The 121,896-nt window shown below is 41.4% G+C and overlaps 2 protein-coding genes across 12 annotated transcripts in view; both read right to left on the minus strand.

The window, feature by feature from the left end:
• Window positions 1-13,526, minus strand: part of LOC105018431 (hepatocyte growth factor) — a 16,743-nt gene extending 3,217 nt beyond the window's left edge. Inside the window, exons 1-17 of one of the 2 annotated variants that reach the window (XM_013138862.3) lie at window positions 13,280-13,526; window positions 12,146-12,302; window positions 11,585-11,697; window positions 11,075-11,189; window positions 9,864-10,006; window positions 5,889-6,009; window positions 4,764-4,882; window positions 3,589-3,754; window positions 3,372-3,505; window positions 2,250-2,343; window positions 1,626-1,762; window positions 1,464-1,496; window positions 1,276-1,378; window positions 1,101-1,175; window positions 868-1,017; window positions 657-763; window positions 402-544 (exon numbers count right to left, since the gene is read on the minus strand). In XM_013138862.3, coding sequence (XP_012994316.2) covers window positions 402-544; window positions 657-763; window positions 868-1,017; window positions 1,101-1,175; window positions 1,276-1,378; window positions 1,464-1,496; window positions 1,626-1,762; window positions 2,250-2,343; window positions 3,372-3,505; window positions 3,589-3,754; window positions 4,764-4,882; window positions 5,889-6,009; window positions 9,864-10,006; window positions 11,075-11,189; window positions 11,585-11,697; window positions 12,146-12,302; window positions 13,280-13,328 — 1,959 coding nt within the window. In that variant the 5' untranslated portion in view covers window positions 13,329-13,526. Of the gene's footprint in view, window positions 1-401; window positions 545-656; window positions 764-867; window positions 1,018-1,100; window positions 1,176-1,275; window positions 1,382-1,463; window positions 1,497-1,625; window positions 1,763-2,249; window positions 2,344-3,371; window positions 3,506-3,588; window positions 3,755-4,763; window positions 4,883-5,888; window positions 6,010-9,863; window positions 10,007-11,074; window positions 11,190-11,584; window positions 11,698-12,145; window positions 12,303-13,279 lie in introns of both variants that reach the window. The other variant, XM_010883839.3, reaches the window with a different exon arrangement.
• A 15,083-nt stretch (window positions 13,527-28,609) lies between these two features.
• Window positions 28,610-121,570, minus strand: LOC105018430 (voltage-dependent calcium channel subunit alpha-2/delta-1). 10 transcript variants are annotated; one of them, XM_029115295.2, is made up of 42 exons: window positions 121,392-121,570; window positions 107,433-107,514; window positions 106,975-107,091; window positions 89,956-90,015; window positions 87,951-87,986; window positions 87,137-87,266; window positions 72,496-72,627; window positions 67,881-67,950; window positions 66,905-66,955; window positions 66,247-66,346; window positions 63,549-63,707; window positions 61,690-61,794; window positions 60,474-60,552; window positions 60,316-60,365; window positions 60,122-60,211; window positions 59,924-59,998; window positions 59,726-59,806; window positions 59,069-59,143; window positions 57,763-57,822; window positions 55,293-55,349; window positions 54,448-54,519; window positions 54,265-54,326; window positions 53,470-53,546; window positions 52,799-52,807; window positions 52,025-52,033; window positions 50,926-50,986; window positions 50,330-50,424; window positions 48,719-48,800; window positions 47,235-47,297; window positions 45,714-45,817; window positions 43,346-43,432; window positions 43,137-43,204; window positions 42,988-43,026; window positions 42,663-42,734; window positions 40,633-40,785; window positions 40,441-40,493; window positions 40,271-40,326; window positions 39,928-40,054; window positions 34,971-35,083; window positions 34,055-34,137; window positions 33,563-33,651; window positions 28,610-30,463 (listed from the first exon to the last, which is right to left on the minus strand). In XM_029115295.2, the coding sequence occupies exons 1-42, from the start codon at window positions 121,478-121,480 to the stop codon at window positions 30,427-30,429; spliced, it is 3,309 nt and encodes a 1,102-aa protein (XP_028971128.2). In that variant the 5' UTR covers window positions 121,481-121,570; the 3' UTR covers window positions 28,610-30,426. The 10 variants fall into 10 exon arrangements, with proteins under 10 accessions (XP_028971128.2, XP_034144264.1, XP_034144263.1 ...); XM_034288373.1 differs by lacking the exon at window positions 57,763-57,822; XM_034288372.1 differs by lacking the exon at window positions 57,763-57,822 and having other exon boundaries at window positions 55,293-55,364.
• Between the last annotated feature and the right edge of the window lie 326 nt (window positions 121,571-121,896).

Genomic DNA, 121,896 nt, shown 5'->3' on the forward strand with positions numbered 1-121,896 from the left:
GGGGATATCAAGTTGATGTTGAATTCTCCAGTAGCCTATATGGTTTGTATTATGTTTCAATAATAGCCTAATTAATTTGTTGAATGGTCATGGAAATCTTGTATTTCATTTGTTAGGTAATTCAAATTCAACCATGGCTCTGATCATTCATCTGGGAGCATCGCTCATTCATCCATTGACATCATTCATTCAGTGAGGGGTCATTAGCGCCTGGGTACCAACGTTAAGTGGTGTGTGCTTTTGGCGGATTAAGTCGAAAAAGGTTATAAAAAACATGTAAACATCCTCTAAATAGTTTTCTGTTTGTGAGTTTAGAATTCTGACAACAAAACAATGTAATCTACATTTGGCGGTTCTAGTGTTAAGTTTGTTAGTGCAGAACCTTTCATTAGCCTGCTTACCTCGCAGACCCCCTCGTCCCTCCTCCCACCAGCACATATCTTTGAGTCAGTGATGTGGAGGTTTCCTCCGTGCTGTTCTCTACACCTCTCATTACTGACCATGGGCAGATGGACCATCTTCAATACACCCTCATGACCCGTACCTGAGCGAAAGAGGGAAGGGCAGAAGATGATTTGGCATTGTGGCCTTAGCAGAACTGAAGAGTAATCAGTTTCTATCCTAGAAGATAATTTCCTGATGAGCGTGGCGGGTACCTTTGGTATCTCCCCATCCATACATGCTACACATGGTGCCCTCAGCGATGGAACACCCAGCTACTGGCAGCTGAATGGTGTGGACACTGTCTGCAGGGAGAGCAGGCCTGACACAGGGGAAAGGAAATAAACAAAAACAACAAGGCTACTCCATCCATTGTTAGCCAAACAAAAATGAAAAGTGTTTGACTAATTTTGTTCAGGCACTCACTGGGCCAGTCGAATGAGGGCCAGGTTGGAGCCCTCAGGACCACAGATCACATGGGAGATGGAGACCTCCTGTCTGAAAGAGCTGTTAGGAGCTGAGCCACGGAGATCTGACATACCCAACCACACACGGTATTCACTTAAGTCTGGAACACTGGGGGGAGACGGGTGGGTGTTAACATAGTACAGAGAGGGGCCAGAGGAGAAAGGGAAAAATCAGAAGTGGAGGTGAATTACCATGAGGAGAAGCACTGTCTGTCTGTGAGCACCCACTCCTCTCGTATAAGAGAACCACCGCACCAGTGATTCAAACTGGGGAAGAAAAATAAAGCATTATATCATGTACCTTGTATAACCGCCAGTAGACTAGAGTTCATACATTACACAAACAAGCAAGGCCAGGCGTGCATACCCCTTCTGTATGCTGACCATCCAACTTCCGTCTGTGATGGCGGTTGGTGATCCTCCCACTATCCGGGTCTTCTTATGGACAAAACACGACACCTGAGATGGCTCTACTGACATAGGAAATAACGTTGAAACGACTATTGTTGCACAACAAAACATAACAACTAGAAGGCATTAGGGGGAGGGACTGACCTCTCTGAGGAAGGGTGTTCTTCGATGGTTCACCTGTACGTGAGAGGGGGAAAGCGGGTGGCGTTAATTACAAGCACAACCATCGTGATAATACACTAGTTACAGTGTGTGTGTGTGTGTGTGTGTGTGTGTGGTGGGGGGGGGATGTGTGATTGGACTCACATGGTTTGACACTGCAGTAGTCCCAGGGTATAGTCGTGCTGTTAGTGTAACACCATGGGCCATGTTTGTCTCCATCTGGGTTTCTACAAAAGCGACCCTCCTGTCCCACTGTAAGCACTGCTGTATCTCTGTCCCCACTAAACACAAATCACAGTAGAGTTTAGAAAAACAGCGCAAGACAGGCTTGTCAGCCAATCGTATTGAGCAAGGCTCTTTGCGGTCTCTCTTTCTCCCTCTCAGTCCATCGCTCACACTCACACCTACAATGGCACAGATAAATTATTGTAATGTTTGGAAAATTAAACAGAATTCTTTCCCAGACATTCCAGCATGATAACAGGAGAATTCAGAGGACCAATCACTGATGCAGAGTGAGATTGTGTGTGTGTGAGAGTGTGTGTGTGAACTGAGCAAGGAAGTGTGTCTAAGACAAACAACCGCTGAGAATTGACCTCTGACCTCTAACCCCTTGGCAGGAGCCACACAGGGTGGCTCACTGACTTTGAATTGTTCTAAGAAGGGAGGAGGCTATAGGTCATGGGTGAGGTCTGTAGCGTGTCCCACATACTCTGTAACACACACACACACACATTAGTGGACAGATTGGTTAGTGTGGCTTGTTACCTGTTGCTGTAGTCTCTCCAAAAGGAACAGGGAAGACCTGACCTGGTCCTGGACACCTCTCCTCTGTAGCTCTCTCCACTGCCTTCGTAGCAGTCTGAAGCACACACACACACTAGTATTATCTATTTTCATAAGACATAGCTTATCTTTTTATTTTTGTGTCAATGTCCAGGAGGAATATGTATGCTGGAATATTATTGTGTTTAACAGTGTATCCTGTGCATAAGACTAATAAAGACATCACACAAGACCAGAGAAATATTGCAAAGCATGACCAAGATGTCCACCAGCCAGGTCAGTTGTTATTTCTGGTTGCTAATCTAAGTTAGATGGTAAACTCATTGATACTGCTTTGTCATTTGAATCACTCCAACCCCAGGGGACTATTTGATCAAAACTACAGAGATCCAAGCGTTGTTGACTGCTAGACCACAACATGACCACAAAACAACAGGCACGAAATGGTCTCAGACCAGAGATTCTAAGGGAAGTGTGGGAAACAAAATCCCACAGATCTGAACTGCTCCCTTTCATTACAATCCAATAGGAAAAAATATTTTTCAATGTCCAGCGGGAAGAAGTGATGTTGTAATGCTGTCATAGAGTGTTTATTTATGGGCAGTGGGCTGTCATTCCCAGTCCTACAGTCAAATATATAAAACGCATGTTGGAAAAACTGTCTCAGGAGGTCTGGCATTAGAGACAAAGCTGAGAAACTGCTGAGTACAACAACATTTCAGAACGAACAATCTACTTTGCTATTCTGCAGAGTTGAAATAAAAAAGTGGTCTGTTTATGTAGCAGGGGTGGTTTATTGAGCTACCATCGCATAAGCCCCAATCTCCTCTAGACAGACGCTGTGTTAAAATCAAATAATCTGTCGTGATGGAATGGAACACCTATGATAACTAGCAGTAGTGTAGTTGAAAAGAATGAACGTCACAAGCCATTGAATTATTCCATGCTGATAGTATGCCATGATTTATATGAAAGCAGTGCTTAAACAGCACATACTTCAGCAAGAACTAAACCACAAAATCCGACCACATGAAAAAACTAATTTTCCTGGGTTATCAGAGGTCCTGAAGAGCGTTATCTCCAGGAGCTGTGCTGTGATCTCACCCTGAGGTTCCATGTTCTGTGTACCACAGCGGGGGATGTTAGCGCAGAACGCTGTGCGAATGTTAGGGTCTGAAGTGAAGCACCATGGCAGGTCGCGGCCATCAGGGTTCCTGCAGAAGTTCTCCTTCAGGTCTCTGAGAAGCACAAGTGAACACTGTAACGAAACACTCCCCAAGTCTGCTTGGGATTGTCACTGTTCTGCACGCGGGTCACTCACTGGCAGCGGTAGTCCTGGGGAGAGTATGTGTGGTTGTGGGGAAACTGGGAGTCCCAGCGTTGACATGTCAGCCCACTGGGTGTGACGGCCACTGTCCCTCTGTACCCCTCACCTCGCCCCTTGAAACATCTAGTAGTCACGTCCACCTCCCTCACGCGGTCTGTGCCTGACAGGAGAGAGACAGTGACCGAAGGGGAGGGGTGAACAAAGCTGTATCACCAGCACCCTCTGGGGCCACAGTGGCACTCAGAAAGGACAGAGGTACCACAGGAATGTGGCTGGGAGGAACTGTAAAATGTTTGTCTTTTCAATCCTATTAACTCTTCAGAATCAAAACAGACAGGATTCTGTGGATATGTCTACATAATAGAAGAATACTGGTGAGGTTCATAAAGACATGAGAAAAGAATAACTCAAAACAATGTTGCTTTGTTTCTATGTCTATCTTGGTTTAAATTTGGGTTCGACAATAAAACTGGACTAGGTTGACTTCCATGACCTTCATTAGATACTGCACAGGAAAGACAAAGAAAATAGAGTCGAAATGGATAGATGTGATCTTGCTACACTCCAGTTCCAGAGCTGCTGATGACTAACAGATCAGAGGAAGGCTGACAAAAAAACAATAAACACTCTCACAGAGAGTACTGTCAACGTTCTACAGACAACTTAAACCCACAAGCAGAGACGTGATGACTTCAGATATCTTTCTCTACCTTGTATAATAACAGACAGGGAGATAAACACCTCGTCTTGTGCTGCATCTGGTGTGACCATGGTGTTGTGTCTGTGTGTCTAACAAGGGGTCTATAATATATTATAGCAGTGTAACTGAGCTCTTTAAAGTGGAGGTGTGTGTGAGTGTGCATGCACACGTGTGTGTGTGAAAAGTACTAGTGTTACAGGGCAGTTGAAAAGGTCTGTGTGTAACAATAAACCAGTCTGAATGAAGCAGGACGCCGGAGTCAAATAAACACAAAGTCTATGAGACAGGACATAACGAGAGGGGGAGTTACTACGTACAGCCCACCTCAGCTTCCACTAATCAGGGGCAGAGGAGGGGGGGATTGACAGATACCGGTAGCTGTAGATTCAGAGTAAGACACATGCTGTACATGTGTAAGAAGGCACCCACTTACACCGGTACACACACACAGACACACACACACACTTACGGCAGGCGGTGATGTTGCAGTACTCCCAGGGTGTGTGTGTGTCCAGGGTAAAACACCAAGGTCGTTGACGTCCATCCGGGTTCCTACAGGCATTGTCCTGTAACCCTTTATCGGGATACCTGAGAAAAACAGAGTACAAGGGTTTCCATTAGGGCATCTTTCACACACACTTTGCCAGGACCAAAAATATAAAAAAAAAAAAAATGTTTGGGATGATTTTGAAATGATCCAAAAATAATCCTAACGTCAACGAGTTAGAGAGTTCTTGGCTGAGCGAAACCTGTAATCATGTGGAGAGGTTAAGCATGGACACCGATAGGTACAGCCTCCCACTACCCTGGATGACCAGGGAGTGTAGAGGGTACGCAACCTCTATGGGCAGCTTCCATTTGTTCTGTTACACACACAAATGCATGTGTTGCACACGTTCGTTGGTGGGTTGTGTGTGTGTGTGTGTGTGTGTGTGTATCTGCATGCGCATTTAAAACTGTGAGTGTGCTCCGGTTGGCCATAGGGCCATGGGCAGAACAGACGGCTCACTGCAGGTGTTTTCCATCTCCTCATTCCCCCAGGGATACTAATACAGGCTCAAAGGTGCTAAGGACCTGTTTATCACAGATCTGAAGGGTGTGTGTGTGTGTGTGTGGGCGGTTGACTGTGTGTGTGGACGTTTGCGTGTGTGGGTGTGTGGGTGTCTCTCCTGTCCTGGCAGCAGGTGGTATATGGATCAGTGGATCATCTTCAATCATCCCTAAGCTTCCGAAATGAAGTGGCCCCAGAGCATCATACTGTGTAAGTATACTTGGGTGTGTGTATGTGATTGTTTGTGTTTTTGGTGTGTGTCTGCGCATATGTGACCATACTGTACACGTGTATTACTATACATATTACTTTTATTAATAGCATTTTAAAGGTTTGGTTAAGGGGACATTTAGAGTTGTAATAAGGATTAGAGTAAGGCATTAAAGGTTAGGTTTCGGGTTAGTTTGAGGAGTAAGGGTTAGGTTTAGATTTTGTGGGTTAGGATTAACCCCCAAAAGTTAATGTTAACTTTAACGTTAGGGTGAAGGTCAGGAAATTTAAATATATTTTGGTCACAAATGTGGTAAATGTGGTGTATGTTACCGCTTGGGGTGGAAGAGATGTTTGTGAGGTTCCTCCAGGTCCCAGCGCTGACACTCCCGTCCTGTCTCAGTGTGATCCATGGGACCTCTGTAGCTCTTCCCGTTACAGCTCACACACTCCACTGGAGACACACATGGGAATTTCCAATGTGACACGAGCCATATGGACGTCTCTTACACAGACACTACTGAACATGACGTAGTGCCGTGCCGGGCGTGTTTCACCATCAAGATCATCTGTTTAACATGCAAAATGTTGCCCTTTTTAACGGTAAGCCCACAATCATTGTGTCTTTTTGTGTGGAGCAGTGTGTGTGTGGCTTGGCGGGAGCAGTGTGTGTGTGCGTGTGTGTGTGTGTGTGTGGGGGGGGGGGGGGTATGGGACTAAAAGCCCTAACAATGTAAGTAAAACATGAAGAATCGACCCTGTAGTTAGGTACACTGTGAAATATCTAATTTGGGTTAGGATTATGCATTAAGGCTTGGTTAAGTTTAGGCATTAAGCATATGGTTTAGGGACTAGGGGTCATTTAAGTTTAGGTATAAAGGTTAGGTTATTAAGGTTAAGGGTTAGGAACATGGCAGTTTTGTTATTGTGTCCCCACAAGGTTAGTAACACTGGATGGTGTGCGGAGCAGAGTGTAAACAGCAAAGCATACAGATTAGAAACAGATGTTTAGGAGAGCACTATTCCCAGCACACAGCACATTTCATGTGGGTATATCTTTGTGTGTGCACACGAGTTTGTCTGTTTTATATCCCAGTGTTTCGCAAATGAACCTTCTCTCCAGTATTTTTTTCTTTGGACAAAAACACACACTCTCTATGGACTGCTCCTATATTTGTACTAACTGGTAATAGCTCTGAGGATTCCTACCAGACAAACATCTCAGAATGCCCTGTGTATTCCTATACTGTACATGTCTTAGAAAATCACAGTCAACTAGAAACAGACATTATATGAGAAACAGTGATTATTTCTCTGACAGTATGCCTTCCCCTGCTCTAGATACCACATCTGCCCAACATCACATCTGACAAGTATGAAGATTTCAGATATGACAGCTATGATGGAGATCTCATATGGGAGGATGGAGATTTCAGATCTGACAGGGAGGATGAGGAGCTCATATATGACAGGGAGGATGGAGATCTCATATATGACATGGAAGATGGAGATCTCTTGTATGACAGGGAGAACAGAGATCTCAGATCTGACAGGTAGGATGGAGATCTCATACCCCAAAAATGTCTTAAAACATGTTTCCATACATGTCTACATACAATTCTTACGGCAGTTTTATTTCGAAAAATTTGATATTTCTGCAAACATCACTAGTTGTGCATCAGAAGCAAACGCTACTTCAGCTGTGGTATGTTCACTGTTGTTCCCCTCAGTGACTAAATAAAGTGGACATGTAATCTTTTGTCTACACAGGCTGTGTGGTTACACATACTGAAATATGGATTAAACAGAGTAGAAAGTGCTGTCAACACCGTTTCAGCACTGAGAACAATGCTCTGTGGAATTGTGGATGTGTATGTGACCAAATGCAACCAATAAGCAGTGTGGACTTAGAAATTAATTCTGAGACAAGGGCGAAGCTGGAAGTTTATACAGTTCGAGTGATAAACATTTTTGATGGTAATATTGGAAACTGAGCAGTGTTATCCACTGAGATGCCATTACAGACCTCAAAGACATGAGATGGTGGTGTAATTTATTGCGCGGGCAGTTTAAGCATTTAGTGAGTTGTGTCCGGCCACTTCAGTACGGCTTGTGAACGCATTTAGACAGCCAAATAAGTCTCAGAAAGTGAACTTTCAACCAAAACAATCTTCAGCACTAAGTGGAAAATTAGGTTAAGCATGCTTAACTTTCAAGACAGCGTATTGACTATATTTTGCATGCTGAAAAACACACAGTAAAAAAAATCTGTCAAACTTGTTTTGTGACACTAAAATGGCAAAAAGTACCATACAACTAAAATATGCTGAAATTCCAGATTTCTTTTTTCTTCCCTAACTAGTTAAGTGAACGATCTTAATTATAATTTCAGTGTCATTTTGATCCTATTCTGCGTAAACAATGAAATCATATTTTTGACTGCACTAGTCTTTTACATGTACACTACTGTTAAGACGTTTGGGGTCACTTAGAAATGTCCTTGTTTTCGAAAGAAAAGCAAATATTTGTGCATTAAAATAAAAAGTATCAGAAATACAGTGTAAACGTTATACATGTTGTAAATTACTTGTAGCTAGATATGACTGATTTTCAGTTGAATATATATATGTAGGCCCATAATCAACAACTATCACTCCCGGGTTCCAATGGCATGTTGTGTTTGCTAATCCAGGTTTATCATTTTAAAAGGCTAATTGATCATTAGAAAACTCTTCTGCAATTATGTTAGCACAGCTACAACTATTCTGCTGATTAAAGAAGCAATAAAACTTGCATTCTTTAGACTAGTTGAGCATCTGCAACATCAGCAATTGTGGTTTAGATTACAGGCTCAAAATTGTCAGAAGTTTCTACAAAAACTCATCAGTCTATTTTTGTTCTGGGAAATGAAGACTATTCCATGCAAGAAATTGCCATAAAACTGAAGATCTCATACAAAGCTGGTACTACTCCTTTCACAGAACAGCACAAACTGGCTCTAACAGAATAGAAAGGGGAATGGGAGGTCCCGGTGCACAACTAAGCAAAGAGGACAAACACATTACAGTGTCTAGTTTGGGAAACAGATGCCTCCCAGGTCCTCAACTGGAAGCTTCATTAAACAGTACCCGCAAAACACCAGTCTCAACTTCAACAGTGAAGAGGCGACTCCGGGATGTTGGCCTTCTATACAGAGTTGCAAAGAAAAAGCCAAATCTCTGACTGACTAATGAAAAGAAAAGATTAAGATGGGCAAAAGAACAGACACTGAACAGAGGAAGATTGGTATGAAATGTTATGGACAGACAAATTGTTCGGATCACAAGAACATTCATGACACAGAGACAAAATGAAAAGATGCTGGAGGTGTGCTTTACGCCATCTGTATATTCAAGGTGGAGGCAATGTGATGGGGGTGCTTTGGTGGTGGTAAAGTGGGTGATATTGAGAAATTGAAATTCAACACTACTGTTTTTTGCTCCTTAAAGTTTAAGGCCAGGTGTTTTCTAAAAGCACCTTGTGACATCTGCTGGTGTAAAAAGGGCTTTATAAATACATTTGATTGATTGATTGAGATATGTACAGGGTAAAAGGGATCTTGAAGAAGGAAGGCTATCACTCCATTTTGCAACGCCATGCCATACCCTGTTTATGGACAGTGCTTGATTGGAGCCAATTTCCCCCTACAATAAGACACTGACCCAAAGCACAGCTCCAAACTATGAAAGAGCTATTTAGGGAAGAAGCAGTCAGCTGGTATTCTGTCTATAATGGACTGTCCAGCAGCATCACCAGATCTCAACCCTATCGAGATTTTGTGTGAGTAATCCAAATTGTGGGAGGTGCTTCAGGAAGCATGGGGTGAAATCTCTTCATATTACCTCAACAAATTGACGAGGATTCTTTGACGAAGACAAAGTTTGAAGGACACAATTATTATTTCAATTAAAAATCAGTATTTTTAACCTTTTCAATTACTATATTTCCTATTCATTTTGCTATATTTCCTATTCAAACTTGGACATTTCTATGTGACCCCAAACTTTTGAACAGTAGTGTATGTTTACTAAAACCGGATGTTTGAGGCAATGTAGCCCATTCAAATAACGTTGCCTGTATTCAGTACTGTTATTACTGCTTAGAAAACTGCTCTATAAGTTGACAAGCATGTATTTAGGCAATACAGTTAATAAACTTTGATCAGGTGACAAAGTCCATTCTGCCATGGCTGCATTCCACTCTCAATGTCAGTAGTGTTTCATCCAAAACGTGCCAGTATGTGAAAGTTTATGCGAATGTGTCTCCTACCCTGTGAACATTGAGGTACTCCACAGTGCTGGTGTCTAACACTGGGATCTGTAGTGAAGCACCACGGCCCTGAGGTAGCGTTGTCAGGGTTACGACAGTAGTTCTCCGTCAGGTCCTTCTTCCTGTTCATGCTCGGTAGAAAACTGCAGAGAAAGAAAGAGTGTGCTCAGTGTTCAAACCAGGAACGTGTTCCTATTATGCCCGGTGCAGAGCTGAGAGGCAGAACAACACTGACTGACTCTGTTAACACTGACTCTGTTAACACTGACTCTGTTAACACTGACTCTGTTAACACTGACTCTGTTAACACTGGCTATGGGAAGTGTATGGGAACACATGGTCACAAACGTCTAGATAGTGACGGAGTTCTCGACAACATGTGTCGCTGAGTTACATGGTGAACTGCATTATGTGGGTGATAACTGAAACAGTTGGTAAGGCACAGAGTTAGGTAACAATGGGGTTTCAGTGTGATGGAGGTGGGTGTGTGCACTGATGTGTAATCTGTGTTCTCCTAGTCAGTCACTGAGTACGCACACAGGCATGGAGTTTAAGTGTTATTACTCACCAACACACACACGCACGCGCGCGCGCACGCGCACACACACACACACACACACACACACAGCTTTCTCTCTCTTTCATACGGTAGCTTTCTGATGTCTTAGTAGAAAAACGTTCAAAGTATACCTCGGGAAGACACAGGAGAAAAAAAAAGATTAAAACAGCTGGAGGAGAGCAGAGGAGTGGAGTGGATAAAAGATGAGAAGGGGTTAGGAGGAGAATGAGAGAGGATGAGAGGATGAGGCAGGATGAAGATGGGGAGGATTCTTCTTGTTGTGCTGCTCTAATGAACTGTTGGCATGAGCCCTCTCTCTTATCTCTCTCTCTTCCCGTAACAAGGCAGCCTATCCTCCGCCTCTACTCCTATCACTGTATCAGGGCTGCAGTTTGTCACAGATTGTATACATTATCATTTAATTAAATGTGGACACACACACACCTACATAAACAGTGTGACTACAACAGGAAATGATCCCTGACTGTGTAAAGTGTTACAGTGAGGTCAGAGAGGACTAACACTGATGAATGACTGGTCTCTTGGGACTAATCACCATCTAATCATGCATCACTAACACACGCACACGAGCACAGAGGCATATGCACTCAAGCATATTGCACCACATGCACAAACACAGGCTGCAGCTTACTTGTGTTCATGAGGGATAGGAGAGGCCCAGGCCTGGCATCTAATTCCACTGGCCGTTACAGACCTTCTCCCTCTGTAGTTCACTCCCGTCCCCACTATACACTCCTGTACATAGGCTAGAAAAACAGAGAACAAGAGAGTAAAGGAGAGAGAGTGTGGAGACAAGGAGAGTAACAGAGAGAGAAGGAGGAGAGAGGGGGAGTAAAAGTTAAAAGAGACAGGGATAGTTATAGTAAGGGATAAAGTTAGAGAGACACAGGAAGAGGGATAGAAGTACAGTAACAGAGAGAGAGGGAGAGCCAAAAAAAGAATGGATAAAACAGACTATATGTGTTTGCAAGAACAGAATATGGAAAAAAAAACATGCTTTCCTGATTTGGTCATCTTACAGCTTGTTAAGAAAGGTCTCACATCAACTATACAGATTTTTCTTCTTCTGGTGAACTAAAAACAAGAGTGAACAGGAAGGAAAAGGGGAGAGAGAGAGAGGGGTGGCAGAGATGCAAAGTACCTTTATTCTGGTAAAGTTGGTAGTTGAAGTCTTGTTGGATCTGGACTCCTGGAGAGGTCCTGTCAAATGACAGCCACTGGCATTTCCTGTTTTTCTGATCATACAGAAATGCTCTGGAGATAGAGAGGGGATATGAATTGTTTATCCAACGTTTATCCAAAACAAATTAAAATGTATTTGCATAATGTACAATGAAGTTTGTAGGCTGAAGTAAAATAGGATTGCTAATGCAGGGGTGATGATAAGCTTGCTAATGCAGGGGTGATGACAAGAGATGTCTGTCAGAAACCTATAGCCCTGCCAAGCAGACCATGCTGCTGAAGGACACCAGAGGACACATGCAGATTGGGAGGGTTTTACAGAATTAGATGAAGCACTGTTTACTATGGAGAGGCTGCAGCACTGGAAGCCCAGAGGATGTTGTCATTCTGGCTTCCAGGACTATAAACACTTATACTGTATGTACATACAGGTGAAACATAGACACAAAGGGGGAAGCTATAGGTGCAAAATGGTTCCAAACCAAGAGCTGATAAGTGGTCACAGACAAACCACACATACCTGCAGGTGAAGGGTAATTTGTTGTGGCGGCTGCAGCCACGAGCACACTTCACTATGCTCAACTTCCTGCTTTTAGACTGGAGGGCGGAGCCTGGCAGCTGGACCAATCGCACACCATCACTCTTCTGGTAGTCCTGTAAAGCGTTCCTCCTGCACTCTAGCGCACGCGCACATACACACAAATGCACACTATGAAATAAAGGTGGTAAATGCAGTGTCCACCCCCTGGCCAGTGAGTCAGTCCTGATGTTCCCACCAGGACAGAGACAAACCCACAAGCATTGTGATGTGTCAATTAGAATGGTCTCACTGCCATTTATGTCAATGGCTTAATGGGATGCAAACCCATTACTCGCTCTCTCTTCACTGACACACACTCTATTTCTCTGCTGGAGCACACTCACTTAACCCCTAGTCGGTATATGTTCTCATCGTGAAAAACAGCTTTAGACAAAAAAGGGCCGTCCTAATATAACCGAATACGAGCCACGTTATTGATCAATATCTATTATCAACTACATATAACAAACATTACATTACATAAATATTTAGACAAAATACTGTCCTCAATAGTGAAAGACTAACGTGGTCAGAGTATGAGATTGGGTGGTTATCCCGAGAAAACCCTGTAAGTTTAGGTTCAGATCCACCAACGTGACAGCGGGAGAACACGGCACGCGACCTGCATGTCAGACGCAGTTTTATATAAGACACACCGAGAACTTGCTTTTAATTAATATATAATTATGTTATGCACATTTGCAATGTATCACAGAAAGTATATAGAGATGGGTTCTAAAGTTTTCTCTCAATTTCAAGAATTTACAGATTAATGGAACTCGGAAGATACCTCAAATATAATCAAAGCTCCGCTGTTTCGATACGTCTTTGAGAGCTCGAGCGATGACAGCTATAGCATAAAGAACAACTTGCCTACCCAACTTGCCCATCCAAATACAAGGTAGCCTGCACGGGCTATTTTGATCAGTTTTGCTTAAAATTACCCCCCCCCCCCGTCAGAATTGGTCTATATGCCTACCTAAGTAAAATATGTTATATGTTACAACATTGCCAGGTGTGGAGAGGGAGATAAGAAAAGTAAATTGCTGATGCTCATGTAATGCTGAAACTTACCAGAATGTCCGACAATTAAGAGAGTAAAAATTATGTTGGAAATCCACATGGTTGATTCAAAGGGTGTACCACGATATTCAAACAGTTATCCTAATAATAGTAACGGTATTGTTAGTCCGTTGATAAGGTCCAGACGAAGGGACGTAGTGACTGAGGATGTTCAATCTACTACAGCGAAAATGCCTGTGAGTAGAAACACATCGTGGACCACCTCTCTCTCGCCGTTTCCCTCCCTCCTTTCCACTCCCCATTCCTTTCCCTCTTAGTGCCAGCTACATCATATACTGGCAGTCCTCCTCCCACTTCACACAACTAGTACACACTAACTTGTTGAACAACAATGAGAGGGGTTGGCTGTTTTTATTTCAATGCAATAGTGATCAGGGGAAAATCTGGAGATATTTATCAGTAGAAAAGTTCCCCTGATGACAGCTTAAGACGCAAGAGCCAGAGTGTCAGGCTTCCACAAACAGCTCTGTCTTCATGGATGACACACAGCATGCTAGACGTCGGCTCCTTCATGATCTCCTGGGACATGGGAAATCACATAGCCTTGATTATCTCCCCTCAATACACAGGTCTACAGTCTTGCTATGGAGATGACTAACACACGTTTTTCTTTTTTTATTATTACTTAGAAGGAAACAGCGGTTACTGTTCATGATAATAAACAATTTCTGCCAATGAATCAGGCTCTTTCACTCTCACATCCACACACAGACACAGACACACACACACACACACACACACACACACACACATAACTAGCAGCAGATGTGTTGGGTTTGTCCACATGCTTTGGTTTGAATAAAGCTCCATTAGTCCAATATAACGATCTCATATAGATTTTTTTTCCAGATATTAGCCTGAGATTACCTTTGCTCTGGTAGCTCTTTTACACAGCAATGAATGCGGTGGTAGAGAGGGTGGGGGTGGGTGACCCATTTGAATGTCTGTCAAATTTTTCAGGAGACTGACAGTTCTAGATAGATAAATAATTAGATTATTACTCAAATATTTTATTGGCTGACTCAATTTGTTTTAAGAGATTGAGTGCATCTTAATATGGACAGTGTACAGTGTAACCCATTACACATTACAATGATTGTTCAGCCCCTTGGTTTATTTTAATTTTAATTTTAGAAGTTGTGTTGCATTATTATGAAATATATTGCCACAATGTTACTTCAGAATAATGCAACAATATTTACTTCCATTACAGTATACTATTTGTCCCAATGGCTTTTTGTTGTAGATATGTTTACCTGAATTGCCTTTTTCATAATTACAAGGAAATCAATGCGGCTGGGTGGTCATTAGGCATTGATTGACTAAACCTTTCCAATCAATTCATTCATCCTACATTTATGACAGCATACCAAACTATATATTCACAAGGGAAGTATAAAATATGAGAAGTTATATTACAACCACCTCTCTGCAGTACTATCCATTCTTTAGCACAGTAGGGGCCACATATGTATGAAATGCATGCTGCCTTGCTTCACTATGGCAGACAGCATGTAAACTTAAGGTCAGAACATTATATCTCACTCTCTTCCTGCGTAATGCCCCCGTGACCAAACTTTCTATATGGTCATTCATTACAAACTGTTCCAGAATGTAGTTTGTGTAATTTTTTTACACTATGGGTAGATTTTTGCTAGGCTTTAGGCCAAGGTAGACATGCCTAATTAAACGGTGCAGTTTTTTTTATAAAATTACAGGACATGAACTGTTTAAACTGATCCACTCAGATTGTTAGATGGACGACGTGTGCTTTGGCAGACCGGAATTGGCCTTTATTTTCTCAGACCATTTCATCTGAAAAAAATGTTCATGTTTGACCTGTGATGAGTCAAATGATGACATTAAATATGATGACATTTTACTTCAGTCCAACATACTACAGGGCAAACCATCTCACAGGTTTTCTGTTACTTTAATAATTCTATGTGTGGGCATGTGCTGAATAAAGGACCCTGCGCTAACATTGCTATGACGGGTAGAAATGGATCCCTGACCCACCAGGTCTTAAAATAAAGGGAATAAAGGAGGAAGATTGTGAGGGAGAGAGCAAGGGAAGAGGGGAAAGAGATGGGGAGATTTGGGGGGGGGGTGAGGGTTTCAGGTATGTGCCTCTAATTGGGGTTAGGGAAATAAAAACATCCTTCTACAAACATACACTTGTGTCCTGCTGTGTGTGTGTGTCAGATGATCCTCCTGTAAACAAACATGCACATCCTGTTGTCAGACCACAACTGCTAATTAAAATGTGCTGACAGGCACAGTCCACACACACGCACGCACGCACACACACACACACACACACACACACAGTCTACATAAACACGGTGTGTTGTTATGAAGCTAACTGTAAATTCAAATACTACATTTAGATCTTGCAATCGTCATCTAGTTTGGCACAATAGTGTCAACCTTTTCTCACTCTGTAAACCAAGGCCCTTAGACCTTTAACTGTTGCCAGACACACTCACTCCCCAATTACTACACATAGGCTTCTTTTCAATGTGACCGACACTACGCACACGCACACACTACGCACCCAAGCCCACACAATTTCACACACAAACACTTGCACAGAAACACACACACGCACCTTATCACTCTTTCAGACTACAGTGTTTGTCCTTGGTCGCCTGTGTTTATGAGTGTTTATGTGAAACAATCCCTAAGTAGGATACCAAGTCTTTTTGTATATCACACAAACCATAACTGTTTAACACACACATCCTTCAGCATGCAACACAAACCGTAACTGTTTAACACACACCTCCTTAACCATACAATGCACACAACATACGTGCTGAAGTAGGTGACATACATTAAACAATGAGAATATATAATTGTATATATGGTTAAGCAGCTCTCTTGCCACATCTGTGTGTGTGGTTGTGCGTGTGCGGTGGGGTTTGCTTGTGTCAAAGCAGACACGTGTAATTAACGTGTTGATGGTTAACATGGTGCCGCTGTTGCAGACAGAATGCGGCTAGGGTCAAACACACACACATGCCCCCACACACCGGCCTTTTCACTCTTCTGTCTGTGTGTTCCTGTATGTGTTCAATAGTGAATGTGTGTGCGTGTGTGTGAGTTTACCCTGATGTGAGATCTAAACCGTGACACGCTGGCACCTATTCAAACCGCTTTGGTCAGAAATGCAATGAATTCATTCCTTAAGAATACCAAATTACAACGATATGTTTCAAATATGTTTCCTACCATGAATTAATAACTATAAAACCTTACAATTAAAAAAAAAAAAATGTTTTACAGGTCGTAACATTTACAGCTGGTAAACAATGGGATTACCTACTACACATAAAAACTAAATGTGACTGGGCTGCTGAGCTCCACATTCACCACCACTAGCTGACATTTTACAAAATCTCCACAATGCGTCTTAAATGTTGTTTCATTTCCTGCTGTGTGTGGTCTTGCTTTTCTGTGTGTGTCTGTTTTTGTGTACAGACACTATAACTGTAGGGGCCAAATATTCACACACAGTTTGACAAATGCCAGTCTAGCATAGATGCATGAATGGGTTGAGGTGAACTGTGATGACGTGAATTGGATTGGTGTAAGGTGTTTATACCCCTGGGTTACACCACTTTAAAACTTTTTTTTTTTTTAAACCTGCCAGGCTTAACGCAGTGTGTAAGCTTCAGGGAACATACGGTAGGTTTTGGATGAGGAAGAACACAAAAATGATGAACCAAGTGTGTGTAAGAATGTGTTTTTGGTAGGAGGGGGTGTATAATGGGAGTTCACAGGGTGGCAGCTGGGAGTACAGCACTCTATTTTGAAGATTGCTGTGCACAGTACCCTACACAACCAACCCATGATGCATTAGTGTGTGTGTGAGTGTGTTTGTACAGTTAAGGTGTTGAGGTCAGTCTACAGCCGGTATTCATAAAGTACACTGTGGGCCCATTCCAGAGATTGACTCCAATCACTGTCTTAATGGAACATGTTCCACTGAGAATACTCAGCTGGAGAGAGTTCACTGTTTTCCACTGACAATGAGAACATACACAGGTACATGCATGTGTGTGAGCGGGCGCGCGCACGTGCACACACACACACACACACACACACACACACATGGGGTCCCTGTGACCCACTGGTACTGTGAGTAATGTTGGGAATGTTGACTGGTTTTCCAGAACTCACAAGAGAATCACAGGGGAACGTTGGGATTCATTGTTGAAAGATTCCAAATGATGTCTAGGATTTGACTAAATTCTGGCTTAGGGACGAGGGAGAAAATAAAGGACGCAAAAGAAAGCAAGAGCAAGTGGTTATGTGGTGAAGTTTAGGGTTTTGGCAATGTCTGTGGTCCCTGGATAAGTTTGTGTGCACAGAGGCCACAAAAATGAACCACAAATTCTTGAAGTGCTGTTTGAGGGTTAACCGATGGAGACAGCTCCTACGTGCTGTCCAGTATGTTCAACACACATATTGTGGAAACGTGGAGGGAACACTCTTAATAAGGCATTAGGCAAAATACTCCTATCTACCTTTAATGTTAGCTGTGATGTTCAATTGAAGTCTATTTTATTATGCCTTGCTATGGTCTGCAGCAGGTCATGTTGGCCTTGTGAATGACTAGTAGAACTAATCTACAACCAATTTGAATCAGGGTCTATACATTAGGTCCACTTCATCTGAAGTGTTTATACAGACCGGGTCTATTGGTGGTTAAGATGAAGTTCATGCTATTCCTGTTGGTAAGGAATAGTAAATGACTTTACTAATCAGGAGGAAATTATTATACGTTTGATTCCATTATTCAGTTTATCTAAACTCAGATTAACATAGCTGTGCACTGACTCATTATGTGTACATTTGTTTATTTTAGGAAACGTTTGTTTAGTCAGAACCAAATGTTTTTTTCTTGGAACCATTTCCTAAGTCTCTCTCTCTTCTTCAGTCTCTGTTAACTCTTAGCACAGACATGTGAGGAGATGGCAGCCATACTAAAGGCTATGACCCCCATCACTACAGACAAGGATATCACATTACACACAGACCCCACAGGCTAACCATCCTTTCACACACACACACACACACACACACACACACACACAACCAGTACTGCCTAATGTTATCCTTCTCAGGTTAAATTACCCACTAACAAACACCAAGTCGTAAAAAGGAGCAGTGTTTGCTTTTGTCCTAGATAACATGAGATAAACAACAACATAAACCTAAAGGAAGGTTGCGAAACTGCCATCTGGCCTATAAGACGGAAGAGAAGATAGACTTGTCTTTGTTAATCCTCCGGTCAGGACATCACAGGCTCGTAGGTCCTCCCAGGGACAAAGTCTGGTGCAGAGGACATGCTATGTCACTACACAGTACATCTCTCGGTCTTTCATCTGAACACATGCCTTCACTCTGTAATGCTGAGCGTGTGTGTGTTTGCATTGGAGTTTGATGCTTCAACGTGGTTACGAAGGTCCTACTGAATACTGTTAATTCAGAGTGAGATCCCTTTTTTTTTATGACTCTTTCCTCTGGTCTAATTATATAAAAAGGTTCAGTGACCTAGGAGAGTGATGAAGACATTGCTTGGAGTGCCGTCTTTCGGCTGGGACGTTAAACAGATGTCGTGATTCTCTGTGGTTACTAAAGATCCCGGGGTACTGATCATACACTGAACACACAGACTGCGGAAATGATTGCTTTATGGCCTTTCACACAAAGAACGTACTCCAGCATCGTATCATTTTAAACACTTTGCCTTGTCAGCTTGATGCGAAGGGATCTAATTTAAAGAATTAAATAAACTGCATGACATTGGTCAAACATTATCTGGGATGCTTGCGCCCTTTGCCCAGATGAACTTGTCAAACTACCTCGAATCAAGAGCAACATAATGGCAAAAATCCTCTCCAAATGTATGGTAGCATGGAACTCGCCACAAATTCATTAAATTCTGGATCAGATTGATCAAATCGTGATAATATGACATATTTCCTATGCTTGTGATTGGGATGTATAAAAAATTATTGAAAGTAAGGAGGTATTCTGTATTGTTATATCCTATCATCATCACCTATCGCTGAATTTTTAAAAAAGATCTTACTCTGTGGTATGACAATTTCTTGTACTGTAGATTGTCACAGATGTTTCTACAAAATCTAGAGCTGTCACGCCTTGGCCAGACCAAATCCGTTATGCGTAACAATGGAAGTTCAGTCATTTCCAATGAACATGTGCTTAATGATGCAAAGATATGCAGCGATATGCGTACCCTTTGCGGATGCATCGTTTCGGGGTGTTGCATGCGTTGGACTTTTCCTGCTCGTGCGCCAAAACGTGTGCGTTATTCAAACCGGAAACTGTCAATTTATAAATAAGTTTATAAATAATCTCCTCTGAAAAGCATTGTCAGAACGGAATTAAGTGTATATATTTGTATATATGTATTAAATATTATTTCTAAAAAGCATGGCCTACATAATTATAGAACGAACAAAAAGCTGCCAAATACACTGCTATACAAACACTAGTATACAGTTTTATAGCTAGAACAGAGTTTGTGTGTAGCTAGCAAGTTCCTCAAGTGGCAGGCATACGAGCTGACAAACGTGCAGTTGCTTACATAAAACGTTCAGAACTTTTGTATAGCCAACAAGTTATTTACTGAGCTGGTAGCCGATTATCGGATGTAATCTTCCTCCATGCATTATTTGTAGCATTAATGTCTCTATAAATATTGTGATTTGCTGTATCTGCTTGTGTTGCCATTTTCTTCCAGCAGAGATGCTATTGAACCCCTTTTATTCTTGTACTGATTATTTGTATTAACTTTATTTTAATATTGTTAAACTTAGTGTACAGAATTTTGGTCAACATTGGTAGTTTATAAATAAAATACTTTTGAACTATTGCTTGTGTAAAGGACCTTTGTCTAGATATGTACAGTAAACACATAGAAACAGCCTTCTCTCGCCATTGCTTACCACAATATTTTCCCAAACTAATGGCCATTTTCCACTGCATGGTACCGGCTCAACTACTCGCCTATAGCCTTGACAGTTCTTTACAGTGTTTACACTGCCGTGTCCGTAGATGGTGCTATAGCAAATGTGAATTGCACGTAATGCAAGACAATCGCCATTTTGAAAGCTAGGAATCCCGTGCTGTAGTACCGTGAAAACTAGTAGGATCATTTTAGTGACTTGGTTCTTTCATTCAGGAACAACTCTTGTTCAAAGTGTGTAAGGTCTAAGCTATATGCTCTGAATTGGACAATACAACATGTGGATTTGACATTGTTTTACTACAATTTGATGAACTCCCGAAACAAATGAAGATCAAGATTTCTTTGGACATCGGAATTAAAATTATTGAAGGCCGAGTCACCTACATAGCTATGGTGAGTTCTGTTCTGCGCTATTATAAATAACTAGCGTTAAGTGTTGTTAGGTTACTGAGTAAGAATGTAATGACTTTTGTATTAAACAATGACTGTTTGCAATATTATATTAACATTCAAATTATTTAGTCAGTCACTGGTAGCTGAACGCAAGTTCTAAACCATTGGCTGGAAAACAAGTTATAGAAACTGAGCTTGAAAAAAAACAGCGTTGGCCTGAGATGAAATACCTAGAGTAACCCTCGTTTCTTTGCGTGTCCGCATTGTTTTGTGCTTTATCCTCAAGTTTGGATGTTTTGTGCTTCTTCGCATATCAAAAGTTGAACAGGTATGGTAACATCGTTAGCTAACTTGTCTAAATCGTGTCTCTTAGTGTATCAAACAAGTTAGAATGTTATAATATGTGCTTTTATCAACTGATATGTAACTTTAGCTAACTGCAGTAAATTTTGCTAGACTAGTTAAACCTGCACTTGTTACAATTCCATTACTGAGGTGTCTTTGTGTATCCACATTAGCTAGACTGTGTGTGTCTTATGCTGCCGTTTTTTTAAACCTCTTTTCTAAACATTGCTTTCAGGTGATGACGTTTTCTGTAGTTTTGTTCCCGGAGGAGGATAACTGTGTCACGTAGTTCCACGCCTGTGGCTCAAAGGGGGACTTTGCTACTGGCCACCACACAGCATCACCAGCAGGAAGTCCTTCAGCCACGACAAGTTTGCCAGAACTTGTTCACCACCTGAAGACACCTGGGAGGCTGTCCCTAATAATCTCATCAAGCATGCAGGGGAATTTGAAAACGTAATAATTAGAAACTTGGTATGAAAATATGTTTTGCAGGGTAAATGCTTATAAAACCTTAACTTTTCCTAGACACGTGAGAGACTGGACATGTGTATCGCCAGAGGAGCGAAAATTGTTCCAGCGTGGGCCCCTACCACCACAAGGATGCACATCTACACCACCACACCGGTGCTGGGCATAGCCGAATAATAAGAAACTGGCAGTTTTGTCAAACGTTATATTATATACAATATCAAACTATTCAAGCTAAATGTGATAATCTGCTAAACATTTTTTTTTTCAAGTGGCTACAGTAGGCTACCTAACCAACTCAAAAACGAATTAAGTAGAAAGCTGAATGTTGATGTTACCTAGCATTCTATCAACTACTGTACAATGCGAACCATTCTGCTCTAACTTAGCTGAATCACCAGCACCTGTTTTCCACAATTATAGCAGGCTCTCTCATTCAACTGCACAGATATAACTAGTAGCAATCCTGCTCCAGGCAGCATTTTTTGAGTTGATTGTGGAAATAGGCCCTATGCACTTTGGTCGTATAGAGCAAATTCTCTAGAGACTGCAAAAATAATCTCCCTGCTTCCATCCGTATACTTAACGAAAGCACATGTGTGTAAAGTACGAAAAAATACGTACAGGACATCCGAAAAAATAACGTACTATAAATGTTGACGTACGTGGTACAACGGCGTAAATTTTTTGTTGTTGCCGTTATCGCATTCTTAATTTTTTTGCCTCTGCGCCATCCAGCTTGACTTTGGCGGGAGCTGACAGGATCGCGCTACTATCACGCATTAATTGTTTAAATTTATTGGCGGTTGACTTGACCTGAGCTCTTCACAGGCCTCTTTCAATACACTGTATCATTGGAGAGTGCGCATTCATGTCGTGAATCGTGTTTACTCTGCGCTAGTTTAACAACCTAAAAACGAGTAGGATGCACATCCGTTTATGCTACGGATGTGAGGAAATGGGATTCTCTCTTGCGCCACGCACCCCAGACTCACTACAAAAACCCATCAAATAGGAATGCTAACCATGGCTCCCCTAGCTCTGTAGCATGAATCTACCTGCTAACACTTGCTTGTTGCATGGTAAGTTATCATTATTATAATTATCTGTAAATCTAAGCATTCATGTTTCCACCAAAGCATATTCTCATGGTGAAATTAGCAAACAACCGTGCTCTGCATGAATTACTCTGCATGAGGACAATACCTTGACTAGTTTAGGTGTGATTCAATGGGTTAAATGCCAGCACACCATGTAGCTGTCCTGATACAGGGGGGCTGATGTGTTTTGTACAGTAGCCTAACATAGTAGATATTGTCAAGAACACAATATGAGATGGCAACATTCTATTTACATAGAATGTAAATATACACATTTAGATGCAGCCAGTTATTGTGGTAAGAAATGGACTGACATTGTATGTATATCAAACTAAATTAAGGGCATTGACAACTTGCATTTCTTTAATTCCAAGTCAAGCACTGTCCATAGTTTGCAATAAAACAATGTCTTTACCATAATCCACTGCTTTTAAAACAGAAAAGTGTGTATTAAGGGCAAACTTTAAACACAATCTAAAATTGTGATTCATCGTGATTAACTACAGAACATTATGCGATTAATCGCGGTTAATACATTTTAATTGTTTGACAGCACTAATAAAATCTCTAAGCATGTGGAAACCAAAAGCAACACAATGCCCTCATTTGAAATGAATTTGTTTTTTTATGCAGTCAGTTCACAGATGTGAAAGTAGGGGTGTTATGGTGTCATAACTACATTTTCAATTTGGCTCCTATACCAAAATGGCTACCTAATCATCCCCAGATTTCAATTGGCTTACTCACCTGTTCTCCTCCCCCAGTAACTGTTCTCCAGGTTGTTGCTGTAAATTAGTGTTCTCAGTAAATGCACCTGGTAAAATAACAATAAAACAAATAAATGAAATACATTTTCTACAAACTCCTTGAACTTTTGAAAGTTGTTTTGACCGTGCCTCCGTGTTTTATGCATTCACATAAGGATTTTGTTTCTACTCTCTACACTGTTTCCAACATAAAATGATATAATGTAAACGCTGAACTACAGAAATTACAGTGGGGAGAACAAGTATTTGATATACTGCTGATTTTGCAGGTTTTCCTACTTACAAAGCATGTAGAAGTCTGTAATCATAGGTACACTTCAACTGAGAGAGACGGAATCTGAAACAAAAATCCAGAAAATCACATTGTATGATTTTTTTAATAATTAATTTGTATTTTATTGCATGACATAAGTTTTTGATCACCTACCAACCAGTAAGAATTCCGGCTCTCACAGACCTGTTCATTCTTCTTTAAGAAGCCCTCCTGTTCTCCACTCATTACCTGTATTAACTGCACCTGTTTGAACTTGTTACCTGTATAAAAGACACCTGTCCACACACTCAATCAAACAGACTCCAACCTCTCCACAATGGCTAAGACCAGAGAGCTGTGTAAGGACATAAGGGATAAAATTGTAGACCTGCACATGGCTGGGATGGGCTACAGGACAACAGGCAAGCACACCGTCAGTCTGGGGCTCCATGCAAGATCTCGCCTTGTGGGGCATCAATGATCATGAGGAAGGTGAGGGATCAGCCCAGAACTAGACGGCAGGACCTGGTCAATGACCTGAAGGGAGCTGGGACCACAGTCTCAAAGTAAATCATTAGTAACACACTACACCATCATGGATTAAAATCCTGCAGCGCACGCAAGGCCCCCCTGCTCAAGCCAGCGCATGTCCAGGCCCATCTGAAGTTTGCCAATGACCATCTGAATGATCCAGAGGAGGAATGGGAGAAGGGCATTTGGTCGGATGAGACAAATATAGAGCTTTTTGGTCTCAACTCCACTCGCCGTGTTTGGAGGAAGAAGAACGATGGGTACAACCCCAAGAACACCATCCCAACCGTGAAGCATGTAGGTGGAAACATCATTCTTTGGGGATGCTTTTCTGCAAAGGGGACAGGACGACTCCACCGTATTGAGGGGAGGATGGATGGGGCCATGTATCTTGAGATCTTGGCCAACAACCTCCTTCCCTCAGTAAGAGCATTGAAGATGGGTCATGGCTGGGTCTTCCAGCATGTCTAAAATCAAATAGACTCTGGATTTAGCCCAGAGAAATGTATTTATTATTCCAATTGGACTCTTAATATCTCACCGGCACAGCCAGAAGAGGACTGGTCACCCCTCTGAGCCTGGGTCCTCTCTAGGTTTCTTCCTAAAATTTGACCTTAGGGAGTTTTTCCTAGCCACTGAAATTCAACACTACTGTTGTTTGCTCCTTGGGGTTTAAGGCCGGGTGTCTCTGTAAAGCACTTTGTGACAACTGCTGTTGTAAAAAGGGCTTTATAAATACATTTGATTGATTGATTGATTGACAACGACCCGAAACACACAGCCAAGGCAACTAAGGAGTGGCCCCGTAAGAAGCATCTCAAGGTCCTGGAGTGGCCTTGCCAGTCTCCAGACCTGAACCCAATAGAAAATCTTTGGAGGGAGCTGAAAGTCTGTATTGCCCAGCGACAGCCCTGAAGCCTGAAGGATCTGGAGAAGGTCTGTATGGAGGAGTGGGCCAAAATCCCTGCTGCAGTGTGTGCAAACCTGGTCAAGAACTACAGGAAACGTATGATCTGTGTAATTGCAAACAAAGGTTTATGTATCAAATATTAAGTTCTGCTTTTCTGATGTATCAAATACTTATGTCATGCAATAAAATGCTAATTAATTACTTAAAAATCATTCAATCAGATTTTTGTTTTAGATTCCGTCACTCACAGACTTCTACATGCTTTGTAAGTAGGAAAACCTGCAAAATCGGCAGTGTATCAGCAGTTTCCTGACATTGCTTTGAACACAGGAAAGATTTTCTTGAAATATGACCCGCTGTAAAATCTGTTGAGTATGAATTATTATTAACATTACATATTAAACGTTTCCTTACAGGGGATCCCTGAACACAAAGCAGTCCCTCTGGCATAGCTGAAAGTTCCATGTGTCATCCTACTCTACTGTGGAATGAACAGCAACACCAAATACCATAACAATACTGCACTTTTATTCTGAATATATCATATTTGCACAAGAGTCAACACCATGTTATAAACATTATTTCTCCTTTTTCTCTTTTTTTTATACAGTAAATATCATTATTGTACAAATGTATACAAAATTGTCAGGCTAGTCAAGTTACACAAAAGAGTGAGTCATGTATTAAAGCACACTCGGAGGTGCCCGAGGGGCATGCCTCTACCAGGGCTACACATGCTCCTGGTGTAACAAACGTCAACACGTCACTCCCATAAACAGGCATAATCCTGAACGCTCCACCGGTTTGGTCACTATGGCCATGGTGGAAAGGACAGCACTGGCGACCATTAAAATGACTCGCAACAAATGAGTTAAAATCAGCTGATGTGCCTCCGATTGGGGGCAGGGCTGCAGTGCTGCTTTTTCGACACGTGTAACTGACTGTGAACTGAAAATGAACTTTGTGAGTAAGGGGTTGAATTGTGTCTGTGGCTCACATCTGTGGTAACGATGACTGTCCTATCCATCATGGCCAAACAGTGACTCATACATAGTCCGAGAAGAGTCCAACATCGAATAGAATAATTCTGTCACATTGCAGCGTTTGGATACTGAGTATCTCGTTCACAGCACTTAGAGAGAAACACAATGAAGAGACAAGCAGAAGAAGAAAGAAACAGTCTTTAGATATGCTGATATCATTGTCCAGTTGACTTCTCACCAGGCTTGAAACAACTATAACTACTGAAGCTTTTTGGAAAACCTTTGTGTCTTTTTCATTTTCCTAAAATCCTGAGTCCTGCAAGCCAAAGGAAACTAACTTCAGGGTTATATTGTTTTATAGAGGTGGGTTCCAGCCAGGCTGCAAGTGTCAAACTGAAACAGCCAAGCTAGGTATATACCGGCTAGCTACCAAAAATAAAAACGTATCTGAGTTCTCCTGCTGTACAACTACTAATAGCATACTTTTCTACTGCACTGAACGGAGTGCAACTTGGACATCGGTACATCATTCCAATGACTTTCCATCAAAAAATTACTCGGAACAAATGAATAGGATGTTGGAGCTACATAGGCACTGGGAATATGATGCATCAAATGAAGCTTTACTGCATCCGTATCTATACAGACCTGGGTCATATGCATACTGTGTTCTCAAACATGAGGTGCACTAGATTTAGCTTGCCCAGTGCAATGGAACTAATAGTATAATACCAAATGTTCAAACCCTTCCCTCCCTGTACTTGAAGTTAAATGAAGAACACCAAATGTCATCAAAAGTATTTGGACCAGATAACTTACTGATCAGTATTCCAGAATTGTAAGGTGACCATAATGATAGTTAGGGGAGAGTAGGGAAAGTTGAGCCACGCTTTGTTAAATTTTTTTTTAATCGTTTATACAGCTCTGCCCTACCAAGGAAAAAGGCAGTAACTTCTCACATAGTGGAACTGAGAAAAATGGCTTCAAAGTTTTGTTTCTTGTCCAGACAAATAAGTTATAGGTTGATTAGTGGAGATGTGTTTGTATTATTTCCTTTCATGAAGTTATATGTGGTTCATATTTACCCTGACCTCTGAGATTACTTTTGACCCTTGAAGGCAGTTGCTGCCTTCTTTCTTGGTACACCACTGGAATGTATTTTTTTAACACAAAGTTGTGTTTCAAATAGATAATTTTGTTTAGATTTAATTTTCACGTACTGTATGTGGATCACTGTATCAGCAAATTACAATAATATCAAGCTAAACCTTGTGAGCTGCAGCCCTCAGATGAGATAAATATATACTGCATTTCCCTTCTTTTCATTGTAACATTTAACATTTACTGCCAACATAACCCTCCATTTTTTCCCCCCACAACACAGTGGAGACAGGTTATTTGTCCATATGATATGTATGTATGAAAAATGTCAGTAACGATACAGTATACATTTTGACCAATTGTGAGGTTACATTTATTTTGCTTAGTTTGGCAGAGTTGAGGTCTCTATATAGGTTGCAATATGAGGTCTTTAACCGAGCATGAAAGTGCATTGTTGTTGCTGTGTTGGCTGATATACACTAGTACCACCGGTGGCCTTGGGGTGAGAGTCAATGGCCTCCGTATCCCATAAAAATTATGAATACATTTTGTCAGTTTTATGCATAAAATGCATTGTCATTTTTTGCAATCTGTCTCTCAATTGAGCTCAAAATAGTGCCTTTTGTTGTTCCAGAATATGTTCTTGTGCCTTGTATACAGAAACATGAAATAAAAATAGGTCCAGCCCCCCTTGAGGTTCTTAAGAAGCAGCCAAGTACATGAGAAAAGGAAAGAAGTCCCCTGAAGCTGCAGCAAGGGAGGACTGAATGACACTGAGGAGGTACATAGACAAAAATAAAACGTACATATACCTGTTCCAGAGAGAGGCAGAATAGCAGAGGAACACAAGGTTTAGTCTGGGAACACGGGGCCTCATTCACCAACCATTCTTAAGAAGAAATTCCTTCTTAATACCCACTTGCCCAGTTTCCACAAAGATTCTGTCATTCACCAATGTTTTCTTACTTGGCATTTGTTCTTAGGTAAGAACAGAATCTACACACACTCAAGAGCACACCTGCACACATTTGAGTGCTGACATGATTGTGACAAATAATTAGTTATTGCGTTTTCTTCAATTCTGCAGTTTTATACTGCTTTGTTATAAAATTGCTTCTCAACGTTAGATACTTTTATTTGCGCATTAACATCACGCCAACGTTTGAATATTTAGCTAGACACCATTAAACTAACGATTCTTATGAAGTTTACTTCCACCACAAATAGCATCTACTGTATGAACTGTATGGCTTTTGCCACTGGTCATTTTAATAGCTTACAAGCCAGTAATACTAGTATCTTACTACTTTGTAATAGTCATAACAATTTAGCCCATGTTAGGGAAACTGAAGATGAACTTTACACTGCATAAGATATTTAATTTAATGGCACAACAACGTTTGGGTTTCTTTCATATGTGAATGACATTGATGCAATAACTATCAATATAGGTGACGATAACTGACTTTTTCATCAAGTGGAAATACGAGAGAATCGTGGACACCACCCCCTCTTTTACTGCGCAAAGGCTTGTGGTCTATATTACCCCAGAAAACATGCACAAAAGCATACTTTGTAAATTCACCAGAAATAGTACACCATCCAGGAACATTTGGCATACTATTTTCAGCATAATATAATTTGGGGCATACTAATCTGGCATACTGTATAATATGCAAGTATGCAATTTGAGACTCAACTGTATGTGTGCACACAGCTCTGCAGAATCATACACTTTCATGGGGATTGGTGGGCCTAATTAGGAACAACTGGCACATGCATTCAATTCATGAGAACAATGGGATTCATCATTACAAGAACATAGGTGTGAACAATTCTACAGGTTAAGAACACATCATGCATCTGATGAAGACTTTTCTTAGGACCTTAAGTTAAGAAAATTGGTGAATGAGGCCCATGGAGTTTGTCCTGGACAAACATCAAGAATCGTGCAGACAAGTAATATGACCTTAGTAGTTGACCAAATGTAGCTAACCTGCCAAAGAATAGGCACATGGTCGAATAGACAATATCAACCGGTCTGCTTAATGAATTAAATGTAAATTACCAGTCAAGAAATGGGAGGAAACAGTATGTGAATTTGAACGGAGTAAGACTGCTGATTTGAATGTACGCATACATGTAAGCTATACAGTTGACCACACCCTTATTCTCTGAATTCAACTTTGACACAGAAGCTACATCAACCATGGTCAGAGGTCAACAGCACAAGCATGCTGGGTGGCTCAGCTTCCCCATGCTTTGGTCCACACCCGGGGCACGCTGAGCCAAGGGAGCACCTTTTTTGTACAATGATTCTTTTCAACTGTTACATTAACATTAATTCTGATTATTTCCAGGGATGTATGTAGATATACTATATTTTGTGCAGAGACGCGGTGTAGTTGTAACACTACCCGGCATAAGTTACATATACAGCTCCCCACCAGGGAACAGAGATCAACCCAAGTGCTCTTTCTACTGTTCTCCCGCCTGACTCCTCCCCCTCTGTTTCCCTAAGTCAAAAAAAAAAAAAAATCTATTTTCAAAAGAACAATGTATTTCTCTTGAGTAGTGATGCTGAATGTAAAACATTGGTCAACTTAACCCACCCTTTCCGCTGGTTTAATCCTGCGTGTTATCAGAGAAAGAACAATCATGGGTCAAATATCCCCATTCCTCTAAGGAGCTTTGGTGTCATAGTGTTCTTTAGTTCTCTTCTGGTTGACCTGGACAATTTAAAACATCTGAAATATAGATAACTTTGCATTCCATATAGGTTACATGTTTGGCTGTCTTATAAATATCTTTTTATTTTATATAATACATATTATAAGCAACAAAAACTAGGCCTACACAAATCATTTGCTGTCAGTGAAACAAGTTATGTTGGCATGAAAGGACAGCCACTCAACCTCCCTCACACTCAAACCAAAACATACAAATAAATACATGATACGAATTAAAGGGTTTGGTTAGTGCTTACCGTAGCGCTAGACAAAAGAAAATGTCTCAGTCAATTAAAACATGGTAGAGAAAAGAGGGATGAGAGATCACCCTTTTGGCATTGGAGAATAACTGGAGAACAGGTGAGTGACTTCCATACTGGCAGTGAGTTAAAACATCTGTGATGACGTTCAGAGGATGGAGCATCAGAAAACAGTCCAATGTAAAATACTGTCTGGGTGATTGTGTGTGTAGGGGTCATGAGTGTCGGGGCCCAGTGAAGACCCACAGCAGCAGTAGTTGAAGCCCCAGCATGGGCCATAGGGAGGGGCTTAGAGATGTCCCGCCCCCACAGTCAGAATCATCCTCCTGTAGAACAAAAAAAACGTTAGTTAGCAGTGAATAAGACAAATCTAACTCAGACTATACTGGCATAAAACATGGTAACACATATGCATACAAGGCTGCATTCAGGAAGAAAATGTATGAACACTGCACCCAGTATGGTAAGTCCCTCTAAAGCATCTGCTAAATTACATTAATGCAAATGTAAAACGGTGACAGAACATTATAGAGCATGTGTGTGTGTGTGTGTGTGTGTGTGTGTGTTAACGTGGCATCCTGCTGTTTGATGGCAGTGTTCAGGATATCCGTGCGTGCCCTTGGCCTTGGTGTGTGTGTCCTACAACATTGCACACCGTCAAAGGCAGGAAACCCATCTGTACTTCCTGTATTTACTCCATAGGGAATATAGACTGCAGAGGAACTTCCACTGTTCAGTTAGGGGGAGAGGGCTTTGTTCTACTTTCACTGTCTATAGAGTGCCTACATCCGCTGTACAATACCTGTACCTTCCATTCCCAGACCACTCTAAACATTGCTACCGGCCCAACTGTGTGACAGATTTGTAATGGGCAGTACAAAGACTGTTAAAACAGTGAGGCATGTTTAATATTTACATGAGTGATGTCAGTATTGTTCAGAGTTTGAAGTGATGTCATGTTCATAGCAACGGCCTTTTTACCGTCACATTCAAATTTCTCATAGTACACCAATGTACTATTCACCTTCTACACTAATGAGCCATAACATTATGACCACCTGCCTAATATGTTGTTGGTCCTCCACGTGCTGCCAAACCAGCGCTGACCCGTCGAAGCATGGACTCTATAAGACCCCTGAAGGTGTCCTGTGGTATCTGGCACCAAGACAATAGCAGCAGATCCTTCAAGTCCTTTAAGTTGTGAGGTTGAGCCGCCATGGATTGGACTTGTTGGTCCAACACATCCCACAGATGCTCAATTGGATTGCGGTCTGGGGAATATGGCCAGGGCAACACCTTGAACTCTTCATCATGATCCTCAAAACATCCCCGAACAACGTGTGCATCATCAGGGAATACCATTGCCATGAAGGAGTTTACCTGGACTGCAATGATGTTCAGGTGGTGGCATGTGTCAAATTGACATCCAGATGAATGCCTGGACCCAGGGACTCCCAGCAGAACATTGCCCAGAGCATCACACTCCCTCCACCGGCTTGTCATCTTCCCAGAGTTCACCCTGTTACTTTCCCAGATAAATGGTGCTCACTTACATGGCCGTCATGGGATGCAAAAGAAAACGGGACTCATCGTAAACATTTCCTGTGACTTGAGTATCGAGGTATTGGGTTGTATGTATAGTATCGAGGTATTGGGTAGTATGTTGAGTATCGAGGTAAATATGTTTTCAGTTCCAAGGAAAGCCATACATGCCCAAAACATAACACTTCCTCCAACATTTTTCACAGATGATGTGGTATGTCAGTTCCCTTTTTTCCTCCATACTTTCCTATTGCCATCACTCTGCTACATGATAATATATGTCCTTTTTTATATTTGTATTATGTGTCCACAATATCAGTGTTCCTGATCGGTTGGTCAGTTGTTGTGGCTTATTCTTCATTATGGTGAGCATTCTTTGGCCAACCGCTGTTGCTGAAATCCCAGTGCTTTTCCTCTTCTTAATGTACCAGACAGTTGATTACAGCACGCTTAAAGTTTTTTGCTATGTCTCTGATTGATTTGTTCTGATTGATCTGTCTCAAGCTTTATTTGCATTGATACGTCTTTGGTCATCATGATGTAGTCAGACACCATCAAGACTCCAAATTTAAATGCAAAAGCCTATGATTAATTCTATCCATTGATATGTCTAGACTTAACCTTTTAATTAAAGGATGCAAATAAACAACTGCCTAGTAAGAAACAGCTGCAAAGCCAATTGTCCAAATATTTTGGCACACCAATATGAGGGGACTAACGTGCAGTGATTTCCAAATGGTCAATCAAATACTGATGAAAATACCATTGATTTGAAGCTGACAGGCTGCACTTAAACCATGTGGTTATTGTGTAATTATATCTAAATACAGAGACAAATATCTAAACATATGTCACTATCCAAATACAACCACGTTTCCCAAAAAGTTGGGACGCTGTGTAAAATGCAGATAAAAACAGAATATGTATGTAAAATTATGTCATTTTCCCTACATTTGAAAATAGTACAAAGACAACATTATATGGTGAAACTGAGAAATGTTATTGTTTTTGGAAAAATTTGAATTTGATGCCAGCAACATGTTTTTCTTCTGTAAATGAGTACATAAGACCAACTGCAGTACTTTTGAAAGTGAAATGTATTCCCATGTTTGCTTGATATAGGATTGCAGCTGCTCAAGAGTTTGGGGTTTCCTTTGTCGTATGTTTTGTTTTATAATGCGCCAAAAGCTTTCAATGGGTGACAGGTCTGGACTGCAGGCAGGTCAGTTTAGTACCCAGAATCTTTTACTACAGAGCCATGCTGTTGTAATACGTGCAGAATGTGGTTCACCATTGTCATGCTGAAATAACCAAGAAAACACGTTGTCTGGACGGCAGGATATGTCGCTCTAAAACCTGTATATATTGTTCAGCATTAATTGTTCCTTCACAAGTCACCCATGCCATGTGCACAAATATACATACCTTCACAGATGCTTGCTTTTGAACTGTGCGCCACTAACAAGCTGGATGGTCCCTCCACAGACCTGTCCTCTCTGGACTGATCTTTGAATTTTTAGCATTACATAACTTTTCCAGTCTTTTGTTGCCTCTATCCCAACATTTTTGAAACATGTTCCTGGCATCAAATTCGAAGTGGGCATATATATTTCAAGAAATGTATTGTCTTTGTACTATTTTCTACTGAATATAGTGTTTAAAAGATTTGCATATTATTGCATTCTGCTTTTATAAAAAATGATGCACCTTCCCAACTTTTTTGGAAACAAGGTTATACATGTTGGTGTACATTTTAAATAGTGGGGCTGTGTCAGAGTCCTGATTATTAACAGGTTTTCGAGTTAGTAGTTAATGTGTGTAACCTAATTATCAGGAATGGTAAAGAACAGATCTTAGTTCTGTTTGTATGGATAGACACTGACCCTGGGCCCAGCATCAACACCTGCAGCAACAGAAGGGCGGAGGCTGGACTCAGACCAGAGACACCGCTGATTGGACACAGGGGCTCATCCTACCACCACAGACATGCACAGCAGCCAATGAAGACGCAAAATGAAGGATGCAAGGAAAAATAAGAAATGTGAAAAGAAAGATTAAAATGAGAATTTCATGCTCAAACAGGAAAATGAAAGTTATCGACTCTCAAATAAAGAAAGGGGTAAGCATGCAAAATAATACATAAAGAAAAGAGAAAAATCACAGAATGAATGTGAAGACCTGTCATGCAAGCAAATAGTTCATTTGTTCTCATTCAAAAATACCTATCTAGTAAGGTGTATCAAATATTTATCAGAGAATAATAATTAATATTCATATAAAAAAAAGATACAAACCAATCAGGCAACAAATAATATCCATACCAACAACTAGAATAGAACACAGATACACAGAAATACAGTGTCTGTAAAACTCACGTCTACGTTGTTGTCGAAACACAAGTCCGGTCCTTTCCTGTATCTTGGGTTCTGAGCAAGTTCACAGGGATCAGGACCGTGCGCTGTACACGCACACACACTAAGGAAATAGTAACACAAAAGCACACTGCAAAGCACAACTCCAAAATACATAAACCCATAACACACACATCCACACACACACACACAATGATCTTAAATACAAACACATATTGATCAAACCTAATGACTATGACCAAATATAACACAGTGATTGAAAGTTGTTCCAGATCAATGGTGTGCAATAGTGGAAGTGTGTATTGTATGTTTTATAGCCACTTGCTTTGTGTGTTAGTCCTCATTATCAGCACATTGAGTTTTAATAAATGACAGGCCTCTGATTTGACCCATCTCTGGCCTCTGATGATATTTTAACTGTTACACCAGTAGGAAGCTAATGGCCCAGACACATATCTCTTGTGGAAACAAACACACAGACACACACTTGGGATCTCAACGGGGCCTCCAGATGTTCCATTCAGCCAACAGCTCCATATGATTTAATACCACGGATACAACAGGACATCCCTGCGCCCATGGATGACAGTTATAAGACTGTAATCCTTATCTATTACATGGACTGGAGAACATGTCAATAAAGGTGACATTACAATGTATATCGATATAGCACTTCTGGAACAGAAGGAACAGAAGGGTTCAAATTAAGAGACCACTGCAAATTGAACGCTTCTGTTCCTCACTCAAAAATTTCCTTTTCAACTTTTTTGGGAAGGAAAGAAAAAGGTGCAGTGGTCTCTTAATTTTTTCCGGAGCTGTATTTTGGTAAACAGCCAAAATAAAAAAAACTTGTGTCAATGTCCAATTATTTCTGGACTTAAATGTAGGTGTTCGAATGTGTCTGTGTGCAGAAGGATACATGGTTGTTCAGCCTGTCGTAGTGGTCTGGGGTCGCAGGACAGACAGGTGGACTTGGCATCAGTGATCAGAAACACCAGATTAGTGTTGGCCAGCTTCTCAGCTCGATACATCCTGGAACACACCCACCCACACACACACACACACAAATACCCACACAGAAACACACAAGGTCTTGGTACATTAGTCAACACTATACATCCTTATACACCCCATTAATTCAGATGAGAGTAAAACATTAACACTGGTCATATACGCGCCCATGACATCACACACTGACTACCGGGGTGATATCAATGTAGCTCAGATGAACACACAACTAATGACAAAAGTTTACACGACCCATGTTGCTCTATTGGAAGAAAAACATCAGGTGCTTGGGGCTCATATACCCACAGCATTAAGCCATATCCAAATCCCATCCAGACCATAGGTGAGTTGCAGCACATAAAGTATAGTAAGACAATGAGAGTTCTCATAATAAAGATGAAAATCCTTCTTTGTCCAACTACTGACAGATCAAGGTAATGTGTGTGTGATTAGCCAAAAGCAGCTGTCTGGAAAGAGCTGGGAAAGAGGAGAGTAGGAAACTGACATCATTCCAGATCAACCCCAATGGAGGATGACATAATGGGATGAGCTACTGTGGAGAAAATAGACAGTAGAGGTCAGGTTTTACATCAGTTACACACAACAGCTGAATATTTTCCAGAGTAAGTAATGAATTGCAGGAAATATTACATTTTAAAATGGGAGTAATACATTTTAAATGTGACATACTGTAATTATAGCATACCGCTAGAAAGTCTTATGTGTAAAATTTGACTAAAGTATATTACAGCTGGAGAACTGCAGAAAAAATTGTAGAATTGCAGACCTTATTTGGGTCTTGGTGTCAGAAAGTTTCCAAAACTATGATCAAACACTACCTGCGTAAACAGAAAAGTTGTTTGGGAAGGTTGCCATTAAAAAGCCTTTGCTGTCATCAAACAGCAAACTCAAGACCATACAATTGGTCAAATGTAAATGAAACTTTCAATGGGATGGGTTCTATGGTCAGATAAGACCAAAATAGAGCTTTTTGGAAACAAACACTAGGAGTGGGTTTGACATTGACAGAAAGATAGACATGCAGAAAAGTACTTATAAAGTGCTTGGAATGTGGCCAGTGAAGAGTGCTAGTTAGCCAAATCCAGGACAACCTAAGAAAGACACTGCCATGCAACTGGGCTCATCATACACTATATGGCCAAATGTATGAGTACACCCCTACTAATTATTAAGTTTCAGCCACACCCATTGCTCACAGGTGCATAAAATCCTGCACATAATCTCCAAAGACAAACATTGGCAGTCTAATGGGTTGTACTGAAGACCTCTGTGACTTTAAACTTGGCACTGCCATAAGACACAACCTTTGCCACAAATCAGTCTGCCCTACTAGATCTGCCCTGGTCAACTGTATGTGCTATAATTGTGAACTGGTATTGTGAACCGGCCTCTAGTAGCAACAACTGCCCAGACATGGTGTTAGACCACGCAAACACACAGAGTGGGGCCATCGAGTGCTGAAGTACGTAACAATCACCTATCATCTGTTGCATCACTCACCACAGAGTTCCAAACTGCATCTGGAAGCAACATCAGCACAAGAACTGTGAGTCGGTAGCGTCACAAAATGGGTTTCCATGACCGAGCAGCTGTATGCAAGCCTCACATCAACATGTACAATGCCAAATGTCAGCTGCAGTGGTGTAAAGCCCCCACTGGACTCCGGACCAATGGAAATGTGTTCTCTGGAGTAATGAATCACGCATCACTATCTGGCAGTCTGGTGGACGATGCATAGTGCCTACTGTGTAGTTTAGCAGAGGAGGGATAATGGTCTGGGACTGTGTTTCAGGGTTTGGGCAAGGCCCCTTAGTTCCAGTGAAGGGTCATATTAATCCTACAGAATAAAAATCAATTTTAGACAATTGAATGCTTCCAGTATTGTGGCAATATTCTGGGGAAGGCCTGTTCCTGGACCAGCATGACTGTGCTCGGGTGTAGAAAAGGGGTCCATAAAAACTTGGTTCAACAAGGTTGGTGTGGAGGAACTTGAGTGGCCTGCACAGAGCCCTGACTTCAATTCCTTTGAACACCTTTAAGATTAATTGGAACGGTGATTGAGAGACAGGCTTTCTTGTCCAAGATCAGTGCCTGACCTCACAAATACTATTTTGGCTGAATGGACACAAATACCCATAGAGACACTCCAAAATATTGTGGAAAGATTTCCCAGAAAAGGGGCAGCTGTTAAAACTGCGAAGGGGGGGCCAACTCCATGGTTTTGGAATGGGATGTCCAACAAGCTCATACAGGTGTAGGGTTGGTTTCATACACTGACATTTACTTTTGGCCATATAGTGCATATGCATATGTAGATACGCATACAAAACAAGTACATTGTGATGAATAATGAACATAATGAATAAAGAAGACCATGAACATAATAATACAATATATTAATGAGGAGGTAAACTGCTCTACAGGCCTGTGATGGCCAAGGGAACTAAGGCAGAGTATAGGCTTATTTTTGTAGACTTATATTCCCCCTTGAGTCTGGAATGCCACCGATGTTCAACCTAATTTTGTCCTGCTAGAGTTGCCTCTTCACTGTTGATGTTAAGACTGGTGTTTTGAGGGTACACTTTAATGAAGCTGCCAGTTGAGGACCTAGGAGGTCTGTTTCCCAAACCGGACACTAATGTATTTGTCTTCTTGCTCAGTTGTGAACCGGGGCCTCATACTACTCTTTCTATTCTGGTTAGAGCTGGGTTTGCGCTGTTCTGTGCAGTGAGTAGTACACATTATTGCACAAGTTCTTCAATATCTTGGCAATTTCTCCCGTGGAATAGTCTTTATTCCACAAAACAAGAATAGACTGATGACTTTCAGAAGGAAATTCTATGTTTCTGGCCATTTGGAGCCTGTAATCGAACCCACAAGTGTTGATACTGAAGATATTGAAATAATCTAAAGAAGGTCAGTTTTATTGCTTCTATAATCAGCAGAACAGCTTTCAGTGGTGCTAACAAAATCAAAAAAAAGTTTTTCTAATGAAAACACACACCCACAACCACACACACCAGGATCACCAGGAAACTATTTCTGTTTCAAATATCACATTTATCAGACCACTGTATCCTACCTTATCTGTGAATCGTTTTGACATCCGCTGGGCAATCAGCCTGCCTCTAGTCCATTCTTCCTGTGCACTCAAGAATGTATGCATGGCCTGACATTGATATTATACTGAACTGAACAGTCTCCTGAGCTAGCTGACTAAGTTACATGACTAATGTTTTTTGCTATTTCTCATTAGTAATTTTAAACGGCCTGGGACATGACCCACCCTTTACAGACAGATGTATACTGGACTGGCACTTCTTGGTTTCATACTGTATTGCTCGCTGTGAGTTGAGGTGGATGGCTGGCTGTTCAGATGTAATATATGCTAGGTGAAGTGGACTATGCACTTACTCTAATATAGGCTCTAACATCTTTTATTTCATATATCTGCAAATGTTTGTGGACACATTGTGCTCAGTACCAGTATCAGTTGTAATTATTTTGCACCGTGTTGTTAGCATATTTGAAAAAGTAAAATGTTACTATTAAGTAGCTTTGTGCCATACGGTGTACATGGTAACCAGATGTAAAAACTGTCAGGCAAAATTAGAAGCAAATACATTATTCCTTAATACTTGCTGTGAAACTTTTAGGAACAGCTGTTAGATTGAACACTGTGCTCCACAAAACTTTCCCAAGGGGGCATACTGCCTGTCCAAATGATCCAAAAGTCTATGTTAAACATAATTTAATTTAATAAATCACATAAATAATTTAAAAAATCACTAAATAGATTTCAAAACAAAAAACTATTGTTTTCAAACTTTTATGATAACCCTTCCAGGAAACAAAGTTTCACAACGTCTCAGGATGACGTGTTTTAGTATTCCAGCAAAGTAATGGCTTTATCTCCTTCAGGTTGGTGGCAGCTCAGTTGCCACGAGTTTCAAAGCACTGCATTTTAGGTGTGTAGGGCAGATTCAGAACCATGGATAGCACCCAACGTTACGGTGAATCTACACCTCTCCATAAATCATGTACCATTCCAAAATAAAAGCAAAGAGTATTATTTATTGCATTAGTTATCTTTGTGATAAAAAAAGTATATTCATATGAACACATCAATGGTAATCTCATAAGTCATCTTTAAAACATTCCTTTTTGTAAGAGCATATAATAAGCGGAACATGATTCTTTGTCAGTGTATGGCCATCTATTTAAAGCTATCTTCATGCTATTTTTGGTTTGGAGACAAATCTGAAAGAATTTCCTCCAGAGCCTGTGTGGGTTTCAAAATAGTTCTAGGAGGTTTTGCTGCTGGAGCTCCTTCTGCACTGCCTTGTCATGTTAAGGTTGAAGACATACATGAGGGAATGGTCCACTTGTTGAATCTCCTGCACATCTTATTTTGAGCTTGTAGAGGTTTGTATTTGGCCTCTGTGAAAATCTTTGCCACACAGATGCCATTTTGGGAATGAATAGGTCTGCTGGTTGCTAAAACATTAAAGCCACTCTAGTTACCATAATGGCATTTCAATATCATGTATATGTTGAAAGTTACAACTTAAACTATATGTGCACTTTGTATTCACTGACATTTTGTGTAATTAAATGCACACACACTAAGAGCTGGTTATTTATCATGCAGATAAGAAAAGCAGGGAAAGACTTACAGAAACCAGATATAGATATAATTCAGAAGTCCTATTTCATGCTTTGCCATTAAATATAATGGACACATTGTATTTCAATGTATCCAGACTGGGTCTGAGGGGCAGGCCTGGAAAATCACAGGCAGCCCTGCTATGGCAATTCAACTCTATTACACACATGCACATACACACCTGGAGCAGTTTCCACAGTCCAGGACTCCTGAGTAGGACCTCTCTTCGTTTTCGAAGAAGTACTGGGTCTGCTCTGTGATACAGCTCTCCTTAAACATGTTAGCTGACATGTCATCATCGGAGTCCGCTAGAGAAAGAGACTCTTAGTTACTTTCGCCATACACAACCACAAACACCAATCAACAAAAAGCAAGCCAAACACATCATCCAAATAAATAGTCAAAAAACCAAACATTTTTCCACTATATCAACAAAGCCATTTATGGCCATGGCCAACATCTTGTAGACTTATGACAAAATCACTGTTTTAACTCCATCCAATATATTGTCCTCTACAACTTACCTGCCTCAAGGAAGCTGGGGAAGATGAGACTATAGAAGAGCTGATGTATTATTGACCTACAGAAACACAGAAGCATGATTCAACAGCAAAACCCTATCTTTACAATATACTTGGCACACGTTATGCAGAGACACATTTAGACAGCTCCAGTACTGAGTCCGTTAACTCACCAGGCAGCAGTGGAGGCCCACCAGCCTATGCTCAACATGTCTGCTATGGTAGGCTGGAGAGGGGAGAACAGCAACACAAACATTTCATAACATACGGGAAAAATATGGGAATATATGTGTGTAGCATAAGTGGTAATCAAAGCAAGAACGTACATTTGTGTGTGTGTGTGTGTGTGTGCGTGCGCGTCTCACCACGTAGACAGATGGTGGTCCTGCAGCAGCCTTGCTGTCTCTCTCAGGGTCACAGACTGACTGGTAGTCATAGGTCTTGTTGAAGGAGTACAGAGATGTGTTGACCAGACTGGTCATCAGTGGCGGATCCACCTCCCCAAAAAACTGACCTATCTGAATACATGGAACATAGAGATGCGTTCAAATATCACACCAACACACATATTCATTGAAAACGGATATATCTGACTAGATGGAACAGACAGCTGCATATAGATATATAACAAATATACACCGATCAGCCATAACATTATGACAGGTGAAGTGAATAATACTGATAATCTCGTTATCATGGTACCTGTCAGTGGGTGGGACATATTAGGCAGCAAGTGAACATTCTGTCCTCAAAGTTGATGTGTTAGAAGCAGGACAAATGAGCAAGTGTAAGGATCTGAGCGACTTTGACAAGGGCCAAATTGTGATGGCTAGATGACTGGGTCAGAGCATCTCCAAATCTGTAGCCCTTGTAGGGTGTTCCCGGTCTGCAGCGGTCAGTACCTATCAAAAGTGGTCCAAGGAAGGAAAATTGGTGAACCAGCGATAGGGTCATGGGCGACCAAGGCTCATTGATGCACGTGGGGAACAAAGGCTGGCCAGTGTGGTCCTATCCAACAGACAAGCTACTGTAGCTCAAAGTGCTGAACAAGTTAATGCTGGTACTGATAGGTGTCAGAACACACAGTGCATCGCAGTTTGTTGCGTATGGGGCTGCATAGCCGCAGACCAGTCAGGGTGGCCATGCTGACCCCCGTCCACTGCCGAAAGCACCTACAATGGGCACGTGAGCGTCAGAACTGGACCACGGAGCAATGATCTGATGAATCACGTTTCCTTTTACATCACGTGGATGGCAGGGTGCGTGTGCATTGCTGACCTGGAGAACACATGGCATCAGGATGCACTATGTGAAGAAGGCAAGCCGGTGGAGGCAGTGTGATGCTTTGGGAAATGTTCGGCTGGGAAACCTTGGGTCCTGCCATTCATGTGGATGTTACTTTGACACGTACCACCTACTTAAGCATTGTTGCAGACCATGTGCACACTTTCATGGCAACAGGATAATGCACCCTGCCACAAAGCAAAAGTTGTTCAGGAATGGTTTGAGGAACACAACAACGAGTTCAAGGTGTTGACTTTGCCTCCAAATTCCCCAGATCTCAATCCAATTGAGCATCTGTGGGATGTGCTGGACAACATGTCTGGTCAATGGAGGCCCCACCTCGCAACTTACAGGACTAAAAGGATCTGCTGCTGATGTCTTGGTACCAGATACCACAGCACACCTTCAGAGGTCTAGTGGAGTCCATGCCTCGACAGGTCAGGGCAGTTTTGGCGGCATAAGGGGGACCTACACAATATTAGGCAGGTGGTCATACTGTTATGGCTGATCGGTGTATGTAACTATAGTGCCATGTCTACACACCAGGGTTATTATTGTCCTCAACAAACTCACAGTTAAAAACCAAGAACACAACATGAAAACCTGCTCTATGCATTCAAAGACCTTAATTCAAAATGAATGGAAAGAACTGGTACTATTCCCAAACCAACACTTTACAATGCCTTAGAAGCAGTGTTTTGTACTACAAAAGCTGTCAAGCACACTCTTTACAGGACATCAGACAATCATATCCATGCCATAACAATGTCATAAGGCCTATATATGACAAAGGGCAGATGATGCATGGATGGAGATCTATTGGCCAGACAAACCAATGGAGTCCTTTGTGTTTTTATTCCAAATGGTGGATTTGGACTATGGGTGCAGTATTCTACAGAATTTCGATTAGTGTCTGTACTTCAGCCATGCCAGTTCCTCAATTGTGTTTGTTCTCATGCCAGCCCAGATACTGTAGCACAACTCCTCTACCAAAATAAGGTCTGTTCAACAGATGCCTGTTTCAGTTTTCTAGGGGGCAGAAGTATGGTCTAATCCAAGTCCGGGGAAACTGACAGACATGACAGCATGTGATTGGCTAATGGAGTTTCACCTGAGTAATATATTCATCCTGATTGGACATGAGCAGGAAGCCTCCGTCGTCCAGGATTACACAGTCAACGTGCTGCAGAGACACAGAAACAGAGTAAACAGTACACAGTTATCATTAAATCATTACATTATCATTAAAAAGTATTTTGATGTCATACCCAATCAGTATTCAGGATTCTAAACACCCAGTTTATAATAGTCAATACAGAACAGTGGTGGACAACATCTGGTAAAAAAAACTAACTAAAATAATAAAGAATTCTGCCAAAATGTTTTTTTATGAAGAAAGTCTGACCATAAAAGATTATCCCTGAGAACCATAATACCTTATCATTCTTCAGACAGCCACAGATCTCATCCTTGCACTGCAAACAGATCAGAACACAGACCATCATGCACAAAAGGTCACATGTTTAGCAAACAAAAGAAGATGCCAAAAAGACGTAAAAAAATTATAGAAAGGAATTTCTATTACGTTAACTTTGATGGTGGCATTCATAAAGCTATTCATCCAGGCAGAGACATTCAGCTTGACTCCCACCACTATAATACATGAAAAACATTAAGGATATTCAGAAACATTTGACTAAATTGTTCACATGACAATCAGGCTGTCAATTCAGTTCACAAGTATCAAGTGAAAAAACTAAGCATCCATCTAAGAGGACATTATGGTCCACTTACCAGCTGGTTTCAGGTTGACTCCATTTATGTTGAGGTCGACGGCTTTGCTCACCAGAATACCTGACTCATAACCTGACTCCCTGCTCCCTGCAGCAGAATGAAAAGTAGGGGAAGGGAAAGAGCCGGGGAAAGAATGTCAACATATTCACATGCAGTGACAATTGTCAGGCTCTAAAACCCATTTTGCATGGAAGAAACATAATGACAATTGTGTTTAATATTATAACAATTCTTGCTTATTTTTTTATTATTTCTGATGTCATCCCAAACTCTGTAGCCTAGATAATATTATTGAATTATCATTATAAACCATTTATATTGTATGGTAAGTCTACATCAATCAGGTTTTAGAACATGTCATAACACCATCTCTGCTGCTTCTATGGTTTTAAATGATTTTATTAATTGTATAAAACACAAGAAACACTGTGAATAACTTTTTATTAACTTGTCTTTGACACTGTGGATGATTGAGAGGCTTTTATCAGATGGCTTGAAACAGGCTGTGGTTTAAAAAATAATTTCACTAACCAAACATAAGTACTCCGCTCAAATCAACAGATGACAAATACTTTACTCAGTATCTGCCTTGAATGACATGATCACTAAACTCAACTTTGATTGGTTGCTGTTCCAGGCTTGTAGGAAATATGAGAAATAGCCTGGGGATGAGGTTATATTAAGGGCAATTGTTTAAGCATGTGTTACTGCACTCTGCATCTGAGAGTTGACTGGCCATCTTTGAAGTCTACTAGATCAATGCATTGCATACTTTTTATTGATAAATTCGCCTGCATGAAGTCCCAGCATACCTTACTTCTCTGTTGATATACAGAAGTACAAGCTATCAGTCACTGGGTTCTGATCACCAGGCCATACACAGACACATTCACCTTGTTCTTTTTGCACAACAAAACACAATGTAATCCCCAAAAAACACCTACACCTAGAATTAAAAGCCATCACTATCCGTCACATTCCTAGACTCCTAGACAGGGCATTGCCATGGCAGCATCGGTTTCGTCTTCCCACACTTCTGAGATGTGTGGTTACTCTCTGGCAAAGGACAGTTAATGCTTACATGTATTCATTCTTTTGTTAATAACTTCTTATGTCATATTTTATACAATTATGTAGGGGACATTATAACCTGAACAATAATTAACTCCACAGATTTTGCAAAGGATTTCTTCATCAACAAAATATACATTTTGAATTTCTTATGGAAAAGAGTGCCTTCACAGGGGGACTGTGATCGCCTTCGGTCAAGGCAAAAACACGATCACCGGAATATTTATAACCTAGCCAACCTCACTGGTCATTTTGAAATTAGCTATAAAAGTAGAGCATCAAAACACTGACAAGGAAAATTTACAATATTCTGTTCAGTTGCAGACAGATGCCATTAACTGGAGAGAAAAGGCCCTGGTTAATCTCCCAAACTACAAAACTAATGACCAATTTGAACATTTGAACAATTTATTGGATAAAATCATAATTTAATCTCCATTGAGTAAATACTTCTTTTTCATCTCACATTTGGAATAATCTTGAGATATAAACGTTAGATTGGATGAATTGGTAACTTTAGGGACAATTAAGAAGCATGTAGGAGGATATTTTAAGTAACAAATTGTGTTTGTGTTTTAATTGTTTTTTTGTGTCCTTTGCATTCCTGACCAAACCAAAAGAAAAACAAATTATATTTATCATCCTTACTTATATTTATTTTTTTGCAGTGGCTAATCCGTAAAAGAGAGCTTTGCTTTTTGCATGAACCTATGCATAACATCTAAATAAAACATTGATGGTAAAATCTAATGTGTCTGTGTTTGTTTGGCCTTGTGTTAGAATATTTGCTTCTGCACTGGATGATGCTACAGTAGAGTAGGAGTTAAGAAGTCATCCTTCCACTGGCCGGGCTGCTTTTACTCAGAGATCTGCTAGATAGATTACTGTTCCGTGGAGGGATGAACAGTACATGTTTAGGAGTGAAAAGTAGCAGGGATAAGAAGTAGGTAACGGTAGTGAGAAGAGGGTGATAGAAGGAAAAGAAACAGGAGGGACAAAAGAGGGGGATGGATTCAAAGATCAGAGGGAGCCATAGAAAGATGGAGTAGAGCAGGCTGTTCCTCCCAAGAGGAAGGTTTGTTGGCAGACCACACTGTAGAGGACTGTGTGGCTCCGTGTGCACGTGTGTGTGCACGTGTGTGTGTGTGTGTGTGCCTCATAAGTCAATGGGCCTCGCTGCACTCGATAGGCAGAGATTTCTTTCATTGATGTCCAGGTACCTGGTGTTATCAATATGATTTCTGTATTCAAATGAACTCATTAAATGTATTTCAAGCATGTGTGTGGGTTAACCTACTGTTGAAATATGGAGCGGTGAATATATAGATTTCGTTATCCAGAGTCCTTTTGTAGAAACTCGAGTCATATGTCTCAGCATTCTCTGTCCACTCCTCCCCAGCACTGAAAACACACACACGATAAACACTTGCGCACACAGTCCATTTTTAACACAGATGTTTAAAAGATATGAGTCAAACGTAAGGCTATACTTAAAAATAACAGGCACACTGGGAAAATGGAATTGGCTCAGGTTTTTCTTTTTAATGAACATATTTCAATAATTAATTTTCTTCTGTGAGAACTGCTGTAGGGAACACTGGTGCCATTTGACAGCTAGATGATCGACTCTGCTGATAAAGAGCTCCAGACAGTGGGAGGGAGGAGTGAAGAGTCCATCTGTTGTATGTATATCTCCAGTGGGTGTGTGGATATGAAGACCAGTGTTAAACAGTTCCCACACCACTTTTTAGCATTTGTGGCACCACTATTTTACTTTTAATTATGTTTCATCAAAATATTCATGCAGAGACCTAGTTTTTAGAACCATTCGCCTGAATATATCCGTCCTAATGTCGGACCAAACAGATTCACTGAACTGACAGGGCTGAAAACAAAAAAACAAGCTCAAGTTGCACTCATGTCCTTCCCCCGGTAGCCTATTCATTTAGCAATCATACTAAAACATCACTCCTAACAGCCACAAGCAAAAAAAGATCAAAGTTGCACCTTACTCTGGACGGTTCACAGTACATACTGCATTTTACATTTTATTAATTTAGCAGACGATCTTATCTAGAGCGACTAACAGTTATTGCAAACATACTAATTGAAAGGAAATGACAGTTCGGGTAATATTCAAACGTCTCTATATTTTGGCTGACTAGTCTACCTTTCAATCCAAAATGATTAACTGATATGACTGTGAGTAAATGTGTTATTAGCGAAGTGTTGCATAGGGCCGGACTTATACAAACCAACCAAAAGCCAACTCAGTCCTGGGGCTTCTATTGTCTAATCATGTCACTTTGTGTTAGTCTATATTTAAAATATCATTGCTATACATTTTTATGAGTAGATCTACATCCAGTACAAGTTTTGTGCAGTTTTGACAGAATTTTTATTCTACCTGATTAGAATAACTGGACTTATAAGAGTCCATGTTTTAACATTGTACAAAACCAAATCTTGTTATACATTGAAGGCCCTGAATTTGACCTGGTTATATTAGCAGATCACAGGAAAACACCTAGGAACAAAAGAACATGGCTACACCACTCTGAGATGTGTGGGGTCACTTCTGGAAGTCAACATATTCTTGGCTAGGCTAATGGGCTGGAAGTGATCTGACAGAAACCACTCTCCATGCTATGTGATGTGAGCCAGGAGAGTAAAAGAGTATCATATCTACCATATCCAGGCCAAACCTTTATACACTTTAAAATGGCTTTGTGCTTTAGCCAACTTCTATCTGTATTTGTTGGTTGTCAGTCATGACACAAACGAACTAACTAACTTGAAAAGAGAAATCTGAACGTACCTTCTGGGATAAACTCTGGTGATCCCTCCATCAGTGGCTACAAACCTGGCCAGAATCCCAGCCCTGGGAACAGAAGGAATGCACAGGAACCAATCACAGTTTAACAACAGAGGCTCAGGGACCATCATGACCAATTATAGAGAAGCATGAGCCATCTTTCAAGCACCACTTTCCCAGGACAAATTACATGTCCATCTGAAGTGTGTGTGTGTGTCTCCCAGAGATGCTTATTGTGAAGCCTACACTTTACTGTGTCCAACAATTTTGAATAAAACAAAAGAAAAAGTTGTTTTCCCTGAACACCACTTATTTTTATGTTCTAATTGTGTATAGAGTTCTTGGTTCAGTTTAAAAAGTGTATGCTTATGTGTGTGTGTTTGTAGTATGATTATTATAACAGATGAACATGTGTGGTGAAAGCATGTTGATTGAATTAGTATGGTGTCTTCTTAGCATGGTCTTTCTTTCCTCATGTATTATTGTTAAAACATGGTCTCAAATCACAGCAACAGACAAATATAGTATGTAGATTAAAGCATTGTAAGCCGCCTGGATTTTCTCTGGTAAGACACTAGCTAAACTGGGAACAGCCTGAGTGTCTGAATGACTCATTTTACTGAGGTGTTCAAAACAAATTAATGTCATGAACCCCAAAATTATTAAATTCCTGGATTATTTAATCCCAGGATGAGGACCCCTAATACAACATGTAGTTTTTCTGGAGCTAGAAAATAAGATCCTGAAACAGCATGCATCGCTTTAGTTGCACACTGACTACCAATGCAAATCCATTATGCCACGAGGCATGCCAATAACATTTCAGTCTAAATGCACATTTCCTGCAATGCCACATACGTTTCATTTCTATCTGATCAGGGCCTCTTTTAGCCTTTTGGGTCGGTAAGTAAATTGTCTTTGTGGGCCTCCTACTTGCCAAGGAAAATAAGCCACTGATTATAACTGGTATACAACGCGAGACAAGCAAGTGTTAAGCATGTTGCATTTTGACAGAAGAATGCTGTATGTTTATGATTAGCACCTGATAGGAAATAGTAACATTTATCAATTTATTATTTAAAAAATAAAATCTGAACAAAAATAAATCCAGTAATGGATTTAGAGACAAATACTTGTATTGCTAAAAAGTTGTAGAAATAATAATTATAACAATAATTATAATAACCCAGTGAACCCTGATGAAGTGACATTTACATAACCATTGTAACACAATGTGAACATTACATTGTTACAGTAACACATTGAGTATAGAATTACAATGACACATAGTGTATATAGCCAATCACAGTGACACATTGTGTATATAGCTACTCACAGTGACACATTGTGTATATAGCTACTCACAGTGACACATTGTGTATATGGCTACTCACAGTGACACATTGTGTATATGGCTACTCAAAGTGACACGTTGTGTATATAATCACACTTGTGCAGTGACGGTGGGAAAAGTGTGTGCCACTCACAATGTCTGCTCCTTCCACAGTTTGACCAGATCAGCAGTCAATCCAGCATCCAAAAGCAGCCTGCTGACCAGAGTCACATTACCTAGAGGAAGACAATGGTACTGAAGCATTTTTCACAGTAAAACTTGAGTCAAACTGCGAGGATGAGGCAAAGAGCATGGCTTGACCTTGCTTAGAGAACACAGAGAACACTGAGATGCATTAGCTGACGAGGAGGAAGATGATATGATCTAGTAGCTGATACCCATTTGATTATGACCACTCCACGTCCTGAGTCACAGAGTAGCATGACAGCATCAGGTTCTAGGAAGCTCAGTCGATCAGGATGATATCACTCCCTGGCCAGACCAGACTAATCAAATGCCTATGCATAATTTGATCAGTCTGATATCACAACCTTGGCCAGACCAGACTAATCAAACTGTCTACACCCTCCTCATATTATTGTACTGATGTACAGCTCATCTTCTCTTTCACCTTGAATTGCTATCGAACAGAACAGGCTGAGGGAATACATCAGAATGTGTTTGCCGGACCACGTAAGCAGAGCCGGCCAAGAAGAGCGAATGTCTCTTACTGAGTAATTGAGTGACAAATTATGCATTTGAATTTGTCCCGGATATACAGAAACGTTGCTGGCTACAACCTTCCATAGCTGCATTATAGTAAGGCTGAAATAAAACTGTTCAGTTATGTTACAACCCTTTCTGGTGGATTTTCGAGGTACACATCTGTGCATGCTTTTTTGGGTAATATAGGCTAGATCAAAAAGTAATGTTTTTTTTTGTATGGCCAGTGGTGAAAGCCATACATTTCATAGATAAAGTACACTTAATAAGAAACATCAGTCAGTTTAACACAATGCCTAATGGTTTCTAGTGAAATATTCAAACTTGGCGTGATGTATATGTGTGACAGAACGATTTCATCTCGAGATGCTATACCAACAATGGCTAAATGTGTAGCACTGTGGCGTAGTGGTAAAATACCCAGCTAATCACGTGGCAAACCTGGGTTCAAATCCAGTGAGGGCAACAATATTAATCATTTTTATTTGCTGGCTGGCTGCACTAGGCTTGCCTGGTTCCTTTTCTGGTTCTGTCTGTGTGCGTGTCAGTTTGTGTCTGTGTGTGTCTATGCCTGCCTCTATGTCTCTGTATCTTTGTGTCTGTGTGTGTCTATGCCTGCCTCTATGTCTCTGTATCTTTGTGTCTGTGTGTGTCTATGCGTGCCTCTATGTATCTGTATCTTTGTGTCTGTGTGTGTCTATGCCTGCCTCTATGTCTCTGTATCTTTGTGTCTGTGTGTGTCTATGCCTGCCTCTATGTATCTGTATCTTTGTGTCTGTGTGTGTCTATGCCTGCCTCTATGTCTCTGTATCTTTGTGTCTGTGTGTGTCTATGCGTGCCTCTATGTATCTGTATCTTTGTGTCTGTGTGTGTCTATGCCTGCCTCTATGTCTCTGTATCTTTGTGTCTGTGTGTGTCTATGCGTGCCTCTATGTATCTGTATCTTCGTGTCTGTGTGTGTCTATGCCTGCCTCTATGTATCTGTATCTTTGTGTCTGTGTGTGTCTATGCGTGCCTCTATGTATCTATATGTGTGACTTACAGGCCTCTTCCACTGTGTTCCTGGTGATAAAGTTGTTGAAGTCCACAAGGAAATGGGTGTTGTTGTCATTGTTTCTCAGGCCTTTGCAGTAATCCCTAGAGATGTATCACATACAACACACTGGATTTAGAATTCAACACATTATACTCAAGCTCCTTTATACAGTAAATGATCCTGAATGCTACAGTACTCAGCACTCTACAATGCTGGCATAAACTGTGGAATAAATAAGGAGTAAAAACTGTTTAAATGGAAGAGGGTGGAGGAGATTCAAGGAATATCTCCAACTGTATGCTACTCCAGTCCTCTCTCCTCCAAACCCATTTCAATGGGTTTTGGGTTTAATACTAGAGATGGCCAGTATGACCAAAAACAATTGAAAATGTATGCAGTCACTAATGTTAGTCGCTCTGGTTAAGAGACTGCTAAATGACAAACATGTAAATATCACAGAACAATGAGGAGTTTGCAATTGAGAATTTACCATCTGTAATTTAGCTGACACTCTGAACCAGAGATACTAAAAACATAATCGATTGCAAGCATTTAATACCTATAGTAAGTACTTTATCTTCCTCAAATGTGCTCCCACTAACCTGGGGGCGATGAAGGTATGGCCTAATTCATCAAACCTCTCGACCTGTAAAGTGTCCAAGGCTGAACAGAAGAGAGACAGCTTAAGAATCTCATCACACACTGTAGAACCTCAGAACTTCAACATATAGTGTGAAACTGTAGAACCTCAACACACACTGTTCCACCTTAGAACCTTAACAGATTTTGTTCTGTTAAGAACCTCAACAAACAGGCCATTTTCTGTCAAAACAAGGGTGAAAGAAAATCATAGAATTCTACATGAATGGTCCTGTGTAGCACATTGTCTTTTGTCAAAAAAGAAAGAAAAATCTGAAGTCTAAATTCATGCTAGATGTGGCAAGTTTCAATCAATGGAAGATCAAAATAAAATGGTATATCTAGATCACTACTTTCATTAGCTTCTCTTGGTTTGATACAGTCAAGACAGCAACTGTGTAATCAGAAGAGATGATAAATAACAAGCAGGAAGCTTGTTCATCAGGCTTGATTACTATCTATCCCCTCATCACTCAGACACACATTGAATAGTCATACTACTACTCTTTTAATACATTGCAGCTCCAGAAAATTAAGTAGCCGCAATTTTTTTTTTCTCTTACAGATGTTACAGCATTGTTAATCCAGACTTGTTAGTGATCGTTTTGTGATAACTGCACTATGATTTGCATGCAGTAATTTACATTTTTTTTTTCAGTTGGGGAATTCTTAAGATTAAGGACTGCACAGATAAATAATTAAACAGAACATGAAATGATGGGAAATGGAAAGACTGTTTGTAGAGACAAACTTGTGTGTTTCGCTTTAGGCTTGGCATTCTGTCACTGTCAGCATGACTTTTCATGGCTGTAGGACCAGTACACTCTGCTGTCTGTCACTGTCAGGCCTTATCTGAAATAGAGCTAACAGGGCTATCCTCAATTCACTGAGCTTCCAATGACACTGACACAGTCCGGGTTCATCTCAACCATCACAGCTCAGAGTGGTGACAGGTCATTGTGACACACATACACACACAGACGAGGTGCCAAGCAGACAGGTTGATAAGGTGTGGGGTGAAACGGCAGTGAACAAGCGGAAAAGGGAAAGAGAAATACTTGCCCTTCTGACCTGTAGTGAGCCCAAAAAGAGAGAGAGAGAAAGGCGGTGGAGAGGGAAAAGAGAGGAAACTGAATGAATTTGGATTTTAGATTGTGCAACTCTTCATACAAGTGACCAAATATGACATATCATTGAAAGAAAGGAACCAACCATAAATCAAAATATTTCACAAGATGAGATAACTGCGAACTGCGAAGGCATACATCTGAGAAGTGGTACCATGCAGAGACATGCAATAAAGTCCATAGTGTGTTTTTCCTTACGTGACTAGCCTTGGCTTTGGATTTCTCTATGTTCATTCAAACAGAGTTCCTACCCTTGTAAAGACATCAATGACAACCATGCTATCTCTTAAAAGAAGACACCATGAGAAAAACTTCTATTAAATTGATACAGTCATGTCAGATGTCTGGAAAAGCGCTTACTGATAGCTCAGTATAAAAAAGGTTCACAACTCTCTGGTCCATTATCAAAGAATTCCAATAGCATGTAAAACATGACAGGCAGATATTGGGACATCTCCTTCTAAGATCTGGGCAGGACAGCGATCCACATAGACCTCAGCTGTTCACTCTATTACCATCCACCGCAAAGAGATCGGTCATGTGTTTTCCCTTGTTTCCCTGCATCTCATTTTACCTACTCTTTTTTCGCTCTGTCACTGTGTGCAATGAATATGCAGTATTTCATTGTACAAACACAGACACACGATCAGGCTGGGATGGAGGAGATATAATGAAGTGAGTGATACACTGGAGGATACTGAGTACTTGCCCCATGGTGCTGTGGGGATCCAACGCAGGACAGACCGACAGGGAGGGGAAACATTACAGTCAACACAGAGTTGGATAGTTCGTACAAGTGGATTTATGTTCCACATCAGAGGTAGATGGACCACGTGATAAAGCCACTATGAGTAGCAATAAACCAGGTCTGGGTAGAGAAAGAGGTGCAGACAGATTTACAGTACGGGGGGAAGGCCCTGGAGAAGGGTAAAACTTTGGGAGATAACATGTCCCACAACTGCCTTGAGATTCAAAGAGCTGGAACAGAGGAAAGACGAATGGAAAGACGAAAGGACAGATAGGAGGAACGGGGACAGATAGGAGGAACGGGGACAGATAGGAGGAACGGGGACAGATAGGAGGAACGGGGACAGATAGGAGGAACGGGGAGAGGTGCAGTGGGAGTGGGTGTTTCAGAGAGGTAGGGGAGGAGGGAGTGAGGAGACAGGGAGAGGGGAGAAGGAGTGAGGAGAGGAGACAGGGAGGGAGGGGATGGTGGGGCGGGGAGAGGGGATGAGGATGAGAGGGAGTCATGAGAGTCAGGGATCTGAGCCCAGAGGACAGAGGGTTAGTAGGATACGATGAAGGATAAGAGATTGGGGGAGGGAGACTGTGTGTGTTTAAAAATGAGGGAGTGGCCTGGACCAGGGAGATTCTCACCCATGGCCTCACTGATCGTGTCTCCCAGACTGGCTTCTATGTAGTGTTCACTGTAGGTCGGCAAGACCAGGGCCAAGCTGTGGACATAAAGGTATGGTCATTACAGAAGAAGCTGTCCTGTCTGTTGACACACTCAGGTGAGGCTTGGAAAAATCTCTTCTGTCCACAAGGAAAGCTTCCCCTCTACTTTCCTAAAGAAAAACTGCATGTGAAAATGAAACAGCCAATTAAAGCTTCCCCTCTACTTTCCTAAAGAAAAACTGCATGTGAAAATGAAACAGCCAATTAAAGCTTCTCCTCTACTTTCCTAAAGAAAAACTGCATGTGAAAATGAAACAGCCAATTAAAGCTTCCCCTCTACTTTCCTAAAGAAAAACTGCATGTGAAAATGAAACAGCCAATTAAAGCTTCTCCTCTACTTTCCTAAAGAAAAACTGCATGTGAAAATGAAACAGCCAATTAAAGCTTCCCCTCTACTTTCCTAAAGAAAAACTGCATGTGAAAATGAAACAGCCAATTAAAGCTTCTCCTCTACTTTCCTAAAGAAAAACTAAATGTGAAAATGAAACAGCCAATTAAAGCTTCTCCTCTACTTTCCTAAAGAAAAACTGCATGTGAAAATGAAACAGCCAATTAAAGCTTCCCCTCTACTTTCCTAAAGAAAAACTGCTTGTGACTGGTTTCTAACACCTCTGCAACGAAGAGTAGTTCTGAAATATTTGTGGTTTGTGGGGATGAAGAGGGACAGGGTGTCCCTACTGGCTTGACACCTTGGCAACACATCCAGAAACACACCTGTAGTCCGTTCCATTAACCTGCGCCCAGGTGTACGTCCTCACTCCTCGGTCGATGTATCTCTGTCAGAGAACACACGTGTGGACATGCATAAACCAGCAGGAGGGTTGATGATTTCAAATTAAATCATCAACTTCATTTACCTCTAAAGTCCTGAATTCAATATATGCTGACGGAGCTCACCTCATCCTGAGTTTTAACAAGAGTGTGGATCGTTTCTTCACCTTGGGTCCCATCTATCATCATTGTCCTGATCTAGAGGGACAGAGAGAAAGAAGAAAGAGAAGGAAAGAGAGAGAGAGGGAGGGAGGGAGAGAGTGGAAGAGGGAGAGAAAGTGAACGTGTGAGAGCGGGAGAGTGAGAGACACATAGAGAGAGCGGCGGGGATGGAGGGATGGAGCAGGAGAACCAAATCAATCGGAGGATGTTTCTTCTTCAACTATACCATGTCAAATGTTTAAAGGGTTAGAGAGTTTGGATCCCTCTAGAACAATCTTACACTGCACATCTGTACCCCCAGAGAGAGAGAGAGGAAAAGAAGAGAGAGAAGGTTGAATAACAACAGGCAGATTGGAGCACATACAGTCCATAATGAACATCGCAGACAGACAGAGAGGTGTGAGATCTGCTGCTCCTGTAAACATGTCCTCTCATTTACAGCCATCACTGTGTAAATCACGCACAATGAGACAGGACACAACTAACACCTGAGAGGGAGTGTATGTGTGCGGGTGTGTGCACTAATTTACTAGGTCCAGATGTCCTTGCTAGTATAGTAGACCATGGCAAATCATTACTAATGTGGCCATTTTGCTGGTCCTTTAAACATTTTAATTTTAGGTGGTTATGGTTAGGGTTATGGTTATAATGGGGTTTTAATGGTTAAGGTTAGGGTTAATGTAAGAGTTAGTGGTTAGATAGAAAATAATGTTTAATGGAAATCCAATGATCCAAAAAAGTTCTCACAAGTATAGTGAGACAAGCGCGGGTGTGTGTGTGTGTTTGTGTGAGTGCGCATGTGTATTTACCTGCACTTTGATGTCGTTCTCCAGTTCGGCGTCAAGGAAGTCCAGAGTGACAGGTTCCTGGAATTTAGGGTTCTGAGGAGAGGAGGGTGTTTAGTCTGGTGGATGAGTTAGCACGACACATACACACTAACGCATGCATGCACACACGCACACACACACGCACGCACACACACACATACAAACAGACAGACAGGCCCACACACACATTACACAGAGAACCATATTAATGTATTCAATATGTATAAGAGGCCGGTGTTACTATGGTGAGAAACATTCAGTTATTTTAGTAAATGTACTTATTTTATATCAGTCCTTCTGAAACATGTCCACTTTTTACGGTGAGCTGAAATGCAGTAGGCTGTGTAATTTATGTTTTCCGTCACAGTTTCTTAGCATGGCTTCAAGCCACAGAGAACAACAGTAGTACTCCTTACTCTTTAAGACACATAGCAAGTTTCTATACAGGAGGATTACTTCTATAGCTAGTCGTATATCCATTTAGACACAACGAATAGTTTAGAAAGCATAGAACGTATGCCAGGCAGGGCTTAACCAATGCCATGAATACTTCAGCTGGAGTGTGTGTATGTGCTTTATACTGACTGCAGACTGTGTTAATGTCAGCAGTGAAACCCTATGTGCACATCAGTGACTTCATAATGTTATAAAAACGAAGCAGTAATACAAGACCAGCAACAAGGAGGGAACCTGATACTCTGGCTCCCTGTAATGCTGCTCTACCTTGAGACTGTATACACTCAACCGAAGGTTCATATGGATGTGTTTTCTAAAGCTGAAAAGACACACTGATGGTTAAGACGATGATGTTCATGCTTACATTGGAAGGACAGAGACAACATAGATTGGGGTAGTGCAGAAGATGAAGAGCATGAAAGAAAATCCAACAACACAAAAAGTGATTAATTTGAGGTCAAATACAGGCGATACAGAAAATGCAAGCACATTAAATGAACAGTAAAGGGAAGAAGGGGGATGAAAACGTGTGACAAAGTAATAGAATAATACTGAATGATAATGAAAAGAAAGTGGAGAAGACAGATCATAACAAAATAGAAAAGAAAAAAAGGGAGCTAGAAAGAAGGAAATGAATAAAAGGGAGAAAATAATGAGCAGGTAAGTGACTGGGTGGGTGTGGAAGACATCCAGGATCCAAATCCAGTGAGGGATTTGAGTGATGAATATTACATGCCTTTTCTATGCAACCATAATCACACACAGACCAAAACACAAGGGAAATAGAAACAAAGAGAATATGTTCAAAGCGTCCAAGGTCACCCTCAATAATCACACAACCCTCTGTTTCTCTTACCAAACACTGACACAGACACATGTTATGAACAGTGAGATTGACAGGGTGTGTGTGTGTGTGTGTGTGCCAGTGGTGGACCGACTCAACACTTCTGACCCACAGCCCAGAGGTCCATGCCCTTTCAGGAATACTTTACAGTACTGTACTGAAGGGCAAATTGACATGACTTATGAAGCAAATGTCTGTAGAATGACAATTCAAATAAGAAGGCATGGCAATAGTGCATGGATGGATTTTTTACAGCCCCATCCAACATCAAGTCAAACAAGCAGCAGTAAAAGACCCAGGTGTAATAATGGTGATTAGTTCATGCACTTCTTATCTCATTTCCCTTACTGAATCTATCTCTGTTTCTCTCACTGCTCCTCTCACTGCTTCTCGGACTAGTCTCACTGCTTCTCTCACTAATTCTCTGACTAGTCTCACTGCTTCTCTCACTGCTCCTCTCACTGCATCTCTGACTAGTCTCACTACTTCTCTCACTGCTCCTCTCACTGCATCTCTGACTAGCCTCACTGCTCCTCTCACTACTTCTCTGACTAGTCTCACTGCTCCTCTCACTACTTCTCTGACTAGTCTCACTGCTTCTCTCACTGCTTCTCTGACTAGTCTCACTGCTTTTTTCAATGCTTCTCTCACTGTTTCTCTGACTAGTCTCACTGCTGCTCTCACTGCTTCTCTGACTAGTCTCACTGCTTCTCTCACTGCTTCTCTCACTGCTTCTCGGACTAGTCTCACCGCTCCTCTAACTGCTTCTCTTTCTGCGTCGCTCTGCCAGACATCTCCAGCTCCAATGTCTTACATTTAACACACGTAAATATACACACACACTGAATCGTCTAGACTATTTCATGAAAAGGTAATGCCATTGCAGATGGAATAACAGAAAGAGTTACACAGATAAAATATAAAAAGTCAATATCAATTGGATAAAATATTCACAGTAACTCATGGAAGTTAGAAACTAGCTATAGCAGTAAAGATGAAAGCAGCAGCAAACACCATCACTTCAGAGTGGGCACTTAAGTAATTTAAAAACAAACACACACACTATGGTCAAACAGATGATGCCCTAAGGGAATATCATGACTACACTATGTTCTACTATAGTATACTAATCTAGATCTATTCTACTCTCACCTCATGAAAGGTAATGGCATATGGCTTATTGAGTCTTGTCTTGCGGTTGCGGATCTTTTTCTAGAAGATGCATGATGAGAGATATGAGTTGTTCAGTGGGAGACGTATCCAACTTGCCAGACTCCTTGCTCAATACAAGACCAGGCCATGCTTAGTTTCCTCTACACAAGGAGTCTGGATAAGACAGTTTCTAGGTCTCTAAAATGATTTAAACAATCTGATAGCTTTGAGAAACCAATGGGTTGTGCCAAAAGAATAACACGCTGATTTTGCTAGTTTTGGACAAAAACCCTCATTTCAATGTCACCTAATCAACTGCAATACAAAGGACTCCAAGACTGAAATATGTAATGCACAATATGCAGAGGAAGGTTCTCAGGCAAGTGGGAGACAATATCTCCATTTGTAAATAACATGAATTAATTGGTCAGGTACCTTCATCTAAAGGGAATATCAGTATCCGTGGACAGGCAGGAATGAAACCAGGGCCACTGCAACCTCAAACACAGAGTCTATTTGGATAGTCTGTAGAATATGTCTGCATGGTCAAAATCCCATTAGTCAGACCATGGCCCTCTGATGGCATTCATCTCCTGTCTTTATGAAGCCTGTTTCAAACCCTGACTGACATAATCACACACATGGTTCCTCCTCGGGGAACATATACAACCCTCCACATGACCCCCGGTCACAATGAAACGCTTGCCTTTCAGAAGAGACTGCACGCCTGCACACACACGAATGCATGGCCCTCGTATGCTGTGCGTTGGTCAAGGTTAAGTCCCAGTGCCCGTGTGTGTATGAACAGACTGGATCCATGAGTGTGTGTTTGTATAGATTGGATCCATGAGTGTGTGTCCATGTTGATTAGTATGGGTTAGGCTGCGGCTGGGTAAGACGCAATGTGTACATGTGTCCCGGGAGAACCAGGCCTCAGAACCAGGCCCGCCTCAAAACACAAATAGCCCAAATGGAGAGGCTGGGCCTGGGCAACACATGGCCTTCTGCAGCCTGTCAAGACCTGGCCTGGGGAGTTTTACAAGGATGAAGTCAGGATCAGGAGACGAGAAGGAAACGGGAGGAGGATTAGAAGAGGTAGGGTGGAGCAGTGGCTTGTGTTTCTCTAAAGGTGGGTCAGGCCGTTATGGTGGCCTGTGGCTAGACATACTGCTAGCATCATGTGTGGGGTCAAATGAACACGCATAAGGTCCACAGAAATCCTAGTAGCACGTCAGGAAGATCAGTCAACTGTGTATGAGTTGGGCTTGTAAGACAAGTGGTGACCGAACAGAAGTAGTAGGCGTACCTTAGGTTGAAGGTTGGGGTGTAGCAGTACATATCCATTTGGGTCAATGGCAAAATAATATCCATTAGGTCCGATCTGAGGAGTGGAGGAACAGAGGAGGTTAGAGGAGAGACTGGACAGACAGAAGATAAACGGTCAAAATTTGACATTTGTCTAGGCGGGTAACAAGAAAACCTTCTGCTAGGGGCAATGAGGGCTATTACATTTAAAGTAAATAGACTGTCAGTTTGCCAGGGTTTCGTGAACAGGGGCAGATGTAACGCTGCTAACTTTAAGATTGTGAGATTAAATCCACATAGATTAGATTCACCCAATTTCTGTTTCAGGACTCTGGAAACCTAACTATTCAGAATGCCTACCTAAGGGACCTATCCGGGTCATGCATCGCTCCACTCCACATAGACGTTGGGTTTCAATCCACATTTAGACTTTCACTTTACTGTCTACCTCTGGACAAATGTCAAATACTGACGTGAAACTGTGATACCTGGTTGGGAACACACTGTGTACACTGCTGGGAACATGTCTGCTCACTAAACCCCTACTCTGGCTTACAAATAATCATGAATGTGTTCATAATCAGGTCAGAGTAACGCTGAGACTGCCGTATGACAGAGAGGAGTGCTTCGGGCTGGAGTTTCACTGTGTGTTACTGACCGTGAAACGTGGCGTGAGCTTCTTGATGTCATCCAGTGACACGTCAATCCCCATGACCCCCAGGATGAGCTGGTTCTGAATCTGAGAGAGAGAAGAGAACATTTACGTATTCAATGGCAAAGTCAAGCTGACTTGGTATCTAATGCTAGCATGGGATTATCTGAAGAATGACTTGATGTGCATGTATGAGTATTTTACCTCTAATCCCCATTCATCTTTATACTTGGTCTTGTTGAAGACTGGTAGGGTTCCTGTGATGACCAGACCGAGCTCCTAATGCGCATACAGATGAAGGAAGTTTAAAGAAAGCACATCTACGTTCCTTTTTAGAACCCTCTCAAATGGAGGGGGATTTTGGTGAGGTGCATTGTGGGTCAGGAAGAAGTGATGACATACCAGAGCGTCAAGATAGACATTAGTCCACTGGACCTGCTTGGCCTGCTGGTCAGCTAGAACCATGGGTCTACCCAGCACATCCAGATACTCCTAGAACACAGGTATACATGCACTTTAAAATACACTAGGTCAACTACACACAATTCTGGGAAAAAATTAAACACATTCACACGCCCATAAAGAAAGTTCCTCACCTGAGTGTTGATGCGTATGGCTCCAATAGAGGGAATCTCATAGAAGTAACCTGGTAGAAGCAGACAATAGACTCACTTTCCATGACACAGCATGGCAACAGCCCAATCAACCCAGTGTTTGATATGTACTTAAGCCAAACAAATACATAACACTGTACCTTTATTAGCGCAGGCCATCCACTGGACCGGGCCTTTATCATAGTTGTGTTGACCCACCGAGAAGGTGAAGATACGCACCTAGAACACAGAGCAAAGTGAATCTGTCTGCAGAAACAACCACAGTGAACCACAATGTGTGATGACATTTCCCGTAGCGTTGCTGAACACGTAACTGAGCCATAGGATGTTCCATCGGTCTCCTAAGACCTGGTGCCACAGTGCCCCGTAGTGGGGGCTGTGGAGGCCTGGTGCTACAGTGTCCTGTAGTGGGGGCTGTGGAGGCCTGGTGCTACAGTGTCCTGTAGTGGGGGCTGTGGAGGCCTGGTGCTACAGTGTCCTGTAGTGGGGGCTGTGGAGGCCTGGTGCTACAGTGTCCTGTAGTGGGGGCTGTGGAGGCCTGGTGCTACAGTGTCCTGTAGTGGGGGCTGTGGAGGCCTGGTGCTACAATGCCCCATAGTGGGGGCTGTGGAGGCCTGGTGCTACAGTGTCCTGTAGTGGGGGCTGTGGAGGCCTGGTGCTACAGTGTCCTGTAGTGGGGGCTGTGGAGGCCTGGTGCTACAGTGTCCTGTAGTGGGGGCTGCGGAGGCCTGGTGCTACAGTGTCCTGTAGTAGGGGCTGTGGAGGCCTGGTGCTACAGTGCCTGTAGTGGGGGCTGTGGAGGCCTGGTGCTACAGTGTCCTGTAGTGGGGGCTGTGGAGGCCTGGTGCTACAGTGTCCTGTAGTGGGGGCTGCGGAGGCCTGGTGCTACAGTGTCCTGTAGTGGGGGCTGTGGAGGCCTGGTGCTACAGTGTCCTGTAGTGGGGGCTGTGGAGGCCTGGAGACGGTGTCATCGTCCTCTCCTTACCCCCCGTCATCCCGTCTATCCTGAGCCATAGCTTTGACAGAGTTATTTTTACACATGTGTCAAATCTGCTACAAGGGTGACTGACAGTAACTGAGAATGATCTCAGCGTGCGTATGTGTGTGTGTTTGTGTGTCTGAATGTGTGCATGGTACTGTGTGTGCGCGAGTAATGATCATCTGTCTACCACCTGTGTAAACCATAGAATCAGCACTCAGAGCACTTCGCCTTTAAGCCGTTACTCTCCCTTCAGAATTCAGACCTGGTTTCATTTCAAGAAGGGCCAACATCTAGGTGGACCATGCATTATAATGCATGCGCGCGTGTCTCTCTGCGTCTGCACGTGTTTGTGTGAGCGTGTGCTCAGCCTGTACCTTCTTGTCAGCGTTGTATCTCTGCAGTATGGCCGATGCCCTCTCCTCTCCTCCGTCAGTGAACAGCATGATGATCTTGTTACAGTTGGCCCTGGTAATGTTAGTCTGGATTCACAGAGAAGCACAGTGTGTATCAGGGGCCTTGGCAATGCACTCTAATAAACCAGAAACAAAGGAAGTGCAATAAAGTCTTCAAAAGTCAGCGTAGACCCATTACCCCAGAATCAATGATCCATTTTATGGTTTAACTTCTGTTGTTATTCATATCGGCGAGTGAGTCCTTGGCTCTGTCATTAGGGCAGTGTAGGAGGACTAGTTCTGGACAGGCATAGATGACCGGTGGAAATCCAAAAAAACATTGTGATACTTTCTGTGTCACCCCTCACAGGTCTACAATACACATCGGCAACGCAGTGCAGGGGCGTCTGGGTCAAAAGAGTCTCATGTTACCTCGACAATTTATTACGTCGTGTTAATCTCAAGGAAATGATCACAGCGGCAACGAGCCGTAGACTACTGCCTGTAGTGTAATAACATTACCCAGAACCACTATCCTGCACATCCATTCATCTAGTCCAGTTAATGAAGCCATTACTGTATGAGTGCTGGACCGACTCACAATATTGCACCTGCTCAGGGAGAGGATTTTCTGCAGTGATTTTCTGAAACGTGTCAGCGTTCTTTGTTAACAGGAAGAATAAACGGAATAAAAAGAGAGTACCCTACAGCGAGGCAATGCTGACAAACAAAGAGTCTGTCTGGGCTTCATGTGTTAAGATTGACAGGTGCTGCTGTTCTTCCATGAACACTACGAGGACCTGGGCCCAGATTTAATCCAAAAATGTGTTATTAAGACAGTTTCCCAATGAGCCGACGCCTGCAGCGCTCATCTCAAATGGCAGCTCATCTCTGAAAACCCTGCCGGTGGACTGACTGGCTTGGCAGGGGTTGGGTGCTCCGCAAAGCCTATAACCCGCTTTTGAAAACAGGCCCAGTTATAAGGCTAGATATATTTAAATGTCTTTAATTCAATTTACATATTTATTTAATCATTGTGCTTAAGCTTGGCCAACTACACTACTTTCCTCTGTTACTCACACTATTGTTTCATTAGATTACAGTTACGGTTATCTAATATAGAATTACGTGTAATTTTCTAAGCTTTATATGCTTTGTTTATATGCTTTGTTAAAAATATCAGTTATATTATAACGCACCAGCACATTGTTTCAATCATCTAAATTAAATATACATATTTTGGACTGAGGCTATCTATAGAAATACTGTAGACCTTTTTTGTAAGGCATGGATATGTAAAGCAAATACCAGTGGATTTTTTACTTTAGAATTTTGAATATCTCAGGATGGGACATTCTGGATGATGTGTTCTCAATGTATTCAGACCAGTGGTGCCATAGCATTTAATGCTACATCATACCAATGATATCTTGTTTTGTAATGTACAAGATGTTTGTCAGATTTATAGGCTCACACATTTTCAAAAGCGCTGGAGCGCTACCCCCAAACAAAAATGATGTTATATACAAAGCAACCACAGGTCTGATTGAATCAGCTTGCGTACCAGATTCCCCTTAGTTTTCACATACTGGAACTCTTCAACATCAGGATTGTTACAGACAATAGTAAGGGGTGACCATAAGGAGGGGTGAGAAAGTAGAAAAATACTAACTACAACCAGCAGAGGGCAATCTCTGACCATAATCAATCCTTCGAGAAAGCATAGCTCACAGGTGACAGTTCATCAGATATAAGATTAAGTTTGCTCTGAAAACGAGTTGGGCTTTCGTTATACATCTGTTATAACCACAGTGTAATAAACATAGCATACGGGCTCTTACTGCATAGAGCTGTTCGAAGGCAAACTCAAATCCCTTGGTGTAGTTGGTGATGCCTTTAGCTAAGATGTTCTGAATAGCATCCTTCAGGATCTTCTTATTCCTCACATTGGCCTGGACCAGGTGGTCAAAACATGCAGTATTATTCACCCTGGTGTTGAACTGAGAGAGGGAGAGGGATAGAGGTTAGTCGCTAATTACTCTGCATGCTCTCGGCTTCATGATCTGGTACCATGGAAACAAGACTCTCTCTTACCAACACACTCATTAGTGTGGAAAACTCCACACATGCACGCAGGAACATGCACACGCCTTGGCAGCCAGTCAACAGACAAACCAGATATTTGAACAGACACATTTTACCTGTTAGAATGGAGGCAGCTGCAGATACTGAATGACACTGACTGACTGACTGCCTGCCTTTAAGTGATTGACTGACTGACTGCCTTTAAGTGACCAACTGACTGTTTGTCAGAATGATTAAATTACATTAACAGAATGACTGCATGCCTTATTGACTTAGTAACTGACTGCCTGTCTGATTGACTGATTGTCTGACTGACTGATGGTCACTGGGTGTTACAGAGACTGACTGACTCCCAGGCTGACTGACTGAATGACTCCCTGACTGACACCCTGGCTGACTGACTGAATGACTCCCTGGCTGACTGACTGAATGACTCCCTGACTGAGTCCCTGGCTGACTGTCTGACTCCCTGGCTGACTGACTGACTGACTCCCTGGCTGACTGACTGAATGACTGACTCTCTGGCTGACTACTTATATCAGATTTTAGTATCATGCAGACATGTAGAACAATGGTCCAGTCACACAGTGCTGAACCAATCAATGTGCCTCTCTTAATGAGCCTATAGGGAGAGCAGATGTATGCATCCATAGAGACTAGCACAATCTAACTGGCTTTGTGTGCATTAGTGTGCATGTGTGTGTGATTCTGTGTGTGTGTGTGTGTGTGTGTGTGTTAATCTGTGTCTGGGTGATGACTTTGATCTTTCTAACTGAGTGACAGAGACACCACTCGGACTAGAAGGCAATTTCAAGGCTTCACTATCCTGACATGAACACTGAGTTTAGGAGACAGCGTGGACACACACAGAAAAACACTTATACTAGAATGTGCCCTTTTATCACCTAATCTATTCAAAGGAGAGGAGGTGTGTGAGAAGAAGGGTGGGAGGGAGAGAAAGAGGCAGTGGGAGAAAGAAAGGGAGGGGAGAGGAGGGGTGTAAATGAGACAGTATTGCTCTGCCATAAGGGGCTCATTAATTCATGTTAGAATCCATGCTAGGAGATTTCACAGCCAGATCCACTGCATCAGACTTTAGGCTGAATATTAATGGAACATGGAACATTTCATTGGGGAGTTTTCTCAGACATTAGCTGGGATTCGATTGATGTGAACTAGCATTGGTTAATAAAACCTAAGTATTCTGATGGCCTTTTTGTTACATTCAATGTATTTACCAGAAACCACACCACAAAAAGTCTTCAATCCATGACTGGTAGGCATGTTGTATGTTTCATCAGATCTTATTAGTGGAGCCACACTGAGTGTGTGTAATGGGTTTCAGTTCAATTAAATCTGACACTGAACAGAGAGCTAAGCGCCAGACCCTAATCCCAGTAAAGGCTCTGGACAGCCTGCCTGTTCACTCCAAAACACAGGGCCACCAAGCTACTAAGGGCTAGCTATCAGCACTGAACAAGCAGGATAAAAGTGATGACCACACACACACACACACACACACACACACACACACACACAAACACACTAAGAGAAAGATATCTGTATTCGTCTGACAATGCATTAACATTAGGGATGTTTGTGTCCAAATGTCAACTTAGTCCCAAGGCTGCTGTTAATGAGAAGGGATTTATGGGTAATATTACAGATGAAAGATTTTTCTGTCAGGTTACAATACCCACAGGACAGGAGGATGTGTGTGTGTGCGCGTGTGCATGTGTGTGTGTACGTGTGCGTTTTCGTGTGTGTGTGTGCGTGCGTGCGCATGCATGTGTGTGTGCATGTGTGTGCATGCGTGTGCATTAATGCTTATGTGTGCATGTGATACTTGGGAGACCCCAGCTGTACCAGTTGATTTAAGGCTATCCAATAACAACTTATGTCAATACTCAAGTCTCTCATCACTGCTATTTCTCAGTCAGCACGGAAACCAAACATATTGTGTTTTACTGTGGACATGGTGCATTACTGATTCAACAGTTTGTGTTTTTGTCAACCTCTGGGTTCAACAGGAATTCGGTTCTTTTTTAGCTGGTTCTAGCCGAGTGTAATTTGAGTCAATCTTCGAGAGGTAAGAGTGGCAAAGAGAAGGAGATGGAGAAAGAGAGGGAGGGAGAGTGATGGATAACTATTCCACATGGTCTTCTGAGCATCACTCTGAGGTGGGTGTAGTATGGGGTGTAGGGAGGGGTGGTTGACACTCCCTCAGAGTGTTCCTGGACACACTGGGTAGTTTAAATCCTCCTTTCCAAATGGAGCAGAGGGCATTTTCATTACAGGCCTGTTTTAAAGAGAGGGGCGACACTACAGAAATCCATATTTCATTACTTCTCAACTGCCAATTCTCTCTCTCTTTTTCTCTCTCTCTTTCTCTCTCTCTCTCTCTCTCTCTCATACTCACACACACACACACAGTCACTCTGTGCGCATACTTACATAGACCACATTGACATAGTCATCATCAGACAGAGTCTCAAGCATCTCACTGACGGAGGTCCTGATGAGCTTCAGAGTGAGACCAGACACACTGCCACTCCTAAAGAACATTTTCATTTAGTTTGATTTGATTGTACCAGGTGAAATATGTACACGGGGAGAAGAGGGAATAAATGTGTCAACTGGAAGCTTGGGATGATTAGTTGGCCATGTCAGTATGATGACCAGATGGGAAATCAGGCAATGACTAACATTAACAAAATACTCTAATGATCAGTGACATGGGATCTTTAGGGACCACACAGAGTCAGTACACCTGCTGAACATCCAATACGAAAGATGGCACCCAACTTAGGGCAATGTCCCCTTCACTGCCCTGGAGCTTTGAGATTTCATTTTTAAACCAGAGATTAGAGTGTCTCCTTCTAGCCCTCTGTGCTTCCAGCAGCATCTGGTTTTCCACTGAGTGGGATGCAGGGGGCTGCCGGCTTTAAACATTCACACAGACTAATAAAGTTAGAATGAGGAGATCCATTTCTAGGATTAAACCTATCCCCAGACTACACTGCAAGACGCAAGAACCTCACTGTGATGGAAAAGGAGGGTGCGCAGGCCAGTGTTACTCGGGTGCAACAGTGAAGGGTCCGTGGTGACTTACGCATCCACGAGGATCAGCATGTCCTTAGGTGAAGCAGCTCCCTGAATGTACCTGCACACATACATACACACATTAGAAACAGTGCGTAACAGCTGTGAAGTATTACAGACTTACATTTTTCATGCGTGACCAGCCCTGCAGGACCTTGGTCTGTTTTCCACTATTCAGGGATAATAAGGACCAACCAGTCTTTCAATGTGACAATTGCCCACCTGCTGAGGGCTACAGGGATGAGGTCACGACGCTCAGCAGGCAGGTAGCAAACTTGCACAGGATACTTGGAAAGCCACATCCTCTTACACTGACTGGATGGTTTAATAGACGTATCAACACAATGTCAAGCCTTGTCTGACGGCCCATTGGATAGCGTGGCTCCCTTCCCAGTGAGGTCTCCTCTTGAGCATAGAGTTGGTGGGATTGAGAGCAAACATTTGGAGGTTCTTCCTACAGATCTGGCAAGCTGGCCATACATGATCGTCGCCACCCCGCTGACAGATGGAAGGAGGATTCTGTTTGCAACTGGGACCAAGATGTTTTGCCGGTGTTTAACACCTTTCGCCACCCTGGATCCATCCATCAATTCTTGCAGAAACTACCACCATATCAGACTTCACTTACCGTATCCAGGTTTAAACCAAACAGTTAGGGAGGATCAGTTCTAGTTAAGAGAGTTTTGCAAAATACTGCTTGTGTATGTCTCTTTTCAATACAAAGATTTGTTTTAAAAACAACTGCCCCGGTCCTTTCTTTTCTCAATATTTTCATGTTCATGTGTTTTAGACTTTATTGAGTTTTAAATTATTTTCTTCATTTAAAATGTATCTTCAGGGCACACTTGAAAATGAGAATCCATTCTGCTTGAATGAATAAATAAATAATAAAGGGAATATGGATTTCTGTGTCTGGATTAGGCCTTAGGTCCTCATAAAGGTAGAAAGACACACATCTGTGTGTTTGTGCGTGAAAAGTATCTCACCACGGTCTCCTGCGCACATCGTAGAGGTCAATCTTGGTGGGGGTTTTACGAGCATCCATCCATGGGGAGGCTGAAGAAGAAAAACATACCAAAGAATATTCTTTAGTTCGCTATCAATGCTATCCTTCACTTTTACATGGAAAACAATGGTGAAATGTCTGCATTTGTGACAGTGTGACTCTTTCAGAAAAAAATAAGGAAGGATGTTGTTATTTCATGATGCCTACATGATAACACTTGCAGCAGAATGAAACTCATTGTCATTCATACACTCAATATTCATTTGAGAAATGCAGACAGCGGTGTTTAGTAACAACCACTGACTAGAATCATTATCACAGAGTTCTGTTATTCACACTGAGTACCTATATAGTTATCCATCTAGCTATCTAGCCATCAATCAATTTATACAAAGTTTGGGGTCACTGAAAATGTCCTTGTTTTCCATTAAATAAACATCACATTGATCAGAAATACAGTGCAGACGTTAATGTTCTATGACTACGGTAACGAGAAACAGCAGATTAATAATGGGATATCTACAGTAAGGTCTGGGAATAATTGGACGCTGACACAAGTTTTGTTATTGTGTCTGTTTACCAAAATATATTCATGTTACAGTTAAATAATGAATATGTGCTTAAAGTGCAGTCTCCCAACTTTAATTAGATGGTATTCACATCCAAATTGGATGGAGGGTTTAGAGATTACAGCTCTTTAATATGAAGCCCCCTCTTTTTCAAAGGACCAAAAGTAATTGGACATTAGACTCAAAAGCTGTTTCATTGACAGGTGTGGGCTATTCCTTCATTATTTCATCACAAATTAAGTAAATAAAAGATCTGGAGTTGATTCCAGGTGTGGCATTCACATTTGGAAGCTGTTGCTGTGAACCCACAACATGCAGTTAAAGGAGCTCTCAATGCAAGTGAAACAGGCCATGCTTAAGCAGCAACACTCCAACAGAGAGATAGCAGGCACTTTAGGAGTGGCCAAATCAACAGTTTGATTCATTTTAAGAAAAAAAGAACGCACTGGTAAGCTCTGCAACACACAAAGGGCTGGACGTCCATGGAAGACAACAGTGGTGGATGATCATAGGATCCTTTCCAAGGTAAAGAAAAACCTGTTCACAACATCCAACCAAGTGAAGAACACTCTCCAGAATGTAGGCATATCATTATTATTAAGTCCACCATGAAGAGAAGACTTCACAAGAGCAAATACAGAGGGTTCACCAGAAGGTGCAAACCATTCATAAGCCTCAAGAATAGAAAGGCCAGATTAGACTGCCAAAAAACAATCTAAAAAAGCCAGCCCAGTTCTAGATTGGCATTTCTCAGACAGATGAAACTAAGATCAACCTGTAGCAGAATGATGGGAAGACAACCACCACATCTGTAAAACACGGTGAAGGCAGTGTGATGGCATGGACATGCATGGCTTACAATGGCACTGGGTCACTAGTGTTTATTAATTATGTGACAGAAGACAGAAGCAGCCGGATGAATTCTGAAGTGTATAAGGATATATTGTCCACTCAGATTCAGCCAAATTCAGCGAAGTTGATTGGATGGCGCCTCACTTTACAGATGAACAATGACCCAAAACATACTGTAAGAGCAATCCAGGAGTTTAAGGCAACGCAGTGGAATATTCTCCAATGGTGAGTTAATCACCTGATCTCAACCTGATTGAGCATGCATTTCACTTGCTGAAGACAACATGTAAGGCAGAAAGGCCCAAGAACAAACAACAATTGAAGACAGCTGCAGTAAAGGCCAGGCAAAGCATCACAAAGGAGGAAACCCAGCCTTTGGTGATGTCCATGCATGCAGAAAGTCTGCACTTCAGCTGCGTCGTTTCATTTCAAATCCATTGTGGCACGTAGATAGCCCAAATTATGAAAGTTTTTCAGTGTCCAAATATTTCCGTCCCTAACTGTTTAGGCATACAGAGGCCGATTATTAGCAATAATCAATCCTGTGTTCCAATGGCACTTTGTGTTCGCACAACTGAGCAAGAGGACAAATACATTAGAGTCTAGTTTGAAAAAGAGTCCTCACTGGTCCTCATGAATGTGTACCCGCAAAACACCAGCCTCAACATCAACAGTGAAGAGGTGATTCTGGGATGCTGGCCTTCTAGACAGCATTGAAAAGAAAAAGCCATATCTCAGACTGGCCAATAAAAAGAAAAGATTAAGATTGGAAAAAGAACACAGACACTGGACAGAGGAAGATTGGGAAAGAAATTGCTATGGACAGACAAATCGAAGTTTGAGGTGGACGGATCACAAAGGAGAGCATTCGTGACCTAGACCGAATGAAAAGATGCTGCCATCTGTCAAGCATGGTGGAGGCAATGTGATGGTCTGGGGGTGCTTTGTTTGTGGTAAAGTAGGAGATGTGTACAAGGTAAAAGGGATCTTGAAGAAAGATTTTACAACGCAATGCCAACAGTCAGCAAGGTTGTAATAGGTGGAAATAGAGGATTCTATGAGGAAAGCAAGGTTTGAAAGACCAAATTATTATTTCAATTAGAAATGATAATTTCTAAACTTAATTACTAGTCAACTACTATATTTTGTAATAATTTTGCTAAATTTCCTATTCAAACATATTTCATTTTCATGGAAGACCCCAAACTTTTGAACGGTAATTATATGTATATATATTTACATTTTTCATACATTTTTAATACATTATACATACATACATATAAATATACATACATACACATATACATATATATATATATACGTAAACATATATACACATATACAAATATACACATAAACTCACCTAAAGGATTATTAGGAACACCTGTTCAATTTCACATTAATGCAATTATCTAATCAACCAAACACATGGCAGTTGCTTCAATGCATTTTGGGGTGTGGTCCTGGTCAAGACAATCTCCTGAACTCCAAACTGATTGTCAGAATGGAAAAGAAAGGTGATTTAAGCAATTTTGAGCGTGGCATGGTTGTTGGTGCCAGACGGGCCGGTCTGTGTATTTCACAATCTGCTCAGTTACTGGGATTTTCACGCACAACCATTTCTAGGGTTTTGCAAAGAATGATACCCTGCAGATTTTGCAGATTTTCCTACTTACAAAGCATGTAGAGATCTGTCATTTTTATCATAGGTACACTTCAACTGTGAGAGACTGAATCTAAAACAAAAATCCAGAAAATCACATTGTATGATTTTTTAATAATTAATTAGCATTTTATTGCATGACATAAGTATTTGATCACCTACCAACCAGTAAGAATTCCGGCTCTCACAGACCTGTTAGTTTTTCTTTAAGAAGCCCTCCTGTTCTCCACTCATTACCTGTATTAACTGCACCTGTTTGAACTCGTTACCTGTAATAAAGACACCTGACTCAATCACACAGACTCCAACCTCTCCACAATGGCCAAGACCCAAGAGCTGTGTAAGGACATCAGGGATAAAATTGTAGACCTGCACAAGGATGGGATGGGCTACAGGACAATAGGCAAGCAGCTTGGTGAGAAGACAACATTCACCAATTATTAGAAAATGGAAGATGTTCAAGATGACGGTCAATCTCCCTCGGTCTGGGGCTCCATGCAAGATCTCACCTTGTGGGGCATCAATGATCATGAGGAAGGTGAGGGATAAGCCTAGAAATACACGGCAGGATCTGGTCAATGACCTGAAAAGAGCTGGGACCACAGTCTCAAAGAAAACCATTAGTAACACACTATGCCGTCATGGATTAAAATCCTGCAGCAAAGGCAAGGTCCCCCTGCTCAAGCCAGCACATGTCCAGGCCTGTCTGAAGTTTTCCAATGACCATCTGGATGATCCAGAGGAGGAATGGGAGAAGGTCATGTGATCTGATGAGACAAAAATAGAGCTTTTTGGTCTAAACTCCACACGCCGTGTTTGGAGGAAGAAGAAGGGAGCCATGGATGGGGCCATGTTTCGCGAGATCTTGGCCAACCACCTCCTTCCCTCAGTAAGAGCATTGAAGATGGGTCGTGGCTGGGTCTTCCAGCATGACAATGACCCGAAACACACAGCCAGGGCAACTAAGGAGTGGCTCCGTAAGAAGCATCTCAAGGTCCTGGAGTGGCCTAGCCTGAACCCGATAGAAAATCTTTGGAGGGAGCTGAAAGTCCGTATTGCCCAGTGACAGCCTCAAAACCTGAAGGATCTGGAGAAGTTCTGTAAGGAGGACTGGGCCAAAATCCATGCTGCAGTGTGTGCAAACCAAGAACTACAAGAAACGTATGATGTTTGTAATTGCAAACAAAGGTTTCTGTACCAAATATTAAGTTCTGCTTTTCTGATGGATCAAAACACTTATGTCATGCAATAAAATGCAAATTAAGTACTTAAAAATCCTACAATTGGATTTTCTGGACTTTTGTTTTAGATTCCGTCACTCACAGTTGAAGAGTACCTATGATAAAAATTACAGACTTCTACATGCTTTGTAAGTGGGAAAACCTGCAAAATCGGCAGTGTATCAAATACTTGTTCTCCCCACTGTATGTGCTTACAGCATGATCAAACCAATAGAAAGGTTTTTGATGGTGTTTAATGTATCTGTGTATTTATATGTGAGTGTGTGTTACCTGGGTAGTATCGGGCCAGTCCAGTAGCACTACCAAACACCTGCCAGAGCAGAGTGGGGTCATCCTCTCTGTTCTTCTTAAACACATCCTCCAGTGCCTCCGTCCAGTTCAACTCATTTAGCACAATAGTGGCTACAAACACACACACACACACACATTCATGTACACACACAACACAAACATAAACACACAAACACACACGCAAACAGGCAAAACAGATATATGTTGGATTAACATCGTGATTCACAATGCCAATCACCACAATGGTATATATTATGAAAAGGGGGGAAACAATCATCTAACAGCTGAATCCTGAGTCATTGGATAAAATCAACGCCCTCTCTCCCTCACTCTGACACCTGTTCATTATCGTGATCATCCTCACCAGTGTTTCTTTCACTGTCCCTATATACAGCTCCGGAAAAGATTAAGAGACCACTGCACCATTTTCTTTCCTATCCAAAAAGCATGAAAAGGAAGGTTTTGAGTGAGGAACAGAAGGGTTAAAAATAAGAGACCACTGCAAATTGAACGCTTCTGTTTCTCACTCAAAACGTTCCTTTTCAGCTTTTTGGAAAGTAAAGAAAAAGGTGCAGTGGTCTCTTAACTTTTCCAGAGCTTTAGGCACATTGGCCCTCATTTATCAAAAGTGCGCACACCAAATTTCCAGCGTATACCTGGCGTACACCCAAAACCACGGTGACTTTGAGATTTATCAATATGGACGTTGGCGTACGGCACTCTCAAATCCTACGCCAGCTCAGGAGGTGGTGTACGCACGTTTTGAGTTAGTGCGGAAATGCGCAGGAAAGAAAATCCTAACGCACTGACAAACTAAAAGATATGATATATTATGACCCACTGTAAAAAAACAATAACATAATAATTACAAACTTCAGTGTTTATTTTTGTGCAACATGGACTTCAATGTTTAATTTCTGTGATTTTACCAAAGCATTTGAGTTCTATGTATTCCTTCAGATGCGAGCCTGTGCGCTTTACATGACGTTTCAGGGTTAGGCCCGGCAGTTGCGCACGGACTGGGTTCAGTAATAAAAGGCTTTTAATGACCAAAATATAATTCAGACTGACAAAATAATAAAAATGACATTCTTTTTCTTTTAAATAATAATAGAAATAATAATAATAACGACATTCTTCTTCTAAATAACAATAAACGTATTTAATAATAAATATCATGAAATAATAAGACGAATATTAAAAATTGTCATGCAATTATTAATGTGAATGAATGGTACTCCACATCACATCATCATCTTTTATTCCGCTTTTTAAACAGCCAAATGAAACTATTTTATTTATTTCTACCTCCCTGGTGATCGTCTCAATCTCCACGTCAGAGAAGTTTCTCTTTTTTGCCGTCTTCCGTGTGTCCATGGCGTAAAATGAGGGCGTGGGGGAAGCGGAGACTTGAATATATAGGGGCGTGTTATTCTAATGACGATCGTTTTCAGCCGCGGCATTTATGAAGGGCAGGTATTGCGTACACCTGGATTTTAAAGGTACGCACAGCTTGATAAATCAGGCGGTGAGAGGAGTGTAAGCAAAATCTTACGCCAACATATACGCCCGTTTCTACACAATAATGATAAATGAGGGCCATTGTATTGGGGTTTACTTTCCAAAACAGGTTATCAGTGTTTTCTGCACCTGCCTCCACCTTCAGGTGTTGAACATAGTCATTTTTTAAGTTTTAAAGCTACTTGCATTAAAAATAACTTACTTTACATGACATACAGGTAAAGTAACGTTTACATGACATTTGCGTCACCTAAAGTAGAAAGCTCAGTAAAGGTGCCTTTCAAGTAAGGTGTGCATACTACCTTTGAAAGGTAGCCTATAATAACTCGGCTATAAACTACCTAAAAGTAGTTGAAAGATGTCTAACAATGGTGACAAAAACAATATCTGTTACAGTACATGAAATACATTGTTTCTTTGAATTATATCTAGATAAAATGCAGTAAACATATCCGACCAACTGGGCAAATTAAAATCCATCCATCCATCCATCTTCTTCCACTTATCCGGGGCCGGGTTGCGGGGGCAGCAGTCTAAGCAGAGATGCCCAGACTTCCCTCTCCCTAGACCAGACCTGGGCAAACACCGGCCCGCGGGCCACATCCGGCCCGTTGTATGTCCCTGTCCGGCCCACGTGAGGCCAATCATATATTATAGGGATGCACCGAAAATTCGGCCACCGAATAATTGACACAATATTTTCTTTCGGTGTTTCGGTTTTTGGTTTTTGGCCTTTTGGAAATGTTATATTGAAAAGTGTTACGTTTGTATTACTGACGTATGGATGTATATGCATGCGTGAGCTGAGAGTGAAGGTGAACAGCGACAAGTGACGCTAGCCAGGTTACCCTCAAGATGTCGGCTCACGCTAAGAAAAGAAAAGTTGATAACGAATGCCGTGTTTTCAACAAGACATGGACTGCCAAGTATTTCTTTACAGAAATTAAAGTTAAAGCCATTTGCTTAATCTGTGGTACACAGGTGGCTGTGTTTAAGGATTATAATTTGAATCACCACTACACGACCAAGCATAAGGATAAATACAGAAATGTGTCTGATGAAGAGCGCGCGTGGGAGCCTGATGCGTTGCTAGCAAAACTGCAAACCCAACAAGGACTTTTTACGAAACTTCACACCCCCAGAGATGCAACCAGGCCTGATAGGACTCCTTCTTCAGCTTGACGGCATCCCTTACATCCGGTGTCCACCACCGGATTCGGGGATTGCCGCCTCGACAGGCACCGGAGACCTTACGGCCACAGCTCAGAGCGGCCGCTTCGACAATGAAGGTGGAGAACATGGTCCACTCGGACTCAATATCTCCAGCCTCCCTCGGGATCCAGTCGAAGCTCTGCCGGAGGTGGGAGTTAAAGATTTCTCTGACAGGAGACTCGGCCAGACGTTCCCAGCAGACCCTTACAGTACGCTTGGGTCTGCCGAGTCTGTCCAGCTTCCTCCCCCGCCATCGGATCCAACTCACCACCAGGTGGTGATCAGTTGACAGCTCCGCCCCTCTCTTTACCCGAGTGTCCAAGACATACGGCCGCAGGTCAGATGAAACGACAACAAAGTCGATCATCGACCTATGGCCTAGGGTGTCCTGGTGCCACGTGCACTGATGGACACCCTTATGCTTGAACATGGTGTTTGTTATGGACAAACTGTGACTAGCACAGAAGTCCAATAACTGAACACCACTCGGGTTCAGATCAGGGGGGCCGTTCCTCCCAATCACACCCCTCCAGGTGTCACTGTCGTTGCCCATGTGGGCGTTGAAGTCCCCCAGTAGAACGATGGAGTCCCCAGTCAGAGCACTTTCCAGCACCCCTCCCAGAGACTCCAAGAAGGTCGGGTACTCTGCACTGCCGTTCGGCCCGTAGGCACAAACAACAGTGAGAGACCAACCAACTTCAGAGTGGTGAAGAGTCCATCTTCTCTCAAGGAGTGTGGTTCCAGAGCCCAAGCCGTGCGTAGAGGTGATCCCGACTATCTCTAGTCGGAACCTTTCAACCTCACACACGATCTCAGGCTCATTCCCCGCCAGCGAGGTGACGTTCCACATCCCTAGAGCTAGTTTCCGTGTCCAGGGATCGGGTTGTCGAGGCCCCCGCCTTCGACTGCCACCCGATCCTCTACGCACCGACCCCTTATGGTCCCTCCTGCAGGTGGTGAGCCCACGGAATGGTGGCCCCACGTCGCTCCTTCGGGCTGAGCCCAGCAGGACCCCGTGGGGAAAGGCCCGGCCACCAGGTGCTCGCATACGAGCCCCAACCCCGGGCCTGGCTCCAGGGTGGGGCCCCGGATGTGCCATACCGGGCGACGTCATGGTCCTCAAAATGTTTTTCATCATTAAAGGGTTTTGAACCGCTCTTAGTCTGACCCGTCGCCTAGGACCTGTTTGCCCTGGGAGACCCCTACAAGGGGCACATAGCCCCAGACAACATAGCTCCTAGGGTCACTCGAGTACTCAAACCCCTCCACCACGTTAAGGTGGCAATTCAAATTAAAATAATTGCCCAATAAACAGAGATATGATGGTTTGCTCAGTGACACTAATGCTGAAATATTAATTCATTTACTATCAGAAAAAAAACTAAGTAACATGAAATAAAATGCCGCCTGGGGAAAGAGCCCCACCCCTATTTCTTTAAAAATCAAATACAGAAATTCACAATTTCTCTGACTGCCACTTGAATTGTTCAGAGAGAAACATGTTGATGGTTTTTCAGTAAATTAGTCATATGTTTAATATGTTGAGTGAAAGTATAAGGAACATTTTAATAAATGTGTAGGTGAGGTAAAAGAGAGGAACACTTCTTCCAAACTATATGGCATAATCTTCCATTGGGGGTTGTAAGTTGCTGCTAACAGTCTGCGGAGAACTTTCTAACAGTTACAAATTAAATCCAACAGGCTACTTTAGGACGCATAAGGATTGGGAATGGCTTACAACAAACATTTGTTTTGCCTCTCAATGCGTAACTGCTCTTAATTACCAGTTCTGGTGTAATTTTTCTGGTGTGTGAATCTTGTATGCAAGATTAGCTGTGACATGTCTTATTGATGATTAAACCAAGCACAATTCATTTGCATACATACCTCTAGATTAGTTTTTAGTATGTGTGTGTGTGTGTGTGAGTGCATATGTTAATTTGTGAATGCATGCATACATACATTTATGTGCACCATTATAAAAATATTATATATATATATATATATATATATATATATATATATATATATATATATATATATATATATATATATATATATACACACACTCACCTAAAAGATTATTAGGAACACCTGTTCAATTTCTCATTAATGCAATTATCTAATCAACCAATCACATGGCAGTTGCTTCAATGCATTTAGGGCTGTGGTCCTGGTCAAGACAATCTCCTGAACTCCAAACTGAATGTCAGAATGGGAAAGAAAGGTGATTTTGAGTGTGGCATGGTTGTTGGTGCCAAATGAGCCAGTCTGAGTATTTTACAATCTGCTCAGTTACTGGGATTTTCACGCACAACCATTTCTAGGGTTTACAAAGAATGGTGTGAAAAGGGAAAAACATCCAGTATGCGGCAGTCCTGTGGGCGAAAATGCCTTGCTGATGCTAAAGGTCAGAGGAGAATGGGCCGACTGATTCAAGCTGATAGAAGAGCAACTTTGCCTGAAATAACCACTCGTTACAACCGAGGTATGCAGCAAAGCATTTGTGAAGCCACAACACGCACAACCTTGAGGCGGATGGGCTACAACAGCAGAAGACCCCACTGGGTACCACTCACCTCCACTACAAATAGGAAAAAGAGGCTACAATTTGCACAAGCTCACCAAAATTGGACAGTTGAAGACTGGAAGAATGTTACCTGGTCTGATGAGTCTCGATTTCTGTTGAGACATTCAGATGGTAGAGTCAGAATTTGGCGTGAACAGAATGAGAACATGGATCCATCATGCCTTGTCACCACTGTGCAGGCTGGTGGTGGTGGTGTAATGGTGTGGGGGATGTTTTCTTGGCACACTTTAGGCCCCTTAGTGCCAATTGGGCATTGTTTAAATGCCACAGCCTACCTGAGCATTGTTTCTGACCATGTCCATCCCTTTATGACCACCATGTACCCATCCTCTGATGGCTACTTCCAGCAGGATAATGCACCGTGTCACAAAGTTCAAATCATTGAACAATGAGTTCACTGTACTGAAATGGCCCCCACAGTCACCAGATCTCAACCCAATAGAGCATCTTTGGAATGTGGTGGAACGGGAGCTTCGTGCCCTGGATGTGCATCCCACAAATCTCCATCAACTGCAAGATGCTATCCTATCAACATTTCTAAAGAATGCTTTCAGCACCTTGTTGAATCAATGCCACGTAGAATTAAGGCAGTTCTGAAGGCGAAAGGGGGTCAAACACAGTATTAGTATGGTGTTCCTAATAATCCTTTAGGTGAGTGTATTACATTATGGGAATATGGTCTGAATGAGTCTGGCTACATTCACTGTCTCTCTCTCTTTCTGTGAAAATGTAACCAGTCTGTTGCTCTCTCAGTTCAGCCACTCCTCAGACTATTCCATTGCATAATTAGCTTAACAAAGCCGTTATCAAGATTAACAAGCTCATATTATGTATTACAAGATGTGCACACTTTAGTTCCCCAGTATTTGGGAAAAAACAGTCAACTCCCCCCTCCTGCTGAAGCCTCATTTTGGTGGATGTGAATCTGGATGAGATTGGTTGATGAAGGTGGCAGGAGGAGGTCTGATTGTGGCTCCTCCAATCAGTGAGTTCATAGATGAACCAATGCATTCTCTATCTGTTTCCTTTTAGGGGTGTTGTGAGTTGTGGTTTAAATAATCCTCAACCCCTGTCTCATTTCTGAGGTGTTGGGAGGTTTGGTTTAAATAATACTCTAGCCCTGTCTCTTTTTGAGGTGTGGTTTAAATAATCCTTTACCCCTGTCTCCTTTCTGAGGTTTTGTGAGGTGTGGTTTAAATAATCCTCTAGCCCTGTCTCCTTTTTGAGGCGTGGTTTAAATAATCCTCTAGCACTGTCTCCTTTCTGAGGTGTTGTGAGGTGTGGTTTAAATAATCCTCTACCCCTGTCTCCTTTGTGAGGTGTTGTGAGGTGTGGTTTAAAGAATCCTCTAGCACTGTCTCCTTCTTGAGGTGTTGTGAGGTGTGGTTTAAATAATCCTCTAGCACTGTCTCCTTCTTAAGGTGTTGTGAGGTATGCTTTAAATAATCCTCTATCTCTGTTTCCTTTGTGAGGTAGATGAGGTGTGTGTTCATGTATCCTTAATCTCTGTTCGTTATATGAGGTAGGAGAAGTGTTGTTTAAATCATGCACAGTCTCTGTTTCCTTTATGAGGTAGGTAGGTATGTATGGTTTAAACCATGGTTCCTGTGTGAGGTAAGTGAGGTTAGGTTTTATGCATCTTCAATCTATTCCATTTGTAAGGTAGAGGAGGTGTGTTTTTAATGTGTTCATTGTGAGGTAGGTGAGGTTTTGTTTGAATTATTCTCTATCTTTGTGAGGACAGTAAATGTTGGTCATGCATCCCCCATCACTGTCTTTTTTGTAAGTTACTGTAGGCAAGGTGTGGTTTAAATGATCATTTTGGTTTTAATAATCCGCTATTTCAGTCTCTATTCTTGTCTCTTTTATGAGCTAGGTGAGGTGTGATTGTAATAATCCTCTGGTGTGGTTTTACTAATCCTCTCTTTGTCCTTTTTGTGAGGTAGGTGAGGTGTGGTTTCAATAATCCTCTCTCACTGTCTCCTTTGTGAGGTAGGTGAGGTGTGGTTTCAATAATCCTCTCTCACTGTCTCCTTTGTGAGGTTGGTGAGGTGTGGTTTCAATAATCCTCTCTCATTGTCTCCTTTGAGAGGTTGGTGAGGTGTGGTTTTAATCCTGTCTCCTTTGTGAGGTAGGTGAGGTGTGGTTTTAATAATCCGGTCTCCTTTGTGAGGTAGGTGAGGTGTGGTTTTAATAATCCTCTGTCTCCTTTGTGAGGTAGGTGAGGTGTGGTTTTAATAATCCGGGCTCCTTTGTGAGGTAGGTGAGGTGTGGTTTTAATAATCCGGTCTCCTTTGTGAGGTAGGTGAGGTGTGGTTTTAATAATCCTCTGTCTCCTTTGTGAGGTAGGTGAGGTGTGGTTTTAATAATCCTCTGTCTCCTTGGTGAGGTAGGTAAAGTGTGGTTTTAGTAATCCTCTGTCTCCTTTGTGAGGTAGGTAAGGTGTGGTTTTAATAATCCTCTGTCGCCTTTGTGAGGTAGGTGAGGTGTGGTTTCATGCTGTTAGTCATGCACTGTCTCTTCTAATACTATCAACATTCTGTTTCTAGCACTCCCATCAGGGATGATGAACACACTGGGTGTGAACACATCACACACACAGTAACATACACACACACACACACACACACACACACAGGTTCATCCATCTCTACCACTAAGAAGGCTGATTTCATAAGTGTGCTGCTCCTTCTCGCCTTCGGAAAACCTAATTTTCCCCACAGAGCAGAAAGCGGCCATGGCCTATTCCTGGAACCTTTATAGGCCTTTAAATTGAACCGCTGGAACCTCACTCACGTATAAGTCAGTTTCTGGTCTCTCTCTGTATGTCTGCCTTTGAGTCTGTTTATGACTCTCTCTCTAGGCAGAACAATACTATAAAAGAGAAGACCTTGGGATGCCTAATTTGTAAAAGGAATTTTAGTAGCAATATCGGTCAGGTTGTTAAGCTATTTGTACAGACTAAACAACCCATCATCAGTCAAGGACATTTAACAAAGCTCCCTCTTTTTTTCTTTTTCTCTCCACTGCCTTCCTTCTCATCACTCTCACCTCTTCCAAGTCAGACCTCAGGCCATACTATTCCCCAGGATCACTTAGGGCTGATATGCTTATTGCCAACTAACCAATAAACTGCCTTCTTCAAAGAGAATGGGAGGAGCCATGGTAAGAAGACCTGACCCAAAAAAGACAAAACACACAAACACAATAGCGTGGTTGCTCGCACGCACATATTTCCTACACGCACATCCTTCTCTGTGAGGTCAATCATGGCTACCTTGGGTCCAGACGCTATCCCAGCAGGCAGAGGGGCATGCTGAAATAGTGATTCCATCCTGCTGCCTCTCAGCATGAGGGCTGATGCAAAACACCACACGCTAATGACCCCGAACACACAAACACACGCAAGCAGGCACACACGTCCAATCATACACAAACATGAAGGAACACAGGAAGTAGCAAACGTGTCAGTATTAGACAAAGCAGCCAGAGCTAATGTCAGAACAGAGGAGACCTTCAAGAAAGAAACATTGGTAACACTTGCCCTTAAGTTGACACTTATTACTATGTAACTGCTATGTACATAAATATAAACAACTGTATTAACAACTGTATTAACAACAATTTAATAGGTACCTGTAATACAAATGGTATTACAATGTAATTACTATAAAGCAATGATTTATCGATTATAGGTTATTACCCAGTGGAAAAACAAGAGGTGTAATAACAAAATGGCCTGTAAGGTGTAATAATACATAATTTTATTTTAGTAATTACACGTCTTAATTACATGTCTTGTAACACATTTTGGAATTACTCTTTTGCAGTCAGCTCTGTTGCTCCATATGATTAACTAGCCTGAAGACATTGTATCTGAGGCTAATCCCAACATAGTTGTCACTCCTACCACTAGATCCTAAAGTTGCTGGCACTCTTACTGCTAGATGCTGAGCCTCAAACATAGCCTGCCCTCTAGATTTGGGAGGTAAAAGTAATTCAACGTACAGATAACACAGATATATACACTCACCTAAAGGATTATTAGGAACACCATACTAATACTGTGTTTGACCCCCTTTTGCCTTAGGAACTGCCTTAATTCTACGTGGCATTGATTCAACAAGGTGCTGAAAGCATTCTTTAGAAATGTTGGCCCATATTGATAGGATAGCATCTTGCAGTTGATGGAGATTTGTGGGATGCACATCCAGGGCACGAAGCTCCCGTTCCAACACATCCCAAAGATGCTCTATTGGGTTGAGATCTGGTGACCATCTGGTGACCAAATACTGGGGAACTAAAGTGTGCACATCTTGTAATACATAATATGAGCTTGTTTATCTTGATAACGGCTTTGTTAAGCTAATTATGCAATGGAATAGTCTGAGGAGTGGCTGAACTGAGAGAGCAACAGACTGGTTACATTTTCACAGAAAGAGAGAGAGACAGTGAATGTAGCCAGACTCATTCAGACCATATTCCCATAATGTAATACACTCACCTAAAGGATTATTAGGAACACCATACTAATACTGTGTTTGACCCCCTTTCGCCTTCAGAACTGCCTTAATTCTACGTGGCATTGATTCAACAAGGTGCTGAAAGCATTCTTTAGAAATGTTGATAGGATAGCATCTTGCAGTTGATGGAGATTTGTGGGATGCACATCCAGGGCACGAAGCTCCCGTTCCACCACATTCCAAAGATGCTCTATTGGGTTGAGATCTGGTGACTGTGGGGGCCATTTCAGTACAGTGAACTCATTGTTCAAGAAACCAATTTGAAATGATTTGAACTTTGTGACACGGTGCATTATCCTGCTGGAAGTAGCCATCAGAGGATGGGTACATGGTGGTCAAAAAGGGATGGACATGGTCAGAAACAATGCTCAGGTAGGCTGTGGCATTTAAACGATGCCCAATTGGCACTAAGGGGCCTAAAGTGTGCCAAGAAAACGTCCCCCACACCATTACACCACCACCACCAGCCTGCACATTCTGTTTATTTGGCGTACCATCTGAATGTCTCAACAGAAATCGAGACTCATCAGACCAGGCAACATTCTTCCAGTCTTCAACTGTCCAATTTTGGTGAGCTCGTGCAAATTGTAGCCTCTTTTTCCTATTTGTAGTGGAGATGAGTGGTACCCAGTGGGGTCTTCTGCTGTTGTAGCCCATCCGCCTCAAGGTTGTGCGTGTTGTGGCTTCACAAATGCTTTGCTGCATACCTCGGTTGTAACGAGTGGTTATTTCAGTCAAAGTTGCTCTTCTATCAGCTTGAATCAGTCGGCCCATTCTCCTCTGACCTCTAGCATCAACAAGGCATTTTCGCCCCAACAGGACTGAGCATACTGGATGTTTTTCCCTTTTCACACCATTCTTTGTAAACCCTAGAAATGGTTGTGCGTGAAAATCCCAGTAACTGAGCAGATTGTGAAATACTCAGACCGGCCCGTCTGGCACCAACAACCATGCCACGCTCAAAATTGCTTAAATCACCTTTCTTTCCCATTCTGACATTCAGTTTGGAGTTCAGGAGATTGTCTTGACCAGGACCACACCCCTAAATGCATTGAAGCAACTGCCATGTGATTGGTTGATTAGATACTTGCATTAATGAGAAATTGAACAGGTGTTCCTAATAATCCTTTAGGTGAGTGTATAACATATTACACATACTGCCTACAATGGGAGGTTTAATAAATAGGTTGGTCATCAAGTAATGAATTTTTAACTGAAAAACACTACAGGCTAATTTCCCATGATTATTGCCCGGCTATAATAATTTTTTTAAACAATGAAATTGCTTTGTAATTAGCTGTATGGGCATAATATTGTGTTCATTTTGTAGTTAAAATATTTTAAAATAATATTATTTTATGGTTTTGCTGTATTCTGTATTTTTCTAAGTGAGAAACTCCACTTGTCATTGAGAACCACTTATACCTCATGGAACTGCTAGGGAGAACTAACGAGCACAGGACCGCTATGTTTAGGAAGTAGGCTCAGGCAATCTTCTTTTCTAACCTTACGGACAAACCAAAGCACAAAAACCAGCACCATCATTCTGTCCAATTATTTATCCTGTTTTACAGGTTTGGGAAGTGTCAGACACTAATCATTAATAATCAGTATCTATCTAATATTGTTAGTAGTTGATAAAAGTATTTTGGCAGGTATTGAATTACAAATTACATAATTTTATTTAATTTGGGTGTGCTAGCCTGTTTGGGCTATCCAAGAAGCTAGCTATGCTAACATAATGAACATCAAATGCAAGGAATTGTGGCGTGCCCCAGTTATGTATTTTTCCTTTTATACTCCACTCAGAGATATTTTGAGAATATTTTCTTTGTAATTAAGATGTTATAAAATACTTTTATCATGATACATTTTTTTTCTTAAAGCAGTTAATTAAATGCAGTTTAATGTAAGGACTGCAGATAGTGGTTTTAGATTATTGCCTAAAGTTAAAACATTCATGTGGAATGTAGACCAATGTCTGTAATATTATTGAGGTATTATTGAGGTATCATTTTTCTAAAGACATTGTCTTGTGTATGCTCATATTCCACCACATATTATACAAATGAAAATGTGTGCATGTGTGAAATCAGGATTTATGATTGTTGTTAGAAATAGCATTAAAATTAACTGTATGATTCACCATGCATGGAATATGTAATGTATATGACTGACCAGCACAATCATTCTGTTCTGTCATATTATTTATCCTGTTTTAGAAGAAATTAATAACAAATATAACTATATGGTATTACAAGGTTTTAACATTAGTTTCCTTTTCACATAAGTTCCTTATTCCTATGTAGAAGCATTTTAATTACAAATGAATGACATTGTTCTTACATTACATTTTATAGAAGAAAACATTTTAGTCAAGCAATAAGCATGGGAAATTAGCCTGTAGCGTACGTTAGTTAGAGGCATTCCATAACTCATTACCAAACAATTTCTTTGTTCTAGTTATTCTTATGGTGCAACAGAGCCAAATGCAAAAGTGTAATTACAATATGTAATATGTTTTATTTTCATGTGTAATTACTAAAACAAAAATCCTGGGTAATTAAACACTTGGAATAACATCTTACACGATGTTATGTAATTACCTCTTGTTTTTCCACATGTGTAATAACCCATACTGATTAATCATTATTTGTTTGCAATTACAATGTATTTCCAATGTACTAACCAACCAAGCACCACACCATCTAACATAATACATCACTACCACACTAACCAACCCAATACCACACCAACCAGCCTAATACCACACCAACCAACTTAATACCACACTACCATACTAACTAACCAAATACCACACCAACCAATATAATACCTCATAATACACTAACCAACCCAATACCACACCAACCAACCTAATACCACACCAACCAACCTAATATCACACCAACCAACTTAATACCTCACTACCACACTAACCAACCCAATACCACATCAACCAACCTTATACCACACTAACCAACTTAATACCACACCAACCAACATAATACCTCACTACCATACTAACTAACCAAATACCACACCAACCAATATAATACCTAATTAATACAGTAACCAACCCAATACCACACCAACCAACCTTATACCACATTAACCAACTTAATACCACACCAACCAACATAATACCTCACTACCACACTAACCAACCCAATACCACACCAACCAACCTAATATCACACCAACCAACCTAATACCTCACTACCACACTAACCAACCCAATACCCCACCAACCCAAATATATTAACCAAAACATCAGCTGGTTTTAACTGGCTGATCTCACATTTCATTACAATCTAGCATACCCCCCCCCCCGTACTCGCACACTCACAATAATGCCCTCTAATACAACTCCAGGAGTCTGGCTCCCTCTATTTAAGTCTTACCTGATTAGAGATGAAATCCCTAAAACAAACTCCTAGTGTGTTGAACAGTGTTAAAACATGACATATAACTGGTAATTTCATTAAACAGTACCCGTAAAACCCCAGTCTCAACGTCAAGAGTGAAGAGGTGATTCCGGGATGCTGGCCTTTTAGGCAGAGTTGCAAAGAAAGAGCCACATCTCAGACTGGCCAATGAAAAGAGACAGTTAAGATGGACAAAATAATGCAGACAATGGATAGAGGAAGATTGGAAAAAGTATTATGGACAGATGAATCTAAGTTTGAGGTGTTCGGATCACAAAGAAGAACCTTCATGAGACAAAGACCAAATGAATAGATGATGCAGGAGTGCACTCACATGTGTATATATTGAGTGAATTCAACATTAACCCAGAAGCTGCAGCAAACATTGTCAGAGGTCAACAGCACAAACATTCTGGGTGGTTTAACTTCCCCGTCCCTTGGTCCACACCAGGACTCGCTGAGTTAACACACTGTGTGCTATTTCTTTTAAATAGTACACAAATTGTTTATTTCCAGGGATAAACAAAAGCCTAAAATATACAGTATCCAGATTACTGCACACTGTTTGACGGAAGACATGTTTCCCTTATATGACATAAGAATACTGAATGTAGTCCACCATTCCCCCCTCTGTCCTACACCAGTTTCTATATACTAAGTACAGCCAACAGAGATGCTATCATGTGTGGAGGTTGGGATACTGTTGTTTTGCCTGAACAATAATATAAATTATCAGTTGAACACTTTACAAGCCCCCAAGGTCCCTTTTCTGGCTCAGACTAATAAAGAACCTAAACATAATAATGTTGCTCTACTGTTCTTAAAGGTACTATTTATCTAGGGATTTGTATGTGTCATATCCATAGTTATGCTGCATGTTTGTTTACATGTGTAAAATGTACAAAATTAACTTCAGCTCAGATGTAACAATTCACTTAAATATCTGGAGATTTCACATGGAGAATAAACAGATACAGGTATATACGTTAAGGTGAGGCATTGTTATAGCTAAACTCAATGGAACTAAAGCCAAATTGTTGGTCTCAGTAAAACTGTGCGCCAGTCTATTTGAAAGTTTAGCTATTAGTGGTTCAGGTTAGTGAGAGGCTTACATTTAGGTATTAGTTAGGGTTAGGGGCTAGCATTTGGAAAAGGCTAGAAAAAACCATAGCAACCAATACTAGTGAACTACCAGTCCTGGCTGGAGCTGTACTAGCACACGGTTTTTGCCTGCTCTGGAGCTGTACTACCACAATGCTTTTCCCACACTGAAAAACCATGAACATGTGTCCCTGGTCTGTGTGCATACATGCATCAATGCTGAAAGTGTGTTTGTATGTACTCACAGCCATCGTAGATGTCAGTAGGGATATGTACAGCAGTGTGGTTATGAGAGGTAAGGCGTTTAAACAATGGGTCTTCCTTAAAGGCTGGTCTGATCCGGTTCTTCCTACCCTCTGTTTCATTCACCTCCAACTGTAGAGAAGAGGAGACTCGAATGTGAGTTAGAACAGAATACGCCTATTTCCACTAGCCTGCCTCTGTATCTAAAGAAAACAGGAAGCATATCAGGACCCGGTGCTAAACTCACTGTCCCTTATTAGATGCATGTCTTTTTCTTATCCTACACTGGTTTAGAGAAAGACATGGTGTGGAGAAGGCTGGGTTAAACCGGCCTCATCTTCCAGGCTTAACCTGCCAAGCCCAACCACCTTGGGATTAACATGACAAATGTCATCCCGGCCGACTATAATAAGGAGAGGAGACACAGTCTGATGGATATCTCCAATTGTAGGTTTACCAATTCACATCAAAAGGAGACTGAGGGAGAGAGTGGGGGGTGGGGAATAGGAAGAGTCTCCTAATAAAGCAACAGTAGCAGCTCATACATCTCAACTGTCAATTAGAGTAGAAGCACACCAGGGACCTCTTCACCTGAGAGAGACAGAGAGAAAGAGAGAGGGAGGGAGGGAGGGAGGGAGAGAGAAAGAGGGAGAGAGGAAGAAAGAGGGAGGGTGAGAGAGAGGGAGAGAGCAATGTGAGGAGGAGGGGATGTGAGGACTGGGGGAGAGAGGCTGGGAGTGACAGGAAAAGAGTGAGAATGAGAAGGGGATTATAGATTCATCATGCTGTCTCCGAAAAGAAAATAAGAATACTCACATTGTCTTTTGCATTGTAGTAAACAATGTCCCCATCCTGTTAGAAAGAACACAAAAACCATGACGTGCATACATTCAAGTAAATCAAAATAATAAGCTATTTACAGATGGTGGACAAAATAATGGAAATCCCTGAACTGGGTTTTGTGTGATATTGCACCATTCTTCAAGAATGTAAGCCTCCAGTTCTTTGGGGGGAAATCTAATTCATACTGTGCTCCAGGACCTCCGACAAAGGTTCAATAATGTTCTGGTAATTATAGAGGCATTGAAGGCAGTCAACGTCATATTGGTGTTCATAAAACGAATCTGGAATTTGTTAATCCGTGTGTATCGGGGCATTATCATCCTGGAATTTCGGAACGTCATGAGGGAACAGCGTTTGCAGCAGAGGGTTCACCAGGTCATTAAAAATGGCCTTATATTGGTAGTCCGTTATATGACAATGCAGAGCAATCATCAGACCCAATGACTCCCACAAGATGGCTGCCCATACCATTATGGATCCCCCAGCCAAGCTTAACAGTTGGCAGCAGACGTGGGCCGAAGGAATGCTTTGGCTTTCTCCAAATATAAACCTGTGCAGATGTAGGAAATCGGGTGAAAGAAATCCATCGGACCATATTCATTTTTTACACTGCTCAGGGGTCCAGATTTTGTGCACCTCACATCAAGTTATGCATCTTCCCCCATTGGCCTTGGACACAAAATAATTCAGAATGGCAGCCTGCCACAAATTCCAACTTTTTGAAGGTCACTGTGTACAATTTTTGTTGAGACAGGGCCACAGATGTACTGATTTTAATTCTGTATAAATCTTTGAGGCTGAACATTTGTGGCGTAGAGCATCTATCCTGTTTAGTGTCCGTCTATTCCTGTCGCCAACGACCACTGTTCGTCTTTGCTAATGCAATTTGCCAATGTTTAGTATATGCTGTCATGATTTTTGAGAAGGTTCTCCTTAATAATGCTTTTGCTGATGCACCTGCGATTCGGACAACGACTATTTGACTATTGGAACTCTGTTAATTGCCTTATGTTGTTTTGACAACTCAAATATCGAAATGCTATCAAAGTATGAGACATCTTTTTACGGCTGATACATACAGTATGTACTGCTAATTGGCACTACATCTTATGTGACCTCTGCAGGACCATGGGGGCTGAACTTTGGATAAAATAAAAGGCCAGTGTCAGAGGATGTGAGGGCACATATCTCGTGTGGTCATTTTTGTCTGTGTTACAATATAGCAGTCTAGAAGTCCTGCCAAGGCTGGATAAGCACATGAGTTGCAGCCAGTCAGGGTTTCTGGACAGAGTGAGGACACCAGAGGCAGCTCATCTTGCTTTTCTTGGTTTGGTGCTGTTTCAAGTTTAACCAGTTCCAACAAGCCTTCTGCATTGTTTGGTTCAACACCCTGCACCAGTCAAAGGTTTGGACATCCTGGCCCATTCTCCTGAAGAGCTGGCCATGGTCCCAAGGTAAGGTTGATTGTAGGGTTTCACGCTCTTACTACTCACATGCACACATTCATTCAAGTTCCAGATCAACTCACCAGGGCAAACATCTATAGACATATTGACTGAAGCTAAAGCAGTGGGCTCATTATTGGGATTGTGTGTGTGTGTGTCCAGGAGAGGAAGAAAGAGAGACAGCAGAGGTACTTGTGAGTTAGGGGTCATATGTGGACAAGTAGTTTAATGGCCCTTAATACGTAATGAATAATAACATTTGGCTGCTAAGTCAAGCGTGCCAGAGTATATATGTGTGTGTGTGTGTGTGTGGAAACACTATCTTCCCTACTCTACAGCCCATAAAGACAGCAGCGAGAGAAAACCATGAAAAGTAGGGTCATCTGAGGTTTACCGTTTCTCAGCCAGTAGGTTGTGAATGTTCTGCTTAACAGCCGCCACACATCGCCCATTGTTACAAGGCACTGATGGTGGTATGGGTGAGTAAAACCTACTGTATGTAATGTTGGATAGAGTTAGAATGGGAGTTATACCGCATACTCATCCTTCCACTGGTGTTCCATCTGGAAGTTCTCAGCAGCCGTGGCCAGAGTCTAGAAAAGAAAACGATAACATATTTTTACTGTACATACGTTGAAATATCTCTGTAACTCAGGGATGGCCAACCCCTTTGGCTCGTGGTGCAAATCAGATTAAGAACTTCAATAGAGGGCTGCACATAATTCTTGGTCAGAATCCATTTGTAGCCCAAAAAATAGCAGTTATTCAAACAGTTACAGTTTAATTCTATATTGTAGAAGTGACCTGCAGTTTTTCTTTAAACAAACTGTGGACGTGGGGGCAGCTGCACCTCCCCTGTTAGACTTCATTTTCACACTTCAGTGCCCTGTAGATGCAGCGCTACATATCTTACCCAGACCTATGACCGATACTACAGACAAATTCACATGAAGTGACAAAAGGCATGAATAAAAATATAATTAATTGGAAAGATATCTGTACTATGGGTTCAATCAAAACTACAGTTCATATAGTCACTATAATGAAGTACAGAATACTGCATGTACAACACCCATTTTACCACAGCATTAAGAGTATATGATACTGTAGCTCAGTTCTCGGGCGATCTCAGGCCTTCCTTTTAAAGGTAAACTGACTCTTGGGTCTTCAAGACATTCAGACAGAGATGCAGTCCAGTGATAGGGACATACAGTATATCAGTCAACTCATGGGAAGCCTAGTGAATCAGAGAAGGGAAGTTGCAGTGTCATAGAGTTGGTGACAGGTAATATAGAGAGTGTGTGTGTGTGTGTGTGTGTGAGTCTGTGTGCGTGTGTGTGTGTGTGTGTGTGTGAGTATGGTGTGTTTCAGCTCATTGTAGAAATTCAAAAGGCAAGAAAAGACCTGTCAGTCAAAGTAAACTAACAGAGAGTAGGGACGTGCACCTACAGTGGTATCATACTAAATGTAAAGCTCCAGGTAACACACTATGGGCTGGATGGGAAAAGTAAAGGAATATAATGGTATATAGATCAGTTAGCGTTCCATCATAGATTCCTCTTTGTAACATAGGAACAACCATCTCAGTTTCCAGGAAACACAATGGGCTGGTTGGGTTTTCAGAAAAAGACTGAAGGATATGTAACTACAGCACTTGAGGTAACTAATGGTAATAACAAGAGTCATTTTGAAGGAGTGAATGTACACATAAACATAGATGTACATGGAAAGCCTAACACAGACAACATACTGGGAGCTAGGCAGATGACCCAGTATAACCCCCACCACACCAAAAGCCTAGACTTGGACAATGGTGTATAAAGGTATCCCTGCTGAGTGGATGTTTCCAGTCTCAGTCAGGCTGTCTAGTCTACAGGCATTTACTACAGACCAAGTCTACAGGCATTTACTACAGACCAAGTCTACAGGCATTTACTACAGTCCAAGTCTACAGACATTTTATAACAAGTCTACAGGCATTTACTACAGACCAATTCTACAGGCATTTACTACAGACCAAGTCTCCAGGCATTTACTACAGACCAAGTCTACAGGCAATTACTACAGACCAAGTCTACAGGCATTTACTACAGACCAAGTCTACAGGCATTTACTACAGTCCAAGTCTACAGACATTTTATAACAAGTCTACAGGCATTTACTACAGACCAGGTCTACAGGCATTTACTACAGACCAAGTCTACAGGCATTTACTACAGACCAAGTCTACAGGCATTTACTACAGACCAAGTCTACAGGCAATTACTACAGACCAAGTCTACAGGCATTTACTACAGACCAAGTCTACAGGCATTTACTACAGACCAAAACACATCCAGCTGCAACACATACCCTCCCCTGTCAGCCACAAGTAATTAAACAGAAAGATCAGAACACAGTTTCTAAACTGTAGATAAAGTATCAGAGCACCTGCCAAATGACATATGTAACTGCAAGGTGTGTGTCAATGTGTGAAACTGTAAACTGTTTATTGAAATTATGTGTCTGTAGAATTACATGGTGTTAGAGTTGTTCATGTGTTTACCCTGCCACTGGTATAAGATTCAAGTGTGTGTGTGTGTGTGTGTGTGTGTGTGTGACACCAGGTGGGTATGCGGGAAGAGCTAAACACTGTCCCGCTCCTGATTAGAAAATGTAGCTTGTAATGAAAAGTTGCAACATAACAATCCCCCCGTTCCACCCTGCTGCCTTGACTTCCTGTGTTCCTGCTTCTGTTTCTACTTCCTTTTCATATGCTGGGAGGAGCCAGAAAAACACACACACACACACACACACACGATTATGCACTGACACACACACACACACACACACACCCACACACCCACACACACCATGTCTCCCTCCATTCATAACTCCCATCCATCTCCTCCCTCCGTACCGGATCCCTAGCACATTGACCATGTGATATGGGATGATAAGATCAATGAGAATAGACCATAATAATGTTTTATACATCACAGGAGAGCTAAGAAATACAACATACTGACACATCTTTATCCAGTAATATGGCTAAATGAGCTATGATTAACAATAAACCGACCGAGTCACAACAAACACACACACACAAACACACACGTCTCCTGAGAGTTCAGAACGACGAGACCATTAAAAATGCATGATTCATGACAGCGTTTCAGCCAGGCTCCTCTACCCTAGAGGAGTTTTTGGGGGTGGGGGGGTGGGATTTAATTACACCTTTAATTTTCTTTCCCTTTTCTCTCTCTCTCTCTCTCTCTCTCTCTCTCTCTCTTTAGAAGTATTGTAGGGCCTCTAGGTTACCATCTCTCTCTTCTTGAATAAATATGTCGATTTTTTATATTTTTCATTAATTAACACATGGCTATCACTGTCCTCTTCCATTTTCAATGCTTCAAACAGTAATTTTTGTTATAATCTGTAAAATGTTACATTTAATTACAAAAACAGTTAGCCTATCTTATAGCAATACCTAAAAAGGAGAGAGAATTATAGTTTTTGTCAGTCTTTGAGGGATCATAAATAGGTAGCTAGTAATAAGATTGTTCTCTCTCAATCTCTCCGTGGTAATTTGTTTTTGTCTCAAACGGGGGGGGGGGGGAAATAATCTCGGTAGATTGCATGATTGTACATCCATCTGATGTTCGAAGACAATTTGCAAAGGTGGATGAGAAATGTTCATGACCTGATGCTGTCAGACATGTCTAACTTTGTCAGCATGTTCCTTAGAACTCTCCTGTTAGTTGCATGCAGTTTTACAATGTTATGTCATTTATTTCGGGATTTATGATCATTTCAAACTATAAATTGTAGGTAGCACATAGACCCTAACTTATTAACTTAACTTATTATAGAAAATGAATAGATACAATCCATATTCATATATTACAAAATTAACTAAAACTATGTCTAAACTGTGTTTTCTCTAAATTAGGTTTAATGTTTGATGTAGAATTTGTTATTATACACAATGTAAAGTGTGAATGAAAGTTACCTTTTTGGTTTTTTGTCCGATAATCATCCGTTTACATCCCAATAGGGCCTCTTTGAGACCTCTCTAAATTCTAACCCTAACTCTATTTCACAAAATGATCTAAAACAATATATTAACTCTATTTTTCCAGCTGTAGGACATGCTATGACATAGCATGAGAAGTGTAAATGTAAACAACATCATTTTAATGTTCTCAGATAATCATAACTTTACAACCTAATAGGGCCTCTAGGAAGCCTCTCTTAACCCACACCATAAATGTCCCTAAATGCACAAAGCAAACAATGCAGAAAAAACAACAATAGGGAACATTTCCAACCCGGTAACCTATTTACTTGACACTTGTATCTACAAGATATTACAGTATGAGTCAATATAACAGTGGAATTTTGATGTTATTGATCCTGCAAATTACCACTGAAATTGTTCAATTCATTCATATTGAACAACCCATGACCTCTGTGAAAAATATTAAAGCTTAACAGTTGAGACTGGTGCTTTGTATATGTCAACAGTGGGCTATGTCTGAAGAAATGGGTGAAGTGGCTAAGCTAAAACATCATTAAATAGTTATCAAGATGTATATACAATGTATATACAATGTAATCTACCAACTCAACACTGTTATCTGTAGGTTGGAACCAGATCAGACAATTCTACAGTGGAATTCTTCAATTATTGATCCTGAAAATTTAACCGCAAAGCATTCAATTCATCCTTATGGAACGACCCCTGACCTCTGGGTAAAATATGAAAGCTTGGGAGTTGAGACTATTGCTTAGAATATGTCACCTGGAAACTAGTCTTGAAGGAGTTGCTGAAGTAGCTTGGCTAATTTGTAGATTTGTTACATTATCTTGGGTATTGAACAGGTTAAAGGTAAGCTACTTTTGCCATTACTTCCAAATGTTGCCAATTGTTGTTTTTGCAGCATTGCCTGTTTTTTCTAGTGAGGGTTATTTATGGTAATGGCCCTATTGGAATGATAAGACATGGTTCTAACAGCAATGAAGGTATGTTTTTGTCCTCTCCACCTCAAATACCATCTCTTAGAAAGTTCTAAAATATCTATTAACATCAATTTAGTTTTGTGAATTAGAGTTAGGTTAATAGAGTCGATGAGTGTTTGTTTAATTGTATGACAGATTTCTAGTTTTAATGGTTTGTAGTTTACAGGGCATCATTACAAATAGACAGGAGAGATATGTAATCTTACAAGGAATAATTTTTGGTCATATGTGTATTTTTTCATATCCAGAGTGCAAAGAGGCCCTATAAATATTGAAGTAGCCGAGATGCCCTAGCAATGTAGCTGAGATGCCCTATAGAAAGCACTTTGTAAGTGGGAAAACCTGCAAAATCGGCAGTGTATCAAATACTTGTTCTCCCCATTGTACATACTTATACATACATACACATATACATATGTATATGTATATATATACACACACACACACACACACACACACACACACACACACACACACACATATATAAATATGTGTGTGTATATCCCTTTGGAGGGAGTTGAAAGTCCGTGTTGCCCATATATACACATATATATACAGTACAGGCCAAAAGTTTGGACACACCTTCTCATTCAATGCGTTTTCTTTATTTTCATGACTATTTACATTGTAGATTCTCACTGAAGGCATCAAAACTATGAATGAACACATGGAATTATGTACTTAACAAAAAAGTGTGAAATAACTGAAAACAGTTCTTATATTTTAGATTCCTCAAAATAGCCACCCATTGCTCTGATTACTGCTTTGCACACTCTTGGCATTCTCTTGATGAGCTTCAAAAGGTAGTCACCTGAAATGGTTTTCCAACAGTCTTGAAGGAGTTCCCAGAGATGCTTAGCACTTGTTGGCCCTTTTGCCTTCACTTAAGACAGTTCTGATTCAACAAGGTGCTGAAAGCATTCTTTAGAAATGTTGGCCAATGTTGATAGGATCGCATCTTGCAGTTGATGGAGATTTGTGGGATGCACATCCAGGGCACGAAGCTCCCGTTCCACCACATCCCAAAGATGCTCTATTGGGTTGAGATCTGGTGACTGTGGGGGCCATTTCAGTACAGTGAACTCATTGTCATGTTCAAAAAAACAATTTGAAATGATTCAAGCTTTGTGACATGGTGCAATATGCTGCTGGAAGTAGCCATCAGAGGATGGGTACATGATGGTCATAAAGGGATGGACATGGTCAGAAACAATGCTCAGGTAGGCCGTGGCATTTAAACAATGCCCAATTGGCACTAAGGGGCCTAAAGTGTGCCAAGAAAACATCCCCCACACCATTACACCACCACCACCAGCCTGCACATTCTGTTTATTTGGCGTACCATCTGAATGTCTCAACAGAAATCGAGACTCATCAGACCAGGTAACATTCTTCCAGTCTTCAACTGTCCAATTTTGGTGAGCTCGTGCAAATTGTAGCCTCTTTTTCCTATAATAGGGTCTCCTATTTGTGGGGTCTTCTGCTGTTGTAGCCCATCCGCCTCAAGGTTGTGCGTGTTGTGGCTTCACAAATGCTTTGCTGCTTACCTCGGTTGTAACGAGTGGTTATTTCAGTCAAAGTTGCTCTTCTATCAGCTTGAATCAGTCGGCCAATTCTCCTCTGACCTCTGGCATCAACAAGGCATTTTCGCCCACAGGACTGCCGCACACTGGATGTTTTTCCCTTTTCACACCATTCTTTGTAAGCCCTAGAAATGGTTGTGCGTGAAAATCCCAGTAACTGAGCATATTGTGAAATACTCAGACCAGCCCGTCTGGCACCAACAACCACGCCACGCTCAAAATTGCTTAAATCACCTTTCTTTCCCATTCTGACATTCAGTTTGGAGTTCAGGAGATTGTCTTGACCAGGACCACACCCCTAAATGCATTGAAGCAACTGCCATGTGATTGGTTGATTAGATAATTGCATTAACGAGAAATTTAACAGGTGTTCCTAATAATCCTTTAGGTGAGTGTATACCTTTTGTATAAAATGCCAGTTAAAATGCCCCGTTTAACCCATGTTAAAATGTCTGGTTATTGTGATGTAAAAGAATGAGACAAAGATCAATCATGTCAGAACTTAGTCCACTTTTAATGTGACCTATAATGTGAACAATTCAATTGAAAAACAAACTGAAATCTTTGAGGGGGAAAAATGAAAAATAAAATCCTTACAATAACCTGGTTACATAAGTGTGCACACCCTCTTATAAATGGGGATGTGGCTGTGCTCAGAAATAACCAATAACATTCAAACACATGTTAAATAGAAGTCATTACACACCTGCCATCATTTAAAGTGACTCTGATTAATCACAAATAAAGTTCAGCTGGTTGCATCTCAGAGCAAAAGCCATGGTCCGCAGAGAGCTTCCAAATCATTAGAGGGATCTCATTGTTGAAAAATATCAGTCCAAAGCATTAAATAAACCATGCAACACAGTGAAGACAGTCATTATCAAGTGGAGAAAATATGGCACAACAGAGACATTACTAAGAACTGGACATCCCTCCAAAATTGATGAAAAGACAAGAAGAAAACTGGTCAAGGAGGCTTCCAAGAGGCCCACAGCAACATTAAAGGAAGTGCAGGAATTTCTGGCAAGTACTGACTGTGTGCTACATGTGACAACAATCTCCCGTATTATTCATATGAATGGGCTATGGGGTAGGGTGGCAAGACGGAAGCCTATTCGTACAAAAACATCCAAGAACGGCTGAAGTTTGCAAAAACAAACATCAAGTCCCCCAAAAGCTATTGGGAAAATGTGTTATGGTCTGATGAAACCAAGGTTGAACTTTTTGGCCATACTTCCAAAAGGTATGTTTGATGCAAAAACACAATTTGGCACAAAACCTTCAGGCGTCCGTTAAAAAGCTGAAGATGAAGTTCACCTTTCAGCACGACAATGACCCAAAGCACACATCCAAATCCACAAAAGCATGGCTTCACCAGAAGAAGATTACGTTTTGCCAGAGCCCAGATCTGAATCTTTTTCAAAGAAGAGTGGGCAAATATTGCCACGTCAAGATGCCATGCTAATACACTTACCCAAAAAGACTGACTGCCGTAATAAAATCTAAATGTGCTTCACCAAAGTATTAGTTTAAGGGTGTGCACACTTATGCAACCAGGTTATTTTGAGTATCTTTTTATTTTTTTGAGTTTTTTTTTTTTTCTCAGAAGTCAGGCTAACTGGCAAGTTCAACTTACCTCAGTAGATAGGCAGTTAGAAAATCTACACAATATATACCTGCACAATAATACCAAAGTTAATATCAATTGAGGAGTTAAAAATGAACCATGTTCAACTAGTTTCTAAGCTCAAATCTGTGTAAATGTTGTTGCTATGGCAACACACAAGGTGCTGCGTGTCTGCATGGAGGGAGACACAGGATGAGAAGGGACTGTTTAACTCCATGGTAGTTGCAGAAAGACAGTATATTAATCGGACACTGTGCACTTTGAGGAAATATTATTGCAATACTACATATACTTCTGTCTATCCTATACATATTTCATTACGATATATAGTAGATGGATGGACTCTGTACTGGCTGATTTGGTGATCTGTAAAGCATATCATTGTTTAAAAGCATGACTATTTACTATAACATGTTCTGATTTAATAGGATCACTGTTAAACTGTTATTCTTCACACTAATAAAAAAGGTTTTCTCCAAACTGATTGGCGTTTCAAAATGTGTTTCTGGTAGTGAATTGCCCCTGGACTACACCTTTTGAGGGTCCTGAAAATACATGAATGTTTCAGTAGAAGCCAACACTTTTATCAATTATTTTAGGTACATTCATTAGAGAGTATACCAGTAAGGTGCAGTACTGCTCAAACAGGACATCATCTTCAACCTGCAACCCTCTACATGGAGCATTAGAGCATTCTGCAAGTCCAAGCTAGAGACTTATATAGAGTGAGATAATGTACAGCTTTGAAAGGGAAAATATATATAAAGGACAGAGCTGTACACAGAGAACATTAAGTGTTGGCCTGATCACATACAGAACCTAAATAAACCACTAGACATGGATAGACATGGACAATCATTCTACAGTATTGCATCATACAATACTAACAAGTGCAATTTTCAATATAGGGTAGCTTGTAGAATAACGAAGGTCCATATCTCATAACCAGAGAAATTGCATGCATAAACAGATATGAGTTAATAGCGATGTACGAATATTTGCCAAATCATCAGACTGGTTGATCTGAGAGAACAGTGTAATTATACTGTGTGTGTGAATAGAAGGAACAATTGATTGTGATAAGGGTTGACAAGTACACACCCACACACTGAGATCTCATTACTAAAGACAAACACATGGCTTCAATCACATCACGGACAGGGAGAGCGGAGGAACGGTTTCAAAGACAGACACAGAGAGGAAACAAAAAAAGGAGAAAGAGAGACAGGAAAGGAAAGAAAAAATAGAGAAAGCAATAGCATGAGAAATAGAGATACAGCTACAGTATGGAGAGACAGAGACTGAGAAAGTACACGAGAGAGCGTGTGTGTTTGTGTGTGTGTGTGTGTGTGTGTGTGAGAGAGAGAGTGTGAGAGAGAATAAAAGAGATGTCCAGCATTGTCTGTGTAGTGTGCAGGGTAGGTAGGTCAGATTGTGAATGTAAAGTACCCAATTGAGAGTGGTTCTCAATATAGTGAAATACACATACACACAGAAGGTGGGAGGAGGGTTTTACAACATTAAGATTACTCTAGGAATTTCTGTGCTGTTTCACATGGCCTTTCATAAAGGCCAAACATACCCACAGGGAACAGTAAACCTACAGCCACACACACACACACACAACCATAAACGCACACACATACCCACAGACATGCATTCATAAACACACACAAAAAAATTTAGACACAAACAAAAACTCCATCCCACGCCTTTGGGAGCAATCATTCATTCCTTATAGACAGTGCTTAACGAGAATGGTTGTGAAACTGATTTCACTATCATTAACAATAATCCGAAATGTTATTATCCAACTCTCTCTCTCAGCCATCACCACCCAAACAACGTGCTCAAAGTGCGTCCATATTTTATGAATGAATAGCCCTGTCTCAAACTCCTTTAGGAAATCTGTGAACAATTAGAGGATTAAGAGCTGCATAGTGCCGGTGTTAATGTTAGGGAAACCAGCAGATCCCAAATTACACTGAACTGCCTCATCTAGGGGCTTGAACCTATAACCTTCCGGCAACTGGTCTGCCTCTGTAAGCTAATTTCTACCATAGTAATTGAAGTGCTGTAGGTATGTCCACCTGGATGGAATAGTTGAGAATTAGTCTAGTTTTGCATGAAAGCCCTTGGCAGGTGTTGATATGATGTGATCAGTACTGAGCAAAGAGAGAGACATGGTACAGGAGCATCTGCTGTAGAGACAGAAAACCCTCTGATCATATCACATACTCTATTCCTTACAAGCACACAGCAACACAGACACACGGGCACACCCTTATGCCCATACACACACAGCCAAATAAAAAACAAGTGAGAGAGACAGGAGAAAGAGGAGGCAGAGGAGAGATGAGAAAGAGGAAAGGGGAGAGATCCCTTCATCCAACTGGTCCTGAGGCTGAGTTCACAATCCAGTTCTTCTATCACATTGAAGCTTCATCAGAAGAACATCAAACCAATCAGAGTACACAGTCAAAAAGAATGGTCCAACTGGACAACACAAGCACAAAGCAAAAGCAATTGCTATTTTTACCTAAATTGACAGTACACAATGGCATACTATGTGACCATGGTTAGTGAAACAAAGAAACAAAAAGTCTGACTTAGTGAGGAGAGGCTTGTAATTGAGAAGGGTAGACACAGTAAAACCTGGCTTCCCATAGACGAAAGGCTGGGAAATAACTGGAGCTGAACCTGAGACAGAGCTCAACAAAACGTAAAATGTAGAAAACAATTATAGAATTTTCCCCCAAAATTGAAATCCATGACTTCATTTTTCAAAGGCCAGTGATTACAATTGGCCCCCATCCTTTTGGGGGAGGACACAAAGAACAGGCAGTGCACTATCACAGTGTGCCATTAACTGAGTGACAGCAGCATACAGACCAATGTCCAGAATGTCCCATTTATAATCACTGTAATTCTAACATTCATCCAACAATGTAAATTCTAAATTATTTCCAAAGTACATTTATAGTACTGTATGTGCATTTTTACATAATGCCAAAAAAGTATTTTGAATTGAACTCCATATTGAACTCCAGAGTGAATGAAAGTGGAAAAGGCCTCAGGCATTTCATCCACTCTCACTGAGCTGTTGGACCATTCTTTTTACCCAATCAAACGTTGAGCGGACAACACATAGCTAGCGCACACTGACAGATATTCCCTGTAAATCCCCCCCCCCCCCAGGAGTTTGGGCCAATGTGTTTGAGTGTGCGCACATTTGTGTGTGTGTGTGTGTGTGCATCTTGTAGACAGAGAATAGGGCAAGTTATTCCTCACAGAAGCTCAGATACCAAGCCAGCACACTGAGAGCTCTCATAAATCATACATGAGAGGGGACACACAGACACACACGGAGACAGACAGGGGAAGATGAGACAGACACACAGAGACAGACAGGGTAGGATGAGACAGACACACACTGAGACAGACAGGAGAGGATGAGACAGGGACACACAGACACACACAGAGACAGACAGGGGAGGATGAGACAGACACACACTGAGACAGACAGGGGAGGATGAGACAGGGACATAGATAAGCCCAGCACACACAGCTGACCACACACTCAGCACCCAGAGAAAACACCACATAAAAACACACATTTGGAGGAAACGTCATGAAGCACAGTGTGTGTTCATGTGTGTCCAAGTGTCTGTGACAATTGTTGTTTTATCCTGGATAAAAAAGGGGTGAATCACAAAATAGATAGGACTCTACACTCTTTCTGAGCAGTGCAATGGACCCCACAGAAGATCTGTTAGTCATTTAGTTGTTTTTATGAATTAATGTGATTTACAAATGTTTTCCAAGATAAAAAATATATATATTTTATGTACATTTTCAACATCAACCACCTATATTTTGTTTGGAAACCAGAACATTGGCCACACCTACAGCCATGAACAGTCACCACACCACCCCAGCTAAAAAAAATTATGTCAGGGACTAAACAAATGATTAGATGACCATCTAAGAGATAGCTTAGCAACATTCTCAGTACTGGTCGAGGGAAAAGGGAGGAACACTACAGCTTACACAGCAGAAAGAAAAAAAAATCATACTTCATACTCTAGCAGAAGATGAGAGCTGTGTTTCTGACCCATTTCTGCACATGAGCACAAACACACACACACCACAGAGATAACCTCCCCAGTGTCAAAACCTCTCATTATAATGAACGGTGGTAAGCAAAGATCTGAGTAGCAGCTTTCTTCAAAAAAAAAAAAAAAAATCCCTTATACCAACATGGCTTAGAGCTACACACTATACACAGTATGTTACAATACACTACAGCCCTACATACTACAGTATGTGACAATAAACTACAACCCCATTACTATACTCTACAACCATATACACCATATTACTATACTCTACAGCCATACAAACTATATTACAATACACTTCAGGCATATAAAGTGCATCACCATACACCACAGCCCAATGCACCATAATTCTATACAACCATATACACCATATTACTATAATCTACAGCTGTATACACCATATTGCTTTACACTACAACCATATACATCATATTACTACACTCTACAGCCGTATACACCATATTACTATACTCTACAGTCATATACACCACATTACTATAGTCTACAGCCATGCACACCATAATACTATACTCTACAGCCATATACACCATATTACTATAGTCTACAGACATATCAACCACATGACTATACTCTACAGCCATATACACCATATTACTAAACTCTACAGCAGACCAGGGCAAGATCCGTTGAGGCATTCTATCCCGCCTGCGATACATCCAACATTTCTAAAATAATATAAAATACCTGACGAGGTCCGCGGATTACGTTACTTTTTTTACTGTTGTATATTTATTTATTTTCTAATTAAAAGTCCCGTGGCACTCCCAGTAATAAGTACAGCAGTATCATACTGTCTGTTTAAAATACCTTTAAGTTGAAACAAGGTATTTGCGTTGCTATGATACGTAGGGACCAGCACAATAATCCACGCGCGGAAGTTATCATTTGTACGTACTATACGCAATTGATGGCTAGCGATCTCTGGAAATGAGCCTAAGAAAAGTTGATAACGAAAGCAGGGTATTTAAAAAACTATTGACAGGATAATATTTATTTGCAGATGTCGCAGATAAAGCAACTTGCTACGTTAAGCTAACGTCACAGTTTTAAAGAGACACTTCCATAGCAAGCATGCAGCGAAATACAAAAAATGTCACCCGATGCTACAATTCAACAAGTCCAAGCCCAGATGCAGCCTCATTGATGAACATCCGCTTCTGTTGAACACACTACTTCAACAGAACCGCACGCTGCTTCAACAGAACCGCACACTGCTTCAACAGAACCGCACACTGCTTCAACAGTACCGCACACTGCTTCAACAGAAATGACTCCTGCCTTCACCTCACTTGTCAACACCCATACGAGGCTCTCCTGTTCATATTGAGTGAGTAGCTCTAAAAGTTGATTTCTTGGGTCTGGGCTGCTGGAATCGATGTCGTTGAAAGCACGTAGTACAAAAAATATACTGTATGATGTTAGATGACGGCAATTCTACCAACATTTGCTTTTGATACTTATGTCTGCCCTAAAACTATTATACCTAGGCAATGTAACTGTTATACACTATACCTTATGTAATGTAGCTTACTCTGTTGAGTTGAAAGTTAAGTTGTAAGGCAAATATGTGTTGTAACATTTCTGTTGAGTAATAACCCTAAAAAGGGAATTCTTTAGGCCTTTGCCTGCCATAATAATAGTTGTTAACCAAAAAAAAATATACAAATGAAACATTGTTAAAGTAAATTAAGTTAAATTATGAAAACGGTGTTGCATGGAAAATAAATATGCATAAATATAATATGCAAGTTAACAGAGTTAGCTATGTTGTGTGTTTTTAAGGCATGTTGGTTAAAAAAGTAATCTGGCCCACGATACTCTCTGGCATTTTCAGTGTGGCCCCCCAGTGAAAAATATTGCCCACCCCTGCTCTACAGTCATACATATTATATTACAATACACTACAGGTATATACAGCAAATTAAAATACTTCACAGCCATATACACCATAGTACTGTGCTCTACTGCCATTCAGTACATATATATATATATACACTACCACCATTATATCACTATATAGTAAATGCACAGTGCCTTTAGAGAGGATTCAGACCCCTTGACTTTCTCCATATTTAGCTTTGTTATAGACTTAATTTATAATTTATTAATTTATTAATTTGTCTTTATGGGGTATTATATCTACACATACAGTACAATTTTTTTTTTTTAAATAAACCAGGCAAGCCTAGTTCAGCCATTCCGCAATAGAAAGTGTTGCCATCTCGAGATTTGAAGCCGGGTCGCCCACGTGAAAGGCTGTGTCGTTAACCACCACACCACAGAGCCTCAGTATAGCCTCTTGTCTCCATCTTGAACAAATCCTCTTTTGCCATTGGCCATTTTAATAGTTAATTGGCCATTCTTGAATGAAATTGATACAGTTAAACTGACTAACGTTTCTTACTAAGTTTACGTCTACCACAAATAGCGGCTATGTATTGCATTTTCCATTGGCCGTTTTAACAGTGTATTAGCCAGTAAAAAGCTTTACTGGTATCTATTAACTTACCGGAATAGTAAGAATTGAACAATTGCTAGTGTGTCTGCCAAAGCTATTTAATTTCATGGCATAACAATGTACTTTTCTTTTTCATTTGTGAATGACATTTATACAATAACTATCAATAAAGGCGACGATAACTACATTTTTCATCAAGTGAAAAGACAAGAGAATCATGGAATCTACAAGAAATAATTAATAAATGTCTTTGCTCTTAATAGATTCGAACGTAGGTCTTCCATATGAGAGACACTGTCATTAACCACTATGCCACGGCATTACAAGTTTCAGCAGTTGCTAGACTCCATTGAGGATTGTGTTTAATAGGCTTACTAGTATCTCCTAACTTCCTAGGAATAATCATAAGAATTGAGCAATTTCTAGCGAGACTGAAGATGAACTATTCCATTCCAGAACCAGTCGCAATATAACTGTATACAGTTTCAGTTAAGGCTTAAGATATCGTAACTACATTGTTGAGCCAGCAAATGTGTTTGTCGACCCTGACCCAAAACGCATGCATGGATGCGTACTTCGAAAATCCACTAGAAACAGACGCAATATAACCGTAAACAGTTTTATTACAGGCTTACCATAATGTAGATACTAACGGTTTTAGCCAGCGAAGTTTTCGTCTATACAGGATCATTCATAATGTGTACTAAGCATCGCCTGCGAGGAGATACGAACTTGGGACCTATAGTTCACAAATCCGCTTCTTTAACCACTACGCTATTTAACAAGGGGTAGTCAGCCACTCAGTCAGTCACTCAGTAAGAGACATTGGCTCTTCTTAGCTGGCTCTGGCTCCGCTTTGATTTGTGCTTAAAGATGTAAATATCAAAGACATGTAAGATATTCAGACCTTTAACAGTACTTTAAGGAAGCGAGTAATAGCCATTTGAAGTACACCATATATAATGTACACTATATGGCCTAAGGTATGTGGACACCCCTACTTATTATTGAGTCCAGGTGTTTCAGCCACACTTATTGCTCACAGTATGTAGCAGTCTGATGGATGAATCTGGGTGTGGCAGATGCCAGGAGAACAGTACCTACCAGAATGCATAGTGCCTCCTGTAAAGTTTGGTGGAGGAAGTATAATGGTCTGGGCTATGTTTTAGGTTTTGGGCTAGGCCCCTTTGTTCCAGTGAAGGGTGATCTTGATGCTACAGGATACAAAGACATTTTAGACAATTGGTTGCTTCCAACTTTGTGGCAGCAGTTTGGAGAAGGCCCTTTCCTGTTCCAGCATGACTGTGCCCCTGCGCACAAAGCACGGTCCATGAAGACATGGTTCGACAAGACTGGTGTGGAGGAACCCGACTGGCCTGCACAGAGCCCAGACCTCAACCCCACTGGACACATTTGGGATGAATTGAAACATCAGTGCTTGACCAAACAAATGCTGTTTTAGCTGAAGCACAAGTTCCCACAGAGACACTCCAAAATCTTGTGGAAAGCCTTCCCAGAAGAGATGCGCTATATAGCTGCAAAGGGTGGGCTGTTTGGACAGTTTCTTCTAGTCCTCCTTTTAGATCCTTTCAAGCTCTGTCAGATTGGATGGGGAGTGTAAGTGAACTGCGATCTTCAGGTCTCCCCCCAAATGGTTTAATGGGGTCCAAGTCTGGGCTTTATATGCGCTTCAGGTCATTGTTGTGTTGACAAATCTTTGCAAAGATCTTAGGTCTGTTCCGGATCATGTTTTCTTCAATGACCTCTTTGTATTTTGCTCCATTCATTATTCCTTCAATCCTGACCAGTTTTCCAGTCCCTGTGACTGGGAAGCAGACCCATTGCATGATGCTTCCACCATCATGCTTCACCGTAGCGATGGTATTAGCCAGGAGATGAGCGGAACCGGCATGACAAATGGAGCATTGATCGATGAAGTGCTACAGAGATTATTGTGTTTCTGGTAGGTTCTCCTATCTCTGCACAGAAACTACGTTAGCTTAACCATTGGGATATTGGTCACCTCCCTGAACGAAGCCCTTCATACTTAGTTTGGCTGTAAGGCCAACTCCAAGAAGAGTCTTGGTAGTGCCAAACATTCTACATTTTACACTTATGTAGCTCACAGTGCTCTTGGGAATTTTCAATGCTGTAAAATTTTTATAACCTTCCCACAGTTCTATACCTACAGTTGCTTGGACTTGGCACGGTTTTTGCTCTGACTAGCACTGTGTGGTCTGGGACCTTATATAGACAGTATAAATCTTGTCAATTGAATCAATTGAATTTGCCAAAGGTGGACCCCAATCAAGTTCTACAGATCTCTAAGATGATTAAATGATGCAGGATGCATCTGAGATCAATTTGGAGCGTCACAGAAAATTGTCTGAATACTTTGTGTACAATAATTTGGGGTAAACTGATGCTAATAAAGTTATCTGTAAAGTCCATAACACTACAATATGTGGAGAAAGTACAGGGGTGTGAATATTTTCAGAAGGCGCTGTATATAGTACCTTCCAGAATTATGTCCCCCCTTGGTAAAGTTAAGGAAATATGAAATAAAAGACAAACTAACTTATTTTTCTTTTAGTTTTTCTCTAATCATCCCTTGACTCTGAACTACATTAAACTGGAACATCTCTTCTCAGCTGTGTACAAGTGGAACCTTTTACACTCAATGAATACTGTAGACCCAGGAGTATGTTTTTCTCGAGGAGTATAGATAGTCTCTGTCTTACCTTCAGAGCAGCAGCCCTCTTCAGTAGCAGCTGTTCTATGTTCCTGGCTGCCCGGTCCACTAGCTCCTCTGCGTCATTAGACTGAACTGTGTACAGGTTCTGGTTGGCCAGGAAGATCTAGAGACAGAGAGGATACACAATGCTTCCACAAACTGTTGAGGGCCATGTTGGGTGTTATGCAGCCATTATAGTATGTTAACAAGAGTTAGGTTACTTGTGGGAGCTTGTGTGTTTGTTTGTGAACTTTTGCTGGTCCTCATAATTTTATGATTGGGGTTAAGGTTAGGGTTTTAGTACTGTATTGATGTTTAGATTGGAATTAAGTTAGGAGTTAAGACATTGAGGGTCGGTTTTAGGGTTATGTAACCATTAGGGGTGAAAGTAAGGATTAGGGTTAAAGTTTAGGGAAAGTAGGATTTTTAATGGGAAAACAGTGTGTGTGTGGGGGTTTTTTTAACCTGTGAGAGGCTCTTCCCGGCGCTGGCGGTATCTGCCAAAGTCACCAGCTCTAGCTGCATCTGATCCACCCATTCCTTTATCCTGTAAGGTAAAAGACACAGAAACAATGAATCAGTTAACACCAGCAGACACCAACCTTAGTTCAATGAAATTAATCCCTCATCACCAAAATTAGTTAGGTTTTATGTTACTGGTTGATTTTCTTCAACAGTTCAAGTTCAAATGGTTTCAAACTTAATATAACCCCATAAGATGGCTCTCACAAGAATGAGACATGGCATCACCTGTCGAATTCAATCACTCAACAATCACTCTAAAACAATGTCACCCAATAACATCAAAGGCATATCTGGCAACACTGCCAGAGCAAATAAGATCATCCTCTCAGGGGTCAAAAAAAGTCAACCAATCAAGTACTTATTACTCAGTTCAGTAACAATGTCAACCAATCACTGGGTATCACTAGGTTCAAACACAAAGTCAGCCAATGAGATTACTTTCTCTGTGGCCTGCATTGGTCTGGCTGTCTGGGCCACTGCAGAGTGTGTTCAATTCTGTTCCACTGCTATTTCAGCACACTCATTTCTATCTTTCCTTTCTACTCTGTCCTGACCAATAAACATACAAAGACATTGTATGTCAAACATACAAAGACATTTGTAAGATGAAATTCTCTGGGTCAGAAACAAGGCCAACTAATCAACTAGCTGTCTAAAGGCAGGTCCAACCAGTGAGAAACAGACAGAGATGTGTGTGAACAGGCCTTCTACACAACCATGTGTATGTGTGATCCTCATTTTACTATACATGTGGGGACCAGTAGTCCGTACAAAGACAGTAAAACCGGACAATTCCAAGTTTTTTTTTCCAGTCCCCAGAAGGAGAAAGGCTATTTCAGACCTGAGATAAAACTTACAATTGGGGTTAGTGTAAGAATTGGGGTTACTTAGATTTTATCGTTATGTTACAGTACATTTAAATTTTAGATTTATTACTAAAAATTACAGACAAATCTACAATATGAAATGTATTTTGATTTGCTTAACACTTTATTCTGGTTACTACATGATTCCATGTGTTATTTCATAGTTCTTTGTATATACAACTCCAGAAAAAATCTTAATTTGTACCCTTCTGTTCTCTTATGGTCTCTTAATCTTTTCCGGAGCTGTATATACAGTGCCCTCCACAATTATGGGCACCCCTAGGAAAGATGAGATTCACCTTTTGGTTAATTGGCTTAATGTCACACTGAAAAAAAAAAAAAACATTAATTTAAGTACATTTATTCTGAGACAAAAAATGATTTCTAACAAAACCACATGTGCCATGATTATTGGCACCCCGAGAAATTCTTATGAACAAAATGTAACTGAGGCATTTTGTACATTTAGATTGTACTTTTTTAAGTTGATCAGAGTGTTGAGGAACTGTCAAGCAGTAATCCATGACATCCTGTTTCACTTGGACATAAATGAGGAAACAGGGGTCATATTCCCTTAATCATACATCAACATGGGACAGTTAAGAAAACACACAAATCAAATGATGGAAAAGTGTGTTGAGCCTCATAAGTCAGGGAATGGCTATAAAAAAATTGCTACTCCCCTGAAAATGCCCATATCTAGCGTTAGGGCAATACTAAAAAAGTTAAAAGCAGCTGGAACTGTTACAAACTTGCCTGGAAAAGGACCCAGGTTTATTTTGCCCCCACACGCAGTGGGAAAGATGGTAAGAGAGGCAAAAAAATCCCCATAGATCACTGTTGGAGATTTACAGAGAAGAGTAGCATCTTGGGGTCACAAAATCTCCAAAACTTTGATTAGACACTACCTCTATGCCAACACATTATTTGGAAGGCATGCCAGAAAAATGCTGTTCCTGTCATTACACCACAAATGTAAACGCCTGGAGTATGCTAAACGCTACTGGTACTTTGTCTGGAACCAAGTGCTATGGTCAGATTTAGTTTTTTGAGTTTGTGGCAACAAACACTGAAAATGGGTTTGGCGTAAACAGAAGGGTGGCTATACCGAAAAGAGCTTGATCCCCACTGTTAAGTATGGTGGATGTTCCGTGATGTGGTGGAGATGTTTTTCCTCCAAAGGCCCTGGGCAGACAGCATGGAGACAGCATGTAAGTCTGAGAAAGCACCTGTCTGACCCCCTGACCATCAGCACCTGCTCCCCCCAAGGCTGTGTCCTGTCCCCCCATTCTTCTCCCTATACACCAACAACCGCACCTCCAGTCACCACTCTGTCAAGCTCCTGAAGTTTGAGGATGACACCACCCTCATCTGACTTATTTCAGGACGAAGACGAGTCCGCCTACAGGTGGGAGATTGACCATCTGGTGTCCTCGAGAAACTTGGAGCTCAACGCCCTAAAGACTGTAGAGATAAAAGTCTCTTCAGGAGAAGCCCAGCTGCCATTCCCCCCATCGCCGTGGGTGGCTCCTTAGTCAACTCTGTGGAGTCCTTTTGCTTTCTGTGCACCACCATCGCCCAGGACCTCATGTGGGAGCTGAAAATCACCTCTCTAATAAAGAAAGCACAGCAGAGGATGTACTTCCTGTGACAGCTGAAAAAGTTCAACCTACCTATGATGGTGCATTTCTACACTGCCATCATAGAGTCCATCCTGACCTCCTCCATCACCGTATGTTACGCTGCAGCCACTGCCAAAGACAAGGGCAGGCTGCAACGTATCATCCCCTCTGCAGACACGGTGATTGGCTGCAATCTGCTGTCTCTACACGATCTACACACCTCCAGGACGCAGAGGCGAGCGGCAAAGATCAGGGCTGATCCCTCTCACCCCGGAAATGGACTATTCAGTGCTCTCCCCTCTGGCAGAAGGCTGAGGTCTATCAGGACCAAAAGCTCCTGCCACAAGAACAGTTTCTTTCCTACAGCCGTAGACCTCATACACATGAAAACACAACCCTCAATGGACAAATGTATTACCCCTCCCCACATACACACACAACCCTAAACTATACAAGTCTATAACCCATTGCCACATTTATAAACAACCCTCAACTGGACAAAATCTTGCACCTTACATTTACTTTTTGTTATTTTTAGTAGTTTATGAATGCACAGTCTACTATTTTTATTCTCAGTCCCCTGTTCTTATTTGTTTTTACTTCCCTGATTCTTATTGAATTAATTGTTGTACCAATGGCCAGAAAAAAATCATTGTTTGATGTGAAACTTACTTGGCATTAAGTACAATAACAATTATGTTATGATTCTGTTGTAAACACTGATCAGCTCCTCTCTCTGGAAAGCTGCAGGCATGTTATCCAACACATATTCACATCTATTGTACTTTGATCATTAGGCTAAAATGTGGTTAGAATGAGTTTCAGGACAGGGCCTGCAAACAAGTAGATTTTTTTAAAAGTGTTTGGCCACAAACGATTCGATGCTAAATAAACAAAGCACATTTTATTAACACCATGCGTACTTATACAACTCACCTGAGACAGCAACCATCTCATCCACCATCCTCCAAGCATTATCACATGGACCAAATATTTCACTTGCCGTCTACAGACCAAGAAGGAAGACCCTCTCTTGTATATGAAAGTCTCTCCATCCATTGGATAAATGCCTCGCGTTACCCGGATTAATTAGCATAATATTGACTGTGGCCCAACTTTCACGTGCGGGAACAGCTGAAATGTCCGCGCCACCGTCCCGAGATGCTTTGCGCAACCGTCAACCACGCCTTGGCACTATCCATAGAAACTGAATTGTATACTTCCGAGGCGGCGGCCGCGCTGTAACACTGGAGGTACACTGAAGCGCTCCATTGAATGGCAGGATTCACAGACAAGTGACGAGTAAACACGATTCACGACATGAATGCGTAGGCTACTCTACATTGTTATATTGACAAAAGTTATTATGAAACACTCTCGACCACTCCAGCACCAAATGAAGTACAGTGCCAAATGAAGTTACCCGTGTACTGTTGTAAATAAGTGACAGCTCCAACTAATGTCAAGCACTAACGGTGCACGTCCACTGTTTGGGCGCGAAATCGCATGCAAACGCGCTACCTTTGGCCCAGGTGGCTGCTTATGGGCGTATCTACTATGGGTGTTTTTCGGTGGGGGAGGGCTGTGATTGACATCCCTTCGTGAATTTATTTTAATTTGACATGAAATCAACCAAAATAATTTTTCTCACTCATGGACAAAATAAAAGACATGATATAATGAGCACTGCACCATATTTCTGTGGTGCAGCTATATAAAAGAAACTCAGTGCTAAATTAACACAGCACATTTAGCAACACATTTAGCTAACTTATAAAAGTCACCAACAACCTCCACCATCCTCCAAGCATTATTATGCTTGTCCCCCACTATAATTAGCTTTTCCTCCCGTTTCACATGGAGCAAAAATATTTAACTTGTACAGTTGCAGTACAAGGATGGACCAACAAGGAAGACCATCTCTTGTTCATGAAAGTCTCTACTTCCATTGGATAAACGCCTGGCGGATTCATTTGCATAATATTGACCACGCCCCAACTTCTTGACGTGCCTAAACAGCTTAAACCGCCGTGCTACCTTCCCAAGATGCTTTGCGCAGCCGTCAACAACGCCTTGACGCTATTCATAGAAAATGAATTGTATCTGTCGGAGGCAGCGTGCGCACTGGAACAGTGGATGTACACTGTAACTGTGGTTCTGAGGCTCCAAAAAATAAAAAATAAATGTAATAGCAACAAAAGAATTAACGGGGTAAAGCATTTTTTTAAATTAATTGTATGCATTAACATGTTAATTTTGACATCCCTATTAGGAATATCAAACCTGTTCAAACAACTCTAGCCATTTTCTTGTACAATTGAAGGTCTTTCACAGGTGATGCTTCTTAAAAAAAAATATTCACATAGAAAATGTTATGATTACACTTATTTATGTGACAAAATAACCAAAGTGCAGAGTAAACACTGCTCCACTGCTTTGTCCTGTGCTCTAACCTGCACATCTACTGATCTGGGGCTTTTGGGATCCTCAGTGATGATGTTCAGACTCTAACAAACTGTTAGAGTTGGACCTAAAGTTGATTATCTCGGGAGTCTCAGAGGTTTTGAACTGATTAACCAAAACCCAACAACAACTCATTTATTACAGGCTCAATTCGGACGTTATTCAGATGTTTTTGGAACAAAAATGAGGACACATACATTAAAAGGCTGAGAGAATTGTCAAATACCCTACATTTAGAGAGAATTTGAAATGTATCCAAGTTTGAAATGATCTGGAAGACCCAGATCTTCGGAATGTTGTTTTCGTTTTGTTTTGGAATGTGTATCTTTCTCCTCTGCGTTTCATCTGGAAAGAAAAATAGGATCTATCCTTACATTGTAAAAATATTACTATCCACTTCAATATACATCCAATATAATTACTCATATACTTGTATCTGTCTCTCTGTCTCTTTCTATCTATCCCTCTCTCCCTCTGACTGTTTCTCTTTTATCACCATCACATTAATGACATATCTGACATCCTGACAACAAAGGGGTGAGACACTGCAGGTGTTGTTTAGTTTAACAGATGAAAACATCACTGCCTGCCTCCTGAGAAAGGGACCATTTTGTAACCTTTAGAAACATTGTGTACACACACACACACACATGCATGCACACACAGAGACACTGAGCCTGAGAAACCCACAGAGAGAAACAGAGAAAGAACGAGAGAGAAACAGACAGAGACAAAAAGACAGACAGTCAGGCCGACAGACAAAGGGAAACTGAGAGATAGAGAAACAAAAACAGGAGCATTAATATTGCACTCAGTGGGCTGGGGGTTGGAGTAGGATGCAGATGTCCTTATTGTCAATCATTGTCAAAAATACAGACCCTGCAATGAGCCTCCCTGGCGGTCAGGGGGAAACCAAATGTCAGACACACACACACACACACACACACACACACATACCTACACCTAGACACACATTCAGACAGGCGCACACATATATCCACCGGATGGTGACTGGGGAGATGCAAACAGAGGGTGTGTGTGTGTGTGGGTGGGTAGGGGTGGGCTCTGATGTCTGCTCTGGGATGTGTTTGAGAAGGGGAAAGTGAGTGTGAGAATGGGGAAATGAAAGCGGTGAGGATGGGCTGAGAGAAGGTAAGGTATTAGGAAACATTGTGAAACTATATTTCAGTTGGGACTCATCTTGAATGTGTTTCATGCAAGGCGCTTTGCCAACTCACAAGTACACCTAATGTGAAGCATCAAATCTCCCTCTCCTGGTTCCTCTCCCATTGTCTCTTCTCTGCTTTTTCCTCTTTTCTGGTCTCTTCTCCTCTACCATTTCCTCTGTTCTTGTCTCCTTTGCTCAGGTCTCCACTCATATCCCCACTGCTCATTTCCCTCTTTCTAGTACATGCTGGGACTTGGGTGTGAGTGCTGTGTGGGGTTGGGGGCTATTTGTAATAATTTTTTTGCCTGATTTCATATTTACCTAATTGTAGGATTGATTTTAGTGGTTAATTGTTGGTTAGGCTGTCTGGGATTCATGTTTTTTCTTAAAGAATTATATCTTGTCCATCATATGAATGTATGTATTGCTCGACACATTCACTAAATTTGTAATGAGTTCTAAACCCACAAATTGTCAACTAGACCCAATTCCAACAAAACTACTTAGGTAGCGACTTCCTGTGCTAGGTCAGCCACTGTTGAACATAATTAATTACTCCCTATCCTCCAGATGTGTACCAAACTCACAAAATATTTTGGAAATAAAGCACCTTCTAAAAAAAATCTAATCTGGATCCAGATATATTAGACAATTATATGCCGATATCAAACCTCCCGTTCCACTCAAAAATCTTCACTGTTATGCTGATGACATGGAGAAGCCCAAAAATGTGCTACTTTTGCTACGTTTCAGATATTAGGAAGTAGATGACAGAGAACTTCTTGCTTTTAAACTCAAGAAAAACAGAAATGCTAAATTTAGGGCCCAAGAAACAAAGATCTCACAGTGAACATCGACAACTGTATGGTCATATCCCAAAAAACTGTAAGAAACATCGCCGTTACCCTCGACCCTGACCTCTCCTTTCATGAACATATCAAATATATCTCCAGAGTTGCTTTTTTCCATCTTTAGAACATTTTCCTTGTCGCCTGCTCCGTTTAAACTTAGGAGGACATGAGGTCTTGGCCCATACCTCCTGAGTACCAGGCTCTAAAGACTCGTTGCTGCCACTATCCAAAGTCCTCCTGGTTGTGCTGCACCTGAATTTTGTCCCCTCTTAGGGAGTTTTTCCTAGGCACTGCACTTCAACACTGTTGTTGCTTGCTCCTTGGGGTTTCAGGATGGGTGTTTTGTAAAAGCCCTTTGTGACAACTGCTGGTGTACTGAAAATGGGCTTTATATGATTGATTGATGATTGAGTTTGGCATTCACCTCAATATATGGGCTTTGTTGAAGTCACAGTACTGCTCTTCTTTCCATCTATGCAGGATACAATTTCAAACATGCCATTGTTACTGGAGTTCAAGCTATTGCACTTTGGGACGTTTGCATGTTTGATCAAAGGATGTTTCCAAAAACCTGAGTGGAAACACGTCAGAATCTTTAAGCCACAGGTGTTTATTCCATATGAAATTGAAAATGATCCTTGTTCTGTACGACTTTAAACAATTCAATATGGAATAACGGTAAGCTAGAGTATATGGTTTACGCAAGTAGAAGTTCCCTGTATTGTTTTGACTGCAGTGATGTTGGATATCAGTGTTATTCTTCTCTACACAGGAACCAGACTGACGGGAGGTCTGATGTCCTCTACACAACGCTTTGGTCCACTGATGCAGGGAGAAACAAGCCGACAGTGGGGTTCCTTTTCAGTTTTTTTGGGAGCAGTTGAGGGCTACAAACGGGAATTTTTACTCATTAAGTAGATGGTGGGAAATTGTGAATGCACAAAGTTTGTCAACAGTGCACTTCTTCTACTGCTGAGATTAAAGAAACTGAACACTACTGACCAAATACTATTGAGATTAAGGAAAGTGAACACTATTAAACAACTACTGACCAAATAATATTGAGATTAAGGAAAGTGAACACTATTAAACAACTATTGACCAAATACTATTGAGATAAAGGAGAGTGAACACTATTAAACAACTATTGACCAAATACTATTGAGATTAAGGAGAGTGAACACTATTAAACAACTATTGACCAAATACTATTGAGATTAAGGAGAGTGAACACTATTAAACAACTATTGACCAAATACTATTGAGATTAAGGAGAGTGAACACTTAAACAACTATTGACCAAATACTATAGAGATTAAGGAGAGTGAACACTATTAAACCACTATTGAACAAATACTATTGAGATTAACGAGACCAAACACTATTAAACAACTATTGACCAAATTCTATTGAGATTAAACGGAATAACAATGAATATCTAAAATGATTCTAGGTTCATTAATCACTTGAAATAATTGTTGGCTTGTCTCTCTATGCACTCGGAGAGCAGGGGTCAAGCCAGCATGTGCAGTTTAATTTGGTTTTATTGCTCTCCACCCATTGTTTGACTTGACAGAACGTTTTTGACATTTGTAGTTATTTGCCTTTACAACTGTGCAGGATATTCTATTCAACTAAAACTGCTCATTGAGAATGACCATAGTCTGTACAGGACAAGAGACAAGAACTGGGGTCATTCTCACATAATTTGTTTTTATGGGGCCTTGGTAAGTATTTCTGTATTTCCATCTCCCTGATAGAAAGTGAACACAGAACAATGTTATGATGCAACATGGGGACTTTTATGCTGCTCTCTCCAGGGCAGAGGACTACAAGAGTCTATCTATGTGTCTCTCCCACAGTTAAAGGGATAACTGAGGATGTTAGCCCACAAAGGCCAGTCATGTCGTATTTCTGAGGACAAGAGGTTGCTGTCCCAGCTGTAAGGGATCTGGTCACCAAAAATCTAGAGGCCTCCATCCTGTGGCACAAACTGATACTGTTGCAGCCACCTAGAGGCTTGATACAGAACATCAACGGATGTTAATTTAATCTGGTTGAGACAGCACTGGATTAGAGCCGTGGTCCTGTAGCTGTCCATCTGAAAGAAGATAGACAGGAACTAGAAGACCTAAAGTGTCAAACCTGTCCATCTGTAAGAGGATAGACATGGTATTGAGGACATAAAGACTCATACCTGTCCATCTGTAAGAGGATAGACATGGTCTAGAGAATATAAAGAGTCATATTGTTCCATCTGTAAAAGGATAGACATGGTCTAGAGAAAATAGTCATACTTGTCTATGGCCACCACCTGCAAAACCATTCCATTTTTGGGGGTGGACTTGACGCCTCTGCAGTGCACCTGTTGTCACTTTAATTTGTACCAAAACAGGTGACACTGATTCACAATCGCTTATGCTTCCTAACTGGACAGATTTATATCCCTGAAGTTTCATTGACTTGGTGTTATACTGTGATGATTACGTTCCCTTAATTTCTAGTACAATAGGAATACTAATAGGAATACTCAACCCTTAAACATGCTGCCATTGTGCTCTCAAGTACGCCAACCGAGTCCACAGACCTCTGTCCTTGTAATTAATGACTGTCTTCAAGATAGCTAGCTTGGCCATCCCACATATGATATATAAACAGGGACCTCACATGACTGACATTACTGAATCAGAAAAATCTACCAAAATATGGTTAACAATGCTACCATTCCTACCAATAGAAATATAAGCAGCAAGTGGCCCAGCGCTGAATGCAACTAACCAGTATTAGAAAGGTTAAGGTCAGAGTTAGGGTTAAGACAAGGGATAAGGAATAGGAAACATAGATTTCTGGGTCAGGGTTAGGTTTCAGGTCCTCACAAGGATCAAAAGACAAGCGTGTGCCTTCGAGTGCCAGCCTCCTTCCACCACATAGTCTCTCCAGCTTGGTAGATTTATGAATGGTTTAATGATATAATCTGTTTGGTGCACATCTCCATTTAGACCACATTAATAGCCCTTCAGCTGGCACTGGGAAAACATCACATACCTACCTGCTAACACTGTGTTTGTGTGTGTGTCTGTGTTAACACAGCACTGGTCTTTTCTTATGTTCTTCTAAATGAGGCGTGTAATCCTGCTAAAGGCCAACACAGGATTACAACGAATGAGAGAGGGAGGGAGGGAGGGCACAGGTTCTATGGGTGCTGTGGCCAAAAGAATAGCAACAACATTCACCTTAACATAAAAACTCTCCATCACCAAAAATGCGTTAAATCACCAATGCAGAAGCAGCTGTGCTCCATTCACGTTCAGGCAGTGTGGTTGGCAGGGATACTCTGCTCTGATCACAGACAGAACGGTAGCTTCTAAAGTGAGTACAGGGTAATTACCCAGACAGCACACACAACCAGCAACTGGGTCAGATATTGCCCTACATTGTTTTACTGAGACAGAGAGGGAGGGACAGAGAGAGAGAGAGAAAGAGTGAGGGATGAGTGGTGAGAGGGGAGCGGGGGTCGAGAGGAAGAGGGAATAGAATGAGGATCTCAGCAGGATGCTATGGAATCATTTCATATCAATATCCCTAAAGCTATTGACTAGGATCATTTTGACCCCAGAGGCATATTTTTCTAAATAATAACCCAGATTTATTCTTCCAATTATGGACAAATAAGAACATTATTTAAATACAGCTTTCTCTGGAGATCAAAATACAAGTTATCCATACCATTAATGTGAAGGATTTTGACCAGATACACAGCTCATTTGCAAAGAAATAGCTTACAGTGTACTTATACAAGATTGTACTATTCCTTAAAACACCACTGAATGTACTCTGGTACAAACTAGAAACATTATTGAATGTACTCTGGTACAAACTAGAAACATTATTGAATGTACTCTGGTACAAACTAGAAACATTATTGAATGTACTCTGGTACAAACTAGAAACATTATTGAATGTACTCTGGCTCTACATTGTTATAGAACTGAAATACAGAAATCTGATTATCTGAATCGAGAATCGAGCTCTGTACTGGTGTAGCCTTGTATAACTGTCCTGTTCTCACAAACTCACATTCTGGTTCACTACACCGTGTAGAGACACAGAATATGAGATTGCTAGATCAGAATGGGTCTGCAAGGCCAGCCCTGGAGTGGATTCCTCTGAAACATGGTCTTGATTTGAGTGTACGTTTATACCAATCAGTTAAAACTATTACTGGAGGGTGGATGGAGACCTGCACCAGTGACTTAGACCTGATTGCAGATGGAACACCTCATCATGTACATTAGCAGAGATACGCACAGAGGCTCTCAAAAGTACAGTACTAACCCATCTTGGACATTTGCCACTGATAAAAATAAATCCATAATGTCTGAGTGAAATTGTTCTAGATTAATGCACAATAATAAAACAGTTAATAGTTAAGTTAATTAAGTATTCGGCCAATAGTATTCACCCCTTTGCTATGACACACCTGAATGAGCTGTGGTGCAACTAGATATCTTTAGACGTAATGTAGTTAGCTGAATGGAGCACACCTGTGTGCAATCAAGGTGTTTCACATGATTTCAGGTTAAATGCACCTATCTCTGGGAGGTCCTTATTCCAGACTGCTTGGGCAGAGAGAGGCAGGACAGAAGAATCAACGGAGAGATGTACTACTGAAAGGCAGGATCGGGAGGCCTTGACCAACGTCAGATGGAGCCTCTAGCCTTTGGATGAAAGAATGTGGATGCAGAGGTGCTAGACTGATACCTAAAAACACACTCTCTCAGCACTCTGCAGTAGTCTTTGTCCTCTGAGTGGTTGTGTTTGTGTGTGTGCTTGTCATTGCATTCTGCATGCATTCTGTTTGTGTGTGCAGGCCTGTGTGTACATTCTAGTGGCCAGTCTTTTGGTCCATTTCAGTTGGTTTGTACAGTTCCTAACACAACTAAGTCATAAAAAAAGATAACAGTCAAAGCATATCCGGAATGAGGCTCTTTAAAACCACCAATCAGGGGTAGGATATAAGACAGCATTCCACAGCATTAAATATCCCATGGAGCACAGTACAGCCCATTATAAATAAATTGAAAGAATATGGTACAATTTGAATCTGTCTAAAACAGGACCATCCAGGGGAGAAGGTCAATAGTCAGGGACCCAAACCAAGAAGCCTATGGCAACTCTAAAGGTGTTACAATCTCCCATGTCTGAACTGGGAGACACTGCATACTGCAAAATTTGCCTTGGCGTGTCAAACAAGTGGCCCTTATTGCCAAAAAGAAAATAACTCACATACAATTTTTGGTTTAGAGTTTTCCAGAAGTAATGTGGGAAGCTTTCAGACCAAGTGGAAGAGCTTCTGTGCCTGAACGCTAAGCTCTATGTTTGGTGCGAGCCTAACAATGCACATTATTCTTGAAAACATCTTCCCTACCGTGAAGCATGGTGGTGGCAGCATCATGCTATGGGGATGCTTCTTTGTGTCAAGGCCAGGAAAGATTGTGTAAATAGAAGGCAAAATGGATGCAAAGTGGGAGCAAAGTACAGACCCTGGTATTAAATCTGCAAAAGGCATGGGACTTGAGCAGAAATTAATATTCCAGCAGGACAATGACCCTAAACATACAGTCAGAGGTGCCCCTACAACACAACATATTAACATATTGAAAGTAGGTATATCTTTGAACGCCATCAATTATATTCAGTTTCTTCATTGTTTTTAACTTTAACATTAAAATGTGTAAAAGTAGAACAACTGTCTATGCTTAGTTCCTGTTAGTGCTTTCTAGAACAAGCATCCAGCTACCTTCTACTGTACTGTACACAATGATTTTCTGGTGTGTAAGCTGTAGGTGTATTCTACTAAACATAGTCTGAAGACCATTAAACAAATGTCAAACAAATCCTCCTCATTCAACCCCCCCCCCCCCCCCCCCCCTAGGGTCACCTGATAAAATAAAGATACAATTTACAGATTGCAGTTTAATGTTTTGTATTGGCATATACCCAACCTGCCAAAGATACCTGGCTCAGTATTGCATCCTATTACATCATTAGGGTAACACTGGAACAGATGAAGCATGGTTCCTGGGGGGGGGGGGGGGGGGGGGGGGGGCGTGTAGCCAACCAGTAGTAAATGGTTGTTACCTGGTTGCCTTCAATAATCAGCTCTTTAACACAGGGGAATCATTAGATAAAGAACCTCGCTGTCAGCTTTCTAATAATGTAAACCCGTATGGCAGCAATAAACCATTTCCGCCTCTGAAATGAAATGAATAGGCTATACATGTGTTCATTTCATATATATAAATGGGTGTCATAGAATAGCAGAAACCCATAGTATAACTATTACGTATATTCTATAGTCAGCATTAATTACGCTTCAACTCATATTCTCAACAAGTTGACAGGACATTTTGACTTGGCCGAGTGACAGCCACCATCTGCCGGCAACACCACACGCGTGTCCTCCTTAATCACTTAGCTGAAGGCGAACAGTGCGCGGGAATCTGCTAGTGAAAGTAACACATCTAATTTACACTCGCACTAATACTCTATAATAAAACTGGACATGTAATGACAGAGAGTTCAAGAGAAAAGGTAGACGGCGGAAATAAAAGAAACAGTAACCCGGTGCCCATCCTACCGACTGTTTTGCATGCCCAGACGATCGAGAAATAATAGCGCAGCGATGGGAGGTGGCGAGGTTCTAAACATGAAGACTTTTCTAACGCGATTTTATCACAATATTTCTTCAAATATCCAGCCTAAGGTGGTTTTAGATCTTCGTTGTTAGGAATGACGCACGCATGCAAACACATGCACACACACACACACACACACACACACAGTGAATCAGTTGCACTCAGTCACACAACCAACAGTTGGAATTTGAGAAGCTAGGCGGGGACAAGATTAGGCTATTAGTTACTCACATGAGTTGTGTTGGAAATTGCGAAGGCAGGCAACAATCCGAACATAATATTAGTATAATCAACACGACGTGTGGTCTGTAGGTGTCCATTGCCAGACGCCAACCCTCTCCGTCCAAACACACGCACACTCACACCACGCTGCGCCTCGATCCTTCTCCCTCTCCAGTTGCGTGTGTGCGTGTGTTTGTGTGTGTGTGTGTGTGTGTGTGTGTGTGTGCGCAGAATGGTCCACAGTAAGCCAGCAGTGTATATCGCACTTGGGAGGCTACCCAGCCCCGCCACCGATAATCTGATCAACAGCCACCAGCGCTCTAACAGGTATCGGATTGGTTATTTCCTCCCCCTCTCCCCCCCCCCCCCTTGTCTCTCGTTTTCTCTCTCTCAGGTGATAGTATATGTACATGGCATAAAAGCTTTTTTTTGTTGTCTCTCTTTGTCTCTACATGGTACACACAGACATAAACAGCACACACCAATCCTCAGACAGAGAAAATAGTGACTGGTA

This window comes from Esox lucius, chromosome 19, assembly GCF_011004845.1.
Source record: "Esox lucius isolate fEsoLuc1 chromosome 19, fEsoLuc1.pri, whole genome shotgun sequence".
In the NCBI taxonomy this organism is placed as follows: Eukaryota; Metazoa; Chordata; class Actinopteri; order Esociformes; family Esocidae; genus Esox; species Esox lucius.

Bases quoted from the DNA above. Each gene is read 5' to 3' on its own strand.
- LOC105018430 (XM_029115295.2), bottom strand. From the start codon at position 121,480: ATGGACACCTACAGACCACACGTCGTGTTGATTATACTAATATTATGT. The intron at 63,708-66,246 runs GTAAGTATGCGC...TCCCTCTCTCAG, and splicing joins ACTATGTCAATGTGGTCTAT to TTCAACACCAGGGTGAATAA. The intron at 42,735-42,987 runs GTATTATGGTTC...GTGTCTCTGCAG, and splicing joins GCTGTCTGAAGAATGATAAG to CACGTTGACTGTGTAATCCT.